The sequence below is a fragment of the Pyrus communis genome, chromosome 7 (genome assembly GCF_041283825.1).
Source record: "Pyrus communis isolate YQ-2024b chromosome 7, ASM4128382v1, whole genome shotgun sequence".
NCBI lineage: Eukaryota > Viridiplantae > Streptophyta > Magnoliopsida > Rosales > Rosaceae > Pyrus > Pyrus communis.
Genome location: NC_142571.1, coordinates 29329030 through 29466669, shown reverse-complemented (window position 1 = coordinate 29466669; position 137640 = coordinate 29329030). Strand labels below are relative to the sequence as shown.

General features: G+C 37.3%; 20 protein-coding genes, 1 long non-coding RNA gene and 5 pseudogenes across 32 annotated transcripts; 15 read left to right on the top strand and 11 right to left on the bottom strand.

Moving 5' to 3' along the window:
- Positions 1-2328: 2328 nt before the first annotated feature.
- GLA1 (Folylpolyglutamate synthetase family protein) lies at positions 2329-6243 on the bottom strand. 2 transcript variants are annotated; one of them, XM_088696995.1, is made up of 11 exons: positions 5852-6215; positions 5470-5567; positions 5210-5360; positions 4784-4846; positions 4419-4580; positions 3897-4088; positions 3717-3816; positions 3394-3525; positions 3148-3192; positions 2942-3073; positions 2329-2762 (listed from the first exon to the last, which is right to left on the bottom strand). In XM_088696995.1, the coding sequence occupies exons 1-11, from the start codon at positions 6206-6208 to the stop codon at positions 2413-2415; spliced, it is 1782 nt and encodes a 593-aa protein (XP_088553121.1). In that variant the 5' UTR covers positions 6209-6215; the 3' UTR covers positions 2329-2412. The 2 variants fall into 2 exon arrangements, with proteins under 2 accessions (XP_088553121.1, XP_068330562.2); XM_068474461.2 differs by lacking the exon at positions 3148-3192 and having other exon boundaries at positions 5852-6243.
- Positions 6244-7160: 917 nt separating this feature from the next.
- Positions 7161-10377, top strand: LOC137734647 (uncharacterized). 2 transcript variants are annotated; one of them, XM_068473900.2, is made up of 4 exons: positions 7161-7383; positions 7489-8235; positions 8750-9782; positions 9898-10377. In XM_068473900.2, the coding sequence occupies exons 2-4, from the start codon at positions 7560-7562 to the stop codon at positions 10082-10084; spliced, it is 1896 nt and encodes a 631-aa protein (XP_068330001.2). In that variant the 5' UTR covers positions 7161-7383; positions 7489-7559; the 3' UTR covers positions 10085-10377. The 2 variants fall into 2 exon arrangements, with proteins under 2 accessions (XP_068330001.2, XP_088553120.1); XM_088696994.1 differs by having other exon boundaries at positions 7284-7379.
- Positions 10378-12161: 1784 nt separating this feature from the next.
- On the top strand, positions 12162-13304 carry LOC137733206 (arabinogalactan protein 41-like). Its single transcript, XM_068472362.2, has 2 exons — positions 12162-12453; positions 13014-13304. Exons 1-2 carry the CDS (start codon positions 12327-12329, stop codon positions 13085-13087), a joined length of 201 nt encoding a protein of 66 aa, XP_068328463.2. The 5' UTR covers positions 12162-12326; the 3' UTR covers positions 13088-13304.
- Positions 13305-13924: 620 nt separating this feature from the next.
- LOC137735454 (mitochondrial carrier protein MTM1-like) lies at positions 13925-17685 on the bottom strand. The gene is made up of 11 exons (XM_068474879.2): positions 17561-17685; positions 17185-17453; positions 16734-16823; positions 16156-16284; positions 15861-15920; positions 15598-15768; positions 15328-15430; positions 14899-14990; positions 14671-14820; positions 14427-14485; positions 13925-14340 (listed from the first exon to the last, which is right to left on the bottom strand). Exons 2-11 carry the CDS (start codon positions 17428-17430, stop codon positions 14208-14210), a joined length of 1233 nt encoding a protein of 410 aa, XP_068330980.2. The 5' UTR covers positions 17431-17453; positions 17561-17685; the 3' UTR covers positions 13925-14207.
- A 4922-nt stretch (positions 17686-22607) lies between these two features.
- Positions 22608-24423, top strand: LOC137733179 (low affinity inorganic phosphate transporter 4-like). The gene is made up of 2 exons (XM_068472338.2): positions 22608-23508; positions 23729-24423. The coding sequence occupies exons 1-2, from the start codon at positions 22611-22613 to the stop codon at positions 24421-24423; spliced, it is 1593 nt and encodes a 530-aa protein (XP_068328439.2). The 5' UTR covers positions 22608-22610.
- Positions 24424-27856: 3433 nt separating this feature from the next.
- LOC137734980 (plastid division protein PDV1) lies at positions 27857-30026 on the top strand. The gene is made up of 2 exons (XM_068474327.2): positions 27857-28284; positions 29138-30026. Exons 1-2 carry the CDS (start codon positions 27964-27966, stop codon positions 29636-29638), a joined length of 822 nt encoding a protein of 273 aa, XP_068330428.2. The 5' UTR covers positions 27857-27963; the 3' UTR covers positions 29639-30026.
- Positions 30027-35794: 5768 nt separating this feature from the next.
- Positions 35795-38014, bottom strand: LOC148696033 (uncharacterized). 3 transcript variants are annotated; one of them, XR_015964335.1, is made up of 4 exons: positions 37781-38014; positions 37212-37332; positions 36170-36792; positions 35795-36024 (listed from the first exon to the last, which is right to left on the bottom strand). It is a non-coding gene; the product is annotated as an uncharacterized LOC148696033 (long non-coding RNA). The 3 variants fall into 3 exon arrangements; XR_015964336.1 differs by having other exon boundaries at positions 37212-37327; XR_015964337.1 differs by having other exon boundaries at positions 37212-37278.
- A 7298-nt stretch (positions 38015-45312) lies between these two features.
- On the bottom strand, positions 45313-47115 carry LOC137735408 (ethylene-responsive transcription factor CRF4-like). Its single transcript, XM_068474833.2, has one exon. The coding sequence runs from the start codon at positions 46639-46641 to the stop codon at positions 45580-45582; it is 1062 nt and encodes a 353-aa protein (XP_068330934.2). The 5' UTR covers positions 46642-47115; the 3' UTR covers positions 45313-45579.
- Positions 47116-60198: 13083 nt separating this feature from the next.
- Positions 60199-60308, bottom strand: LOC137735794 (U6 spliceosomal RNA; annotated as a pseudogene).
- Positions 60309-60956: 648 nt separating this feature from the next.
- On the bottom strand, positions 60957-63928 carry LOC137735310 (ubiquitin-conjugating enzyme E2-17 kDa). 3 transcript variants are annotated; one of them, XM_068474724.2, is made up of 5 exons: positions 63686-63928; positions 63475-63554; positions 62146-62273; positions 61492-61596; positions 60957-61372 (listed from the first exon to the last, which is right to left on the bottom strand). In XM_068474724.2, the coding sequence occupies exons 2-5, from the start codon at positions 63542-63544 to the stop codon at positions 61229-61231; spliced, it is 447 nt and encodes a 148-aa protein (XP_068330825.1). In that variant the 5' UTR covers positions 63545-63554; positions 63686-63928; the 3' UTR covers positions 60957-61228. The 3 variants fall into 3 exon arrangements, with proteins under 3 accessions (XP_068330825.1, XP_068330824.1, XP_088553119.1); XM_068474723.2 differs by having other exon boundaries at positions 63475-63544; positions 63686-63868; XM_088696993.1 differs by having other exon boundaries at positions 63475-63544; positions 63627-63794.
- Positions 63929-64504: 576 nt separating this feature from the next.
- Positions 64505-66736, top strand: LOC137735308 (uncharacterized). Its single transcript, XM_068474722.2, has 4 exons — positions 64505-65050; positions 65250-65568; positions 66209-66267; positions 66393-66736. The coding sequence occupies exons 1-4, from the start codon at positions 64750-64752 to the stop codon at positions 66422-66424; spliced, it is 711 nt and encodes a 236-aa protein (XP_068330823.2). The 5' UTR covers positions 64505-64749; the 3' UTR covers positions 66425-66736.
- A 169-nt stretch (positions 66737-66905) lies between these two features.
- On the bottom strand, positions 66906-69987 carry LOC137735307 (putative inactive receptor kinase At4g23740). Its single transcript, XM_068474721.2, has 3 exons — positions 69465-69987; positions 67844-69134; positions 66906-67722 (listed from the first exon to the last, which is right to left on the bottom strand). The coding sequence occupies exons 2-3, from the start codon at positions 69069-69071 to the stop codon at positions 67058-67060; spliced, it is 1893 nt and encodes a 630-aa protein (XP_068330822.2). The 5' UTR covers positions 69072-69134; positions 69465-69987; the 3' UTR covers positions 66906-67057.
- A 9194-nt stretch (positions 69988-79181) lies between these two features.
- Positions 79182-81056, top strand: LOC137735265 (uncharacterized). Of its 2 annotated transcripts, XM_088696992.1 has the most exons (6): positions 79345-79642; positions 79746-79798; positions 79907-79957; positions 80063-80230; positions 80505-80606; positions 80733-81056. In XM_088696992.1, exons 1-6 carry the CDS (start codon positions 79420-79422, stop codon positions 80865-80867), a joined length of 732 nt encoding a protein of 243 aa, XP_088553118.1. In that variant the 5' UTR covers positions 79345-79419; the 3' UTR covers positions 80868-81056. The 2 variants fall into 2 exon arrangements, with proteins under 2 accessions (XP_068330778.2, XP_088553118.1); XM_068474677.2 differs by lacking the exon at positions 79907-79957 and having other exon boundaries at positions 79182-79642.
- Positions 81057-81361: 305 nt separating this feature from the next.
- Positions 81362-84682, bottom strand: LOC137735158 (hydroxyproline O-galactosyltransferase HPGT1-like). Its single transcript, XM_068474552.2, has 12 exons — positions 84246-84682; positions 84060-84123; positions 83601-83650; positions 83320-83513; positions 83062-83125; positions 82888-82960; positions 82669-82792; positions 82457-82544; positions 82300-82350; positions 82101-82172; positions 81897-82009; positions 81362-81754 (listed from the first exon to the last, which is right to left on the bottom strand). Exons 1-12 carry the CDS (start codon positions 84368-84370, stop codon positions 81732-81734), a joined length of 1041 nt encoding a protein of 346 aa, XP_068330653.2. The 5' UTR covers positions 84371-84682; the 3' UTR covers positions 81362-81731.
- Positions 84683-89021: 4339 nt separating this feature from the next.
- On the top strand, positions 89022-93001 carry LOC137734552 (ABC transporter C family member 10-like; annotated as a pseudogene). Its single transcript, XR_015964456.1, has 9 exons — positions 89022-89312; positions 89411-89563; positions 89649-89769; positions 89846-90172; positions 90255-90468; positions 90549-90854; positions 90950-91013; positions 91100-91339; positions 91440-93001. The product of XR_015964456.1 is annotated as an ABC transporter C family member 10-like (transcript).
- Positions 91783-93662, bottom strand: LOC148696032 (uncharacterized). Its single transcript, XM_088696991.1, has 2 exons — positions 93119-93662; positions 91783-92261 (listed from the first exon to the last, which is right to left on the bottom strand). Exons 1-2 carry the CDS (start codon positions 93505-93507, stop codon positions 92156-92158), a joined length of 495 nt encoding a protein of 164 aa, XP_088553117.1. The 5' UTR covers positions 93508-93662; the 3' UTR covers positions 91783-92155.
- Positions 93663-94237: 575 nt separating this feature from the next.
- Positions 94238-96511, top strand: LOC148696031 (uncharacterized; annotated as a pseudogene).
- Positions 96512-104860: 8349 nt separating this feature from the next.
- LOC137735398 (uncharacterized) lies at positions 104861-108841 on the top strand. The gene is made up of 3 exons (XM_068474825.2): positions 104861-107256; positions 107339-107530; positions 108059-108841. The coding sequence occupies exons 1-3, from the start codon at positions 105002-105004 to the stop codon at positions 108645-108647; spliced, it is 3036 nt and encodes a 1011-aa protein (XP_068330926.2). The 5' UTR covers positions 104861-105001; the 3' UTR covers positions 108648-108841.
- A 206-nt stretch (positions 108842-109047) lies between these two features.
- LOC137735755 (Tetratricopeptide repeat (TPR)-like superfamily protein) lies at positions 109048-111756 on the top strand. The gene has a single exon (XM_068475201.2). The coding sequence runs from the start codon at positions 109352-109354 to the stop codon at positions 111386-111388; it is 2037 nt and encodes a 678-aa protein (XP_068331302.2). The 5' UTR covers positions 109048-109351; the 3' UTR covers positions 111389-111756.
- Positions 111757-112422: 666 nt separating this feature from the next.
- On the top strand, positions 112423-113420 carry LOC137735414 (acidic endochitinase-like; annotated as a pseudogene).
- A 1147-nt stretch (positions 113421-114567) lies between these two features.
- On the top strand, positions 114568-115450 carry LOC137735413 (hevamine-A-like; annotated as a pseudogene).
- A 4850-nt stretch (positions 115451-120300) lies between these two features.
- LOC137735526 (hevamine-A-like) lies at positions 120301-121328 on the top strand. Its single transcript, XM_068474954.2, has one exon. It carries the CDS (start codon positions 120343-120345, stop codon positions 121246-121248), a length of 906 nt encoding a protein of 301 aa, XP_068331055.2. The 5' UTR covers positions 120301-120342; the 3' UTR covers positions 121249-121328.
- Positions 121329-122316: 988 nt separating this feature from the next.
- On the bottom strand, positions 122317-126623 carry LOC137734718 (plastidial pyruvate kinase 2). The gene is made up of 12 exons (XM_068473985.2): positions 125909-126623; positions 125157-125435; positions 124870-125035; positions 124657-124791; positions 124432-124542; positions 124238-124326; positions 124039-124101; positions 123756-123931; positions 123546-123648; positions 123307-123455; positions 122968-123076; positions 122317-122692 (listed from the first exon to the last, which is right to left on the bottom strand). The coding sequence occupies exons 1-12, from the start codon at positions 126152-126154 to the stop codon at positions 122585-122587; spliced, it is 1734 nt and encodes a 577-aa protein (XP_068330086.2). The 5' UTR covers positions 126155-126623; the 3' UTR covers positions 122317-122584.
- Positions 126624-128979: 2356 nt separating this feature from the next.
- LOC137735736 (receptor-like protein EIX1) lies at positions 128980-130101 on the top strand. The gene has a single exon (XM_068475177.2). The coding sequence runs from the start codon at positions 128980-128982 to the stop codon at positions 130099-130101; it is 1122 nt and encodes a 373-aa protein (XP_068331278.2).
- Positions 130102-130524: 423 nt separating this feature from the next.
- On the top strand, positions 130525-131918 carry LOC148696030 (receptor-like protein EIX2). The gene has a single exon (XM_088696990.1). It carries the CDS (start codon positions 130590-130592, stop codon positions 131880-131882), a length of 1293 nt encoding a protein of 430 aa, XP_088553116.1. The 5' UTR covers positions 130525-130589; the 3' UTR covers positions 131883-131918.
- Positions 131919-132034: 116 nt separating this feature from the next.
- On the bottom strand, positions 132035-137061 carry LOC137735737 (uncharacterized). Of its 4 annotated transcripts, none has more exons than XM_068475178.2 (16): positions 136935-137061; positions 136103-136508; positions 135897-136019; positions 135459-135600; positions 135017-135309; positions 134858-134913; positions 134598-134692; positions 134201-134303; positions 133992-134086; positions 133855-133917; positions 133526-133601; positions 133300-133408; positions 132968-133080; positions 132767-132825; positions 132540-132648; positions 132035-132408 (listed from the first exon to the last, which is right to left on the bottom strand). In XM_068475178.2, exons 2-16 carry the CDS (start codon positions 136491-136493, stop codon positions 132274-132276), a joined length of 1962 nt encoding a protein of 653 aa, XP_068331279.2. In that variant the 5' UTR covers positions 136494-136508; positions 136935-137061; the 3' UTR covers positions 132035-132273. The 4 variants fall into 4 exon arrangements, with proteins under 4 accessions (XP_068331279.2, XP_088553114.1, XP_088553115.1 ...); XM_088696988.1 differs by having other exon boundaries at positions 132513-132648; positions 136935-137060; XM_088696989.1 differs by having other exon boundaries at positions 135459-135603; positions 135900-136019; positions 136935-137057.
- Between the last annotated feature and the right edge of the window lie 579 nt (positions 137062-137640).

The window sequence follows — 137640 nt, the reverse complement described above, 5'->3', positions numbered from 1 at the left end:
TACCATGTCTAGCCTTAGTTAACCCAGAAACCTTTAAGATTGTTGAAACAGATACTTCTGATGATGATGATGGGTATGGTGAAGTCTTTTTTTTTTTTTTTTTTTTTTTTGGTCAATGGTATGGTGAAGTTCTAAAACAAAGAACTCAATATGTTAGTATATATAATTGGACAAACTAATATGCATGCACTTGTGGAGATTCCTTGTTTGTTGTAGAAAATATTGCGCCCTAAAGTGAGCTTTGAATGCCATTGTTAGCTCTGCGCCTATGTTTTCTGTCCAAAAAAAAGAAAAAAAAAAAATTGAATGAGCATTTTAAGTATTTGCCGGTGGCTGATGCCTGATGGCGACCAGTGGGATGTACGGGTTGTTGTTCATTTTATTAAGCGCTTAGGTCCAAACCCCAAACTGTTCGAAGAGATTGTCTCAAGCACAAAAAAGCATGAGTGTCCTTGTTGATTAATCAGTTATATAACATTTTATTCCAAAAACAAAAACGTTTATACACGTAATTAGTTGTAACGAGCTTACAAATCAGTTGTTTAAAATGCATTCACATTTGCATATGAGATTAGGTGTTCGATTTTTCTCTCCTAATATCACTTGTGTGAAAGAAAAAAAAAATAGTTTTCCCAACTTTTATCTGTTCTATGTATCAGGAATATTTGAGATTGAATTTGGTGTGGATCGTGTGTATGGTCATTATCCTCAAAACTTACCATGCATGGTTAAATTTCTTTGATATTTGTGTTGAAATCTGAAAGCTCGTAATCTTTGCATTGTATCCATGTCTTGAACAGGCATGGAGGACTAGAGCCTACAGGAAGAACATTAGGTTGCTGGAAAAAGTTTTTGGACAGACAGAAAGAGAGGTACCACATTGTATTAAAGGGGACCAAAATAAATTAGATAAGCCAAATGGGATCAATGTTCTCTCATGCTTTCCCTGCAGTGCAGATCTAGAGTAAAAAATGTTGGAGCATGCATGCAAAAGGGATTCAAGATATAACTATATTATATATACACGAAAAGATCAGCAACATGGCCTGATCACTGGTCCTTGTGAATGTGCATGCCATTGCCACATTAACATGTATAAGACAACACAATGGATACTGGATGACTCCTTATACTGTAGAAATAAGTTGACAGTTAATCATAAAGATATAATTACTTAACAATTGATTTGTTTGACATATAAGAATGGATAGTTGAATGATTTTTAAATTAAACGAGTTTTTCTAGATAAATGATAAAGAGAACGGTGACTTTGGATTATGATGTCTACCATCATCTAGTCGCAATTTTCATGTTACGCTGCCATGCATACATACATGTATACCATACCTATCTAAAACCTATCAACAGATCTGGCAAAGTAGAATAGCTGAGCAAGGAAGGGGAAGGCAAATCATAACTAGTAGCTTAGCTGTATAGCTAAACTTGAATATAAGCACGCGAGAACATAGAGCATGTTGCAGATCCTTGCAGTTGCACCACACACGTATGAATCCTCACCTATATGCCTATTTTCCTATGTATAGATGTGTCCCAAAATTGGATAAGCTTTGCACCCTTCTTTTCATCCTTTTTTCGGAGAAAAACAAAAAGAAAGAAACGTTGCGACCAACCGTAAAGCTTCTTAAAAGTAATGAGCAGTTGAAGCGGTAATTCCATTCAGTAGTAAATCACCATTTGATTAGGTAGAGATGATATAGGACGAAATTCACGTCAAATTACACATACTGTTACAAATTTACTCGTATTATTAATCTGATGAGCTATTTATTAATATTATGCCCTAAGTCGATGAAATATCAACCATGTCGGTTATCTATGTTATAACAATTAGGAGCGACGCATGACTCTCATAACAAACTTCCAATATTAATGTTTATATGATTATATCTACTCGAAAGACTATATATTAGAAGATAAGCAAAATAAGGTGTATAAACAGAACCTCCATTTGAGCTTTTTTTTTAATTTATTTATTTCATGCTTTCCCCAGAAGTTTGGAGAAAGCTGCAATTAGTAGAATTTTCCTTATCCTCCCTTCTCGAAAAGAAGAACGTGAAATTCTTTTTCGTTTCTGTAGGAACCAGGAGATTAGATATAGCCGTAAGAAGATTGAAGAGTCCTGCCCATTTCTTTTCTTTTTCTTTTCTTTTTTTTTTTTGTTTATGCACCATGATCTGCATTTGCCAAAAAAAAAAAATATATATATATATATATATATATATATATATATATATATATATAATTGTTACATGCTCAATGACATACCTCACAAGCACGTCCTAACGTTCAAGTTTGTTAACACAGAGGTGACAAGGAACTGGATTCTTAAACGAGAAATCCTAATTCCAGTCTGGGAAGATGGAAAGGCAGGGTTAAAAATAAAATTACAGATTAACCATGAAGGGTGGCTAACACCAGTGAAATAATATGTAAGGAACCAGTAATTACAACAATTCGCAACCGGTCCCCCGTTCTTCCTTTGATAATCTGATTTGCTATCTTCAGGGATGCCTGAAACGAACCCTCGGTGGACAAAATCGGTCTACTTCCTGACCTGCTTATGCAAAGTAATTGATCCATAGTTGAGTTTTGGTGTTCCGGCATTTCGTCGTGAAGAATATCTGTTTCCAATTCTTGTGAAGCTTGGATCCAGCAATCTCTTAACAATGAGGCTGCAGTTGTGCGAGATTTTCCTCCAGCGATGTTAGCTTCGGTCAAAATGACACCCTCTACATGCCCACCTAGAAAATCAAACAATGCGGTCAGATCTCTATGGAGTCCATCTGTCATGAAGGTACATGCTCCCATCTTTCCCACGCCCGACGCCCCAACAATGAAACATCACAACCAGGGAATATTATAGAATAAGTAACAATACAATCATAGAAATCGAGTACCGAGTACCGAGTCCTGACTGTACCTGAAAGGCACTCTTTTGCAAAACCTAGATGATCTTTGTCACTAGCCATTGCAACCACAAGAGTCAGTCCTGCCTCTGGAAATGTCATCTTTATAGTGTCCATCAACGCTCTTGCAGAATCTTTGGTGTGGGCTGAAAAAATCACTCCCAGCAAGCATTTAGTATTGAGTTACACAATGGTAGTAATAAATAAGAGAAACTTTAACTTTTAGAGTTATTGGCCTCGAGTTCAGTTCGATAGTCTTGACAATCTCCAATCGAGTTCAACCATAAACAAAACCGTACAATTAGAGTTCATGTTAGAAATCAGCACTACTAAGTTACAATTTACAAATTACAATACATACTGATTTTCCTTTAGTAATCGACCTACCAGTAAGTGTATATATAGTATTGAATATTAGAGCCTCATCTAGATATTTAGGAGGGAGGGAAAATAAGGAAAATCACACCTCCGTCAAGCAATATTGTTGCTCCAGATAATCCTAATGCCTGGGCTTCTTTTGATGTTAGAAACTGACTTCTTCCAAGCAAGCTTGTTTGCTCTAAACCAGTTCTAATGGATCCGTCTGAAATTCTCCATCCTGAAGTGCACATAGAAGCATTAGGGGGGAAATCTAAAGGACACGAGCCTGCTCAACAAAGCATGGTATTCAATCACTTATGTTCAATAACCGTGAAGTCACTCTGACCTTATGTAACATGGAAAAACCTATTGGTTTCCAATATGACAACATTATTGTCCAACAGAAGATTATATAAAACTAACCCTCACCTAAGTTGCGGAGACATAGTGCTGCACAAGTAGCAGTTGCTGCATTCTGAAGTTGGTGAGTTCCAAGCATGTATAGTTTCACATCCAATAACTCAATGAACTGCAAGGAAACCCACAATTACAAGTCCTTCACAGAACCTTGGAAATAAAACCCAATAGATCCTATGCCCGAATGCATACCAGCTGCAAGTCCCTTTCAACTCGTATGACTATATCACAAGATTGGAATGGTCTGCCATTGAGCATGCTAACACCATTTATCTTACTTTTATTTCCAGTATCATATGCTAATACCATAGGGGAACTCATCAACAATGCTTTATCACGAAGAATTTGGTCAATATGTGGAAGGAATGGACCACCCAGAACCACCTAAAAATATATATAACCAATTAGAATCAGATTAATTAATAAATTTCAATACACCACCACGATGAAAAAAGAAGTAGCAATGGCAGTTCTGATGTCTGATAACCAGCAATTTGAACATGAGAAAGAGATAACAGGCAGCATGTAATTACTTTCATTCTACAAAATCTAAGTAGGGAATCCCCATGGTTGACCATCGAATAACCTAACAATTTTTTCATTTATAACATGTCTAGAAGGAAATGGGGTAAAGAGTTAGTTAAATGGAGAACGGTGCAAGAAAACTTTTAGCTTATTTGTGCAGATGAAATCTCCAAGGCAGAATCACCTAACTGGGCGGCCATGTTTAATGATTCCAGACTTCGCCATTGCAATGCTTTCCAAAGAACCCCCAAGTGCAGCCAAATGTTCCTCACCTATTGTAGTAATGATCGATGTGGCAAGTTTGGAGCTACAAATGACATTAGTTGCATCACGTGCCCCCCCCAACCCAGCCTGTTCATTTGAATTAAGCAAAGTCAGTACAATCATAATATTTTGGTTTTATAGTAAAAACTCAAAGCAACCCTCAGTTTAAATTGATTCCCTTCAATTTTTTCTTTGTTTCTAATTAAAAGACAATAGAAGGTGACGTTGAGCAATGTGCATGAATAAGATGAAATTCTGTGGAAAAAACATTAGAAGGAGAAGTGAATAACCTCAATAACCGCAATGTCAACATTCTCCTGAGCAAACAATGTGAATGCCAAAGCAGTGAGAACCTAACAAATTCCAATCAGTTAGCCCCTTACATGAAAAGTACACAAAGCATCAGTATGTATTCAAACAGCACTGTATATGAAAAGAATACATGTTAATAAAATGCAAAGTGATAACAATTAGCATTAACAATGCCCAGATGCTACGATAGAAAATGCTGAACAGAGAAAAAAATAATCTTGCGAATTCATCTACATGCTCCTTCCCAAGACTTCAAAACGTAAATTCTCATTGATTAAAGCAGAAAATGATGAGTTTTTTAGAGCTATACAGCTTCTCAACCGTATTGAAATCTTTTTCTGTAGTCATTATATGATGATCATCTAATCAAAACGCAACCAACAAATTTATACACAAGTGGATACCTCAAAATGACTTGTACGCCCATTTTCAACTTCTATTGCACGGTCCAGAATCTTCTTAACCCTATCAAAAAGAGAACTCAACGCCTTCGCTGACACTGGTTCAGCAAACCTTCCCACTGATATACGTTCCCTTATAGTCTGAATGTGGGGGCTGTAGACATAAACAAAGTCTCTTCTCAACAAAAGGATAATAAAAATTCAGAGGAAGTTCGAAACATAAAGTAAAATGACAGATATTGAAACAAACCAATAAGCCACACCTAGTATAACAACCAACAGAATAACCTTCTGCCCTCAACATGTTGGAGAGAAATGCAGCCGTTGATCCTTTCCCCTTCGTCCCGGCAATGTGAACCGCCTATAATTGCTGTCATGCTAGTTAATTACGCTTGTTCTCAAGCTCAGACAAATAACCACATCAAAAACAAGATCATGAAAATTGGGAAAAGAACAAAAATATCTGCTAACTTATGTCATGCATAAATTTCACTTCATGGATCTTAAACAAAGTAGAAAAGCACTTTCATGCTAAGCACTTTCCACAAATAAACACAAAAAGTCTCTCACTTTCAATGTCAAATTTCGCAACTTTCTCACTAAATAAACAGAACACAAGCATTGAAATAGAGTTAGAATTCGAACCTTGAACTTGGAGTGAGGATTACCCAGTAGCTCCAGCAACCGTCGCATCCGACCCAGATCGAACCCGTCTTCCGAATCCGTACCCGCGTCTTTGGGTACGCCCAATTTCTCGTAGTTCTTCAGAGAATCCATGTATTCCAGCAATCCCTTCAGCTCCGAGTCCTCTGAGCGCGTGCAAAAGCATCGTTCGGGCCCCACATTCCGCAGAAGCCCAACTCCAATTGAAGAAATTAGGGTTTTCCTGCGAGTAGAGATGGAGTATTGTCTGAGATGTTGGAAAAGTTTCATTCTTTCTAGTTTTCCGTTTGTTTCTCGGGAAAAAGTGATGGAAAACCCGCTCAGTTGAGGGAAATTCATCGCCTCGCACAGTCGCATGAGAAAATTTTCCAAAACGCACAGTTTGCTTAATTGTACATTGGTCCCGATCTACTACGGAAATTTAATTTTGGACCAAGAATTATGAGTATTTAAAAATTTTGAATTTGAATTTGACAAACTATGAAATACTGACCTTTCAAGAATTTTTGTCAAACTACACAGTACACTTGCTTGAAAATGACATTTTTATTTCAAGTAGTAGACTGTCTTATAACTCGTTTGGATGTACTTTTAAAATGACTAAAAGCGCTTTTGGTGAAAATATTTTTAGAAACAATCCTTAGTGAAAATGCTAGTAAATCTTGGAAAAACACTTAAAGTGTCTTAAAAGCACATCCAAACGAGTTATGTGCTTCTTGTAGAAAACATTTAAGTGTTTTTGAAACCCAAAAATATTTTCTCTAAATGCGCTTTCAATCATTTTAAAAGCACATCCAAACGAGCCCTTAGTGTTTAGGTTTTCCTTTTTAACTGGCTAGATCCGTAATTCAAATGTGTCTCCCTTTCCTTAATATAATATAAATCAGTACAAAAGATTGTTTATATTTTAAAGAAATGATATTTTCACACTATTTCTCGATTTACTTGCATGTATGTATTCTGCTGTCACATTTGTTCACGACATTTTCTTTTGTCGGAGGTTTAGGACATTTATAGGTAAGTTTGAAAGTGCTTTTAAATAATTTAGTGAAATCATTTATTGAGATGACAACACCCTACATTATGTAAAATTCAGATCTTGACAAAAAATGATACTTTTTCAATTTAAAGACCAAGCCTACAATTAAGTCATACTCCAAGGACCCATGCTGTAATTATTTCTGTCTATAAGGAAAAACAATCCGTTGACAGTTATACACGTGGCGACCATTCCGCGCCTCCATCTCATTGCGTTCCAGTTATTGTGGATTGGGGTTTTTTGAAATGGTTTAAATAACTAAAATTTGTACCTATTTCAAAAATGAAAATTATTAAAAATTAGGCTTATTTCAAAAAATAATTTATAAAAATTGGACTTCAAATTTTTCTTTGTGTATTTGGGATGCTTCCCCTCACACACACCGTTTGCAACTTTGCAGCAGCAGTAAAACCCTAATCGAGCATCTGCTCCAAATCGCCGGATTCTGCCGCTGCCGTTCTAATTGCTTCTGCAAGTGAGTTCATATTTCTTGAAAGAATGGAGCTTTTGGTTTAATTTTTGCCCCTAAATCTTCAATTTCTGAACGCTGCAATTTTTTTATGTTTTTTTTGTAATTCAGGTATTTGTTAATGGGAGAACTGGTGAGGTGATTTCTGAAATTCTTGGTTTTGATAGCTGGTTTGAGAAATTATGGAGGTAATGGAATGTGAAGATGTCGCCGGTGCCCGTTGTGGAAAGGGGTTGGATGGGTGTGGGGATAGTGAACTGGAGAACAGGAGCAAGAGAGCTGAGGAGAGGTGTGTGGAGTTAGAGCTGGAGATTGTAAAGAGAGAGTGTGAGTATGCAGCTCTGGAGGCCGAGTTTCGGGCATTGGAGCGCGAAAAGATTGCGATGGAAGAAGAGATCAAGGCTTTGAGGAGGGAGAGTGGTGGAGATGAAAAGAAGAAAAATCGTGGGGGTGAAAAAGGGGAGGGAATTGGTGATCTGACGGAGGAGAACGGGGAGGAAGACAAGGTCTGTCAGCTAATGGTTGAGATTAAAGAATTGGAGTGTGAGAAGAAAAAGGCTGAAAGCGAGGTTGAGGCTTGGAAGCAAAAGTTCAAGGAACTGGAATCGTTGGTCTTGAAAGGCGGGGAATTGCCGTTGGATAGATGGATGAAGGTGGCAGGGGTAGGATCGCTAAATGTGGATTCTCTTGAAGACAGCGGGACTGTGCAGTTGAATAAAAGGATTAAACTTGCCGATGAATTGCAAGTTGAAGGTGGCTTGGAGTATTCCAGAGACAAAGATATGGCTGTGGATGGGGTGGATGTTGGCTCTACATGTCTCCCCCTCGGTAAAGAGATCGGAAATTTGCAGTCAGCAGGTATGAAGTAAAGTACATTACTCACCTATATACTATGGTAGTTTAGCATCTACTTTAGTATGTGGTTCTGCTACCTTCCTTGAATAAATAGTTTGACGAAATTAATGTATCGGTATTCAAGCTGTGTATGAATATGAGTCAATTTTTATCCAAATTTCAGAATTAATACGGTCATTAGTGGCACAGAAGTGCTCATATTGGTTTAGTTTGACTCATATAACTGCTTTGAAGTACTTCACCTGTAGCATCTCCTCTGTGAGCCACTCTTCTGATCTGCATTCAAAGGATACTTAGTACAATGTTTAATTCCAATCCTAAGTGAATGCAACTTTTGTATGTCTTTCCTATAAAGAAAATTAATTTTTTTGCATGTCTTACCAAAGCGATGCATTTATTTTCCTTGAAGAAAATTCATGTTACACTACTATAGTCTATATATGATTTCATGTTTCTTAAACGAATGTATTTAATTTTTACACGACAATATGTAACAGTTGGTTTCAATCTATGGCAGGCACTCCGTGCAATGACACACCGTGCAAGCATTGGGATGGTATTAAGGGAGAGAATAAACGTGTCTGTGTGCAGTCTGATATGAAATATTCTACCAGCAGACAAGCTAGGAAACGGTTGGAATTCGACAAAGAGGGGAGTCCTTGCAAGAAGATGGCTCCATGTACGCCTGGTGGTGGCATACCTTCTTCTCTCACTATCGTCAATATTAGTGATAGTGATGATGAACTTTTGCCTGCAAATAATCAGGAAAGCAGAAAGGTCTGCATTTCGTCGGGTTCAGTATTAGGAGAAACTGGGGGTTGTGAAAAAGATATGACTACCAAAATATGTGCTGAGGAAGATGTTGATAACATCAATGAGGGCCTGCTTGCCTCAAAACCCAAAAGAAAGCGTGCTCTTAATATTGTTACCAGTGACTCGGAAAGTAGTGATGATGATATTCCTATCGGACAACTCAAGAAAATGCATCTTAAGGAAATTATACATGACAAAGTAGGATCTGATCTCAATGACAGCTCAGTGACTGCTACTGTGTCTGAGGTTGACAATGCCATGGGTACTGTTAGTCCTCCCAGGCGGCGTCTCGTTAGGTTGAGAAAATGTGGGGCACAAAAAGACCATTCAGCTCAGACAAGTGAAACTAAATATGATCGAGAAAATCTTGCAAATGAGGATGTTGAAGATGATGATGTGGAAGAGTCTGGGTCGGAAAGTGAAGGTGAAAGCTTGGGTGGATTTATTGTTGAAGATGATTCTGCTGTTTCTGATGGTCATGATGCTTCTACAAAGTCAGAAGGTTCCTCAGATGATGATGTGGACTTTGATGAGATTCTGTCCAAATTTCAGAGGAACAAAGATCAGAAATCGAAGTGGGAATTTGAGGCAGACATGCTGTCTGCATTTGGTAAGGATCCAGAGCTGTGCATGAAAGCTGTATGTGCTCTTTATCGACAGCAGACTTCTGAAGAACAGTATACCAAGGGATCATTGTGCACCAATAGTCGTGGTTTTAGCAAGTTCGATGCTCTCAAGTAAGAATTTGATTTTGTGATTTATGCGATATTAGGATTTAACTTAATTGTTTCTACAATCTACGTGTTTCTTCAAGTATATTGCTGCTGATGTTCTGTTCTCCCCATTTTACAGGGGATCTTTATTGGCTGAGTTTCTCACTAACGGAGACCCGAACGGAGATCTCAAGAGAACTGTGAAGGAGTTGCAGGCATATGACCCAAAGGGCATTGAAACGTGTAGGACATTGGCGAGTCGTTACTCTAAGCAACTGTTCGAGATCTACAAGAACAAAGAGGATCCTCTCTTTCTACCATTTTGATGGGAGATATTACCAGTCCAGATCCTCTGCCAGAAGTACTACCAGGGTTTCCAAATGCTTGTAAACATCTAGGTCCTTTTGGTTTCAATTTATCACGGTTGTATTTGTATATAACATCTAATTAGGAACATCTGAAGCATTAGGTCACTTATGTTTTTAACGTCGGATGTTTTGTGTCCACGTCTGCATTTACCTAAATCAATTAAGCAATGTAATTGTCGTTTGAGAGATTCATCCGTTGGGCAGCTCTCTCATTTACCTAAATCAATTAAGAAATGTAATTGTCTTGTAAACATCTAGGTCCACGTCTGCATTTACCTATAAAATTTGGGTCCGCCACATCAGTAGCCTGACAGAAGATTTCTCCCATTTTCCGGGTGAGAATCCTCTCTGGATCCTTTAATCACGTGTGTTCATCGTACATCGTGCGGTCAGAAATTATTGTAATTTTTTATTATTTAAAATTAAATATAAATAGTACCTGACAAAAATTGGCCACATAATATACGATAAACAGACGTGATTGGAGGATCTCCGGAATCCTTACAAAGAGGATTAGAGAGGATCCTCATTACCATTGTGCTATTGTTTGTGTGCACCTGCGTGACTACATGCTTACAAAATTTCCTCCTCGTGTGAGATGGGCAGCTGCCACGTAGCAGACAAGCCCTTGGAAATATGGAAAACGAGATTGTAGTTGGTGACCAGATGCAACTACTCCAACAACTCATTAGATCTTGCTCCTTGCCTTTATTTAAAAAAAAAATCAATTGATGATTTTATTACGACAATTTATCTTTTTGAGGTTTGAAAGATTAATGTCTATTTAGCCTCCCTATGTCGATCATCATGTTATTCGCTAGTTTCATGAATCGAACTCAATACGTGTCATGTAATACGGACTTCAAAATTACCCCCAACCACTCTATCACTTCGTGATGATTTTGCTCCTTGCCTTAGTCACTAATAAATTTTCCAAGAAAATGAACCGTTCTGAATATTAAATTAGGATTCCACCATTGGCCCTTCTCCTTATAAAGGGCCACCTATTATGTATGTCATAAATCCCGTACGATATGGAGTCATCAGTTACTAGTTTTCAAGTGGTCAGAAGAGGAAGAGCAGAGCAAAAGGGGGAGAAATCTGGTGTGTTCCTTAAAATGCCATTGCACTATCCAACGTATTCCAAATCCGACTACGAAACCATGCCGGAAGGGAAGCTCGACCGCCTTCTGTCGGAATACGGTCTTCCGGTTGTCGGAAGTGTGGAGAAGAAGAGGAAGTTTGCCATGGGAGCCTTCCTTTGGCCTCGTTAAATTAGTAGCTAGCTAGTTCTTGGTAGCTTCCACAGCATTAATAAAATTAAGGGTCTAGCAAGCTAGCTAAACTTGTCTCTGTTGTTTTCTCTGTCTTGTGAGACTTGAAACATGTATCTAGGTAAGCTAGCTGATGATCTCTGATAATGTAGTGTGTTTTATATATGCTTCTGCTGGTTACTGGCTATCTCTCGACCTATTCGGCTACTCTGCAATCCTTAATTTGATTGCTCTCGTCTCTAACGTGGTGTTCATGATTTTTCGATGCTCGTCTTCCAAGATACAACGAGTTTCCGCTTTTATGATAGTAGCACTCCAAACCACAAGAACCTACATCGTTTCTAATACATCAATTTTATAGGGTAGCAAATAAAGGGCCGGAGAAGTGTGAGGTTATGGACTAATTGGTGAGACCAAAATAACAAAAATACGGATATTGCTTACGACTGATCATGTAATACAGATGTCCGAAGAATTTTTCCTTCGAATGATAAATACTCTAGCAAAGCATTATTAGAAATCTAGATAACCGGGCAAACGCAATACAGTCTGTCTCAAAATTATCGAACACCAAACCTAAACACACAAACAAACCGATTTATATTTAGCAAAATTATTAAGGAAAAATGGAAATGAAGGGTAGCATGGGTAGGTGGATCCCTACAGATGCGGGTTGGCCCCACACTTCGCCATGCATGCACAATATTTGGCCATAAAAGCAGAACGTTGTTGATCCAGAATCTCCCTACCCTTGGGCCTCCCTTTAAGCCATTTGATTAGTCTCTTAATTTATTTGTTAATCGTGATTAGCTTTTCTCTCCCCCCCTCTCTCTCTCTGTAGGTTAACGTTGGTGTTGATCTCTTCTTGTTTGCAGGAGGAGATCTTCAAACGTTAAACAAAGAGAAGAGGTGGAAAGGGAGAAAAAATGGTGGCGATGAACTCGTCATCTTTTGGTGTGGTTGCAATTATTGCGACCTTTTACGCTATCGTTTTGCCTGTGGCTCGTGCGACCAGCTTGGCTCCGGCACCGGCATCGGCATTAACAAGCGATGGTAACCTCTCTTACATTTCTATCTTCGCATTGGTGACAATGACATGTTTGTGTTATGTTTAATTTGTTTTTAGTTTTTTTTTCATTGATCCCATTTTTAACAAAAACCTTTTTGGATTGCTTTTTGGTATCTAAAAGCCTTTTTAGGGTTTTTAGATAACCAAAAACGCTTTGACAACGTTCAACATAAAATATTAAGAACATGCCTTGAGCATGATTTTAAAAAGTTAATAGCACCTTTAGTTATCGAAAGTGCTTTTAACAATTTTCGACGTAAAAAGTTAATAGTGTTTTTAAATCAATAAGCTCTCATATGGTTTTGGGGTTAACATATGGAAAGCAATTGCTATGTACTTTGTTCAGGATTACCTTTTTATTAAAATTTTGGATCTGCTTTTAATAAAAGCTTAAATACTTATGAGCATAAATACTTTTTAAATAAACATTTTCAAACGTTACGTCTTTAATTCTATGAGTATTTTCTGTTGTTTTTTAGATAAGCACTTATAACTAATGAATTTTATTGTTAATTACTTTATTTTTGTATTGTGCAATTTGCAGGGACAACAATAGACCAAGGGATAGCATACGCTCTAATGCTGCTGGCATTAGTGCTCACATATCTCATCCACTAAATTGTACCGTCCGATGATCGATGATGATAGGGATGGAGGGAAACGGACGGTGCAAGATCAAGCAAGGATAATGTAAAATCAATTTGCAAATTGGACAAGAGTACATTTATTTGAGGATTTATTGCTAATTTGGTCACGTTCTTGTTGAATATTCTTCCATGTATATTGGTTCTCCAACGTTAAATTTACTTCATTAATTAGTATATTAATTTGTAAATTTCTTGTTTTTCTTCGGTTTAATATGACCAAAAGAAAATACTGGACGTAGCCATATTGGTTAAAACAAATGTGCTCTCCACATACACCTAAATGATAAATCTTTCTTCCAGCACTTGTAGTTTAAAGCAAAAAATCGCTTGTAGAAAAGTAACGAAAAAGAAAAGGCGTTACCTCACTATTAAAAGCACTTGTTCTTGCACTAGGTTTGTTACATCAACTTAGAAGCACTGAATTTAAAATTACTTTTAAGTCGTTGATGCGCCACCTTGACTTTCTAATAAAAATTTCAACGTACTTCTAACTAACAGCACTTGTGAGGAACAAGCTTTCTGCATGCTCATTTGGAAGTGATTTTAAAATGACTGAAAACTCATTTGGTTAAAGTGTGAGTTCCAAAAGCACTTTTAAGTGCTTCCTTCAAGAAGCACCATTTATATGCTTCTTGCAGGAAGCACTTCAAATACTTTTCCAAAATTCACTTGCATTTTCACTAAAAATTGATTCCAAAAGCATTCATCAAAAGCGCTTTCAATCATTTTAAATCACTTCCCAACGAGCCCTACAACAATCCCGAATCAGTTCAATATCTTATATGCAAACTAGGGATCAAAGAGAAAATTTTAGAGAAACGGCATAACTTAATTAACTGAGATGAACTCTCAGAAAAAATTTGCACAAATAATCCAAGGGCAGAACCTAAACGTTAAAATGTCTGCTCAAAACTGAGTAAGAAGTAAACATCCAAAACTAGAGGAAAAAATCTATTGTATCTGCAAAACTTGTAGCTGATCTTCCGTATCAAAATTGTTTCCTCATCCTTTGCAAAGTTTCAGGACGCCGCATCAAAGGAGACACAATCAAAGGATCATAAAAAAGGAGGAAAAATGGATCTGCCCCACTATCATGAAGCTGCATACCGCTGATGGAGAACATACTTCACAACTTCGTAGAAGGAAACCACAATCCCAACAGAAGGGCCTGCGCGGCCAACACGAGGGCCAACTCCCGTGAACAATCCCTTCAAACCTCCACCCCTGTACCAGAATAAAGCATTATGTAAGTGTAATTCCTAGGAAAGATCGAAATGAATAATCGGAAAATTTATAGTTTAGAGGGATACCTCCAAATCTCCATTAGTGTTTGCCGTGTTGTCATTTTCATTGCCCTGACTGGATCATTCTGATTTTTTATTCCAAAACAGATGTAGATTAAGAGCAGGGTAAATATATACAAGAAGAAAGTATAATAATTTTCCCCAGAAATGCAGTTTCAGTAGAATTGTTTATAAGCATCACATGTTCATCATAAGAAGTTCCTGCTTATCAAGTGATCCGTTCGGAACAGAACTCAGAGAAGTAAATTACCTCTATCTGCCTTCGGGTTTTTGCAACATCCAACGGACATGTAGCTGCAGCAGCAAGGCTTCCTGCAACAAAAGCAGCAGAAAAATTTGCCCCAAGGATATTGAGTGCGCTGGCTTCATCACCCACCAGACCAAGAAGTTTTCTCCTGAACTGTTCAGACAGAAATAAGAATTTGTTAAAGCAAGTAAACATACAAAAGAATAAGCAATCGAAAGAATGAATCCTTACTGGCTCAAGGGTTGCCCAACAGATTCCTGAGAAGGGAACATCACGAGCAAGCTGTGCTCCCATACCGGTCCACAGGACGCGATAACCTTGCACTGATAAAAGAGACTATATCAAAATCATCAACTTCAAAAAAATAATAAGTGAAGCCAAAGCAGCAAACGTCATAAAAAAAAAAAAAGTATAATAAGCGATGACTCAAATCGTCACTTATTTCACTTCAGGTCTTAATTTGTGTTCATGGACAAGTTAATGCAGGAGTGATTCTATTTAAACTAAAAAATTTGCTCCGTAATTCCCCCAAGTTATTTCATAAAATTTTAACCTCTACAAATTGAAGAGGAAAAAAATTCTTCTTTGCCAAATTTCTGAAAGTTCGAAAAGAGAGGATGAAAAAATGGATCTGAGAAACGCAGGGAAAAATGGACTTACAGTTGCTCTGCACATGACTTGTCGTCTTGACATGAGAGACGACACCAAATAAAGTCTTCAAAACACCAGGAGGCTTCCCGCCATTTTGTATCACTTTGAATGCCTATTAAAAAAATTTGATAAATTAAAATAAATAAAAGTACGAGAAGCCTCCACAACTAGGCTCTGACAGCCAGACCAAACTTTGCCAAAACAAATCTGAGAAAACATCTATAACATGAATGTAGAACAAGATTAAGCTTATTATGAAGTTCTAAACTTCTAAGTTACCTGCATGCGAGTTCTAGCAAGTTCAATAGGATAGCAAGTTACACAAGCTAATGAGCGTGCCAAAGAGCCGGCAACTAGTGGGACATAAGCTGTCATGCTTGGTGCATTATGGGCAGTGAATTCCTCTAACTGATTGCGAAACACATCATAGCACGGTAGATAAATTCCCACCTGATTAACAAAAAGGCGAGTCACATAAACGAAAGATTAATGGCATGCCCAAGAGGAAACCCAACTAAGACCTGATAACATTAAAAACTTACTGTTGGAACAGCGAGGGCTAACCCTGCATTTGTGCCTCTCCATAGCCTTGCAAATCCTTCCTGCAATTTCAATCTCCAAAGTCAAAATCACAGGCAAGAACAGTGGAGATGAAGGTGACTACTTAGACAGGCATGGATAAGCACTATGCATACATATCATGTTTTACGAACAGGAATTAACAAAGCAATATAATCACGAACAAATAAGCAGGTGCACACTTTTAACTACAGTTCACTTTTCATGAACATTTGACATCACTAATACATCTAAAACAACGCCGCAAAACCCGCCCACCTGTCTAATTATTTTGTAGAAGACATCCAATGTGCCTTTGTACTGAAAACAATCCGGAGGACATATTGAAACAGTGCCTTGAATTCCAGCCCGAGTGCATGATGGTGAACATCTTAGATCCGCAAACATCTGAGCACACAAAAAATAAACTAACAATAGTGTAAAAAGGAGAACAACATTATTTCTGCTAAATCAACTGAAAATAAATGGGGGAAAAAAAGAGAAGAAAAATCCAAGCGGCTGCACTGAAACCGTCAAACAGAAATATTACATATCTTAGCCTCTCGGGTAATTTGAAAATACCTACATGTAACTCCTCATACTCACAATACCACATAACATTAAATCTGTCAGCTAATTGAAGAAACCAAGAGATTATAAGGTTTCATGCCGAGACACCAATGCAAGTAATAAACACAACTTATTGCTTGATCAAGTAGTGAACTCTATCAAACCACCATATGCGACATATGTAAACCATTTCATTTCGGATTACAGTTACACCACCATAACAACAAAAGCAAACAGAATAATGGTTACGAATCTAAATTTAGGACATAGAAGTAAGGCGTTCATACCATGCTTGGCCCAAAATATGCCATCCGACTAATGACATTACTTAGTGGATGCGAGTAAGGAACCCCAGCTGCCTGAGCTTGCAACCTTGTCTGCAACAGCATATAAACACAACAATTGCTCAGTCCATGTTTCCAAATCACTCAAACAACCAAAAATTTGATCATAGTCTTTCGTAAAATTTTAAAACTTGGAGCTATCGGAAGACTTGGCGAGCCAACCCCACTTAGTGGGGTAAAGTTTTGATTGTTGTTGTTGTGTTTTTAAAACCCCATATACCAAAAATACCCAAAATTCAACATTTCAGTTCTTCCCCTGCTACTGAATTGTAATGAATCTTAAAATAAATAAATTTAAAATCAAATGCAACGAATTTCGGTTTCGTTTTACACTTTCTTCTCACTTTCTCGGAAACCAAACAGACTACAAAAAAAAAAAAATCAAAGGGCATACCTTTACAACATCAAGTGGATTAACAATAATCGCCGATAAAAATGCTGCCCCCGCCGCCGAGAAAGCTCGCTCGGCAACTCCCAATTGCCAGTCGGACGTTATGGGAAGCTGCGCGGCAGAGAACTCAGCCCCATCTCTAACCGTAGCGGTTGATTCTGGGCCCGACAAATCTACACCGGCAATCCCAACCGAGTGCGTCTGCTCCGTGCTCATCCATGGATTCTGGGCTCGCTCCAACTCCACCATCTTATTCGCCGCGCTCTCTCTCTCTGATCAGTATTGACCCAACAAAATTGAATTATTTTTGTTTTTAAATGAGAAATAGGAAATAGGAGAGAGAGAGAGAGAGAGAGAGTGCAGTAAACAAATGGCTTACCAGAAAGTAAGGCGCGCAAGAGGAGGGAGGGAGGGAGGCAGGGAGAGAGAGGGAGAAGAAGCGTATCAGCGGCGTGGAGTTTGTAAAGGCCACGTTTGGCAGCTTTTGTGAGAGCGACTAATTTTTGGCAGTAAAACCTACATGTGAAAATATTTACCCATACATTTTGAAATAAAGAAAAAAAAATGTTCGAAACCTTCTCATTTTGGAAGAATTTTTAGTTGTGATGGGAACACAAATAGTGCACCCGTGTTTTAATATGAGTGGTGAGAAATTTTATTTTTTAAGTTATTAACTTTTTAGCACACGTATCTCATTATTTGTATAATGACACGTGATATACCACCCGTGTACTGGTTACATTGAAAAATCTCTCCTTATTTTGACATTTTCACTGTTATTAATGGCATAAGGAGAAGCCCTTCGAAATAGGGATGTGATTAGAAGGGATATGAGATGGATTGTGGGTTATGGTCAAGACGTTTGGTTTGGGATCCGTCTTTGGGTTTTTCCTTATCCCTTATTTCATCTTGTTCCTGAGGATCAGAGAAGTAATATGGATTGGAGCTTGAAGGTAAGTGATATTATTGAAGACTACTGTTGGGACCAAACTAAACCAAGTTTTGAGTGTTGACATAGTTAAAAGGATTTGCAATGTGACCATTCCTGGTCACCCAACGACGGATAGATTAATGCGGGGAGCCTCTTCTAATGGAGAGTTTTCAATTAAAACTGCAATTTGGTTGCAAAAAGAGAGTAGACATCATATTAAGTGACACCCCATGACCATAATTTTGTTAAATTAAATTTTGGTGGCTCTGTTGTGCAGGAGAAATCGGCTGTAGGCCTTGTTATTAGGAATGAACATGGCAATATGATCGGTGCTGGAGCGTTTAATCTCGATGGGGCTACCATTAATGAAGCGGAGGCGAAGGCTTTCAAGGAGGGCCTAAAGTATGCAAAACGAAAGGGTTTTAAAAAATCATGGTGGAAGGTAACTCTAAACTTGTTATTTAGGCGGCCCAAGGCTTGTGCGAGATCTCCTGGAACCTCATTTCTATGGTTGAAGATATCAGGTGGTTAGTTTCTAACTTCGTTGACATCCAGTTGACGCACATTTTTAGAGAGGCAAATTTTGTGGTGGATGCTTTTTCTGATCAGGGTCTCCATGTCCAAAATGATCATTGTTTGGGAGTTCTGTATCCGTTTATTTGCTAGGGCGACTTTTGATTTGGATAATTTTGGAATTGGTTGTACTCATGGTTTCTCTCTTTAATGAAGCCGTTTATTCCTATAAAAAAAAGGAGAAGTGAGAAGTTGATATAAGAAGGCAAGTGATAATATTGTTAGCATTTCTCAAAGAAAAATAGACATTTATTAGGTGACGAGCATTTAAGTGATGATGTCGTTAACATTAGGTGACACGTTAGCTCTGAATTCTCTAATGTATCCTTTCTAGCTAGGTTATGCTCTAAATTTGCCCGGCTAAAAGGGATCAATTTGGAGATTTAGAGCTTCATAAGTGAGAGAAAAAATTGTTTAATCCAAGTTTACGTAATCACTTAACGCCAATGACCTAACATATCTCCAAATTTCAATATGTGAAGTAATTGTTTGAAATATTTTAAGAGGTTGGAACCGGAAATCACCCTTAAAAATTGGGAGGGATCTGTAGTTTTTAGTATTAGTAAACAGAATTACTAAGTAGCTGGTTATCAATAGTTTTTTTTCCCCCCAAAGCTGGTTATCAATAGTTAAGACTTTAAAAATTATATATGAAAACAAAATAATAAATTCGATACTGTGTTGGTCATTCTTTGTATAGAATAAATAATTCGATAAAACTCTAATATAAAGACAATATTTTTGACCAAAAATAATTTTATATTACTAAGAACGCAAGTCTGCACATGTTAAAAAATTAAAGAATTAGACGAATCGGACTAAATAACGTTTAGTTGTTGAATCATTATGATAACTTTACTCTCTTAACTATATAAGACTGTCAGAATAAACTAAAAACTCAAAAATAGTGTAAGATAAACAGTTTTAATTATGATACTTTTATGATCAAAATATGTTAGGTACAGCGGAATAAACGAAAAAATGTGTAATTATTTATTTTATTTTGTTTTTAGAAGGAAGGTAGGTATTTTATTTCCTACGCTTTGTCCTGATTTTGGTGGAGGCAAACAAGGTCTTGATGTTTGTTCGAGAGATTGGGACGTTGATTAAATTTCTTCGAGAGATTTTCAGTGTGCCTGAAATATAGCTTGAAACACAGCTCAAAATAAATGGCACCAAGTAAAGCTACGTTTTTTTCTTTCCACATTTAGTATTTGATTCTTGAGAACAAAAAAAGAAAATTTTTAATTTTGTTCTTCTTGATCCACTAGTATTTACTATTTAAAATTTGGGAACGGCAAGTGGCGAATTGACTTGGTAGTTTTTTTTTTTTTTTACAAATGACTTGATAGTTAGGGTTTTTATTTTTTACTCACTGAATTTTGTCTTCTCAATTTTTTTTGTTTAGTATATTAGTGTAGAATATTGTTTGTACTTAAAAAAAACTTGAAAATAGAAATGGCATATATGTAAAATGAAAAATTAACAAATATGATAATTGGAGCGTGGAATCTGGATTGGGAATACCAATTTCGCAATGAAAAATCTCATTCCAAATCTTATGTTTTCAGTGCAGTGACTATTGGTCATAAAATTTGAGCTCACGTGTTATGGTTTTACAAAACGAAAGCTAAGTGTCATGAATCATGACTTTGTATCAACATATATGTGTGTGTGTGTGTGTAGTTTTATAGAACTTCATAATATTCCAATAAGAAAAACATCTGTGTTGCTAACAATTAATCAATTAGCCATAAGTACATGTATAGCCACCTTAAGTTCACAGTCAGGGTCCGATGTCCTTTAAAAAGGTCTCTTCCATGTCGCTTTTTTAATTTTTTTGACATGTGTCATGACTCATACCACTTAATCTCAACTTAATTCTGTTAATTTTTAATAAGCTTGAGTTAAATGGTATAACACGTGTCAAAAAAATGAAGGAGTCGACACAAATGCGACACCATATTGGGAACAGCAGACCTGCTGTAGTCAAGGGGCGGATACGATCCACCTTGGAGCAAGGTGGGCTGACATCAAGCTTAGAAATTATACATGAAAGAGCTAAGTGTTAAATTTTAAAAATCTGAGATGCCTTTATGAGTTGTCCTCAACGAATTGCCTTTATGAAGACTGGACAGAGTAGCTGTTATTGAGAATGAATCCTATATTGATGGGAGGAAGAACTTTGCATGGACTTTTAAAAGGTTGGACTACTCTCCATATTGTCAATTGATTTTATGATAGAACCCCAACTTTCTTCATGGTATCAGAGCAGGTTGTCCCACGTGTGAAGCCAAATGACCACACACACTCCACGTCAACTTGTTGTGTTGTCTACGTGTTAGGCTTGAAAATTCGCCACACATAAGGGGGCATGTTGAGAATGAGTCCTACATTGATGGGAGGAAAGACTTTGCATGGGCTTATCAGAGGTTGGGTTATTCCTCATATTACCAATTAGTTTTATGGTGGAACCCCAAATTTATTCAGCTACCAGCCTCATGCCTTTATGTGTATTGTTATAGCTATCTTTATCTTTCAATAGGCTCATCCTGACATCTATCGGCATATTCACTCAAAAGTTAATGATATCAGTCGACATACTCACTTGAAAGCTGTTGACATATGTCGATAGACATGCAATATAATTTAGCAAATGGTCTTAGGCCTACCAATGTTAATGTTCCATAAAATGTCAATTTACATGCTTTTATAAAAAAATTTGTCCGCTGCGCATACTACTTTTATTGACAACCCCCACCCCCAATAATACTTCTTAGGATTACAACCTCGTTTTTTACTCAAAGATGTAAAGCATATTCGACCAAATTCACAAAGGACAATGATCATACAATACAAAATTGTCAAACAATATAATGTTCATGAAGAATGATAGTAACTCCGCTGAAAGACAGAGACAGCCACAGATTTAGCATAATTTCAAGATAGTTACCATCCACATTCCAGAGGACAATTACAAAATTAATAGCTAGCTACCTAGCAGCTTGCTTACAAAGCCCAGAAAATTGATGGGTTAATTTGTCTAGGAAGTTGAAGATAACTTGATCTCCTTGGAAGCCACAATATTCAAAAGAAATGTTCTAAAAGACACTAGACGCTAGTCTTGTGGTGGGGTTTACTGCTTAGACGGCTAGACGGACTAGTTGGTTTAGATCAATTATAAGTGTTTAATGCTTAAAGGATATATAATTACATTGAAATACATAAATTGTAAAATAGAATGACATATAAATTACAAAGCATTAGAACATAATGTAAAATGAAAATTATTTATTTTCTGTCTAAGTGAGAGTTGTGACTTAACGGCTCGGGGCAAGTTAGGCGGTCTAGGAGGGCCGCTCTTTCTTAAATTTCAAACATCTAGAGATTACTCGAGGGTGGTGACCAGCAATCTAGTAGCTAGGCGAGAATTTTTAGAACAATGAGTATAACACATCAATCATGTTTTATACTCCTGTTAATACGTAGAAGGATCCTGGTACGGCCATACCATGTGTTTAATTAGTCTACTTGTGGCTATGATTTTTTTCTTCAAACGATAGATTTTGTTAGATTAGCCACAGGGGTTCGAACCTACGCCGTCATGCAAGAGCTCAACTCTTTTCCACCACTGTGGCTATGATTATTGGAATATATCAAGTTTTGTCATTGATTAACCCATAATCTTAATTATAATAAACCATTTTATTACAAAGTCACAAAGCATAAAGCACATATGTGGAATATCCTTGATACGTACCCTCTGATTTCTTGTAGTTCTCCTCAAAACCTAGGTATAAACGTCTCCCTGTAATACTTCGTACAAATGAACGCCTATATATAAAATCATTACCACCCACTTCTACACCAGCAGCAAACACGCAACAAACAGTCGAGTATAAGGCCCCAGTTTTGAATTACTAAAATGGCCTTAGCCGTGCTGCATGCACTGGACTCAGCCAGAACACAATGGTACCACGTAACGGCTATTGTCATAGCCGGAATGGGTTTCTTCACGGACGCTTACGACCTCTTTTGCATCTCCACCATCTCCAAACTCCTTGGCCGCCTTTACTACTACAAGCCTGGCACCGAAAACCCGGGGAAGCTCCCACAGGACGTCAACAACTTCGTGATAGGTGTTGCCCTAGTCGGAACCCTATCGGGTCAGCTCGTATTCGGGTGGCTCGGTGACAAACTAGGCCGAAAGAAGGTCTACGGGATAACCCTAATCATAATGGTTATTTGTGCCATTTGCTCCGGCCTATCATTTGGCTCCTCAGCGGGCTCTGTTATGACAACCTTGTGCTTCTTCAGGTTTTGGTTAGGGTTTGGTATCGGTGGCGATTACCCTCTCTCCGCCACGATCATGTCTGAATACGCCAACAAAATGACTCGTGGGAGGTTTATAGCAGCGGTGTTTGCGATGCAGGGTGTCGGAATCATTTTTGCCGGGTTGGTGTCTATGATATTGTCGAAAATCTTCCTCGACCTGTATCCTGCACCGGCATTCAACGCCATCCCTGTGGATTATTCGAATGTAATGTCCACGCAGCCACAGGCGGACTACCTGTGGCGGATTGTGCTTATGCTTGGAGCTTTTCCCGCTCTTGTCACTTTCTACTGGAGGATGAAAATGCCTGAAACAGGTCGGTACACCGCCTTGATTGAAGGCAACGCCAAACAAGCAGCTTCTGACATGGGTAGGGTCTTGGATATCGAAATCCAAGATGAACAAGATAAGTTGGCCCAGTTCAAGGCTGCCAATGATTACTCATTATTCTCCGGAGAGTTCGTTAGGCGTCACGGAAAACACCTAATTGGTACGTACCCTTCATATATACTCGCTTTTTTACCTCGTAACTAAAAACATCAACTGTATACCAAATACTGTAAATAATTAGTAAAATGATACCGCTTATATCCAACTAGATATGTTAATTAGATAAAACATTGGATTCGTATATTTTTAGGTTAAGAATTTACATAGAATATTTCTCTAGCTAGTTATCTTATCGGTCTGACGTTTGCTATATGCCTCAGGTACAACAACTACTTGGTTCTTGTTGGATATCGCCTTTTACAGCCAAAACTTAACACAAAAGGACATTTTCCCAGTGATGGGTCTCACTCAAAAGAACGTCGAGGTTAACGCGCTTCGAGAAATGTTCGAGACCTCTCGAGCAATGCTTGTAGTTGCGTTTTTCGGCACCTTCCCTGGTTACTGGTTCACCGTCTTCTTCATCGAGAAACTTGGCAGGTTCAAGATCCAACTTTTGGGATTCTTCATGATGTCTTTGTTCATGGGCATCATAGGCTACAAATATGACGACGTCAAGAACAACAAGTACATGTTTGCAACCTTATACGGCCTCACTTTTTTCTTTGCCAACTTTGGCCCCAACAGCACCACGTTTGTGCTTCCGGCTGAGCTGTTTCCGACTAGGGTTAGATCCACGTGTCACGCATTGAGTGCGGCGGCAGGGAAGGCCGGGGCCATGGTGGGTGCATTTAGGGTGCAAAACTATACTTTAAAGGGTGAAGTGAAGGAAATTAGGAAGGCTATGATATTCTTGGCTGTCACAAACATGCTTGGGTTTTTCTTCACATTCTTGGTCACTGAGACCAAAGGCCGGTCCTTGGAGGAGATCTCCGGAGAGGATGGTAGCAGTGATCGCAAAGCCGGAACACAGATGACTGGTACCAATACATCAGCGACAACAAGGACGACGTACTAGGTAGTTAATTAAGGAGTTTGATTAGCTAGCAAAGCGTTACTATTCAGTTAGAAAATAATATATATCAAATAAATGAGCTCGAGCAAAGTTGTGGTCATTTGCTCGGATATCCATGCCTTAGCAATACCAATAAGAGCTGCTATAAGTGTTCCGATCGAACTTTGAAGTCGAAGAAAACAAAATTTGATCGATGTTATAGCAAGAAGAAAGAAAAATAAAAAAGTTTTGAGTTTGGGTGAGGCTTGTATTTGTTTATTTTCTTTCTTTTATTTGAATTTCTCATGTAACATACAAGAAATGAATATATGTTTACTGCTGTATATTTTGATAAAAGACTAGTTTTTTTTAGATATATATATGTACTTAAGAAAATAATGTTAATGGCCGCAATCAAACAAATTTACAATTTACAAAGTATTGAACTTAAAATCTTCTGTTATTTTCTTTAGAGAGCTGTTGCCCCCACTTTACTGCTGGCCACCTGTCATGGTATAAAATCATGTTCAATGATTGAAAAATTAAAATTATAAATAGAAGTTCTGATTTTATTGATTAGATAAGTGTGCAAGAGATTGGGATAAAGAAAATAATTGGATCGCACCATAAATTATTTGTCACGTAAATTTTATTTGACAACCATATGAACAATTATATAAACGTAGTATCAAATGCGTGGATAATATACGGATTGTAATTTTGTCGATATATTTGTTGGCATCCCTATTATATCAAACTAGTTACTTTGTTTTTGTCCAAAGGTAGATATCAAACTAGTAGGTCTAGCTCAAAATTTTCACTAATAAGAGTGAAGAAATTACTAGGGAGTTTTGGGTGCATTTGTTTCACCTCCTTAGGAGGGAATGGTTTGGACTAGCTTAAATAGGACTATAATACTGTGTTTGGTATGTCCTCAGACTAAAATAAGTGGGACTCGCCTCAACTACGAGGCCCTCCGAGGTTCGCTAAAGTAGGCTATCGAATCCCAAGCTTTCGCTTGGTATTAAGGGGGTCTAGAAAATAAGCGGATGTTTGGCTTCCTGCTGCCCTGAGAAATTTGCAGGTTGGGTTGGATATTAAAATTGGGGAAAACGAAAAAGGGTTAAGTTTTTGGGACATATTTGATAGTTTGAAAATGAGGAAAGATTGAAAATCAATGGAAAGATGAGTTTGAAAGTTCAAAAAATCAGTGATTTTTATCTGGCTTCTTCTAATTCATATGAATGGTAATTCAATAGAAAGTTGAGTTCCCAATTGAAAAATTCCAAGGGTTTTCAGCTGGGCTTTTGGGTTCCATTGATTTATTGGAAAGGTTTGTTTTTGGGGTGAGAGAGCGTAAAATTTGAGGGTTCAAATCACGTTTTTGAGAGAATGTAAATTTTGGTTGCTAGGTGTAGTTGGATTTTGCAGAAAATTTTGATGTTGGGTTCAATTTCTTTGCATTAGAAAATTGGAAGTTTTAACGAAACACTCCCGGTACTGTTCACTTTTAACGAAAAACCACAATTTTACCTTTTCCTGGTACTATTCACTACACCTTTATTTGTCATTTTTCATTAAAATTAAAGTTTTTTATTTTACTTTTCATTAGTTTTCTTTAGAAAATTCTGGAGAAAGTTAACAAAAACCCTTTTTTTCCTTTTTGTCCTTATTTTACTTCTTAATCCGACTATGCACCAAACGCTTCACTAAGTCAATTCAGTTTAGTCTAGTCTAAGCCAGTCCACCTTAGTCTATAAAGCTAGTCCAGTCCGAGATAGTCCAGTGTAACAAACGTACCCTTTATGTTTGTATTTCACACAACATAGTTTTGAGTTCGATTTCTAGCGCTAGTGGATTACACCATAGTGATCAAGGAGGGTGAAATATTTCTATCAATTTTTTCAATCCCCGAAAAGGTCAACTGTTGTGGTTAAGCCATTAGCTGATTATTTAAAATAAAAAAAAATAGAACTTATACATGTAGCTGTAAGAGAATTTTTATGTGTTGGGAACATGACATGTACACCAAATATCATATTACAAATGATAAGATACTTGAAATTCCAACTACTTGTATTACCAGGCTGTGTTCCCAAGAGATTTTTCAAAGTGACCAAAACACGGGATAGCAAACCACGTGTCACTATACAAAATGTGGAATATGTGTAATAAAAATTTAATAACTTAAAAATTAAACTTCCCAACATTTATATAATAATACGTGGTGTATCTCTCGTGTTTCCACGTGCCGTGCCAGATAACAAACCTGAATCGCTTAAGGCGGACCACACCCTGAAAATTTGAATTGAACTGAAAACCCTAGAAATACAGTTTGGTTTCTTCTCCCCAAATTTTCCTCCATGAAATGGGTCATGGAAGTCAAAAGGCTCTTGTGTTCTTTAGTTCTATATATGTACCTAAGAAAATAATTTTATATTTGTGGCCATAGTCAACTAGATTCACAGTTTACAAAATATCGAATCTAGGATCTTCATTATGTTCTTTAGCAAGCTTTTGTCTGCACTTTTCCATTGGGCACTTGTTGTGGTACCAAATAATGTTCAATGATTGAAAAACTACCATCATAGGTACTCAAGATATTGTGTTTGGAGAGGTGGATAGATGGGACTACTAGTTGCTCGATCAGGACCCTAGCTTTATTGCAAGCCAAAAACTATAGGCGCAATTCCCCTTTGACTCGATCTTAAATTGAATTATGAAATTTTCTACCAGAGCTGCGGAACTAACGACTTTATTAGAAAGTAGAATTACCAATTCTTACATGAATTTTCAAGGGGATGAGATCGGTCGAGTGGTTTGCGTTGGAGATGAGATTGCGAGCGTTTATGGATTTTTAAAAGAAAATTAATTGGATCACACCATAAATTACTTGTCACGTAAATTTCAATTGACAACCATATGAACAATTATATAAACGAAGTATCATATATGTGTGAGCAATATGCGGAAAGTAATTTTATCGATGTATTTGTTGGCATCATATTATGTCAAACTAGTTAGTCTTTTTTTTTTTTTTTTTTTTTGTCGAAAGGTTCCATATCAAACTAGTTACTTGGTCTAGCTCAAAATTTTCACTAATATAAGAGTGACAGAAATTATTAGGGAATTTTATGTTTGTATTTCATACAGCATTGTCTTGAATTTTCTTTCTAGCACTGATGAATTATATGATGGTGGTCAGGAAGACTGAAATACCTCTGATAATTTTTTAGCCCCTGAAAACATATTGTAGAACTTTATACATGTAGTTGGGAGACAATTTTTATGTGCTGGGAACAAAACCTAATACACCAAATGTTATAATACAAACAATTAGATACTTGAACAAAATTCTGACTACTTATATTATCAGGCCGTGTTTTGGGTATACTGATTTTTTTTTTATTAGTGCTGGCACCACATTAAAAGCCACGTGGCGCGCTTTACTAACGGCGGATAACAAACCCGAATCGCTTAAGGCGGACGGCACCCTGAAAAATTGAATTGAACTGAAAACCCTAGAAATACGGTTTGGTTTCTTCTTCCCCCAAATTTCCCTCCATGAAATGGGACATGGAAGTCGAAGAGATCGAGGCAGTCCTCGAGAAGATATGGGACCTCCACGATAAGCTCAGCGACGCCATCCACTCCATTTCCCGAGCTCACTTCCTCAACTCCGTCAAGTCCCTCAGAAGTTCCGGTAAGAAGAAGCCACAGCAGCAACCCAATGACGACGCCGCCGACGAGAACCGGGCCGGCTACGTGTACTTGAAGGACTTCCGGGTCGAACACGACGATGACTCGGCGATTCGGGAGGCCAAGAGCCTCAATGCGATTCGCACCGCGCTCGAGAACCTCGAGGACCAGCTCGAGTTTTTCCATGTAAGTTAGTGGCTTTTTCTAGGGCTTGTTTGGTTATGTTGTGTTTGGTTGCTGAGAAATTTGGTGGAAATTTGAAGATGAGTGATGAAATGTTTGATTGGGTCGGTTTGAGATGTATTCATTCGAAATTAACCTTGTAGATGTATAAATGCTTGGATAATGTAAATAATAGCTCTTTCGGACTTCAAATTTTCAAGATATTTATTGGTCCTGTGTAATTGTAAATTTCTGTTTGGTTGCTGAGAAAATGGAGAAACAAAGTGGAAAAATTCTAAAGGAAAAATCAACGTATGATATATGGTTTGAACTGTTATAATTTCATAAATTCTGCAGCAAATAGGCAAATGCATACAGCTTATGAAATTATGAAACTTGGTCTGCTTGTGTTCCTTCGTTTTATGAGTGATTTCAGAAAGGCAATTGAAGTTCCGAACATGATTAGCTGATGTTAGAAAGACATAGGATCGGGATTAGTTCCGTAGAGCAAAAGACGTTGTGATGAGTAAGGGATAATAAACACAAAAGGTTGTGAAATTGCTGGCAATTGTGTAGGATGCGCTTTACGCTCTAGCACACAAGTCATAAGGTCGAGTGGTTGCAGGGTAAATTCTTGAATTTGATTGTGCTGAATGCATTTCATGTCCAGTTTTGAAATCCATGCTTTATAGTTATATTGGGGCTTTGTTGTGTATTATGACGGTAGCATTGCATTCAAGGGGTGAAGTTCTCTGTGTTTCTGTTCATGCTGTGTCGCTTTGTTTGTGAAACTCACTGTTTGGGTTTCAAATTTGCGAATTGCTATTGGGTATATTCTCAACTCAGCTAATTTATGTCAGTTTTTTTTCTTTTAAAGACTGTGCAGGTGCAGCAGCGGGCTGAGAGAGATGCTGCGATTGCACGCTTGGAGCAGAGCCGTATTGTTCTAGCAATGAGATTGTCTGAACACCATGGTAAGAAGTACCAAGTTATTGAGGAAGCTCTTGCCTTTGTTGGAGATGTCTGTGATGCAAGCCGTTTAGTTTCTCCTGAAAGTCTTTACGGTCCTCCGATCGGTCCTTCTGGTGAGAAGTTGGTGGCCTCTGAAGGGAAGAAGTCTAACATTTTGATCAAATTTCTCATTTCAAGTATCAATTTTGCTAAAAGAACGCTTAAATTGGATAATACGGGTGGAATACTTGGAAATGCTGCATTGGTGGCATTTAGCATGATTGCATTGGTGCATCTGAATCAAGTAGGTATTAAGGAGCATCCACAGAAGCTGGAAGATAAAATCCACATCAACAGAAATGCTAGAAAAACTTCACCGTCTATTGGTCGCTACAGCAACTTGGATGTTCTATTAGCCAGGGGTTAGCTCTGAACTTAAAAAATTCTGGGGTAGGGAATCCAGTGGTAGGTTGCCGGACTCTTGTTATTGTCGGATATCTTCCCACGGAAAGTTTTGGAGAATTTGACAAGAAGTGTGGTAACTTGTAAGCCCACCGGCGGTCCTCGCTCAAACTGTAGTGGTGACGACCCTAGCTGTATACAGGTTGTCTGGCTTCTCTCCTGTTATTATTTCAAATTCGTTGTGTATATCTCCAGATTACTGAAGTCCGTCTTTCCTTTTCTTGTCTATTGGAAATTCAGAGTATATCCCAGTTATGGTGATACGTGATTGTGGATGTATGTCATTCAATGGTCTGTTGCAAATCCAATTCACTGTCGTTTGGAGGGAATTGAAAAGCGATATATTTTCTTAATCGGCAACCATCTTTTACCTTCAAGTTAGACGCTTTTTTTTTCATTTTTTTCTTTTAACATACCTTGAATTTATTAAATCTTACAGAGAAAACGAGTCCTCTTTGTTGTTAAATCAGCATCATCTCTGTCACTTAGTACAACGGTCTTCATTTGTAAGTGAGGGGGTTTTAGGTTTGTTTCTTGCCAAGGATGAACTTGAACAACATTATTGCTAGTGTATTGTGAGGCTGAGTCCATCCTCTTAACCTTAGTGTAGATCATATTTTTTGTTAAAAAAAAAAAAAAATTCAACATCATCTGTATCCTTGATCACTTTGAGAAACTCTCGGAATTAACCTAATTAATTACTGTTACCGACTAGTGTTACGATATATCAATATTTCTTTTCACTTGTGAAGTTTCACGTTATACTCACATGAATAACGAGAGCGTATAATATCTGTGTGAATTTGGTATCTAATTTGTTCACTGTGTGGTTTAACACAACCCTCCGTTACTATTTACGTCTCGTCAAAACTTGGGCCTCGATTAGGTTTGGTGGTATAACGGGCCTACAGATGTCTAATGCGGTTGAATGCATTCTCGATACTTTGGAGTCCGAGATGCTGTTTGCATGGGCCCGCCCCCGTAAGACTTTGAAACGTCGTCGTCGGCGGGACAACATAGCTCTTCTGTCTTCACTCTCAATTTTTAGGTCAAAACCCTAATTTGAACGCGGACTACTTTAGGTGGTATTTTTCTAGCCAATCCCGACCGTGCCACAGCATCATCACATGCAACTAGGAAAACCAAGAACCCATTCGTTGACGAACCCTAGCGGATATTTAATCTGCATTCCGACTAATGTCGGTTTTTTTTACAACAACAAAATACAAAAGCAACTAAAGAAATCTGGGTCTAGCAAACTCCCGTAAATCTTCCTGAACTAAAGTACCAACACCATCGGAGGAGCCTCAGAAATATGACAGCCATACTCCAAAGAAGACGAGTTCTTGCTAATTTATCTGCGAATATTTCTTATTCCCTATAAGTGTGCTGAATCCTGCATATGTCGTCATGCATTAAGAACCTACAAGAAGCCACCAAGTTAGAGAGTGTGCGAGGATCACAAGTTAACTCACCAAGCATATCCACTATGATTTTCGAATCAGACTCAATGATAAGAGGAAACGAATTGTGCAGAATATTGAATGTTTAAATTTAAAAAAAAAAATTGTTGAAAGATAATGCCAAATTACAAAAAGGAATAATGTCGGAATATCAATTATTTAGGCGCTTTTTTTTTGGGTGTGCTTTTAATTTGTTTAGGAGGCAAAAAACGAAAAGTTAAAAAGGGTTTGAAGACGTAAGTAGCCTCATAATTTGCAAGTGGTATGTGTAAACACTTTATTGGACTTCCTATTGGATGACAATGACATGACTCAAAAGTTACAGGTTGAAAAGAAAAAAAAAAAATAGAGAACGTCGACAAGGTGAAAACATCCCTTCTTTTGTCCAACTTTTCTTGTTCGGCCGATCGTTTTGTGATCTTAAATTTGACAATAAAGATTTTGTGTCCCTTTTGCTAGAGAATGTCAACCAAACGAGGTACTAGGTCAACTCGAAAATGAAAAAGGAAATTTGATATTTATGAGAATTTCATAAAAAAAAAGATGGTAATGTTTAATGGAAACTATCTTTCCTTTTCTTTTGGGTTAAACGGGGCACGAAACCCAAGCCACCGCCACATAAAAGGAGTATGATTCTCTTCATTCCTATTTTTACCCCCTCCCATTCTCTCACACTTTGTTTTTTGTCTTATTGTCTCTATAAAAAAATTAATATAAGATGTTGACGTTGCTTAATAGCATAACCGTTCAAGAAGGAGAAGAAGAAATGGGAGAAAAATTAGGATGGGAGAGACATAAAAATATAAGATCATGTTTGGTATCCTATTTGAAAATTTTTATCATTTCTCAAAACATTTCTTGAAAACAATTTTCTTTAAGACTAAAATTCTTGATTGGTTTGCGATTTAAAAATTTTAAATCTTACGACTTAAACTAGACAAATAAATCTAAAAAGAGGGGGTCACGACTCACATGAGAGGGAGAAAGAGGAGAGAGGATGAAAGAAAGTAAGAGATGATTGAAGGAAAGAGAAAGAAGAGAGAGGATGGGACGACATAGAGAGGAAGAAGAGTGAGAGAAAGAATTAGAGGAGAGACAAAAAAGGTAAAAAACAAAAAAAAAATGATGAGCGAGAAAGAAGAAAAGAGAGAGAGAGATTTGGAGTGAGAGGGGAGGAGGGAGAGAAAAAACTGAGAGAGTTTTAAAAACTCATTTTTTATGTTTTTAGATAATAGACTATATTTTTTATTTAGTCTTGACTTCAGTTTTTGAAAATAATCTTATCAAACAAGTTTTTAAAGCCTAAAACTTGAAATTTGTTTTTGAGTCTAAAAAGTTGAATTTAAATAGAGTACAAAACATACCCTAAACTTTTTAACCCGTAGATCTGGAACAAATAGTCTTGACCAAGACACACCGCTAAATCATTCGAAACAGTAACAGATATTTTAGGAGGGGATCCGCAAAGAAAGAACAACACAACTTTAAAGCAAGACTGAGTTAAAATGGTCTTCCGATGGTTTGAAATGCAAGTAAATTATAAAATATGAAAGAAAAAAGATGTTTATCTTTTTGGAATGATTCAAAACACAATTTATTTTGCACAATCTAATGGTTTAAATTTTGTTTATAAAATTTATCAGCTGTTGAGTGTCGACACAAACAAAGTAAGCTAGAGAGAGCAAATGTTTATTTTCTTTGTTTTTCTTCTTGATCTCAAATGCAGAAGTGTCCTCTTCACAAAGATACTGAGATACACACGTGAATGCGGGCTCGCACATGTTTATTACACAAATAATTAAAATTATATTATGCAAACATATATACATACAAATTATGAAGTCATGGGAACTTCTAATTTTCAGTTGTCCACACAAAAACATCACAGTTTTCCACTTGCATGGTATATATAATATCGTAGCAAATTTTTTAACTTTTAGTTTTGGAAAGATTTGACATACTGTTAGATCTAAAAACGATTATAATGTTCAAGCAATACAACGTGAAAAATAGGCAATACTTCATTTCAAATTGAAGGAGACAGAAGATATAAAAGCAAAATATACACTGAATACTCTTGAATATCTTCTCATGTGATATGACCAATCTCAACATTATTTCCGTAACGAATCGGAACACAACATTGCAAATGATTTTGAGAATAGATGGTTTGGACAAGTACTAAACAATATAAAGTCCACCTGATTGCTGTGTGACATGCATATAAGATTTTGAATTTGGAATGTTGCGTTAATAATAAAAGAAGTATAACAGAAGCTTTCCAAAAAAAAAAAAAAAGAAGTATAACAGAAAAAGACGTTGCTTTGGTTCCAAGTTCAATGAGCAGCTTCTGTCCAAATCAAATCTTCTTCCATGGACCGACCATATGGTCCATGCCACCAAACCATTGCCAAAAAGGAAGAATGAAAAGAGTCATGTTTTCCCAAATTTTTTATTTAATTAAACAAAGAATTATCTTTATAATCCTACATATATACGCAGAATAAATTTCGCACATTTCGTCCGTCCTGTGAGGCCATAACTCGATTAACCATCGTTGTCGGTAGGTGAAATTTGAGTGCTTTGCCCTAGTGGGGCCAAGGTGCTTGACGGTGACACGTGTCACGTGATAAGCTGTGATGACTGTTCTTGAAGCCTGCCACGCATACACACAAATTAGAGGCAGTGGCAATTTGGGTGGCAGTCAGAGGCCCAGCTCCATATATATTTTCACGTGTTAACCACCCATTTGTCTTCTTGGTTCAGGGCCCTCCTGATGAATTTTGTAGAAAAAAATTTGAAAATAAAATATGAATTATTGAAGAAAAAGGGGGTGTTCTTGGACGGTTGCCGTACATGAGAACGTGAGGGATCAGGGGTCGATCATGATTCGTCAGCCTTCAACTAAAAAAGTCATGATTTCCATTAATTTAGCATGATTTGGTGGAGCGTATGTTAAATCACTTTCAAACGATCAAGTTTGAAGGTCCTAGTCCAACTCAACCATGCTAGTAATACAAGACCGGCTTTCTTCATGGGCTAGTTGTTTCCATTCGAAAGTCTCACAGATACGACAACGATATATTTTTGTGATACAATAATGATATAATTTTGTGGTAAGTTTGATCTCTAAATGTAAGTGGATTTATATTGTATATCATGAAAATATAATTTTATTTTAAGTGCATTATCACTTAGTAACCGCATTTTTGCAGATATTTTACCGTTTATTAAACATGAACCTAGCAAATCAAGTCGAAATTCGGATAGGTCGGAGCACAGTTTGGATTGAAACTTTGATAACAAACAAATGAATTAAAATTACGACTAAAGATGCAAAACAAATCCCAATGCATGTATAGCATATGTAGCACATAAATGTAGCCGGAAAATGTTCAAATATTGATATATAGGATGGGCGAACCATGCTAAGTGGTGGCTGCTTCCTGCAGCCCTGAAGACTCATTAGCTGAGTGAGTGGGGGGACCATGCTAGTTATCCAGTTGAAACGAAAGCAAATGTAGGTTTTGAATACAAATACAATGGGCTCCTCAGTTGTGTGTTGTCATTGTTCATTAACTTGGAAGACACTAAAACTTGAAGAAAAAAGGAACACAGTGTGAGTAAGAACCCACTTGCAAAACAAAGCAGACCAGGCATCACCATGCATATATGCAACTTGCAACTGGTGTCTCTCAGCCATAAAGCCTGTTACTCTTTCCCTCTCCCTCCTTTGCCTCACCACATCCCCCCTCCTCCTTTTCCAGTACTTAATTTGTAGAAATTAACTTCTTTTTTAGTAAAGTTTTATGAGGATTTCATTTTGTATATTAACTGAATCAATTTTCTAACACCTTTTTCCTATAATGCATGTATATACAACTGTTGACGACTGAGAATTGTTGGTTGTTTTGAAATTAGATTGATATAAGTTTTGTTATGATCGGCAAATCATTATTTATATACTTACGTGCATGGGTGACTGATTCTAATATTTTTCGCTTAATTATTGACAGTGAAATATTACCCCGCTCCTCAGATGCCTTGATGGTGAAGTGGTATTATCCTATTGGAGACATTGGGATGGGGTTTTAGGTCCTTTGAGAATGTAAGGAAGTGTGTGCCCCCTCTTGCTGTACATAAATACTTCCACAGAGAACAGTGCGACGAGTGCGTCCAGACTACAACAAACAGGAAATTGAGAATTTTGATAAGATATACTATATATCACTATCTATATCGTTATATATACATGTAAAACGTAGACAAGATATTTCCATTTTTATCCTAATTATTTACTGATTATTCGTGCATCTGCCAAAGCGTGCAAGAGACACTACAAGAAAAATGAGCACTGCACACAATAAATTATATGTGCCCTTTGAGGCCAAAAAGCACTAACAATTGTGCTCATAGACCAATAGCAACAGTGCAGCTACTATCTTTATGTCTGTGCCCTCTATGGGCGTCACCATTTCTAAAAGGGCACAATAGGGGTGTTTGTGCTAGAGAGGCCAGCACAAATAATAGCCCATTTGTGCCCCGTTTTGACAACTTTTCAGATCAGCTTTTCCAGCCATGTTGGCACTTATATTGTAATTGTGCCAACATGAATTAATTAATAAAAAAAAATCAAAATTTGAAAAATTGAATCTAAATTGACGAAATGCAAAAATTTAAATTTTCACGAAATGAAGAAAGCCTACAACCATGAAACCAACTTTCACTTCATAAATCTCACAAACATATATTGTAGTGTTACATATTTTCTCTCTAATACAAAAAAAAAAAAAAAAAAAAAAAAGAAAAAAAAAAGAAAGAACTTGAAAGCAAACATTTTTGGACAGATGCATCTTCCCAGCAGGCCTTGCACCTCATCAAATCTTTGCTGCTCCATAAACGAATTAATCAGATGACATGCAGTATATGGACTCTCACAGAAGTCATGAATAACAAATGCAAAGATAAAGAAAAACCACACACTTTAAAAGAGCAAAGAAAATGAAGGGATAAAGAAAGTAAGAAGGGAATACCTTTGTGGGAGGACTCTTATTTGCTTCAAGGGTCTTTCCACCACTTCCTTTAAGATGATTCTTATATAACAACTCCACCCTCCAGAACAACCAACAATGGATGCGGAAAGTATACAAATATTCCTCATCAAAAATAAGTTCACAAGTATTAAAAATAAGTCCACCCTCCATAACAACTGACTGTGCATTACTACATTGTTCAGACTCATCACACTCTACATAAGATTACATGGCTAATTGCTCAAGGTTCAGATTTGGTGCAGAAATATTATCATCTTCATTTTGATTCTAGTATTCAAACACAAAGACTAGGGTACATTTTGTAACAAACCATAGAAATTGACCAAATGGAATTAATACTATTAACAGCGACCATGGCCAAATAATGTTGAAGACCGACATAATCTCTAGCTTGATGTCAGTGAGAAAAGACTCACTCAGCTAACATAGACTACAATATTCATCAGAAGCCAACACAAATATAGTCGAATTCAAAACACAATCAGTCCAAAATTACACCTACAAAGATCTGCCATCTCAAAGATTCAAATTCCTCACTTCGGGTTGTAAAAGCAATTTTTGGGTTGGAGATAATACATTCAGCTCATGGTCACCTGACTCACCTGAATCACAGAAATATATAAGTATGTATATTATTTATGGTCAAAGTGAGTTGCTTATTTTAATCACATACCTAGTAAATATTTGTTTAACTTAGCATAGATAGTATAACGATATTGCATTTTCCATGATGAAACTTGTACTAACATGATTAAACATTAGCACCTTAAGAACTTCACATCTGAATACATTTTTTTGTATTTCACTTCTGATTTCATCTCTACCTAGATCCAATTACTAAATCCTCTTCTTTCAATGCTACCACACCATAAAAGAAAAGTCAAAAACAAATAAATAATTAATGGGGGAGGGGTGGAATCAAGACAACTCCTAATAAATCAATAAAAAGACTTACGCTTTTCCAAAAATTGAAGATCCAAAATAGATATGAAATTCTTCCATACAAATACAGAATACGAACCGGCAATGGGGGCGTGACAAGGGCAGGGCCTTTGAGGTTGCGGAGACAGAGTGAACAAGGCTCTAAACTGCTCCAATATGAGTTGGATCGGGTCGACCAAACCAGTCACCAAGAAACTTCACTGTATGAATTAACCAAAAATCCATCATATTCATATCCAAAATTGCATGCAACGGGCAAGTATGAAAAAAAAATGTAAAATAATTTCAAAACTCAAATCCATAAGCAATGAGGCGAGATACAAAATATATATGTCAGATCTCATAAGATATAAACTCGAAACGAAAAAACACGAACTCAAATATGATGCATGGGTGGTGTTGGTGTTTTTCAAAGAAAAAAAAAATAAAGGAAAAACCCAGATATGAGAGGAGTGAGAGAGAGAGAGAGAGAGAGAGAGAGAGAGAGAGAGAGAGAGAGAGGTATAGAGAGACCCTAATCCAAAATCCCTAATTCAAAGACTGTTTTCAAAAGCCCTGATTCAGAACCCATATTCAAAATCACTAACCGAATTCAAAATAAAACAACATCCATGAACTTTGGTTGAGTTTATTGCATGATATTCTTACCTTGTGGAGTGAGGAGGAGTGAGGACTAAGATTGAGAGCTCGATTCGGGCAAGGTGGTGTGGACTGTGGGTGGAATCACGATTCAGGGGACGAATTCACGAAGTGAAGACTGAGGATTGAGGATTGGTGTCGGTGGAGTCACAATTCAGGCGACGAATTTGGGTGATCCCACTAATGTGGGAGGATAGAGGAAGACGGAGAGCTTGATTTGGATTTGGGCGGAGGAGGTGAATCGGGTGAGAGAGAGTGTGTGGTGGGTGGGTTAGGGGGGGGGGGAGAGAGTGTGTGGTGAGTGGGTTAAGGGAAGGAGAGAGAGAGAGAGAGAGAGAGAAAATGGGGTGTGGATTGGTTTAAGGGTGTTGGTGGGTTAAAGAGAGGGAGAGAAAGTAAGGTGTGAGTCATAAGTCTCAGAAAAAAATAATAAAAAAAATTAATTGTGTCTTTTGAAGTAATATATAGACACAAATAAATATATTTGAATCCATTGTTTTGAAAAAGTTGAGAGAGAAAATTATTTGTGCCTAATTTGTAGAGAATGAGCACATTAGTTGGTGCCCTTATAGAAAAGGAAACAAATAAAATTTTTTGTGTGTAAAATTTGTTCAATACCCACAAAATAAATATTTGTGCCCTTAATTTTGTATCCAAAGCCCTTTTTTTTTGTAGTGAGATACTAATGCAATTTCATGACAAATAATATTTTATATACATATACAATACATACATACATACATACATACATACATACATATATATATATCTATATATATATATATATATATATATATTTGTGTGTCAATGCATGATAAACAATCTTAATCTGGACAGTTGGCTTCTGAATCAATTTCGAGTGTTTGACTCGATAAGATTTTGTCCTCATCTATTTCACTTTTGTTTCATTCCTTGGATTTGTTATTTGTTTTCTTGTTTGATTGCACAGCAACTCAGATATTAGCAAGTAAAATTGAATTATCTGACATCTAATTTCTATAAACAAAAGTAAAGACTGTCGGGTTCTGTAACAGGACATCGCACGGTTGTTTCATTTCTAAAATGAACTATACTTGAGTGGCCTTTCGATTTACTTGCTATTGATGTAAACTTTCTATACGTATTTAATAAACATTTGTCGTTTGACAAAAAAAAGTCTAATTTCCGTCTAAGAAAGTAAATATATATATATATATATATATATATATATAAAGACCATATAAAAATACTTCAAATTGTTGAATATAAGTCTCATATCAGGAAATTGAGAAAATAAAATACAAATATAAGTGTATGGTTTTACTTCTAATAGTACCAATCGACTCCCGAGACCTTTCATTATGAACACCTAATAATAGATGGTGAAGTTGGGACTCTAAATGGCCTAATGACCCGTCTCTATGAATATTTGACACAAATAACCTTAAACCAGGTCACTAGTGAGGAGCTGATAGACTAAATATCCAAAGAATAATACTTGACTACTAAAAAATGAGTAGGAACTCCTACTCAAAAATTTTCAAAATTGTTCGTTGTCAATTTATAGAACTTCGTGTTTATAATCAGAACCGTTGATATTATAAATCACTTTATAAAGATCGTCTCTGCAAAAAATCAATTAAAACTAAGGTCGTTTAGTCATCAAACTATTTAAAGACAAATGAACGATATTGGTAAAAGCATTACCGGCCGTCTATTTTATTTGTTACAATAGATTGACTAAATGATCTTAGTTTTAATTTATTTTTTACAGAGATAATCTTTATAGTGTGATTCATAGTATGAACGGTTCTGATCATAAGTACAAAGCTCTATGATTAAAACATTAAAAGTTTTTAGTAGGAATTTCTATTCATTTTTGAGTAACCAAGTATTGTTCACATCCAAAACAATTGTGCTAGCTAGTAGTGACATGCATAATACTCTGCATGGACTGCCCTCATTAAATGTAACTATTTAATCATATATACATATATACAGAAAGATCTAATTTCTACTTTACTGTTTTGGCAACTACCCGTAATTATAAAAAATGTTATGGCCGTTGCGAGAACAATTCGGAATTAAGTGAGTAGTGAAAAAAGTTGTTGAACCTTTTGAATTATAAACCTAAAAGTGTCAGTTTTTGTTACATGTTTTGGTTAAAGTTGTCAGCAGCAAGCGGGGATTATTACCATCGCACCATCTTCACCAACTTGTATGATGCCACTTTGCCAGTGTGACCTGCACATAGTTTGTAACCCTAGCTTTGTTCAAACATATATACAGTAGTAAAGTAATCGATTTAAGAAACCAGATGCAGCAGCTTGTCACGTGAAAAATAAACATCATGAAGCTGACACAAAAACTAAGCAAATTTCACACACTTATGCAGAAGGATAATATTTTCAAATTTTCAAACACAATTGTTTGCAATCATCCTGTGATGATTGAGAATTTGAGGTAGTAGTGCGTGGTTTGATTTATTGTGTACCCATGCCTCCCTCCCACATTATATAAATAATATGCCATTTTTAAAATATCGAGATCTTCTTGTGTTACACACCATGACTTGCATCACCAGTCCACCTCTGTGCACACTATATAGTTTATGATCTATATTTGGAATACAATTGGTGATACTTATACTTTATTAATCTAACCATTTATCTTTAAGCTTGGTAGTTTTTGCACTTGGTTGGATGTGTTTGATACCTAATAATGTGGTTAGAAGTTAGTTCCATTACAGTGACATAGCTTTAGTGTGTGTATGCATCTCATCCCGTTACAGAAATATATTTTTAAGATAATCTATTTGATCCACATACTATCTTTAAAAATATAATGTCATGAGAATTTAACAGACTCGCTAATGATTTGAGCAATGAAAAATTAGCTTAAAGTTATGACGCGTTAAATGTTAATACTACGTTACCGTGTTTTTGATACATACAAAAAATTTCTCTAAATTATGGCTGCAAAAAATGTATGATTACTCAAATTGTAGGAACTAAACACCATGTTTTACACGGTGTAAAGTAGAATCTCCTAAACCAAAATATACACGATTACCTTTAAACTGTTCATCACTTTCGTGTCTTAATACACAGTATCATCATCTTCAATTGATATTATGCGCTCTAGATTTTTTTTTTTTTTTTTTTTTTCTCATTCAATTGATATTAGGTGAAAATGCAGCGGCAAATAATGGCTGTTTCTTTACTTTCAATTTTGTGTGCTTTGACAGTCTATTATTGAGTATTTCACTAAATTATGCAGCAAAAAACTGAATCCCCTTTGGCCAATGGCATAAATAGCTTTAATTTGTTTAGCTATATATTGTCCAGAAATTGGTCCTCGAAAGATCCAGGTACGTTTATTGAGATCTTAAAAGCATTTCTATTCATGTTAAATTGACATGGTTAGATTTCAAATCTATCCCAAAACACACATCCATCCAATTTTGGGCACCAGCCGCTAGCCATGTCGATTCTGAGTCCGTATCTAAATCCATGGCATTAACGTCAGCATGGCCTTTTATTTTTTATTTTTTTTGCACCAGGCACACGCAATGTGTTATTAGTACACGCACCTAGCTGGAAGAGTGGGGCGACAAAGATTTTGTCGCCTAGGGCCCACACAACGGCTATTTCAAATGTACTCGACACGTGGCCAAATCTAAGACCTCGATTTCAAATTCTCATTTTAATCCAATGATTCTTATTATTTTCTGTAATAATAACTTTTAAAAAATTCAAAATTTTTTTAGGAAAAATATTTTAAAAAAAAATCAAATAAAAAACATTCAACGTTTACATGTAATTATTACGTATATGTTATTAAGTTTTTAAGATGTAGCACAATTCATTTATTAAAATATAAACAAAGTTTTTATAGACATGAACACGTGACATAATTATAGTCACCTATTCTAAATTAATCTCATATGTTCAATAATTACTATAATTGAACTATACACTATAAATAAACAAATCTTTCTGAATAGTAAAACCATGTCCGTTACTATTCACAATGGGTGGAGAATATAGTAACAGCCATGGCAATTTACTATTAAGTGAATTACTGCCATAAGTCCATTCCTAAACTCAAATTCACTAAAATGGGTGAAAATGCTCTAAAGATTCCAGGTGACATGCATGCATGACATAATATATTAGAAAAGTGAAAAAAAATCACATTTAACATGTGACAATCTTGCTCTCTTTTCTGTAAAAATCTCCAGAGAGGAAGCTGAAAGTTAACAATTTTTATTTTTAATTGTATATGTATCGCAAATTCACTATGGTTTATCATATAATTATTACATACTTTTCATGCAATGGTGAAATTTGGAAAACCCCCCTTTTGTTTTGAGCATTTTTGTTAGAGGTAATTACAGTAGGTGAGTTAATTACCTGGTACAATATCACCCTTAACATTTTTATCAATTTATTAATATGTTGAATGTGAATTCCGCCAATAAGGAAATTCATGATCTGAAGAGATTTTTTTCTATGCCCCGTTAATATTCAGTGGAAGTCATCACTGTACAAATAATTTATTTTAAAATTGAAAGCAACTTGCCCTTTAAAATTGTATCTTAAAAGAAATATATGTTTGTAATATTCCAGAACAGTTTCAATACATACTGCAATATGATGAAGCGGTCGTTCGGTTTCATAAGTACAATATATATACATATAAAGGGCGCTTAAATTGAGAAATTATTGAAATATTCTTGTCGAGTCACACTCCAATGCGTTACAATGATCCGAAACCAATAGTTTTTAGGTAAATCCATAGTGATAAGGTCTAGGAGAGACCACAATTGTGTGTGAAATAAGAGACGGAAACATAACGCGCCATATTTTTGCATGACCTAACGCAGCATGACGCAGATTATAGGCTTTTCGCAGCAATTTCATGTGGAACTGGATCTGCTTCGGATCCTAATAATCTAAGTCTAAGGATTAAAGATTCCATTTCATTTGTCACAAACAAAAACTGAATGCAATATTTATATATTTTTACAAAGGCTTTTTAGTCAAAATGGTTCTTGAGATTTGCATAACTCATCACTTTGATCTCTAAGATTTGAAATCAATAGAAGTGGTTCCTAAGTTTGTCCATTATCAATCATTTTGATCATTCCTTGAAAAAATTAAGGACCAAATGATAAAAATAACCTCAATTTAATAAACAATGAGTCAAAATTATTTGATAAATATTGAGGGTGTTTTTGTCATTTTATCTTTATTTAATGGAAAATTTTCAAGGAATGACCAAAATGATTGATGATGAACAAAATGATGAATTATACAAATCTCAAGAACTATTTTGGCTAAAAAGACTTTTACAAATTAAATAGAACACAATTCATTCGTTTTTGTTACCAACCGGCAACCAGCTTAAAAGGACCCCTCGATCTTCATTGCCTTTTCGACCTTTACATTGATGCTATCTGGTATATCATGGAGCTGGAGCCCTTGGAATAATGGTGAACTGGGGCAATGGTCAACTCAAATCGAATTATATATATGTATGTTTACCTTTTTGTTTGGGAAAAAAGAAGAAGAAAAGTAATTAAACGATGCCAATTATGCAGTTTCGCATTGTATGATGCAAAATTTTGTTAAGTTAGCCTTGTTTTTGTTTTTCGTTTAAGGAGCCTCCAAAATTTAATTTAGAATGTCATATTTCGAAGATTATAAGTTTACTTAAAATATTTAATAATCTGATAGATTGCTATCGTTTCACTTATAAAATAAAAATCATACATTACCAAATTAATTATCATGGGTACAAACAAATTATAATTATCGCGGGACAGTATCTCTTTGACTCTGACTTTATTTGATTATTATATTTGTTCTCCTTTTTAATTATCATATTTGTTTTCCTTTTTAATTATCATATTTGTTGTAAATTATTATGTGAAAATTATAAATGGTGGAGTGCTTAACTAGGGTTTTTTCTGTTCAACTTATTATGTTTCGGAGTAAACTCTCTCGCACCATTTAGTATAGGTTACTGTTGAATGTCGGTTGTAGTAAAAAAAAAAAAAAAAAATCATGCAACAACTAAAAAGTACAGATTCATTAATCAAGTTTAAGATATGACTATGACAAGTTTTTCTGCTTCAGTTGGGTCTTTCCCAGTGTATGATTAATCAAGATGGAAATATCAACTGATGATTTGAGACATAATCATGGGGGCAAGTTCCCCTTGTTTTTTCCTTAATTCTATTTGCTAACTCCAATTTATTGAGTAATACTCAAGCAAAACAAGTACCAGTTTCTGCAGGGTATTTATGTTCTCTAAAGGCCTTCCAATGACTAAATTTAATATTCTTTTTAAGAGCCCCTTACGCATATTCTTCGTATGATAATGCTAGAGGTTATATTTTTAAATCAAATATTATGTCACCAATAAGAAATAAACACGTTAATTACGTTAATCAATACTTAAATAATAATTCAATTCCGAGTTGAATCTCATTAAATGTCATTGCAACAACAACAATCAAGTTTAATCCTACTAAGCGAGGTCGGTTATATGAATTCTTGAAGCCATTGCCTTTAATTTTGAGTCATGTATTTCGTTAGCTCCAAGTACTCCATATTTTTTTTAACATCTCTTTCCAACCTTTACAAGTCTTTATTTACCCCATTTTCTCATGACTATCCGTCTCATAATCATATTTTCTAAACCTATCATTGCATTCACCATAAAACGCCAAATATTCTTTTTGAAAAATGTTACGAAGACTATTTTTTGTCATGTCTCATAACAACTCACCTCTCATTGGAATCCCTTTATTCGTCGTTACTTTTACTGTTTTAAAAAATGTTACGAAGACTATTTTCCGTCACCTCCCAAATAACGGTGCAATTTACAAGTAACTTTGGTAGCTCTATCAAAAAAGTGATGAACAAAATGGTGCAAAGTCGACAACCTTTGAACGCGTGTGTATTTTGAGGCCGGCAATATGACATAGCAAAAGTGGCTAGAAAGGAAACAAATTTTAGTTTATGTGAACGTGTGACATATAAATCTTGACCAAGAAAACAAAAGCAACAAAATCGGAGGCCGCACATTTCACACAACTATTTGCTATTTGGACCCAATCCAACCGGCCACAACCGCAAATCGCGGTACTACACTCACACTCCGAGTCAACTCGTTTGAGCAAAAAGAATGCCACGGTGGGTGAGATCCGTAATTAATTAACTACTCATTTTGTTCTTAAAATTAACATAATTTTTCACTTTGCACGTTGAGACCAATTCTATTGATTTCAAATATGAAAGAGCATCAATTTGTTTGAGCAAAAGGAATGCCACGATGGAGAGCTCAGTAATTAATTAACTGCTCACTATCTCTAAAATTAACATAACTTCTCATTTTTCAATTGTATTGATTTCAATAACCAATTCTATTGATTTCAAATCTCAGAAAACAAAATGAGGGGTTATAACAATAGATCATTTTAGCTTAAAAGACAACATATAATTAAAAACAATTATGCTTATACAATTAACAATTTGACGCACGATCGATCGTTATCTTTTCAAAAATATATATAACTTTATTATATATAAATTCTCATTGATCCGCCAAAATTAATACATAATAATTATACACTCTGAACAAAACTCCCCACTTATCAACTAAACTCTCCGTCAACTTTTTAACGGAATAATTAACTACTAAACACTAACACAGCAAAATAAATAAATAAATAAAAAGCGTCCGAAACAAAAATTGTGGCCGATATCTCGGCCAGCCAACGGCGGCAAAACTGTGATTCTGGCTCTGTCAGCGGTGGCTCAGAGGACCACAAGAGGGTCGGAACCAAACAAAATGTCTTGAAAGTAGTCATCCCCTTGGTACATAGGCGACGTCGTATGGGACAACGACGTGTCGTACGTGTCTCGGAACAACTCGCTGAAATCGTCCTTCATAAAACAATCCGGAAGAGAGGCTGCCGCGGCGGGGCCGTCGTCGAAAAACAGAGGCGAATCGAACAGCGGCGACTCCGGAGCTGGGAAACTGAATGCGTCGTCGAAGTACGGCAAGTCCAGAGGCAAATAGTTACCGAAATATGACAAATCGTCGGATAAAATGTTCGTACCGGTTTTGGTTTCGTCTTCGTCCTCATCGACTCGGTTGGACACCTGAAATTTTTGGGGCTTGTCAGCTTCTTCAATGATGGGTTGGTTTCTGAAGTGGAGGACGGAGGTTGGAGACGCCAGATTGTGAGACTCGGACCCGGAATCGTAACCAGAAGCCGACGTCGTTTCGTTAGTCTCCACCTCGATAGGCTCAGTGACCGGTGGCTCTGGTTTTTCCTCTTCCTTCTGCGGCGGAGCAACGAAATTAGTCAAAGCATCAGGACCGCGGAGCTTAATGGCGGCATTATCGTACACCATGGCGGCTTCCTCTGCCGTGTCGAAGGTCCCCAACCACAGCCGTTGACGTCTAGCAGGATCTCTAATTTCGGCCGCCCACTTCCCCCAAGGGCGTTGCCTTACGCCGCGGTACTTCTTTCCGCCGTTGGTCGGCGAAACCGCGTTCTTCATCGGCCGCCGATTCACTGGAATCTCAGCCGCCGGCCGTTTGCGGGCGTTGTTGATGACAAGGCTGTTCCTGAAGTCGGTCTCGATGTTGATTTCGTTGATGTAGTGCTTCACTCTCTGCCGCCCGAAAAACTCCTCCTCTTCGTCGCTGGAGGAGTCCGTGGCGTCCGGATCGGTCACAGATATCCGTACGATTCTCCGCGTGACCGTGGAAGCGGACTCGGATGCCGCCTTCTTCCGAGGTTTCATCAGTTTCTTTGTCGTGCTTCTGTGCTCTGAGTATTTGATTGGACACAGAATACTCGACTCCATTTTTGTATCCAAAATCCGTAATTCTCTTTTGGGTTCTTCGACTTCTCTAAATTTGCATCGAATGCAAAAAAATCAAAGACCCAATGGAGAACAGGGCGAGATGAGCAGATCAAAAACACAAGCACAGAAGACCTTCAAATACAGTAAAAAACCAGCAAAAATGGTAAGAAGGAGATTGACAGTTCAGTCTTTTCCTTACAGTATTTGCAATTTTGGGTGAAATTTTGAGAAAAATATGATCAAAATCCAGGACCGAGAAATCTAGCAAGTACTTTAGAGGGAGAAACGGAAGGAGATTTGTAGAGAGAGAGAGAGGTGGAAGAGTGTACGGAAAGCTCGAGACTTGAGAGGGAGTGTGGCGTTGTGGCGAGAGGACTGAGAAAATTTGAGTGAAGACGAAGCAAAAGAGAAAGGGTTGAAAACCCAACACTGAAATCGCAGTTATATAGGATTCAACAACCAAATTTAGAAAATCCTCCCTCAAAATTTATTTATTTTTCATTTAAATTATCCTCCTAATTTTTAGTACTTCGTAAAAATTCCATTTTTTAAATTATTTATTTTAAATATGGGGAAAATATCGGGTAATTTTGTTTTTGTATTCTGTAGGCAAACCGTGGAGGATGCGAGAGAGAGAGATACCAAATACGCAACGCCGCATCCCGAGAACGCATTGAGACTCTTCCACGTGGACAGTGTGGGCCCGGGGAGAGTTCGCGCGCAATGAGCGAACATCACACGCTGCTGACACAGCAAAATATCGTTTCGTTTCGTTAGTTTTTGTCTTGAATTTCGTGAGGCCTGTCACGTGAGGCCCAAGATACCCGGCCCTGCTCCATTCGCTGGTCAAACAATTTGACCGCTCACGCTGGCCAATTGGTTGATTTACTCACTCGCTCTCTTCTGCAAGTGGGTAAATAAGGTGAGAACCGAGGGCGTAATCGTCATTTGCCAAATGCCGGTGGCGATTTGAGTTTTTATTTCTTCTAATTGTAACCTGTATTTTTTATGGAATTTACTTTTTAACAGCTGGGAGTAACGTGGCGGGTGTTTGTATGTCTGTGGGTATTTTCTGCCCTATTTTTTGGAATGTAGTATCTACACATCATATTTTACTTCTCATACACCCTTAGTTAATTTCTATCCGTTGATCATTTTCAATCCATCCGATCGGATGATCGAAAATTAGAAAGGTGTATGAGAAGTAAAAAAGGATGTGTGGATATCACATTCCTATTTTTTTGGTTTTACCCGGATATTCTCACCTTCTCAATCTCCACCCACCTTATTTTAATTCTCACACATTTTTTTAATTTTTAACATTCGGATCAAATAAATTGAAGAAGATCAACGAATATAAATAATCGATGGATGTTTGAGAAGTAAAATAAAGTGTGTGGTTAGCATATCCCTAAATTTTATCCATGGTAATTTCTTGGCAACCATTTCTTGTGGAAAATAAATATTAAAAAATCTTAAAAAAATATATTTACACCACCCCCAAAAAAGGAACAATTTCTTGGCAGCCAAGCCTTTAGGGATTTTCCCCGTACACGTCACTCATGACGAAGTCCACTTGTGATTTACCTGGCAATTATAATTCTGATTTGAAAAATGCAAAGGAATTTTCTCAAAATGTCGTTCTATATGAAATTTTTATTAGAATTTTCTCAAAATGTCGTTCTATATGAATTTTTTATTATCTCATATTGTTAATATAATATTTTAAATATTTATACAAAAATCAACGTTAAAATGTGAGATGGCTGGGAGTTCGGGGGAGAGTTTTATTTTGAAGTGTCTCCTTAACAGCAACCAAGCCTTATTCCACTAAGTGAGATTAGCTATATAAATCTTAGAACGTCATTACGCACTGTTTGGCATCAAGTTTTCCGTTAACTTCAAGTGGGGTCGTCATAGTAATGGTCGTTTGATTTTTTTTGTGGAAAAAATTATTGGCATTAAATAATTTCCATAATAAAAATTTATTTGCTTTCAAGAAACAATTTAATTAAATAAACGGTAATTTTTTTAATTACATCAATAATCCCAATACTAATATCCAGTGTCAATTTTATGAGTCAGTTTTGCAATTACATAATTAATTAGTAGCCTGGAATTATCACATAAAGCCAAAAAGAAAAGAAAAATAAAATTAAAAAAAATGCACTCAAATGGAAATCATGTCACAAATCTCGGTTACAATTTGGGCCTTTAATTTGTTTTATGAGTCAATTTGTCCATTAATTACTTGACACAAACGATGCTTAAGAAATGAAAATTTTCCAATTATAATATATCATCCTACAGGAATGAAAAATTAGTCAAAATTTGTTCAATCATATCTAATTATAGTAAGAGATTGGCTAATAATTAGTCAAACGTCCTCTCAAGTTACCAAAGTTTTGGAAGACAAGATAGGAATTTGAAAACGAGGGATTTGCTCATTTACTGAAGATTATTTGGTGATTTATCATCAATGTGATGCGAGTTGAATCCTATTGCACCTTAAATATAACACAAAGTCAACAAGTTACTAGACGACCGTTTGCTCGTATCAAAATTTGTTTGATTTTGAAACTTTTAAGTATAGAAAATAGTTGACTGGCGTTGCAATAGGGCGGCTGATTCAATGGCTTGGTTTGTAAGTAGAATTGGGGGCAAACTCAAATGGGGTTAATTTTCCTAAATTTATGTTTAATATTCTATCAATAAATGTAAACATTTCTATTTGACTTTAACTTTAATGAAATTCTATCAAAAAGAAAATAGTTGACTCGGCCTCCCAAAATTAGGGTTTAGGGTTAATTGTGAATTGTCAAACGGTTTGTTCATTCACCCGGCCTGATTTTTCTTAAGTGCATATCGTAATTGCAGATTGTCCATAGTTTATATCGTCATATGTAATCATAGTACGACATTTAGCAAGTAGGTTGGCTAAATTGTCCTCTACATATATGTTTAAGGAATGTGAGTAATATAAGTACACGTAGTTGTCGTTGTAATAACATCGTTATCATTACCGTCAATACCCATGCAAATAAAAAAAACTCCAAGGACTAAGGAACTCGATTTTAATTGACTACTAGCTCAAAAACACGTTATTTCGATGATACTCTTGCCTGCAATAACGAAGACATGAACATCGTTATCATTACCGTCAATACCCATGCAAGTAACAAAAACTTCAAGGATTAAGGACCTCGATTTTAATTGACTACTAGCTCAAAAACACGTTATTTCGACGATACTCTTGCCTGCAATAATGAAGACATGAACGACGGCCTTACTTGAGGAATTTGACCTTGTTTAATTGGTCTACGACCGCAATTTAAGAATGTTGATGACAATGATCGAACTTCAGTCTTTAGTGTGAAGTCAGTATTCTACCATTACAACTACAAACTTCACTTGTAATGCTGCACATGTTACATATGTGCCGCGTACCTCGTAACAAGGTAATGCAAATGCGGAGTTTGAGAGAGATGATAAGTAATGCGATTGGAAATTTATGGCATATATAGTTTTAGGGTTTTGAATGAACAAAATCAGGTATGGAAAGGATAATTAAGGGGTGTATTATGGATTGCATGGCTTGAACGTTAGTTATTGAACATCGGACATTGACTCCAAAACGGTGAATCAAACAAAAAGGCCGACTTCGTTTGTTTCCGTTTACAACTTCATACAAAAATTAATATAAAAATATGTTACTGGTGACCTGTCTTGACTCATAGCTCCAGCGATGCAAAAGTTTTTATATGGCAGAAACTGATTGGTTTGTTAGGCCCTCACAGTCACAGAGAGTTTCAGGTTTGCTTATAGCTTACATGAACATATATATATGAAGAAGAAAATAAATAAATAGTTGAAATTTGCCGATTTTGATGATGGAGTAGTTTGTTTTACATAGCATCAGCTTGCGTTTGAAAATACGTGGTTTTGAAGCATTGTTACAAGTGAAAAATGGAACGATTTTTTTCGTTAACCATGATACCGTTATGTGGTGTTTATTATTATAAACGATAGTATTATTTAAGTTAAATATGGTGGTTCTAATTTATTTTGATTATTATCGTATTTATTTTTTATTAATAATTTTTTTAATAGAAACGTATCAACCTTATCGTCTATTCATATTACAACACACATAAGTTGAAATAATTGCTGCTGATACATGTGTAAGTTAAAAGTTCTCAAAAATTAGGAGGTGGTGGCGGTCCAATAGAGCACCATTTGTAGGCAAGCAAAAGCATGAGGATCGACTTGTCACGCGTAGCACGCCTGCACGTAAAATCTGATGACATATGTTAACGATCATCGCCTTATAGTTGTAGTACCACAAAGTCACATGCATGCATGAGATGATGAATTGATATGAAATATGGAACACATTTCTAGGACTTCTCTGAAGTGTCGAAGTGTGGAAGTGTGGAACTTCTGTGAACCTCTCACTCTGTGTTTATTGTAACTACATGAAAAGTCATTTTCCACCTTCGCCTTTACTAGGATGACTCACCAACAGTCTAAATTCACAACTGCAACCGTCGTGTTGGATTCAGTTCTGATATCATGTCAAGATTTTAAAAAGTAGGTTCATCGGAGTTTACTACAAATTATTTCAATCGTTTGAAATTGGAAGCGAAACTACTTAATTATAATTGATAGTTTTAAAGATTTTTTACATTATTCAACAACACAAAGTAAACTATATGTCCAATATTTTAGAAACCTATACGAATGAATACATTTTGTTTTAACATGATTGGATATATTTGAGACGATGACGGTCAGGAGGAGTCTGAAATGCTTATGTTGTCTTTTCGGCATTCTAATTAAAGAGTAGACTTTTGTGATGAATTCCCTAGCAGATCATTTTTAATAGAATTATATGAATAACCGACTATTTCATCCAATATATAATAACGCATTATTATTTCATTTGGTAATAAGTGATCTCGTAAGTGATATTTTCATATATGCTTATTAGAATTAACTGCATTAATGCTTTAAATACATATGAATGATCCAGCTCCGAATTTGTTTTTGAAGGAAAAGACTAAAGAAGAAGAGTGACTTAATTAGTAGTTCGACCATGGTCCTCCAACTAGAGTCTGAAGCTTTCCATATTTTAACTTCTTCTTTTGGGAAAGACATAATACCGATACTGCTATTTTTTGAAATGATTGATTAGGTTGGGGATTAAATACAAAGCAAATTCTAACTCTTCTATTGGGATTTATAGAATTAATTAACTCATAGACTGTTTGTTTATCTTAATCATAGGAAAAATACAAGTTGAAGAAATTATGTCAAAGCAATTAACTAGTCAGATATCACGAGCTTATGTTTAATGGCCTAATTTATCCATGTTTACTTAAGTTGTAATTTTAAGTGTGATATGCATTATTGGTCTATATACTATTTTGACAATTTAGGCCTTGTTTGAAACTGTTTTTAGAACTTATAAATATTTTTTTTAGAGTGCTTTTAGTCATTTTAATAATATTTTCAAACGAATCCTTAAAGTTTCGAATTCGATTAATGTAATCATATTCCTCATTTATGCGTTGGTTTGTTGTCTCTCTCCCTTCTAAATTAGCTGGCAACATAAGAAGTTACTCAACTCCTTACAAGCTTTCGCAAGATTTCTTCGCTCTCCGACATGGAAACGTTATTAACTTCAAATCTTCACAGGAGAGATTTGGAGAAACAAGAGGATTAATTTGAAGATCCCATCATCATCATGATTAATCGGGAGAGATGAAAAAAAACATTAACATGGGGATTATATACGGATTGGGAAAGTAGACAAAACGAGAGTTGTGCTGGTTCTTGGAGTTTGGCCCCATCCCATTGAGCCAAGTGAACCATTATCCTAAGTACAGCTAAAGAAGAACACCAAATTCGACAGAACACGGGGTGGCTTGCTTCCTACTTGTACATACTTTATTTGTATTGTTTTTTGTTTATATATATTTGGAACTATATATATTACTAGTTTCCTAAAAGCCTAAAACTGAATATATACTTGGTTGGGATAATAAGTCAATGTCGAGTCGACTCGACCCAACGTATATGAGATAGAGAGAAAGAGCTAGAGCTTATTAGCATGCATCAAGTCCAAGATGCTTGTTTGATTCTTTCATTAGTCTCCCTAATCATGAATATTATGTTAATCCGGGGGATGCCCTAGACGCCCTTGATGTAAGTGCTACCGGCTGATCATCCTCCCGGTGTCTTCAACTTTTTTTATTTTTAAAACTTTAGTTTTTGCCATTTTCTTGTAAACAAGAGATATTTTCACTTCAAATTAGAAAATGAAAAACAAGAAGGTTTGAACTCATAATACAATGACATAATACGAATAATTTATTCACTGATAAACTTTGTGGACGCAAGCATGGTTAATCACCAATATCATGATATTATCCATTATTATTTTGTGATATGACTAATGTGGAATCTCCAAAATACTTCCTCACAAGTGGCCCTACACAGGGTCACAAGGAAAACCAATTCCCTCATTGAAAACTAGTCAAGTCATTATACCGGAACTATCATCAATCTTTTCGAGAGCTTGGTGAGTCGTATTCAGTCTCTGGAGTCAACACTAATCTTTTTGAAGTCTCATTCATTCAATTGCCTTAAGTTGGAGTTAACACATCTTTTTGAAAGCCTAAATTCAGGAAGCGTGTTTGAGTTCAGTAACTTGGGTCGAGGACGTGTTGAGAGATAGCCTGCTTTTATATTATGATAAAATTTGTAGGCACAAGCATAGTCCACCACCAATATCACCACTATTATTCCAATTTAATCACTTATTACTAGATGTTGAGTTTTATCATAAAATATCTTGATGATATTATAAATAGATACTCTCGTATATTAACTATATATTATTTTATGATATGACCAACGTAAAATCTATCTCAACATTCACCAAGAATAGTCTACCCATTTTTCCCAAAATCAAAGGAAAAGAACATGATGCATGGTATTGCAGTACGTGAGTAATAAAAGTCAACCAGATTTTTAACGTGCTCAGAACAGCTGGGCATGGATGGTAGATTTACCACTCCTTTGAAGAACTCGAGTTGTTATTTCATGATTTGTGTGACTTAGGGCTGGTTTGGTATTGCTGTGCTTTGAAAAAAAACTGATTCTGCTGTGCTGTGAGAATAAGCAGCTGTGAAATAAAGCAGCAGAGTGTTTGGTAAACTTTTTTGTAAAAGTGCTTTTGAAAAAAAAAACAGTATTATAGTGTTTAGTAAACTTTTATGTAAAACAGATGTGAAAAAAAGCCGATTTTTCAAAGCTAGGTTTTGCAGCTTCTTGTTTTTGGCTTTTTTTCACCCAAAACTGTGAAAAAAAGCTGAAGCTGAATGTTTACCAAACACAATAACAGCTCCCAGTTTTTTTTGATACCAGCTTTTTTCAGAATCACCTCAGTACCAAACCAGGTCTTAATCTCAGTGTGACGTTTGTTTTATTTTGTTTTGTTTTTTTGTTGTACATTACGGTTGAGTCCTGGGCCCTTGGAGTCAGGACCCGTTTTGTACCAAAAAATAAAATAAAAAGACAGAAAAGCCCACTCATGGAAATTATCTTAGCATTGGAAAACAACGCTATTACTATTTTTAATTATATTTGTTCTTGATGTAAAATACAAGAGCATATTTAATGGAAATGTCAAAAAATGAATGCCAAATATTAATTTATTTGCCGTTGACATGATATTGTCAGATTTCTCTATCTTCAATCCATATATGTTCTTATTAGAAATAGTTACTGCATTCATAGAAAAAATTTCAATTCATGAGGGCAAGAGATGAAAAGGTACTATGACAAACATCATACTGAGAGGGTTTTAACATTGGACAACTTGAAGTTCTGAAATATATCACGTTGTGTTATTAACATACTTTGTTTTAGTATCATCCGGTAATTTTTTTTAGATCACAACGAAACCCGATCTTCGTCTGGAATGCCATAAACGAGAAATATTTTTGAAAGACCATAAACAAGAATTTCATTATGCCAAGAACGAATTGAAGTTCCAAATTTATTGCAGGGATGGACATAAAAGCTGAGAAAATTAAAAGGGGAAGTAAAAGCATGTATCCAAATAATTGTTCTGGTATTTAATCCCAAAAGATCTATCGTGAAAAGAAGAGCCAGTCCACAGAGCTCACAGTCCGCAGCACTCCACACGACTTCGAAGCAGCTAGGGTTGCTTTGCTGTGCTTTATTATTACGTCGGTCTTTCTGTACGTGTGTGTTTCTTTCTTCTGCTGCGTCAAATAACTTTGCTCAGACCTTCATGGCCGTGTGGCCTAAATTTAAAGGTTGCATCCATTGAACTAGTATTAAACTAATTCAAATTTGAATTAGTATAATAATTAATCTCGTTTAGAAAACCACCACAAGCTTCTCTTTGAAGCAAGAGATGTTGGTCTCTCTCTCTCTCTCTCTCTAAACACATGTGAATTTTCAAGCCAGACAATCCAAAGCATTATTGACAGAAAAAACAACCCCGTCATAATTAGTTTTTAGCTTTGCAATGACTGGTTGCAACGACAGGTGCAGGATTCAAACTTTTGGCGAGTTTCAATGGTAAAGTATAAGTTTTTTTAGATAGAAATAGAGCGTGAAGTGTGTAAATTTTTTTGTAGTTTATTTACTAAGACATTTCATCGAATCTCTTAGTGGGTTTGTTTTCGTCAACCAATTCATCTTGCATATATGTTAACTGATATCTCTATATACAGAAACAATCTGATGAGAGATATCGAGAGAATTTGACTGAATATTATCGATGCAACTTGTCAAGATATGTCTAGCATGCATCACATCAAACATTTAGTAAGCTATTGGTTTGACATTTATTATGACGTTTCAGATTACTATTATATTCTATGTGCAAGGTTTTTCTCTGTGATTTTGTATTTGTGACAGAAAACACCACAATAGCGGTAATCCTGCTTCAAGCAAATCCTTGTCGTATCTGAGAGGGTATATGAAGAACCACGTTGTAAATTCATACGTAGAGATATAGTTGAATATAATCAAAAGCTATCTTAATCCTAGCTATCTTTTTCACAAAGTTGTCACATGCGTTTATGGGTTTTAGAGTTACTCAACAAAGGGGAATCACTTGAAAATGATCGTATAAATTTATGATCAATCCAGAGACGTGGAGGCATCGTGTGGAAAGATGTTCAGAGAAAACCACCTATTTCTCTCTTCTCTGAGAATTACACCTGGACTCCATATACTTGTCCAAACTAAATACCTATTAGTATCTTACTTTCTTTGGTATAGAAACTATATTTTCTAAAAGTTTCAAAATAGAAACTTAAAATTTCTATATAAACATGAAGAATAAAATCCATTATTTGTAAGTGTTAGATTGATCCCCAAGCCAACAAGGATTTTGGCTTTGTAAGGGGCAACGGAGAATGTCTATCCTACGTATTTTTATTTTTGTTTTATAAAGAGACTATTTCCATAACTATATAATTTTCTTCTTCGTCAATTATGCGTCGGAAGTAAATTTTCTCTCTTCACTGTACTGCAACTAAGAAAGTAGTATCGCCTATAATATAAAATGTCCTATGTGAACCATGAGAGGGCACTACAGAAAAATGAAAACAATAACATCAACCCTAAAATGTGTTTTATGATTTTACGTACGTTGCATTTTGCATTCAGTCCAAGTCCAGCCATTCCCATTGTCCCTGATAATCTCAAATTTCTATATTATTATTAATAACTACTGTTTAGTGGAATATTAAATACAATATCTTCTACATGGTGGAAAAGTTTTTGAGAAACTCCATCCAGAGATACCTTGGCCATGGCCCCATGGAATGCAGATTTGTCTCGAGACTGGATGACAGTGGGTGACCGGCTCAGCCAGCCAGTGGGGACCCTACCGACACTGATCACTGTTCAATCACCGGTGACCGGCGGCGTTTGCGCCTTGACGATGACCACGAAACTGCCACGTTTGCTTCCCCATGTGGGGTGATGTGGCCTCGCTTCGGATTAGTAACTTAAAAATTAATTTGCATACAATTACCTAATTAATTAAGATATAGAAGAGCAGGATATTTTGCACGATGAAGTTCATTTGTACACTTGCACTTTTGCTTGTTGGGTGGAATCTATAATGTTCTGACATTGAGGGAAATGAGGGTTTTGTAAAATGAATAATGCAATTGTTTTGTGCCTCAAAGCAAGGGATTTGGTAGAACATGTTTTCATCTTTTAGTCTACAATTTGTTGAGAATGAATCTAATATTAATGGAACGAGAAATTTTGTATGGGTTTGTAAGTAAAGTGAGCTACTTTTCATATTATATTAACTGGTTTTATTCTAGAACTTCAATTTTATTCATGATTTCAAAACATGTTGCCCCACATGTGAAGCCTAACACAACACATTTTCCACGTCACCTCATTTGTGTTGTCCACATGTTTTGTTTGAATATTCATCACATGTGAGCGGCATGTTGACAATGAATCTCACATTGACAAAAAGAAAAACCTTATAAGAACTTACAAATAAGTTGAATTAAACACCATTTAAATTAGTAAATGGGTTTGGTTAGAAATTAGAATAATGGGTTTTCATTTCGAAAAGCCAAAAGATTAGGAATATAAGTGTATAAAAGGATTTGGTAGAGCACAAGTTTTATTGTCCCTATAACATAAGACCAAGATTATATAGATACAACTTCTAATTGCACAAACATAAAGAAGAATGATGAATTTTACCTACACTAGAACAATGTCATTGTAGTGAACTCAACGTTAAACAATAACTTGCTGCGACTCATAAAGGTATCAGTGTAAATATCATATCCTTTCTAAGACAAAATAAGCAAAGTTGCAGTTATAGTTTTCTACGTAAATCAACCAGAAGAAGACAGAAATTGAACTTGTATATGTTTTTGTCCAAGTCAGTTACTCGCATTTTCTTTCCATAATTTGTAGTTTTTAGCTAACAATATTCTTTGTGAAAACTCGGTGGAGTGCATTAGACGAGAGCCTTTCATCTCGTACTATGAATTGCTATTTTTGTCAAATTATGGTGCTCTTTTTCAGTGAATATTATTAGTGCGAAATTAGGCAATGATTAGTGCTTAATAATCATCTGAACCATCATTAGTGATTTAAGAAGCGGTTGGAATTTGAATTATTGATCGACATGTTCTGCTCGATAACTGTTTTGATTTGCTGCGGAAGCAGCAGCTTCGCAGATGACACGCACCTAACTTCCACCAAAAAGTCTCTAGTGGAACCGGATGTCATAGTTTCTCTCAGCCTTTCCTTCAAATCTTCAACATGACACACACTGATACACAAGTTGGGTTTTGTACAAGACGTTTTGTCTTTCTTAAAAACAAAGTACGTCAAGAAAACTCTATTTCTTCTATGTTTTTGGTCTTTTTTTGTAAGATGTAGAATCTTCTCGTGATACTTCAAATCTGAGATCTGATATCAAAGTTCTTGTAGATGTGATTTCGGCTAGTTTGCTCGAGTGGCATCTTGCAGATGTACCTAAGTTTAGATCTCTTTCTTTGTATATTTCAAAGTTAGAATATCATCTTATCAATAAAATGTAGAAGTGGCATCTCGCCTGCGTTGGAAACAGGAGACCCCAAGTACGTAAAACTAAGGTACTAATCAAGATTAAATCCAACTAAAAATAATGAACCAGATTTTTAGGGGCCATGCTCACCCCTTGCCGGATTTTATTTTATTCTTTGAGTTAGGCTTTGGACTCAGATTCATGCATAGATGACAATTCAACACTTGTAAATTCCTTTCCAAATCACAATAAACAATATACAAAATATGTGCAATATCGAGAGACATTTTAGTATGCCCAAAATAGAAACACGTACGTCATATTCTATTATATAAGTGGAAAAACACTTAAAAATAAAATTTCTTTCTATTTGTATAATAACATATGACGTACCAGTGTTTTTGACATATTAAAAAATCTCTCTTCAACATGGATCACCATGTCGACTTGATTTTTTAAGTTTATGAATTTTATGGCACCTAAAGTTCAAAGGGTATTAATTTTATGGCACCTAAATTTCAAAGGGGCATATATAATATATAATAGATTTATGGGAAGTTGAACGTATTAAATTGGTTTTTGCATTCCTAGGCATTGTTCTTCTTTTGCGACCTTCTGGGGCTTCATCTATATCTTTATTTGAAGAGATAATTTTTTTAAAGTTGAACATTTTATGGATTATCTGTTGCTTTATGTTTTAATATAATATTTTGTATTGTTGACACGTAAATTGACTTTAAGGGGCGAGGTGATCAAAAATTCATAAAGAATTTCACTTTTGAAATAATATTCTTAGCATTTCTCTTTCAGAAATTATTGTCCAATTTGAATACGATATTTAAAATGAAAATAATATGTTGATAACAAATCCTTCTAGAAATATTAAGATCCCACAACAGAGCAAACGGTCGAGGAAATATGACTAAAACCAAGATTACTACATTAATCAAGGTTCAGTTACCACTATATTAATTAATCTTATAATTTGTGGCCACCTTGATCGAGATTGATCTGAGTTTTCCTGCGAGGTTATGAGTGATTGTGACCCTTTGAGGAGTTGAGTGGACAATTTGCTGTGTAATTAATGGCTATGCCGATAAGTTTGACTCTTAGCATGAAACGTGCAATCCGAAGGAGATTTTCAAAATGGAGATTTTTCGTAGATTCTCTGTCATCTAATGTTATTGGTACAATATTTTATAATATTGACATAAAAATTGATGTTGAATAGTGAGATGATAGATAGTCTATGAAGAGTCTCATCACCTTAGCATTTCTTTTTTTTTTTTCCTAACTAAAATTACTCAAATTTACAGGAGATGGATTCAAGTTAATTAGCTCTACAGATATTTTAGCAAGGCAATGTACCTATCTCGATGTAATTAAGGTGACGGGCCTATTACATTTGAAACAGTGATTTGAACAATCGGCTCGTTTACCACATTAAGAGATGACAAAACTATTGTTCCAATAAATCAAAAACCGTTTTACATAATTAGTGGGATAACTCTATCCCAATCTATCTAAACGATAGGTCTCAACTTGAGAGGACGAATTAGGTACAAACTATAAAGTAATTGACGTACTCTCTTAACCAACTGGCCTAATCTAATTAGCGTGGCTACAATTTACTTCAAGAAGGTTTTATTATCTGTGCAAACTCAAATATACACAATGGAATGGAAGTTATCAATCCACTGCTTTTATGGTTTCCAAGCATGTAAAACTGGTTGGTCCATGATGACCCAAATTTAAAGATTTTGGATTTTGGGTTGGGCTCTTGTCGAGTCTAACAGGTTATTTGTTATTACCGTATTCGAGAGTTGATGTTTTGAACTTTTCAACTTGTTCGGATTAATGCTACTTAGGTTGTGTCAAAAGTACATTCAATTCTCTCTTTTCGATTGATGTAAACACATTGAAGACCATGACAAGGATCAAGAGAAAAAAGGGTACCAAAAAATTTAGACAAATTCTTGATTTATGTGTGTTATTCTTGTTCAGGGGTCATACTAATCTTCATTGCATCGTTCAAATTTTAAATGATGTCCATTTGATAGTGGTGGACGCGGATCAGTTTGATTTGGGTTGACATAAAAAAAAAAAATAAAAAAAAAAAACAAATCAACTGGTATTCAACAGTTCAATTTGGTTCGATTTTGACAAATGCCAACATTGACACCGAATTGAACCAAGCCATTGTAATCGGTTTAATTCAGTTTTGTTCGGTCGCTTTGAGCTTGTTCAACACATAAATAAAGAGTTTTAATCTTCTATAACATTCACACATCTCATGCATTCTAATTCAATTGAAAGGTTGAATTTTTTGGAACATAAAAGTTAATTAAGTCGAATAGAACTCAATCTCAATTAAGTAAAATTTCATGCTAGCAAACAATTTATTAATTACAATCTCATACACGCATAAGATACATATAATCTCCTATTTGTTGACAGTCATTACACCCTTCAGTATGCAAGGCAAGGACTTCGCAAGAGATCACATATCCTAGTATTGTCTCCCCCAATCTCGCTTAACTGCGGAGTTAAGAGCCCGAACTTGCTTAAGAGCTGAGTTCAAACGGGATCCGGTGTATTCGAGTTAGTATGAATTGTAAATTCCATTTTAATTTATATATTTGTTTGATGGGCTTCGGGTGCCCCCCTTGTTTGAATTTGTGAATTTAATTTTGTTACAGCCCAAGCCCATTACAAATTATTAAGCCCAGGCCCAATTTATCTAAAATATAAACAACGAATTCGGAGATACAAATCATTGTTCTAAAAGATCCACATTATCCATACAAACAATTAAAGAAAGCAACATATGTTGGCTTTTCTTTCTTTTCTTTTTTTTTTTTAAATCAAGAGGACATGTTATGGAACTCATTTCATTTTAGTCCATTTTTCTTGGGATTCAAGGCATTACACAAACTCAAACAAGAGAAAGATAGAAGAAGCCTCCTACGGCACGTACCACAAGCTCTTTTAGCCCATGGCGTATTTCTGGGTCCAGCTCCTCGCTGTCGTCTCGTATTTATTCCTGTCCGTCTTGTACATGTGAGCAATCTCCGGCACCAACGGATCATCGGGGTTTGGGTCCGTCAACAAAGAACAGATGGAAAGCAACACCTGATGACAGAAAGTAGCAACGGTAAGTTATAATGTAAACAAGACCGCAAGGATGATTTTTCATATTTTCTATGTTGGAGCTTTTCACTTTTCAGGGCTACACGCCTACGAGACAATACCTTGGAAATAGTTAGAGCAGGACTCCACTGCTCCTTCAAGATGTCAAGGCAAATGCTTCCGTTGCTGTTTATGTTAGGGTGGAATACTTTCGTTCTAAATGCCACCTACAGAACCACCAAGGTATAAGCGATGGAGACAAAAAAAGAGAACCGGAACTCCATGATCAGAAAGACTACACAAATTATTGAACGATGAAAACGAAGAATGCAATGGTAATTCTGCTATACGATGGAAAAACATCCACAGCAGACTTCTTTTTGTTTTCTACAGAAGTATATATACATCCCTTTATATTCTCCTCTTCTGGAAAAGTTCGAGACATGCAGTAGTTTTTCTCAGTGCAATTACTGAAAACGTGAGGGCTAATGGATGCACCGAGTAGAAGTGCTGGTGGTAACTACAAAAACCAGTTCAACATATGGGTATTCAAGGTAGACGTTGTGCCAAGGGTGGTAGAAAGGAGAAGACTGACAAAATCGGTAAGTTACATTAACAGGATTAACTATAGTTCAAACCCCAGCTAAAATCCATCACATTATTGGTCAAAATTTTCAATTTTTCTGGGAATAATGGAGAGAAAACGAATCACGTCGACCGCTGAAGTTCAATGATAAAAACACACTTCATTGTTAGAATTGGATAGCTAGTAGTACCTTTGGTGGCTTAAAGGGATAATCTGGAGGAAAATGAATACTAACTAGGAAAACACCCCCAGCATATGGACTGTCTGGGGGACCCATTATTGTTGCCTGCCAGTGGAACATGTCTTCGGCAACAGGACCTGCAATATCCCCAAAGAAAACAAGGTAAGAAATCAATGAAATAATAAAATACAGAAGGAAATGGCTCAGGATTTGTACAGATTGCTTAAACAACGTCTTAGTTTGAATAACACAAGAAGATCTTAAAGGGACATTATCTGTCCTGAAAAAAACTGTTTGCCTATGTAAAAATACATGTGTATCTTCTGATGCAATCATGCATAATCATAAAGCGAAAAAAGAAGCATACGACAAATGAGATTATATATTTTAGTCACTTCCATATGCAGTGCAGGAAGAGTAATAACCATTTTGACTGTTTTTGCATGTAGAGCAAACTTCAAATATAAACGAGCTAGTCGTATGTAAAGCCTCTGACCAGACTGGATAATCCAGCTGTAGACGACGTCATAATCTGAACATCTGCCCAGGTAGCCAAGCTGGATCAATAGAATCCATAACAATCTGGAAAGGGTGAAAATTTCCAGAAATGATGCGTATAAAATCACTTGAACCCAGTATCACATCTAGCTAGCTAAGCAAGTTCTTCGCTAGATCACCCAAGAATGGTACGCCAAACCACGGTGCTTGAATGGTACAAGAGCGATCATGAGAAGCGAGACCATTAGTCAAATGCAAAAGTTACAAAGCTCAAGAACACATCAATATGTGTTTTACATACGCAGAACAAAGCATTAAGCATGGATATTCGTTACACAGTCAATTACAATTCCAGTACCACCAAGTATTCAGATGAGGACGGTGTTTGTGCCAATTTTTATGCCACGACACAAACACACACCTATAATTAAACCCGTTAACCCAACACGAGAACAAATCATTACAGGAGGGCAGTAATGATGAAAAGCACCCAGTGCTATGACAAACATTATTCTTTACTTGTGTAAAAATATACCCACAATTCTAATCCAAGCACGGGCGGCGCATCACCAACACGAATTATGACGTGCGTGCTTACACTAATTCTGATCCAGAAAACTAATTCACATAAGTTTCGCTTTCCCATACAAATTTACAGCACGTATAAATTACAGAATTCAATTTCGCGGATTATTCATTGCAAAGTGACAACCAAACATCTACAAAGCACCAAATGATCATAATCGACGGTATAATTTGACGAAAGTGATTAACTAAAAGATGAAATTTCAAGCTAGCATCTACACAGATTCAAAATTCACAACGGGAAGATAGGATTACCGGCGCTGCAGGACGTAGGAGGATCCTTCTGCAGATCTTTGAGTTCCTTCAAGATCCGCTTGGACGCCATCTGCGAAAACCTAGATAAATCAACACCAACAGATCAAAATCCATAACCAAAAGCCACGCAACACAACAAACAGCTTACACACCTAAAAACGCAGCTCAATTCTCTCTCTCACAGAAGAAGAAGAAGAGATCGTATTCGTACCTGATTGGAAGAGTTAAAGGGAGAGAAAACGAAGACGGAGACGAGGGAGAATCGAATTCGATTGAAGCGGAAACGGAAACGGAAACGGAAGAGGTAGGGAAATGCGATTGATTTTTTGACGATGGGGGAAAGGACTTTTTATAAAAGTGCTTCTGCGGTCCGCCCTCCTTATGGAATCGACCTGTTGTTGACTTGCCGTTGATTGGCTTAAATTCTATTCCGTCTGTCTGGGTCCCACCTGGCGTCCTCTTTACGATTATCGCTCGCTCCTTCCTTTTACTTTTCCTTTGGATTTTTGTTTTTATATTTTTGGCGCCGAAAGTCACCAACGAATAAAGGATTTTCGATAAGACGACGTCGTTTCCTGCTCCAGGTAAAAAGTCAATAGGCGCGTTAGTTGAACGGCTGGAAACGACTGGGTCTAATTATTGGCCGCCAATTGGCCCATTGGCCCATTGGTTGATACGGACGGAGATCAGTGGGTCAAGTATTTGAGATTATATTCGAAGTAACTTATATACGCAATTGCAAATTCATTAATAAATTAATATACATTTAATCACAATAAAAATAGAGATTAATCAATAATGTACTCATCTCGTTACACTTATGATGTAGGTTTTTTCCTTTCTTGATTGAAGTTCTATCTTTTTCCGTAAGAAAAATTAAAATAAAAAAAAAAATCATGGATTTCATCCACTTGATGATGGTTGGTCCTACACGTTACTGCGATCCACCAGCGCGCGAGAATGGACGGCGATTACGAGGGAAACCACTTTGCCCTCTTGCTCTTATCAGATAGACGGTGGATTTACGCGTGGGTCCCCCACCGTCTCAGCTGGTCGCACCGTCGCAGAAGATCTCACTCTTACCAAGGGACCCAATGATCGACGTGGCCAACGTGCGCCGTTGGCGTAGATTGGAGAATCCAACTCACCACCCGCGCCCCACCTGCTGCCCATGATGCGCAGCGCACATCCGGAGCAAGTTAGCCTCCACCACTACACGCGCACGCCACCTCGCTCCGCTTCTCTCACCGTCTGATTCTCTATCGACGCCGGAAAATGGAGCGGTTTAAGGTTCCGAGGCGGGTCCAAGTGGCCGAATCCAAACCCGAGTTTCCCAAGTACGACGTGGCGGATGAAGAAGAAGAGGACCCCTCGGACGCCCTGGACGGCCAAAACGACGACGGAGAAGGTAGTGGCGGAATGCGGATAAGGCCGTCCGGTGGCAACGTGACCGAAGATCAGGAGCCTTTCATGGGAGTCAAGGTCCGCAGAAAAGCTTCGTTTCGCAGAGAATACAGAGGCGACTACATCGACGTCCGCTCCAATCCGTACCTGATGAAAGTCTTGCAGAAACAAGGTCTTCAATTTTTTCATCAAATTTTCGATTTTTGTATTCGATTTTGGTAAATCAAACTTCAATTGTTTTGAATTCGTTCTCGTTTGTTTTTTTGGTGTTGAATGGGATGAAGAATTGGGATATCCAATTCCTGTGTTTGGTTTAGGGTTTAGAAATTGCAATCATTTGTTTGAATTCCATTTGGCATTGGATTTTGCAGGTGACAAGGAGGTTCTGTTCGCCGATAAGGTCTTGAAGTTTACTGCTTCCGGGAAGATGAAACGCCGCATTTTGATGATCACTGACTTCGCCATCTACATTGTTGACCCGGATGCCGATGCGCTTAAACGGAGGATAGCTCTTGCAGCTGTGGAGAAGATGTGCTTGAGCGAATTGAGCGATAATTTTTTCGCGATTATCATTCCTACGGAGTATGATGTGCTGATGGCCAGTACTCGCAAGACGGAAATTGTTACTGTCTTAGTTGAAGCTACTAAGAGTGCTTCTGACTACGAACTTGATGTTTGTTTCGCTAACAGGTAAATGCAAATTTATGCTTGTTATTATGATTTTTTATAACCTTTCGTGTTAGACGGATGGTTAGGAAGCTCGAGATTGATTGCATTGTGGATTGGTTTATCTTTCAGCCATGTTCATTTGTAGCTTATGCATTTGGGTATCTTAGACAAGTTTCCACAGCTACATTGTTTTCGTTTTTATATTTGTATCGGACTATTCTTCGTGTCTGTCACACCTACAGCCAATCGTAGAGAGTCAATAGATTCATTTCTGAGTGCAGCGTGTAACCCCGTTAGATGCTATGGGATGGGAATATCAGCTTACCACTCGTTAGATGCTATGGGACGGGAATATCAGCTTTACTTTCTGAGAGGGCGACATGTAGGATATTGCAAATGCGGCATCTATGTTAGCTTGCTTTATTCTGGAAAAGAAAAAAGAAAGAGAAAAGGAAAGATGTTGCTTGTTGGATGGCTGCCTGTTCTTAGAATCTTCATGATATAAGAGTTTAAGGATTGAAAGCATCGTTTTTAGGTTCAGTTTTACTTTTTCGGTGGAGGACCTAATACTCGGCATTACTTTAGTTTTGTTATATGCCAACTACATTAGCATTGTAGTGTATATGTTGTAAAGGAATGTGTGTTATATACAATTTTGCAGTTTTGAGTATAATGCAACTGCGGAATTCGTGAAGGAGGTTCAGTTTGAGGAAGTTGAAGGTCTGGTACCTTTCTTGTTTACGATTTTGCCACTTCCAATTTTCCCATCTATTCCCTATTAGCTCCGGTAAATGATTACACCGGATTATGTGACCCTAAATCGTATCTGTTTATATGAATTTCAGGGGGTGTTAGAACAAAAATTTTGAACAAGTGATTGCAGATTAGATTTGCCGTGTTTCTTAGACTCTGCAAGATGTCCGCCCTGTCCATCGGAACATGAATGATTGTTTAGCTATTGCATGGCTAGGTTCTGCTCAGCCTCAGCATAGCCCGACCCCGTAAGGACAGCATTGTCTTTTGATCTCATCTCATTTCAGTGTGATTCTTATACCAAAGAAAGATACGTGTAATTTGTTTCAGACTTAAAACCAGTTTTATATGGATGTATGAAATCATCGAATTGACATTGTATGTAGATTCCGAAAATCCATCTAAAACTGTTTGCAATTGCAGACATTTGCCTTTAGTGCAGGTCTCCTGTTCCGTTCTCGTTAATCAGCAATTCAGGTCGAACCAGATTTTGCTTCGGCTATGGGGATCGGTAAATTTGAAGACCGAGATGTGTTGAGTCGGAAAATTGACTGAAAAAACAGGTTATATAATTGAATTCGTCGACACCAAAACTCTAACCGATATGAAACCACAACCTATAGTTCTTCACACGGAGGCAGAGTGATTATTAATGATCAATGAAGCATATGATTCACATAGAACTACAACCCAAATCCGAATGAATTTCAATTGAAAGATATAAAATTATATCTTAACTACGAACTGCGAAAGTATTTCACTGGGTTACAGAGGAAGGTCCTGTTATCTCCGATGGAGGAGGCGGCGTATTTAAGATTGGAGTCGATATTCCTGATGATGGTCGAGTTCCGGTGTTTACTTGACGAATTTCCTCCACCCTTTTCACCACATCCTGCATCTTTGGTCGTTGCTCCGGCATTCTTGCGACGCAAGACATTCCTATTTGTAACATCTCTACCATTTCCTCCTCTATGTTGGGATACTTTAGAAGCTCTACATCAAACACTTCTGCTGTCCATTCCTCTCTGACCACAGAGTTCACCCACCTCACCAAGTGAACAACTTCTTCCCCGCCTGTTGTGTGTATGGGGCTTTTACCGGTGAGAAGCTCGAGTATTAGGACCCCGAAGCTGTAGACATCGGATGCAGGGGTAGACTTGCGGGTGTCTGTCACTTCTGGGGCTCGGTATCCTCCTGTACGCACTGCTGGTGGGGGCATTGGACTCATCAGTGGTGGCAAACCAACATCGCACACACAACCGTATCCTTGAGAGTTGAGGAAGATGTTTGAGGCCTTTATGTTTCCATGGACAAGTTTCCCAGCATTCTGTGTGTGGATATGAGCTATGCCTCTTGCCGCGCCAATTATTATTTTGAGTCGAGTCTCCCAGTCAAGCGGAATCCTGCCCTCTCCTCTTTTAGCTGCAAGATTAAAGATGCATAAACATTAAGAAATTAGTTGTGTTCTAATTGTTTCCGGTGAATATAACTAAAAACTATCTGATGAAATGAATCGAAAAAGTACAGAGAAGTGCTTATATACCATGTAACATCGAAGAGGCGCTTCCCTGCTCATAGTAATCATACACAACAAGCTTCTCATCTTTCGAATAGTAATACGCCCTTAATGCGGCTACATTCTCATGCTTGATACTCCCCACAATCTCCATTTGCTGCTCAAATTCCTTCTTTCCCACACTCACTTCCTTCAACCTCTTCACCACAACAGTGGTTGCATTGGTTGCATCTTCCAAAGCAGCCTTATATGTTGTCCCGAACGTTCCCTTGCCAAGAACCTCAGCAGACGCCCTCAACAAATCGTCCAGATCAAATGCAAGATTAGAACCCTCAAAGAAGGAAAGCTTGTTATCCTTATTTTGCTTCTCAGAAACCCCTTTCTTTGAAAAGAGTTCTTTCTTCTCTGGTTTTTCAACTTTCCCATTTTCGCCTTCTTTATTGTGGCAGCAAACGAGCATAAAAAAAGCAATTAGAACGAAACCCAGAACACATCCGCCGATCACAATACCTAGTATTGCAGGCTGACTGATTCTCGTTTTCTTTCTTGGTTGAGAATTAGGTGGTTCAACAGGAAGAGCTGGAGGAAGGGCTGACGCCAAACTGTTGCCTGAAAAGGCCCAACTTGGAAATCTTTGAAGAGATTGAGGAACAATCCCTGAGAGGTTATTGTTAGCCAAATCAAGCTGTTCCAAACTAGGAACATTGAGGTCAGGAATTTCACCCGAAAGCGAATTGTTAGCAAGATTCAGAACTGTGAGGTGAGTTAAATTTGAAATCGAGGAAGGGATATTCCCACTAAATGCATTGTTTGACAGATTCATGACGGTAAGATTCTTCCAAACCGAAAAATCTAGAGGCAAAGGGCCAGAGAAGTTATTGGATTGAAGATAAAGGGAAGACAAGTTTTCGAGTTTGGAAAAATCAGAAGGGAATGGACCTGTCAAGCTATTCAACCTTAGACTTAGAACCAGAAGCGCCGAAAGGCGGCTGAGAGTGTTCGGTGGGATTGGACCAAGCAAGGCAGCTCCAGGCAAATGAAGCTCTATAACTCTGGACTGATCTTTGCTACAGATCACGCCGTTCCAGGTTTCGCAAACAGAAGAATTCTCATTCCATTTGATAGAGCGCGAGTGAGAAATATTGTTAATGAAATCCAACAAAGCTTGCTTATCTTCAACTGGGTCCGCAGTGACATGCAAGAAAATTGCCCCAATGAACAAAACGACCAAAAGCTCTAATCTTTTCCCCATCATCTCAAGCAATCCAAACACAAACTGCTGCTGCAGTCTTGGTCACAACTACACCTTGAATTTGGACTGAAAAAAAAATATATATATCACAATAACAGAATCAGAAACTCAATAGAAACATTAGTAAATGTATTTTGCTATGATCATAAAACGTAGAGCGAAAATTGTAAAGTGCATCAATGTATGACAATTTAAATCCCAAATCCTTAAATTTGGAGCTCCAGTCAAAAAAAGCAGTTCTAGACTTCTAGTAAGTCTGAAACTTTGAATTAGGAGGAGGTGAAAAGCACATATATTCCTAATTTCCACCTACTTTGTTAGGCCGCCAAGAAAATCCCACTAATTACTTTATTAATTCCCATCACTTTCACATAAAATCAGCACAAAAAAACTTACTTTTTGCTTCAGATCACACCATAAACATGGCAAAAACAAACCCAACTCTTGAAATCTCCCCTTCTTGCTCCCTGCAGCAAAACCCAACTTTCAGAACTGGGTCGTTTGGGAGCACAAGACGAATTGCTGGGGTTTCAGAGACAGTTCCATTGGGATAAATCCGCAAACAGGTGGGGCGCAATGATGGTGATGGTGGCGAAGTTATGATGGTGATGGAGATAGATGATGAGCTGGGTTTTGCTTGGGAGAGCAGCATGGCCACATGCAGAGGGAGGTTAGGAAGCCATGAGTAAAATAATCATGATTGTTTATTGGTGGAGAAGAAAAATAAGAGCCAATGGGGAAAGATTACTGCTTTATTTTATAGCGGGCGAAGAGGAGGATTCATGTGGAAATATGGATTTTGGAGAAGACCGAGAGACGAAGTCGATAAGGGAAGCCGAAGACGAAGCTAAATGTTATTAGTTAATTAGTGTTTGGTTAATTTTGCCTAGCGCTGGTGGTGCAGTTAGTGTGCTCGAGAATTTGTTATTTATTTTTAGGCATATTTTATGGAGAAAATATTTGCACGTCAACTTCATCTTGCGTCGTATTGTTTTGTTTATTCATTTGTGGTTAACGTATTTTAATTGTACATGTATTAGAATAAGAATTTTGTTCGTCATTGACCGTCATTTAAATATTATGTGCGTAGAAGTTAGTAAATCATTAACAATTTTTTAATAAATTGCGACCATAAAAAATTATAAAAAATTGTTTATTTTTGTGACACAAATAACGATTCTATCTAATTTAAACATGCAAACGAACGGTCATCGGTGATTCAGTGGTTGGAGATGAATTTTAAGTCCGTATTTCTCACGGTACATCTTAGATTTGATTCTTGGGCTATAAATCACACGATGGTAAGCAATTAGCCTTCCTCTATAAAGATTGGAAGCGTGGATGAATAGATATCAAATTAAGGATTTGGTTTTTCTTTTTAGCAGGAATATGATAAGAGCATCCCTTTAACTTAAACCTACGGGTCCTATCCTGCCACTTCAGCACCTTGTGATTTTGAGAAGGGGCTGAAATGCTTTTGTGAGTTTTTTCGACCTCTGAAAATGTAAACTTACATTGTGAAAACACCAGCTGATTTTCTTTTTACAGTATGCCAATATTATAAAACGTTATACTAAAAATATAGAGTGATAAAAAGTCTGAAAAGAATCCTGACTTTTGAGAGAATTCCATCAATATTTCTCTACTATTTTTTTTTCTTCTAGCCATGATGAAACTAACAACTAGGTTTTTGTAGTTTTCTATCTTATCGTTTTGTTCAAACTTCTAATTGCGTACCAAAAAGAAATTTGTATTTTTCCTATTTTTTAAATTTCAAAGTTTGGGGAATATTTGTTGTCACTTTTCGTGCGAGGTAATGATGTGTAGATGGACAACAACTCAAGTAATCGAATTTGCTAAATAGATAGTCAAAATGCTGCTAAATCCTAATTCCAATTATCAATCTGTGCGTGCACATCACCATTTTCAAGCCACATAAAAACAATTTGTTCCATTAGTTTCTTTATTTTTATTTTTATATGTGATGGATATTAAACACTGGAATGTGAGAATGTTAGGATAAAGTTTCACGTTGGTGAGGAACTAAATTATACAAAGACTTATAAGTAGTTGCCCGACTCCTTATATTGTCAACTGGTTTTATAGTGGAACCTCAACTTATTCGTAATATCAGAACATGTTGTTTCACGTATGAAGCCCAACATCAACACACACTCCACGTCACTCTGTTTGTGTTGTTTATTTTTTTAGCTTGAAAATTTCTCATACATGACAGGGCGTCTGAGAATGAATCCCATGTTGATGGAATGAGAGACCTTGTATAGGACTATAAGAGGTTAAGCCACTCTTCATAATGACAATTGGTTCTTTATCTAACTATTTATTTTTAAGGTTGCATTTTGTAAATTATTCTTGTAAAATATTAGTCAATCGAAAATAGTTGAAGCATCTAATTGAGTTAAAAAAAATGACGAACACTACTTTGGGCTGATTGTGAGGACACTAGCGGGAGTTTTGTGGCAACTGATAAAATTTTTGCCACCTACAAAAGTAGGGATAAAAGCACTTAAAAATACTTGCAAGAGAACAAGATAGTTGTAGTATAAACGGCTCAAGCAATGTCGTTTTTCGCAGGGATTGAATGAATAATTTATGTAAATACCAAATCTTAATTAGTTATTTGAAAACAAAGATTGAAAAAAGTTGATTTTGAATTAAAAATAATAAAAACGAATTTAATTAAAATGATTAAAGAAATTAGCAAAGTAAAGAAAACAAAAGAAAAGAGTTTTGAAAACCAAATTGTAAAAACCTAGGGTTATGTCGTCCCCTTAACAATCCTATGTAGATTTACCAATTACTTATGAATTACCCATGCAACTTTGAAGGTTAGGTTTTCCTTATGCATATTCTACTTGTGGCATTCAAGTTATAACGTAAATCAAACATGCAATCCGTCTGTGACTTTCAGATCAAATATAAACATGCATGACTCATTATGTTTTGTCAAAACACTTTAAAAAACCATGCAACCCCTAAGACGTGGCATTCGTCCTAGGTGAAATTACAACCATCAATCCCAAGAAGCAATGCTCAATTCCTTGGTGGCATTCCGACCGAATTGCATCCGATTACTTATCTAAACATCCTCATGGTAGCTAAACATTAAGATACTGAGACAGTTTAAAGTACAGTGATTAATAATTCAAAGTATGCATGTATAATCACAAGCAATTAAATAAAAAGTACATATTCATGCTAAGGCTCAAGGCATCGCCCTAGCAAACAAAAATTAGTTACGAACAATCATAAAACAAAATACTATTAAAAACACGGATAAAAAACACCTTGAAAATACAAAGCGTCAAAGCTTAGATAAATTCTCCACGTACGTCCCCCCTCTTCTAATGGCTAAAAAGTCTTATTTATACTACTAGAAAATAAAACCCTACCTTGAAAAGGTTTTAGAATAAAAATAAGAAACAAAATTAAATGATAAAACAAAAAACAAAAGGTTTCCTATTTGAACTAGAATTCAAAGTTTTCAGAAAATCACACTTTTGACCAATCAAATCAACTCTGATTGGGTCCCAAAAGGTCTCTTTTGAAAGCTGAAGACGTCACCTACAAATCCTCAGAGGAATCTTTCTCAAAATATGCCATATTGACCTCCAAAATACTCAAAACATCCATAAACATCAATCTGGGAAAGTTGCACGCTGGGCCTTAATTTCATTGCCACGGTCAAACGACTTGGTAGAAAAATCTGGAATTTTGCTACAATCATTTTGAAAGACTCACGAACATCCTCCAATTAGAATCACTCCAAAATTCATCTGTTTGGATATTTTTGCTCCAAATGAAGTCGAATGTCCTATATTGGAAAGATATAATAAAGTATCAAAATTCTACCAAAATAACCAATAAATTAATACTAAGATTAGGATAAAATATATGATATAATATGGACTCATCAGCAACAAAAGCTAGTAATTTCATAGACATCTTCTCCCCCTTCAGACGAAGGCAATGACGATTCGTTCGGCTTTGGTTTGGGCGAGATCAATGAGATTTCAAAATATTATCTTTGAATCTGCTTCACTTCAGATTATAGAAGCACTGAAGGACACCTCGACTAAACTTTCCCCAGTTGGTCAGATTATTAAGGACATCAAGGCATTGTTTTCTACGATCAATGAGGCTTCTTTTTCCCGTTCTTGCGCACCAAACCATTGAGGTTGCTCACCAACTAGCTAGATACGGTCTTACAGTTGTTCATGAATGTAGTTGGATGGATTCGCCACCGAATTTGATCCTTGACATCCTCATTGAGGATACTCCCCATCCATGATTGGCTTCGATAATGATCTATGTTTATGAATAAGAATCATCTATCGTTTTCATTAAAAAATAACGTTGAAATTTCATCATGATAATCAAATGAGTAAATGGGTTCGGATTGAATTGATTGTTCCAAGCAAGATCTAGGAATGAAGACCATTTGGATCGTAAAAGTTTGATGTATAACTAGTCCTTACTTTTACAAAAATTTGAGAATCCTTTTAAATAAAGACTACGTGAACCACTCAATTTGGCTGATTAAGGGCTGGTTTGGTATTAATGTGCTTTGAAAAAAAGCTAATTCTGCTGTGCTGTGAGAATAAGCGGCTGTGAAATAAAGCAGCAGAGTGTTTGGTAAACTTTTTTGTAAAAGTACTTTTGAAAAAAAAAAAACAGTATTATAGTGTTTGGTAAACTTTTATGTAAAACAGATGTGAAAAAAAACCGATTTTTCAAAGCTGGGTTTTGCAGCTTCTTGTTTTTGGCTTTTTTTCACCCAAAACTGTGAAAAAAAGCTGAAGTTGAATGTTTACCAAACACAAAAACAGCTCCCAGCTTTTTTTGACACCAGCTTTTTTTAGAATCACCTCAGTACCAAACCAGGTCTAAGTAGTGTGTCTCCATTTTAAAAGTTTTATAGTATCTGATGAGTGAGTTATTAGTGTTCGTACTTAATACGTATTAATGTGCACCAGAAAATGGCATTACTTGTAGGTTATTTCTCTAACGAGAGATTTGCAAATGACAATGAAAGGGCAATGGTCCAAATGGATTAGGTACTTCCTTATGCGCGTGTGTGATTATTCATAAATTCGTAGGATTTTGAAGTTGGTATTGTTACTTACATTTTCAATTGTTATTCATAGATGGAGCAATCAGCTTTTTATTGTTAAATTCAATGCCTAGGTCATCAATAATTTAAAGTCTTATTTTTAGCTATGACATCGGTACTCTTCATCAAATTTCATTTTAGTCTCTACATTTTATATTGATTCACTTTACCACATGTACTCTTTCTTCATGTCACATTTTATCCCTTACATTTTATATTGTCTCACTTTAACACCTGCACTCTTTCTCATTGTCCCATTTTATCCTATTCCATCAAATAAGTTAAAACAGTCATTAATTGTGCTAACGTGGCATAGACTATTTAGTATTTTCAACTATGTTAGTAAGACCCATGAGGGCAGGATTTGGGTAAACTCAAATCAGGGTTTGATTTCTCCATATTAAGGAAAATAAAGAAGAGAAGAGCGATAGAGGTAGAGATTCTTAGGGAGAATCTTTGAAAGAGGATTTGGAAACATTGATATTGATTCGCAAATCTTGAAATTCAACTTTCTTTTTCTTATATTTTTCTTTTCATCAGGATAAATTAAACTAGTTTGAATTGAGGGGCTTTTAGATCTAGGTCCAAAAACATAGATGGTTTTTAGGAGTGAGTCTAATTATCTAATTACATGTTTTTATTTCTTTTATACTCATTTTATATTTTTTTTAAATATTAAAAATCAATTAAAAATTGTCACATCCCGGCCTGGGCAAGAAGCGTGGTGGTAGAGGTAGGGCCCCAGTTTGCCGCAGGTGCAATAATCGGCACTTTGGTGAGTGTAGGCGTGGCAGCAGTGGTTGCTTTAGTTGTGGGCATATGGGACATCGGGCTGCAAATTGTCCCCAGAGTCAGCAGCAGAAGCCGCAGCAGACTTTCTTGCCACCACCTGCACCAACTCAGCAGATTCAGGGTCCGGGTAGTTATGGACAGGCAGGTCGAGGTGGTGCCTACCACTATCAGGGCGATGCTGTTCCTTATGCCCCGGGACAATATCAGTATCCCCATGACCCATATTCTCAGGGTGGTTATCCTCCGTATTCTGGTGGCTATATGCCGTATCCTCCAGCTTCAGCAGACGGTTCTCAATGGTTTCAGGGAGGATAGTTTCAGCAGGGGGAGATTGCTACGAGTAGTGCGGGGTCTTCGAGGCAGTCTGGTCAGCCCAGTCAGGGGCGTGGTACTCAGAGTCGTGGTGGTCAGACGAGCAGAGGTCGAGGTGGACGACAGCAGACCCAGGGGCGTATTCATAATATTTCGCTGCAGGATGCTCAGAACAATCCGGATTTGATCATGGGTACGTTAAATATCCTTGGTTATTTTGCTAGAGTATTAATTGATTGTGGTGCTACACATTCTGTGATTTCTCATACATTTGCTCAAGTGACGCAACCTCGCCCCACACCTCTAGGGTATGATTTAGAGTTCGCTATGCCTAGAGGGGAGAGATGTATTGTAGATCGTGTGTACCCAGGATGTCCAGTGGTAGTGGAGGATGTTGTTATGCCGGTTGATCTTATCCCGTTAGACATTGTGACATCCCACATCGCCCAGGGAAGTGATCCTTAAATGTATATTCCCATCCCTACCTAGCACGAGGCCTTTTGGGAGCTCACTGGCTTCGGGTTCCATAGGAACTCCGAAGTTAAGCGAGTAGCGTGCGAGAGCATTCCTAAGATGGGTGACCCATCGGGAAGTTCTCGTATGATTTCCCAAAAACAAAACCGTGAGGGCGTGGTCGGGGCCCAAAGCGGACAATATCGTGCTACGGTGGTGGAGCGGGCCCGGGAAGTGGTGTGCCCCGGGCGGGGATGTGACAAAAATCTTCTAATATTATGCATATTTCAACTCCAAAAAATCTAATTAATATCTTACAACAACAAAAACTAATATACTAACATAAATTATCTACAAAACATATGAATATACCTTAACACAAGTAACAAATATATGAATATATATTATACCAGTAAGCGAGATATGAAACCTAACTAAAAGGTAGGAAAAAACATAATATACCTACAAACAAGACACATTAATTTGTGACACGTTGATTATTAAAAAGAATATGTCATATGGATACATAAAAATAATTAACCTGTGATATAGGTGGATTATAAAAATTAAAAATTAAATCTATAAATGGGGTTTAAAGCAGGAGGAAGAATAGGAAATAATAAAAAAATAAAAATAAAAGGAAATAATCAAAGAGATAATTAGGAAGAAATTTGATTTTTATAATAAATCCTATCATTGAATAGATAATTATTGATAATAAAATAATTAAATTTAAGGAATTGGATTGGACTATTCCTACTATTGGCTAAAAAAATTGGACTTATATCAAGTTTCCTCATAATTAATCATTAACACATGTAGTTAAGAGAGTCGGTAATTGTGTTGAAGTGGCAAGAACAATTTAGTCATTTTAACTACGTTAGTTGTGTGGCATGTTAGTGAAATTCATGTACTTGGGTTAAATTCAAGAGGAAACTTGATATAAGTTCAATTTTTTTAGCTAATAGTAGGAATAGTCTAATTTATTAAAATAAGTCCAATTCCTTAAATTTAATTATTTTATTATCAATAATTATCTATTCAATGATAAGATTTATTATAAAAATCAAATTTCTTCCTAATTATCTCTTTGATTATTTATTTTTATTATTATTTTTATTTATTATTCCTTGTTTTTCCTCCTGCTTTAAACCCCATTTATAGATTTTACTTTTAATTTTCATATCTCGCTTACAGGTATAATACATATTCATATATTTGTTACTTGAGTTAAGGTAGAATGTTTTGTAGATAATTTATGTTAGTATATTAGTTTTTGTTGTTGTAAGATATTAATTAGATTTTTTGGAGTTGAAAAATGCATAATATTAGAAGATTTTTAATTGATTTTTAATATTTTTAAAAAATATAAAATGAGTATAAAAGAAATAAAAACATGTAATTAAATAATTAGATTCATTCCTAAAAATCATCTATGTTTTTGGAGGTAGATCTAAAAGCCCCATTAATTATGAACCATCTTTTTGCATTGGTCACCAAACCTCCGTAAGCCATTGGAAATTTCACGCACCCACCGAAAGTGGCGCGAAAATTGCTGTTAGGTTAGAGCCGTTAAGCCGACGGAGGCATCAATCAAAAGGTGACGGCTGGCTTTGTAGGGGCTGTGACAGTGCTCTACGAGATGTTGCCACGTGCGGAAGGACAACCAACGTGGGCCTTCAGATGGAGAGCTCACGAGTGTACTGGAACCAATCAGAGCCATTCATCCAAAGGTTACTATCAAATTGGCCACCAACCGTTGTCAATGTCCCCCAAAACTTTCATTTTAAAATGTGTCTATTTATCGTGACTGCTATTTATCTTTTATTTTAAAAAGATTTTTCTTATTCTTACACGATGGTATTCTAATTTATTTTAATTTAAGGAAAACAATTTGAATTTTGATACAAATAGACAAACACGTTATCTCAACTAACGGATCTAATTTACATTTTTTAGTTTAAAATTTTATTGATATTACTAATTTTTTTCACCATGTCAAACGAGATTACTATTCATCATGTGAATAAGTAATGCATGAGATTCATCCATTTTATATTCCACAAAAAATGGGGAATCCTATATGTTTCGGTGGGGAAAGAAAAAACCTATTTCATCTTCGTACCAAATCTTAAATCTAAAAACTTCATAGTCAGTGACAACCCTTTCCCCATTTTTCTAGCATTCCTCCTTTATCTTCCATGGATTGTTGCATATTTATTTTTCGTCTTAGTATTTTTATCAGCAAGTATCTTCTTAGTGAGGTTATTTGTGAGATTTTTTTTCATGAGTGTTTTAATTTTGTGTCAGTGTGTTATCGGCTCCTCCTGGATCTACTTTGTTAGACTTGATATTTTTGCCGATGGTGTTGCGTACAAAATTCATGTTGGTATGGACGCTAATTGGTTTGTTGTTAGTTCCTCTTCGGTTTTGACGCTCCTCGTGGTCAATAAGTGTCCTCATGTTCGTTATGTTCAAAATTTTGTGCATAGAAGTTCTCAGATGCTAATTTGCAAAGTACTTATCATTTTCATCAGGAATGAAATTTCTTAGTCTTTGGAGTGTCATCTCAATTCTTTGAATTTGAGTGTGAATGATCAGAAGATGAATTCGTTCCTTGGCTTAATCTCGAACATGTATTGTCCTCAAATCCATCATATCTTAGAATGACACAGCTTGACCGGCGATATATCGTCAAATAAACCCAAAAAGGTAACAAATAAAAATTAAAAACAAAAAGTCGAGAAATAAGAGGATAAAGAAGAAAACCCTAAATCGACAGACGAGAACGAAAGCTTTGGAAGCCCATCCTATTCAATTCGACGACATTGACATGACGTCGGAGTGGGTGGAAGAGAGTGATAGTCCGAGCCCTACTCAATGGCTTGATCGGTTTGGTTCTGCTCTGGATGGGAGTGACTTGAATACAAGACAGTTTAGTGCTGCCATCTGTGGTTCAAACGACCACATGTTTGGTTTATGATTGTTAAGAAAAAACCATCTATTTGTAGCAATCAATGTCATTTTTTTATGTTGTCATTGCCGTTTGTATATATTCCTTGAAAGGTACTTCCTCCTGTATGTGTTTGTAACTTATGTAGATAGATTATCGAAGTTTCTCTATGTGAATGTTGTTATTTGTATACAATTTAGTGTTTAGAGTTCAGGGTTTCAGGGTTTAGGGTTAACTGATGACCTCTCTTATAAAGGGAGGCCTACCTTTATAATTAGGATTTATCTGTATTAGAAAAGTAATCAGTAATGTGGTCTAAATAGCAGTATTGTCTGTTGTGTAAGACGCAGTAGATGAAAGTTTGTAGCACTCAAAGTCCAAGTGCTCATGTCAGAAGCCAGTAGCTAGAAAATAACTTTCCAATGAGGAAGGAGCTAAAAAATATGAGCCTACTCATCCACCCTTTAGTGTACATGGATGATTTGTGCAATTTAGCCTAAAAGATCATAGAAAAGGGGGCAAAACGACCTCCTACTTGGTGCCGTCGGCTCATGGTCCTAGTCACAACGGTTTCACAAGTGAAACGACGCGTCGTTTAATAAACCCCGCGTGGCAAAGCGCGCTCCCACGTCACGCATTCGTCTCAAAGAACTTCACATTTCAGTTTTCTTCCTTAAATCTGCGAAAGAAAAAGTCCGGTGAGATAAATGGACTACGATTACAGAACCCGGTCCGGTCAAATGCCGAACCACCGTCCCGCCACGTCATCAGCGCCGTCTAGCCATCCGATGTACGGACCCCCGTTGTCGTCGTCCATGTACCCGCGGGTGGGTCAACAGAGCCACGCGGCGGTTCCGCCCCCGTACGGCGGTAACGCAGGCCGTCCTCTTCCCCACCACCAAACGGCAAACCCCCCTTCGTCTTCCTCCTGTAAGTTGAATCCAACCGATCATCTAATTTTTCCCCAAATCAATTAAAAATATTTTGTTAGGGTTTTTTAACTGATCGATTGTTGTTTTTGGGGAACTTGCAGCGGGATTGGGCATTCGAGTTACTATAAAACCGGAGTATCGGATCACTCCTCCGGTAAGCTTTGAGTTCTAATTACAAGTAATCTGTAAAAGTTTCCGTTTTTGTTTGCTTTGTGTTCATGATTATTGGGTAAATGTCTGAGCTGTGTTTCGAAAGTGAAAGGTTGAAGAATTGGGTAAATTTCAATTGGAGAAATGTATATTGAAAATCAAGGTTTGTGTTTTAATTATTTACTTAATTAGACTAAGTTGTGTAAGATATTGTTTGGTTCATACTGTTGGGTTTGCCGGTGTGGCCTTGATTTTGCTCCTTTTTTAGCCTCCATTGTTATTGCAAGTTGGAGATATACCGCGGAGCAAGTTCCAGTTTGATTTTGATCTGGAGAGGAAAGTCTTGGCTGAATTAGAAAAGGAAACTCCGAATTGGGCGAAGCTTGGGCTGGAAAACCTTCCGCCACCGAGGGCTGTAGAACCACCATCTCCGTCGGTATGTGATTGTCGCTTTTGCATTTGTGTGTTCTCTTTTTTTAGCTATTCTAGCTGGTAATTAGTTTCCATTGTGCAAGCCTTGTAAATGAATGCAAATCCAATGCGAGTTACTTGGAGAACTAGTTTTTCTGTGTATTGGACCTATCATTAGTATGCAGAATCCGTTGCTACGAAATTGGGTTCAGTTTCTGTATTTGTTTCATTTGAGCATGATGTCTCTTGGCTGGATTTGTTTCTTGAAATTAGGTTGGTGGGTATTTTTGGTGTTGCAGGGTTCTAGCGCAGATCCGGTTGTCAGCAAATATATCGCTTCAGGGCTCAGCCGGGAAGCAGTCCCACTTGCAGTAGCAAATCATGGAGACAATCCTACTAAGGTGCTTTCTTGAGCTCTTTGCTTGCACGTTAAGCTTGAACTTTTATGCCAATGATAAATGTTGCTGGTAGTTACAATCACAATTAGCTGCTTAACTTGTATGAATGTTTCTGTTCTTGTTCTCCAGGTTCGAGAATTTGTCAATGCATTCACCCTTCTCCGAGAGATGGGATTTTCACCAAACGCTGTTGCTGAAGCCCTAATGATGTATGACAACAACACGGACAAGGCACTGGCACATTTTCTCAACAATCCATCATGAGAACGGTCGTTTAACGCTATTCCTGTACTTACTCCAATCTACACTGATTGTACAGAACTGTCATTAGGTTTCACATACGGTGGTCATTGTAATTTGTCTGAATTGTTTGCTACTGCCCTTTTCATACTGTTACTTTTATAGGAGACCTTCGGACAAAAATTTTCTGGCAATAAAACAAGTATAAGCACATGTGAGTTGATCTCGAGCCTTTACATTTAGTGCTTGTACATTTACTGGCATTTCGTTATATCTCGACCATTCTAACAATCCAAAGGTAAGTCATCTAGCATTGAATACTAGCATTGAATTTAGGGGACTTTAACGAAAAACTTCCGTTACTGTTCATTTTAACGAAAAACCATATTTTTATATTAAAAAGTCAATCCTGATACTATTCACTTTACTCTTCATTTTGTCCTTATCGTTAAAACTTAAAATTTTTAAGTCATTTTCATTAGTTTTTCTTTGAATTTAATGCCAAGATTTGTGAGATATTTGGAAGTTAATTGTGTCACCGTGACATTCCAGTCTAATAAAAAATAATAGCCCGACTGTTAACTGATGACAAAATCTCTACTACAAGGCTACCAAAGAAATGTGTAATTCTGCTGCAAAAATAACACCCCGAAAACCTATACTATTCTCTCCGAATTCGTATAATTGAACCTATACAAGTATCATGACTGTTCGAAATCCCGTCTTCCCGATCTCCAGTGTACAACATGCTGCGAGCCAAATCCATTTCATCTGATGGGCAAGAGGTCCAGAATCAACTGTGACATCGCGAAGGATGCGAAAAATGTCTTTCATACCGTTTCCCTGCATCTGGTTGACATTTTCTCCATGACCACAACGCGAATCAAATCAAACACCAGCACAAATAGCTCCTGTGAGAGCAGAGATATATGTTAGCAAACCACCTCTGGGGAGGTACTCAAATGAAATGGAACTGGCCTCGTAATTCTCATGTGGTAGTCTGCGTGCGTGAGTGCGTGTGTGAGAATAAGTCAGAGAGGGAGAGAAAGAGACCTCCCGCCCGCGAGGAGCAACAAAACTTGGTATCATGGACATGTTTAACATCAAGACCAATAAACCAAGATCCGACACTGATATCATCGTGGGCATAGGTACGGAGTATATCTCTGCAGAATCAATCCACCATAACTCAGTCATTGCTCTGCATAGTGATTGAGGACTAATGACGGAACCAGTTCAACGGAGAAGAAAACTCACCTATTGATTGAAACAAATTTCGCCAAAGCTTGAGATATGACGAACATCTCAGCCGAAGCATGGCGGAAATATCTGTTGGATGTAGAAAGACAGTTTTCAGTATTAAGAGGAAAGTATTTGGTTCATACCGTTTTCCCACTTCACCTGAAGCATGACGTACTAATGATTGCACGATGAAATGAGTTGCGGTGCAACTTACGATTTTTTATCGCCAAACTTCCACCATTCTGGTTCATACCATTTTTGGCTCCTGACAAAGACCAGCAAGCACAAACATGAGAAATTTACAGATCATTGCATTTACCTACCTCTTATCTTGTTAACAGGTGGTATTTCAATGTTTAGACTACACTCACGGCTCAGAGAAAACTTCGCCTGATTTCATGCACCCCATATAAACCCGAGGTTTGTCCAAATGAGTTGCAAGTGTAGCTCCCAAAGCATCTGGGCAGAGATGACCAAAAGCAAAAAGGATAAGTCATGAAGAGCAATCTACGGCGTTAAGAAATGCTAATGACAAAAAATGCGAAATGGAAAATGAGTGCGTCTCATGAACAATGTTACTCACCAATATTTACATAAACATCGTCGTTGACTTTGGAGTAAAACTCAGCATTCCATTTTTCAGCAGCATGAGCAAAGAACAATTTACTTTTCTTTGGGAACTCTTCAGATGACTCTACATGGGTATCCTGACAATAATCGGAGTGAAAATGATCACGTTACAAAAGCTGACATTGCCAGATGCATATGAGTACCAAATTAAAGGATGATCGATAGAATGTACAAGAATAATGAAGTCCTTAGTTTGCCGGTTTTCATTGTCAATGGCTCGGTCCAAACTATCCCCACGATTTGCACTGCAGGACAACATATCATCAGACGATGGGCTCTAACAAACTATTGTAGTATCTCTCGCATGGAGCATAACAGAATTAAGGGAATACAGCGAAAAGTAAACCTTCTTCCAATAACAAATCGAGTGATTATTCCCTTCTCATTCTCCATTTTTTTCAAGATACCACCTGCCAAAATTAAAACTTTCAATGTGCTTACCAGAACTAAAACGCTTAGACAGCGTTTCACAACATTCCACATTATCTGTCATTGTTCAACCATTTATATGCAAGACCAAATCATACATGTTACACATTACAGTAAACCAAACTTAACAGTAAGGAAGAGAAAATAGGCGATGGAAGAAAGATCGGTAATGTACCTGTTCCCATCCACGCCTGACGAATTGCATCCCTATTATTTTTGCAGCCAAAGGTTGTAAAAATACCAATCACCACTAGTGGTCTTATCTTGTAATCAGTTCCGTTAATCTCTGCTAATCGCCCCGAAGTAAAACCTTCTTGTCTAGCTGCAGTCAACTCCATCTCAAGAGCTGATAACTTCTTATGTTGTTCCCTAACAACACAATCAATCACCCACATCAGAACCATCGATTCATCACAAATCTTCAACTACACCAGAGAACAAATGACTAAATCTTACCTGCAGGCTATGATTTTCAACGTATCATCCACTGATACGACAGATCGCCCCTAAAAGATAACGAGTTTTGAGTGATTAATTCCTGAGTAATTCAACTATCTGTACACGCATTTAAGAATACATCTGATTTGAACGAGTGTTAAAATGCACCAAATAAGAAAAATCTGTTCGTTTTGACTTAAAAAAAGCAAATTAATGGCCTGTTTAGAACTGCTTATGCTAAAAGCACTCTCTGGATTCTGGAATCCAATGGCGGAAAACTTCTAAAGTGTTTACGGGCAATTCCAAGTGCTTTTTCATAAAGCTTGGATTTTTAGTAAAAACTTCAATGTGTTTTTAATAAAAGCACGTCTAGTAAATACCTTTATGAACAGAATTGCTTCTTACAAAAGCACCCACATGACTCACTGTATGAAAAGAACCGAAACAATCATAAATACAAAACCAAGAGAAACCCACCTGCCCAGTAATCCTATCAAGTTCCTTGATCAAATAAACCCTGCTCTCCGAATCCTGCCACAGCCTACACACAATCCCCAGATCAAACAAAAAGGGGAGGGAAAGAAACAAAATTTATCACATGGGTCCAATCCATCTTTCTGCAAAATCAAACGAGGTGCGAGAGAGAAGAGAAAGAGAACGAACCGGCCGGCGACGTAGATGGAGGCGAAGGTGGCGAACATGGAGACCATGAGCGTCGGGATCCGAGACCGGAAAACGGCGCCGGAGAGACGAGCACTGGATCCCCTGCTTTGCATCTTCTCTCCCATTGCTGGTTCTGAAATCCCAACCAATCCGTTTCGTAATCCGATAGAACCGTGGCGTGTGCAGATTGCCGAGCTCGCTCGGAGAAGACGATGGATTGTGGGGGGTGGACTATTACCAACACATTGTCCGGAAAGAAACAGATCTCGAATTTGACTGGAGTCGAGATTTTTAATGTCAGAATAATCAAGCAGACAGACAGATAGACTCGTGCTCTGTTTTTTGCTTTTCTTTTTTCGGCAATCGGCAGACTATTTCAGATTGAGACAGAGACTGGTGGGTGTGTTGCTTTCGCAGTGAGTTCTAAGGTTGGTGGTGGACCAGCGGTGGTGAAAGGACAACTTAAAAAGGTTGTGACTTAATATTTACGTTTCAATGTCTCTGCCTAAAGTCGGTGGTCCCACCTTTTCTAATTTCTTTGCCGTCTTCGTGTCACACGTTTTTGTTGTTACTTATTATTGCTCTAATAATAACAAAGTGTTATTGATACTTTAAAATTTTCATTTACATTCTTTACAAGTATATTTTTCTTTTTAAATATAGAAAGTTAGGAGAGTAGAATGAGAATTTTGAAGTGCTAATAACAATTCGTTATATATTTGACGTATGTATTTGTAGGTAGGGTTTTTGGTTTTATTATTTGAGATAATGAGTTTGATATTAATTTAAGGGAATTGTTATTGGCACCCTAAAAATCTCATTCTACACTCTAAACTTTCTATATTTGGAAAGAAAAATACACTTATGAGAAGTGTAGAATGAGATTTTTGGAGTGTTAATAACATTACCCTATTTTAATATAACATATTAAGATGAGCACAAAGCCCAATATACTATTTTCCTTTTTTTTTTTTCTAAAAAAAAAGAAGAGATTATTTGGTAATTTCGTCACAGCATTCTACTTTTTAGGAGTAAAAAAAACTTACAAAGGCAGTCAACCTTCCGTGATCACAATCGTATGATTCGCTAACATTAGACATGGAACCCAAATCATGCCATATAGAATACTATTATTTGACAAGATAAAATGGTAAAAGAACTGACCAAGGGGCAATGATCACTGATGTGGCCAGAGCCCAATATGCTAAAGCCTTACTTTGCTTGATGACTGATGTTGGGACTTGGGATGATTGATCTCCTGGGCTTCTAAATGGATAAATATTGTCTGTTCTTTCATTTTCAGTGTTCTTTTGTGTCCTCCTGTTTTGTGTGGTTATAATTAAACCACATCAACATTTTATATTATTTTTTTATAGAAATAATGAGATAAAAATAAATAGTAATATAAAATGTTAACGTGACTTAACCGTGATCATATAAACAGAAAGGCACGGGAAGACACGAAAAGACACCGAAAGTGAGAGGGCATACAATCCTTGTCCCTTCTAAATTCACAAAAGAAACACTCATTTTTTGAGGTATGCGAACTAACCAAAGTTAGCAAAAACACGAATAATTTTTTCGTTCAAAATTTTAAGAGAATGTGTATTATTTGATTGTGATTAAGAATGAGCAAAATGCTTTTAGCTTTTATGGGCCCCACTGATAATCCTACTCTTCGGACGTGAGATACCTCAAACTATGACAAAAGAAAAATAAAAGAATAATGAAATTGTTTTCTTTTCTTTGCCAACTATTCAATTGTTGAAGAACGTGGCATCGAAAATCTGATAAACTAAAATACAACTTATATTGAGTGATTACACTATTAATTACTTAATTTTTAAAAAATGAAATTTACACTCGTTGAATTATGCATGTAATTAAGTTGATCAATGTATTGTGTTGCTTAGTAGTGGGTCTATATCAAATGTATGAATCATACCATATGATAAGTTTGATAACTAAGGCTAACCACTACTACTACTCACTATCACTAATCATCCGTTTGTTAGATAATTGTCACGTAATGCTAGAGTCTAGAAATTTTTATATGTAACTTTTCTTTTCCTATTTTTTCGTTAACCAACTGATAAATTAGAGAAGGAGATTCGAACTTAAGTGTAGAGATTGTAGCACATTGTTTAGTCAACTTGGATAACTCTAAGATAAGAGAAGGCTCGCTATTTGGGCAGCTTGTCAAGCAATACTGGTCTCATCTCCAGTCTGCAGAATCGCATTGAACGTAGCAGTTTCATTTTTTCATATCTCGCCATTTTGCCACGGCTGGGTAGCAAACAGATGAAACATAGTGAAAAGGAGGATTGGTGTAAATTATAGCAACGATTGCTGGCCCGAAGAAGCGCGTTGGCGAGGATTGGGAGGTCAGGTTCAAGGTTGTGTGTATAATCTCTCTACCTTATTTTCTCGAAGGCAAAGTCAGCATCTTAGTGGAGATCAATAGTAGCACATCAGAGTTGCATAAGGTTGTAGGTATTCGTTACCAGCCACGCGATAAATGTAGTCTAAACACGGATCATGATTGATGAACTGCAATGTATGTATCAGGATTCAGAAACTGGAAATAGTTATTTCTTGCGCGAGAAGTTATTGTCGAACGCAAGAGAAGGACAAAACATTTCAAGATCAATAAAAGAGAAGTATATAGATTTGATTCGAAAATTGTTACATCATTCTGCAGGGGTACTGCACCTCCTCCCTATTACCGGCTCTAATTGAAAAATAATTACTCTGCATGCGAAAAATCGCGGCAACTTGCAATGAAAGGACCGTGATTACTAATACTTTCGTCATCTGTTGAGCATGTCACAAAAACTAATTTGGATTAATTAAAACCTAATGCAATCGTCTTGTCTTCTAATTGACGGAAATCACACATTGCGTTTCTTTCATTTTGTATAACTTCGAAAAAGAATTTTCGGCTTCTGCATCACTCAATCGAATGCTGATTACAGAAACACCGATCAGGCTAGTTACGTACTGATAATATCTGTTAGTGTTTGATCAACTTTTGAGCTAGATTTCTCTATGTATTTGTAATCAATTCAAAAAGAAATTGAAATGAATTCAAAGCTTGAATATCAGAGAATAACTTTCAAGAAGAGGAGTACATTGCTCCCTTCGAATCTACGTTGGATTTGATCCACCAAAGTCAGCTTACATGGAGGGTTTTATAGCCGTTGCATACCCTCACTTGCACACACTTGCAACGTGACTATGATCACGTGCACAACACATGTTTTTATTTAACTTCTAACAAACTAGACATGTGGCAGAATATACACCCTAAAGATGATATAATCCTGTCCGTTTATTACATTATTTGAACTTTAGCTATTCTAACACTTGGCACCATTCGAACTCCATCTTCTTCCTTTCATTCTTCAGCTGCAATGCTTCTGTGATCCAGCTGCCATGCTTGTCCACCAACAATATCGTCTAAATTTGAGTTATTGAGTCAGATGTGCCAGTTGATGGGGACATAATATTAATATCCGGTGGTTGATGAAGATAAGGTGTATTCGTCATGCGAGTTTCGATAAGATAATTTGATCCGGCTCACTAAAATTAAAATATATACAGAATGCTTTAAATAATCTACTACTTGATCATGACTTAATGAAGAAAAAACATAATTAAAACATTTCTTATAATCTTCTGATTGTTAGGTTGTGGCGGATTTATGCTTTAAGTTTGGAAATACGACGAGCAGTACACTACTAATCATGTTGATACTGTCTCCCAACTTGTATAATGACAGACATGGCAGCTGGATGTGTTTTTAATTTTTTTTTAATTTTTTTTTTTAATAAAAAATTGCAGATGAGAGCTCAGTTAAGGTACAACTAATTTTGGTTGTTGATAAATGATTATCAATTATTGAATTTGGAGTCCTTAAATGATATAAGATATAATTGGTGGATGCGATCTTTCCTCCATTTTTTTTTATCTTAAATTTATTTTCTCAGTTTCTGGCCATACTATCCAGTATCCACTTGCTACCCTCAAGCCTCCAAAAATAATACTCTCTTGACAAAATTATTACATATTATATCCATGTCTGATCCTGCAAATCACACACATATATATATAAAATATATTTGAAGGGGTTGAATAATGCGTGTGGATATATATATATATAAACATATGGGTTACGATCATACATTTTCACACCCATTTTATATGTTCACTGCATAACTTTTTTCAATGATCCGAAGAGTATTTTTCAATCTATCGTTCATAGATCATCTTTGCAAAAAAATAAACAAATTAAAACTTATTAAAACATTCATTTACAGTGAGAAAATGGATGAATTCGGATGTGGGTGATTTGTTATAGACATGATTTTTGAAGAAATACCTAAAAGATAGACGGTTCGGATTATTGAAATAAAACAACAGAATGAACCGATGTGTGTCAAAATGGACCGTGTATCAAAAAATAGGTGTCCTTGATCCCAATTCTATAGGATGTGTGTCAAAATGTGTATCAAAAAAAAAAAAATATATATATATATATATATATATATATAAATATAAACACCTCGACAACTGCATGGCGACGCCCCGATCCTGCAGGAAGGATAAGCTTGCATGCATATGCTCTAGTTATTAACGAACAGAATTACCACTTCACGTCTGCAGTAAATCACCAGCAAAAAACTTTCCATTTCGTAGATACAGTGTATATGTCTTGGTCTTGCATTGTATAACATCAATTTGAATCTGAAGAGCACAAAAAAAAAAAAAAAAATGATGGAGGATTTATGGACTGTGTTCTGCGGGGAATCCGGCCGTTCAGACGCAGCCGGAAAGCCATGCAGTTCCAATATCGAGTCTCTAATCCGTTCTTCTTCATGCATCAATCACGCCTCGATAATTGGCTTCGACATTTTGCTTCTAGTACTGCTCTTGATCAACATGTTTCACAAGTCCTCGTCAAAAACAGTTCACGTTCCACGGCGATTCCAAGGCCTTTCGTGCTTGAAAATAGTCTCCGCCATTGTCAACGGCTGCCTTGGAACTGTGTACTTGTGCTTGGGAATCTGGATTCTCGAAGAGACGCTGAGGAATGCACACACTGCATTGCCTTTGAATTGGTGGCTGCTTACTTTGTTTGATGGATTCTCGAAGAGAGGCTAAGGAATGCAACATTTATCTTACTATTTAGAACTCTTGCAACTGTTGTTTTGGGGCTTGAGGCATCCAAGTCTTTGTTCTCCCAGCTACTAAACTCGCTTTTTCGTGCACCTATGTCTTTTTATGACTCGACACCTCTGGGAAGGACACTTAGTCGGGTAGGCATTTCTAAGACAGTTTGGTCATGAGTTAGGAGGAATTCAAGGAACTAGTGTTTTTACATATTGTGTTTTTCTTATATAGGTTTCATCTGATCTTAGTATCATCGATCTTGATATTCACTTCTGCCTAGTCTTTGCTTGCGGAGCTGCCATAAATGCTTCTTCTAATCTTGTAGTACTGGCTGCTGGCATTTCGCCTACAGGTAACGATGCAGAAACTACATACCTTCAACTGGTGATGCTTCTTTCTATTACGAATATACAAACAGCCTGAAACAGAAACTGAGAGCGTAGAAATTTTCTTTCAGAAATTCTACTTTTCCACTGCGCAAGAGTTGATGCGGATCAATGGTACAACTAAGTCCTTTGTAGCAAACCACCTAGCCAAGTCTGTCTCTGGAGGGATTACAATAAGAGCTTTCAACGAAGAAGAGCGGTTCTTGGCGAAGACTTTTGATCTCATTGACACAAATGGAAGTCCTTTTTTTCCATAGTTTTGCAGCGAACGAATGGTTTATCCAATGGTCAGAAATAATCAGTGTGCAGCAGTACTTGCTTCAGCAGCACTGTGCATGAGTTTGCTTCCTTCCGGAACTTTTAGCTCGGGTAAGCTTTTCTACATTTCCGGTAAGTCCCTAGCTAACAGGAAAAAAGCCCGAGTCTTATACCAATTACCGTGTCACTGCAGGATTCATCGGAATGGCACTTTCTTATGGTCTTTCATTAAACATTTCCTTAATGTATGCAATTCAGAACCAGTGCACTATTGCAAATTACATCATTTCCGTTGAAAGACTAAATCAATATACGCATATACCAAGTGAAGTCACTGAGATAGTAGAAGGAAACCGTCCCCCACCAATTGGCCAGACGCAGGGAAGGTGGAGATACGAAATTTGCAGGTAAATATTGCTTCCTGTAGTGTCAAAACTAACGAAGGTTGAAGTTTAAGAAGGTTGCTGATAGTTTTGATGTCGAACAGATCAGATACAGGGCTGATACACTGCTTGTTCTACGCGGGATCAGCTGCATTTTCGAAGGAGGACACAAGGTTGGTATAGTTGGTCGCACAGGCAGTGGGAAGTCTACTCTCATAGGGGCTCTGTTTCGTCTGGTGGAACCAGCCAGAGGGAAGATTATCGTCGATGGCATTGACATCTCAACAATCGGACTTCATGATCTCAGGTCACGTTTTGCAATAATACCTCAAGATCCTACTCTTTTCAATGGGACTGTGAGATTCAACTTGGATCCCTTATCTCAGCACTCAGACCAGGAAATATGGGAGGTACTGCTCGTTCTATGATGCATTCCTTTTCGGTTGATTATTTCGGCATGGTTGCAAATTTGGACTAAGCAAAGTGTTATCTGTACATGTTGAAGGTTCTTTGGAAGTGTCAGCTTCGAGAGGCTGTTCAGGAGAAAGAAGGCGGCTTAGACTCATTGGGTAGGGTTTTCGTATATCAGTTTGAGGTGTTGGCTTTTGCCCATGAATTCTGATCAGCAGTATTAACTGATGACCTGGTTTTTTAGTTGCGGAGGATGGATCAAACTGGAGCATGGGACAAAGACAACTGTGTCTGTTTGGGACGTGCCCTTTTGAGGAGAAGTTGGGTACTGGTGCTTGACGAAGCAACAGCATCAATCGACAATGCAACTGATACGATTCTTCAGAGAACTATCCGAACTGAATTTGCAGATTGTACAGTAATTACAGTCGCTCACAGAATACTGACTGTCATGGATTGCACGATGGTTCTTGCCATCAGTGACGGTCAGTTTCACCGATTTAATCTGCATCTGATGAAATCCAATATTCTTCTCATTCGAGAGAGTATATTCGAGTTTTGGTGAAATTTTTTATCTGTTTTCGGGACAAATTGTGGAGTATGATGAACCGATGAAGTTAATGAAAAGAGAAGGCTCATTATTTGGGCAGCTTGTCAAGGAATACTGGTCTCATCTCCAGTCTGCAGAGTCGCATTGAATGTAGCGATTTTCATCGCTTCACATCATCGCTTTGCCATGGCTGGATGGAAAAGAGACAAAACATGGCGAAAAGCTCAAGGAAGTGCAAAAGGCCGGGGAAGAAGACGAAGGTTGGGAGATCAAGTTCTCGGTTGTGTGATAGCTGATTCTGACCTTATACACAATAAAATGCTAGCACATTCATAACCAGCCAAGGCAACAAATGTAATCTACATAACACATTCAAAGAAAAATAAAATCCAAGAATAACCATAGAGAAGTATACATTCGATTTTATCACGAAAAGAAGTATACATTCGATCTGAAATCGTCTAAAGCATTTGCAAGAATCACCACCTCCCTATAGTACCAGCTCTAACCCGAAAATAACGATTCCGATCACAGAGGCTCTTGTGACATACCTAATTCAAGTTATAAATAACACAGCCTATTATTTGCTTCGAAGTCCTGGTGTAGATAGGCTGATAATTACTTTCGTAACCCTCGAAAGCAAGCTATCCACAGAAGTCCATCAACCAATTAAGTATTCGGTGCCTTTGGGGAGGTCAATAAATTCAGAAGAGCAAACTACATGCCTGCAGAAACAATCTTTTGTTGTCCTTAAGGCCCTCCAAGCACTGCATTCTCAATGTCCTCTCTGCTCAGTGCATAACTAAATCTCCTCTCCACATCCTTTTCAAGGTTTCCTGGTCCGGTCTTTAGATACCTACATCACCAGTGCAATATTTAGCTGCGGTAACATTTGACATAGCAAAAAGGTTCAGAATAAAACAATTTCAAGCGATGATCTAAAGCATCACGAAAAAACGGAGACAGACAGTCATGTGAATAGGAAAAGCTAAAGGTGATGCATGGTAATATGAACACTTTCAAGTATTCAGCCGTTCATCTACCCCGTTTTCACCTCCATCTTTTCCCACAACCTTAAGCTTCCCACTTTCATCCACCACAAACATTTCCCATCGTCTATAACTAGCTCATGTCATCAAGCGACCAATCTCATTCATGAAATTTTGAATGCGATAAGGGGACATACCTGCATAACGAAGAGGGCCAATCCTAAAGAAGCAAACTCTTATATCGTTCCTTTTCTACCACACATTGACTCTTTTCCCATTTTTCTGTGAATAGATACTAGTTCCGCGACTGCCAGTAGCACCCACGATCATGACCTCCAATTCGAGCAGCCAACAGGGTCAAGTTATCAAAGTAAATCACTCACTCACTCACAGAAACTGGAAGCTACGAGTGGACCAAAGACATGAAAGCCTCAAAGAGGCCCTAACAAAACTCTGCTTTCATCGGTGTTCAGGTGCAATGCCTCTACTTTAATTACCCTTTTGTTCTAATTAATGGTGGATTAATTAGCAAAAAACATACTGCAAATTCTTAAACTTAACTTACAATCTCATTGAATTCACAATCTTTTTCCTATAAAAGTAACCCTAAACCCCTAACTAAACCACCAAATAGATCCATCATCCAAAAATTCCACATATACATATACACATACATATATAACACGAAATAGCAGAAACCCATATGAGAAAACAGAAAACCCACCTCACATACAAATCGGTGACGTCGAGGGAGAGCTGCGCGTGCCACTCGGGCTTCTCTACCAGCCAATCCGCCCGGTCCTCTTTGCTCTGGTAAAACCCCAAGTTCCTCAGCCAGGCCTCGATGCAGGGGAGGCTGTGGGCGTACAGCGGCTTCTTCTTGTCCGGCAGCTTCTGCAGCCACTCGTCCTCCGGCGCCGACGACTGCTCCTCTTCCTCCTCCGCCTCGGAGGGCTTGGAAAACACCGGGACCGAGAGCTTTCTGGAAGAGTGAGTGAGGGGATACGGTGGGAATTTGGGTGAAAGTGAAGTGTACGGAGTTGGATACTTTGGAAAACTTGGGGAAGAAAAGGAGGAGAAGGTGATGAATTTGGAGAGAGAAATGGCGGACATGTTGGGACTCTGTTGTAATTTTACAATATTTCAGGGGTTAGATTTTAGAGAGAGAAAGTTTGGAGCTTTCGGGGTTGAAGAGGGAGATAGTTTGGAACAGAGCAGTACACAGAACTCGTTATCTTCTCCGTGTTTGGAGTTGGGAGAGGATGGACAGATCAGCCATGTGCGCTAGGCCGTTGGGCTTATGGGAATTCCACCAAATCCATCAATCCGGGTCTGGGTTCTTGAAATTTGATGAAACTGTTAAAGTTATTATAATTTTTAAAGTGGATCTCTATTTTTAACCTTTAAAACTCAGTTTTTAGCCTCTTTGCACTTTTTAATGATGTGTACATATCAGATTTGTCATCGGTAGTCCAATCTAAAAAGTAGTTCGACCTTTTAAACAATTATCTCCATTTGATTTCTTAGTCAATTTTCATGGTTTATTTTCCAATTTTCTTGGTAATTCAAGACTATTTAAGAAAAAATGGTCCATATGTAGTGCGTAGTGTTCCGTCTAGTTTTCCTTTTTGTAAGAAAAAAAATATTAGGGCCTATTTGGTATTGGATTTGAGTCCAAAGTTTTTAACTCAAAAACAATTTTTAAGTTTTAAAGTAATAAAACCTGTTTGGTAAGCCCATTTTGCAAAAATGGACTCAAAAAAATTTAAGAACAGCCCGTTATAATTTGAAAACAACAAAAGTCAGGTTTTAGTAAATTTTTTTTTCACATATTCAGATCGCAATGGAGGTCTGAGTGACCTGCGCCGCGCAGACCACAAACAAGCCTTCCGCATCACCAACCACGAATGACCAAGAGATTCTGGCCAATAGGGTGAAGGTTCTGGCTAATAGCTTTAAGCTTCGAATCTCTGAGTGGTTGATTGGGGACGAGACTGGGTCATTCTCTTCACTGTCAGGAACGATCAAGGTAATGGGTATTTCTCTTACTATTTTGTTTGGTTCCTCATAATGGAGAAAATGATCAGAAAGTTGGATTTATGTGTTTTATGTGTTGGGTTGTGAGAAATTGAGTTTATCTGTCTAATTGGTGTGATTCATTTATGTACTTTATATATATTACGAGCAGCGGAGCAGAGACAGTGTGGCATTGCAAATCGCAATCCAAACTGATCGATTTCGGTTCCAGGAAGAACAAATACAAGCTTTTGTTCACAAGGACATCGAATCGGACTCAGTCGTTTTCGTTCTCGGTGAAGAGCGTTCTGGACAAGCCTTATTAGCTCAAGAATCCGATCATCGAACAAGGTCCTCCTTCTCATCTTCTCTGTTCTTTGATATATAGATATATATATTAAAAAAAAAAAACCATGCTTTAATGCTTTGATTGTTCATCACTCGCATTTTACCTAGTTAGTTTCAGAAAAGGATTGGGAACCACCATCTGGTTGTAATTAATTTACATGAAAAGTGTATTAAAAAAAATCCATTGTTTGTTAGTCTGATGGTCATAATTTGCTATCCGTTTTTCCATTCAAACTCAACTTTTGAGGAGTTTTTGGAAGTGGGGTTTGTTTATTAGATGGCTAAGAGCTTGAAAATCATCTTTTTAAGCTGGACTTTTGCTATCTTGAATTGATAGATGGCACGAATTAGCTGATGGGTTCAGATTCTTTTTTTATGCTGACATGGTAAATATGTGGTTGGTTACAAAATTCATATGGTTGCTTGTTTCATAGAATGGATTTCTGACATTTGTTGTATGTAGCAAGTAATATTATGTGATATACTTGTTTCATTGGATGGGTCTTTGGAGTAGCCAAAATGTCAAATGTTTGAGTTCAAAAATGAATTTTTCATATTTTCTCTGCGAATGCTTTAATGATAGACTTGGGTCTTTGAATTACGTTGTGTTTTTTAACGATGGTTCCTGTTTGGATTTAATAAGAGAAGTCTCGTTTTCATTGTGGTCTTTGAATTAAGTCGTATTGTCATGCCTGTGTCTTTGGAAGAGGTAAATGAGTTACTCTTAGGTCACACTACTCTTATTTTGTTTGATACTCGCATGCATAAAATGCCTTTTTATTTATCATCTAGTTCGTGAAAACTGAGTATATAGTACATACTACATAGAACTGAGTATATATGTGTTTTGTGCATTCATAAGTGAATGTAGCTTTTAGCTTTGTATTAATTTCGATGTTTCCGTTTACGTTGTTCTAGTACGTGTCCGAGAGATGTCACATAAGGACTTTGAAAATGACCTTGATGATAAAGCTAATTGGGCAAAACCTATTGAAGACTACTTCATTATTATGTTGTATGAAGAGACAAAAAAAAAAAAAAGGCTTGCAAACCAACACTTTAGAAAAGAATCAGTGGGATGCGATTGACATGAAGTTGTTTGACAAATATGGTAAGAGATACACTCGTGAAAATTTGAAGCAAAACTATAATTGGTTGCGGAAGATTCACCGTGAGTTTGCCAAGCTTGTTAATCATACTGGGATGGGTTGGGACCCTGTTGCAAACACTGTTCAAGCAAGTGTGGTCAACGTATATTAAAATTTTACATAAAAACAAGTTTGCTAGCCGTTTCCGTAGCAAAGGGTGTTCTCATTATGAGGTGCTTGGACAGATTTTCAATAATACCACTGCTACTGGTCAAATGCAGTATGCATCCACCAATTCTCCTCCAAATTCTGATTTTGAGAGAGAGTTAGAAGCTGGGTTTCTTACCACTGGTGCACACATTAGACAAAGTACCGAAAGTGGTTCAAGGGCATTTAGTGAGGGACATGAAGGAACCAGTACCAAGCGTTGTGCTCTTTTTCCTCCAAGTGATCTTTCCTCGAAGTCAAAGTCATCCAAGTCAACCAAAATGGACGAAGCTATTGCAGCTTGGGCAAAGTCACTTAATGCCAAGACTGAGGCTACATTGGAAAAGGTTAAGCGTAAAAGAGAGAGGGAAGTACCCTCCCCATTGAGTGAGTTAAGTACCATTGAAGATTGTATGGAAGTACAATCTATTTATAAGATTATTCTCCTAAAAACTTGAATTGTTCTTAAAACTAACTTGAATTGTATGGAAGTACAATTTATAAGATTGTATAATATAAGATTATTCATTTATTTCAAATATTATGAGGCAAGTAAGTGCGGCACAATTCTCATCTAATTAGAGAAAAGCATACACACACACACACACATTTATTCATATTTATTTTCGGAAAAACTTCATTAACATGTTTCAATACAATTACCTTGGGATTGTCAGGGATATGATGGGATTTAATTAAAAAATATCCTTCAACGTAACAGGATGAGATATAATACATACATATTCATTTGAGAAAGCTAAGGGCATGTTTAGTATTCTATTTAAATTTTTTTATTATTTCTTAAAACATTTCTTGAAAACAATTTTCTTTAAGATTCAAAAACTCAATTGGTTTGCAATTTAAAAATTTTAAATTTTACGACTTAAACTAGACAAGGAGATTTAAAAGAGAAGGTCGCAGGAGAGAGAGAAAGATGAGAGAGGAGGAAAAAAGTAATAGATGATTGAAGGAACGAGAAAGAATAGAGGATTGGACGAGACAGAGAGGAAGATGAGTGAGAGAAATAACCAAGAGAATGAAGATAGCGGATTGGAAGAGATACGAAAAAGGTAAAAAAAAAAAAAAAAAAAGGAGAGAAAGAAGAAAAGAGAGATTTGGAGTGAGATGGGAGGAGGGAGAGAAAAGAAAGGAGTGAGTTTAAGTTTAAAAACTCTAAAAACTCACTTTTTATATTTTTAGAGAATAGACTATATTTTTTAATTAGTCTTGAGTTCAGTTTTTTAAAATAGTCCTACCAAATAAGTTTTTAAAGCCTAAAACTTGAAAATTGTTTTTGAGTTTAAAAAGTTGGATTCAAGTAGAGTAACAAACAGACTCTAAGGAACTCTCTAAAAATGAGAGTCTTTATGAACTTTCAGGTACTTCACAGTTTAACGTTAATTTTTGTAATAATATTATAAAATATTGTGTCAAAGCATAAAATGATAGAGAATTTATTGAGAGCCTCACTTTTTTTTCCTTGAATAATTGATATTATCGACAATAAGGAGAGAGGGGTGGGCTTAGCCTCACAATGGGTTAGCAATAATGTAATTCAAATTCGCCTTTGGCGAGAATCGAACCTAAGACATTTCATTTACCAGTAAAGAGGAATACCACACTAAGTGGCTTGAGAGCCTCACTTTTTGGAGTAGGATTCTCTTCCCTCTTTTTTTCCCTCTCCTTCCCTCCCCTCCTATTTGAACGGTCACGGTTAAGCCACGTTAACATCTTATATTAATTTTTTATAGCAAGAGAAAGACAAAATAAGAGAATGTGAAATGAGAAGATGGAAGTGGATGGAAAGAGGAGGAGAGAGAATTCTAGTCCCTAATTATTAGAGGGTGTTGTAACTTGTAAGTTGTATACATGAATCATATGTAATTATGTAGCTCCACTCACCCTGTGACGTTTAAAGCTGCAGGAAAAAATGGGGGAAAACGGCCCACAATTGTTCTTTTTAAAATTTATTTGGTCAAGAAGCTCACAATTATTTTACTCTAAAGCTAACAATCCACTAACGTGGAGAGTGTGGTGCACAAAGTTCACAATTACGTTTAGTTTTGTCTAGATTGTGGTTGTATTTTGCACGAAGTTCTACTTTGGCTTGTGAAATCTAATATGTCGAAATTCAAGGAGAATGGGTTGAATTTATCGGTATTTTTCGTAGCACGTAAGTGTTGACTTCTCACATGGTAATAAAGTTGAGTTTCCAATAGAACATAAGATGATTTCAGTTTGTCCAATAATTATTTATTACATTGGTAAGGCAAGTTTAAGACTAACTTCATAAATCGTGTAGACATTAATTAAGTGGCCACATATTCCCACAATCTGTACACACAAGCTGTGAAGGGATGATGTTGCAATTTGGATAACCACATCTATGGCAGGTTAATGCTTCAAATGGTGGAGCACTCGGCGATATAGATATTGGAGGTAGAATCACTTGAGAATTGTCAGATGTAACACGTGCAGAATCAGACAGTGCCGTTTCAAGTTCTTGTTGCTTTCTCATTTTCCATCCACGATATAGAGAATGTCCCATAGCCCACAGAAAGAAGCCAATGATAAAAGCCATGACAAACCACAAAATCACGACTTGAGTGTCGGATAATGATGGAGCAATATTCTTGAAATACGCCATCTATACATATACCACAAGACAATTACAGCTTGAAGTCAGTATAAGAAACGAAGCCAGAAACCAATTAAACAAGTGTCACCAATAATTTGGGAGGTGGCGGTGGCTAGAGTCGTTGAGGTCGATTGGGTTTTCCATCTTCCGGCCGTGCCGAGTAATTCAGACGGTTTCTTTAATGACAGGTGTGATATTTTGTTGGACCATGTCATCACCTAAGTATTGTCCAAGAAACTAGGATTTTACTTTTGCACTAATTTACCAGAAAAAAGACAGATATCGTACGTACCTTTGGTGTCATCAGATCAACTGTTGGGCTTGCATTCACTGGATTGATATCATTCTCATCAACAGCAGCAGCTCCCATGAAAATCTTGTTTTTCACACACACAACAAAAAATTATATTTATTAAAAAGAGAGAGAGCAAAACAACAACAACAACAACAACAAAAAGAAACGAGCAAAACAGCAAAATGCATCTCAATTGCAATGGAACGAATTAAATAACTAGAATGTATTAATCAATACCCTCACCTTCGGATGGGTGAGAACGATCGCAGCAGCAAAGCATAATAACCACATTATCTTCGTCTTCAAAGCGAGAGCAGAGGAGGAGCTGTGTGATTCAAATGCCATTTGTTTTGGATGCGAAACCTTAATGAACTTTGATAAATACTACGTCAAAACTTTTTACTGCAAAGTGTTTTATAAGTCGTATAGCTTTATTGCAAAGTGTTTTATTGCAAAGTGTAATAAAGCTATACTGACTAATAAGACATTTTGCAATAAAGTCGGAATACACTTTGCAACGCTTTATTACACTTTTCCCCGCAGCTTCATTGCAAAGTGTTATTTTTCGTGCAAAATATAACCACAATCTAGACAAAACTAAACGTAATTGTGAACTTCGTGCACCACACTCTCCACGTTAGTGGATTGTTAGCTTTAGAGTAAAATAGTTGTGAGCTTCTTGACCAAATAAATTTTAAAAAGAACAATTGTGAGCCGTTTTCCCCCACTTTTTCCCGCAGCTTTAAACATCACAGGGTGAGTGGAGCTACATAATTACATATGATTTATGTATACAACTTACAAGTTACAACACCCCTTAATAATTAGGGACTATGATTCTCTCTCCTTCTCTTTCCATCCACTTCCATCTCCTCCTTTCACATTCTTTTATTTTTTTTCCTTCTCTTGCTATAAAAAAATAATATAAGATGTTGACGTGGTTTAACTGTGACCGTTCAAATAGGAGGGGAGGGAAAAAAGAGGGGAGAGAATCCTACTCCAATAATTAGTGGAGCTCACATGCGATAACTGTATACAACGTTTTACTCATAATTAATAATGGGTTGCAAAATGGCCGGGTTAATTACACTAACACCTCATGAGGTTTATCGAGTTTTCACAAAGGCCCCTCATGTTTTAATTTACTTTCACATAACCCCTTTAGTCAAAATTTTGCTAATAAATGGACAACTTTATCCGTGTAACTAATTAATTAAATAATAAAGTAATATATTAGAAAACAAATATTAAAAATAAATATTAAAAATAAATAGATTAAACATTAAAAAATAATTTAAAATTTTAAAATGAAATAAATCAAATGCAAACCTTTATCAAGTTACTGTTAGTAAAAACATCAGGCTGGCATTACGGGAGAGTCTTCATCAAGTTAAGAATAGAAATTGCCTCATAAGTCAGATTGTTTAGACAAAGATGAAAAATTTCTTAATTTTTCTTTAGATTAAGGGCAAAACCTCAAGAGCATAAAGACACTGCTTCTTCTTAATGGTGTCGGACAAGGCCTCGGTGACAGTGTTGACCTAGGCCTTGGCATTGTTCTTTCGATCCACCTTATTCTTCACATTTTTCAAAGAGGAGCGAGCGGAGATGAAGCGGAAAGAGCGAAATTTTTCTGTAAGTCACTGGAGTCAATGTATCCGAGACGCCCGGGAACTCACCTCTCTCCCAATGGAGTTTTTGTTGAGAGGAAGAAGATGCGGGATGAGAAGGGAAGAGAATGAGAGAAAGATTGAAGAAGCCAATGATGTCTTTGGCCTGCAAATTTGTTAAAGTAGTGACGGATGGGGTAGTGAGTAGTGAAGGTGGGGCAAGGGAGAGGAAAAGGATGAAGGCGACAATGGTGGGACAACGAGAAAGGAAAATAGCGGGGAGTGGAATTATGGAAGGGGTTTAGGTTTACTCTTTTTTTTTCCTTTTCTATTTTTAAGTTTTTAATTTATTCTTTTAATGTTTAATTAAAATTTTCAATGTTTAATTCATTTTTAATGTTCTTTTACTAACATATTTCTATTTAATTAATTAGTTATAAGGGTAAAGTTGTCAATTTATTAGTAGAACTTTGACTGAAAGGGTTATTTGAAAGTGAATTAAAACGTGAGGGGGTGTTAGTGTAATGTCTCAAATGTGAGGGGGTTTTGTGAAAACTTGATAAACCTCAAGGGGTGTTAATGTAATTAACCCAAAAATGGTCAGCTCAGAAGGCACACTTAAATATGAGGAGCGTACCTTGTATACATCAGTTGCGTCTGTTTCTAAAAAATAACTCGTACTTGAGAACATACAAGTATGTGATTGAGTGACCGTTTTATGTTTAACGATTAAATCATCTCTCTCTCTCTCTCTCTCTCTCTCTCTCTCTCATGCACACACAACATATATCATTAAAATTTAGTGTTATTTTTCTCCACATGTGATGGAAACATTAAGTTTGATTATAATAAATGACAAATTCAATACTTAATTAATTATTATAAATAAATCATTTCTAACTATGTCCAAATCTCAAATCTGAAAACGCTTAACGTATAATATATATTTTGTTCAATGTTTTTTATTTAACCCATCACAACATATATACCACATAGGTTAGATAGCTTTGTTAATTAATTTGCTTCTCTCATGCCTCCCTCTACTTGGTAAAAAACATTCGCATCATTTCACGTAACCAGCCAAAACGACCGTCCCGTCCCCATTTGATATCTCACGTGATATCTTGCCCACACCCTCTCCCTAATAAAACACACAATCGCCTCTCTCTCTCTCTCTCTCTCTCTCTCTCTCTCTCTCTCTCTCTCTCAATCAAGTTCATAAGAACCATGAAAGATACTTGAAGTTGTAATTCAAATATTAATTATTTGTTGTTTAATTTCTACCTGTTCGTTGTTGTTTCATATTAATTATTTGTTGTTTAATTTCTACTTCTTGTTTAATTTCTACTTGTCGTTTAATTATTTGTTGTTTAATTTGTACTTGTTCTTATGATTAGGTTGCTCCTATTATTTGTACTTGTTTAATTTCTACTTGTCGTTTAATTATTTGTTGTTTAATTTCTACTTAGATAATACAAATAGTGCTAGTCATACAACTTACATTGTAGTTATCCATGCAAACGAAAAGTGGATGATCATAAATTCGTAGTAGTCTAACCTTGAAGAGCTAACCATGCATGCATCAGCTCATGCGCCAAAGTTGAACCAGTCCTCACCCTGTATGTATGTAATAAAATATCAAGAAAATATTAAGAACTATTTTAAATTCACACAACACAGAATCTTAAGCATGTGTAGCAATTGATCATAGATTCATAGGTATCCCTCGTGATCAAACTTGTCGGTGAAATTCTGATTTCTTATAGTAATTACCACATTATTTATCATCCTTAGATTAGTTTAAATTTTGAGATCTGTGTCACATCCCGGCCCGAGGCGGATCACTTTCCGGGCCCGTTCCACCACCGTAACACGATATTGTCCGCTTTGGGCTTACCATTCCCTCACGGTTTTATTTTTGGGAACTCACGAGCAACTTCCTAGTGGGTCACCCATCATGGGATTGCTCTAGCCCCCCTTCTCGCTTAACTTCGGAGTTCCTACAGAATCCGAAGCCAGTGAGCTCCCAAAAGGCCTCGTGTTAGGTAGGGATGAGAATATACATATAAGGATCACTCCCCTAGGCGATGTGGGATGTCACAATCCACCCCCCTTAAGGGCCCGACGTCCTCGTCGGCACACACGCGACCAGGGTTAGGCTCTGATACCAAATTGTCATATCCCGGCCCGGGGCGGATCACTTCCCGGGCCCGCTCCACCACCGTAGCACGATATTGTCCGTTTTGGGCTTACCATTCCCTCACGGTTTTATTTTTGGGAACTCACGAGCAACTTCTCAGTGGGTCACCTATCATGGGATTGCTCTAGCCCCCTTTCTGGCTTAACTTCGGAGTTCCTACGGAATCCGAAGCCAGTGAGCTCCCAAAAGGCCTCGTGCTAGGTAGGGATGAGAATATACATATAAGGATCACTCCCCTGGGCGATGTGGGATGTCACATCTGTGTAGTGAATAGACATAAATCTCAAAATTTATACTCATCAAACTGTAATAAATAGAGTGATGAACGTAAAATACACTCCAAATTTAGTAGTTGTAGGACAAAAGGACCATTAGTTGTCAATAATACGGCAACATAATTCATGGGGTCATCTTAATCTAACATGCCGGTTCCATTAGTTTTTTTTGAATATGAACATTTACTCATGAATGTTTGGTGTTTTGTAACTTACAGAAATTTGGAAGTTGCAGAACTCTTTTTAAGTTAGTTTTTTTCGAAAGCTATTTACACTAGAACAACTCACAACAGTATCCCGCCTAAAATGAGATTGTCATAACTAAGAATTAAATTTGCATAAGTCCGTATGTTGCAAAATTTCCTTAATTTTTTACCGTAATGATTTTAGAATTTGTCCGACATATGAGTTTTGTAAAACCCACATGTGGTCTCGATTAGATTAATTCATCCAAGGAGTCATATTTTTACATGACTTAGGGTAATGGTTTAATATAGGTTTTGATTGTTTTAGTCTATGCGGTCTCGAATACATGTTAGGCTAGATTTTTGTGTTATCAAAATTTTAGCTGTTTGTGCAAATTTAGTCGACTGTAGTTTAGCTTTTAGAGTTTTTACTTTTGCAGACACGTCCAGATTCATGTCATTTACATATTTTTATGTATTTGTTGTCTTTTTACTAATAAATATCGTTGTTTTTTATAAAAAAAATCTTAAATTGATGGAAGAAAAATACAACACCTTAAAAATGCATTGGCGAAATCATTTTGAACAATTACAACTAGTAGTTAATTGCACTGGGGTTTGCTCAATAATTGAAGTAGTAAAAAGGAAAAAACAAAACCCTTGGATCCCAAATCCCCTTAATAAATTGTGAAAGGAAGAAACCCTAAGATTTTCCGTGTGGTTAAATAATCTTTTGACAAAAATACGTACAGACGGACAAGTAAAAATAAATAGAGAAATGTTTAGAGTACTCTCTAAAAAGTGAGGCTCTCAAGCCATTTAGTGTGGTATTCCTCTTTATTGGTAAGTGAGAAGTCTTAAATTCGATTCTTGTCAAAGGTAAATTTGAATCACATTATTACTAGTCTATTGCGAGGCTAAGTCCACCCTTCTCTTCTTATTGTTGATAATATCGATTGCTCAAAAAAAAAAAAGTGAGGCTCTCAATAAATTCTCTATCACTTTATGATTTGACACAATATTTTATAATATTATTATAAAAATTAACGTTAAACTGTGAAGTACTTGAAAATTTATAAAGACTCATTTTTAGAGAGTTCCTTAGCTTTCTCAAATGAATATATATGTATTATATCTCATCCTGTTCTATTGAAGGATATTTTTTAATTAAATCCCATCATATCTCTGACAATCCCAGGGTTATTGTATTGAAACATATTAATGAAGTTTTTTCAAAAATAAAATATGAATAAATGTGTGTGTATATATATATACACATATATATATGTTTTTCTTTAATCAGACGAGAACTGTGTCGTACTTATTTACCTTATAATATTTGAAGTAAATGAATAATCTTATATTATAAATAATCTAATATAAAATTATTCATTTACTTTTAAAAATCACATAATATAATCTTATATAAAAAACGTTGCCTTTTTTTCACAAGAAGAAGTACTTTAAATATTTTTAATTTTAGTTTTATTTTTCCCCACTGATGTCAAGAGCTCTTTTGTCCTCTAAAAGCGCTTTCAACAAATTCAGAAGCACGCCAAACAGGTCCTTCAATGTGATTAAAAATATTTCCTTTACCGCCAAAATTTAATTTCCCGCCCAAGCATCTACCGTACCGCCGTTTTCTCGTCGAACGACAGCGTTTGGGTTTACTGCCTTTATTCATCATTTGCATCTCACTTCTTCTCTGCAGTTAAAGTTCGTCTCTTTTTCCGCCTGCAAATGCGATGGCATCGGATCGGAGCTCCGGCGACCCAATCGCCGACTACGGCAAAACGCAGCGCATCGTCCTCCTCCTAGACCTCAACCCATTTCTCCACCTCCAAAACCCAGCTCCATTTCTCACCGCCCTCCTTGCCGCCGTCAAAACCCTTCTCTCCTTCCCTCCTCTCTCCTCATCTCTCTTCGCCTTCAGACCTTTCTTCTCCTCCCTCTCTCCGCTGCTCTCCTCCTCTAAGATCCCCACTTCCCTCTCCCTCTCTTTCCACCTCCCAGGCCCATCTTTCAACTCCCTCTCCCGAACCCTCAATTCCCTCCCCGCATTTCGCCGCGACCCGTTGTCGCCACCCCGGGCTTCTAACCTCGCCGCCTCCTTGCGCCAGCTCGTGCACGATTACGCCTGGGACCCCGTGGTCTGCGATCCGGTAACGGGTATGTTTTCGAATTGTGATTCGATTGCTGTGAGGTCCAATTTGGTTGTTCTGTTTTCGCCCCTTTGTGTACCTACCAACTGTTTGACAGAATTCCTGAATGTGGGTGGTGGTGACGAGTCTTTGGAAAATGTGAATGCGTTTTCCGAGAGATTCCGGGGTTTCTTTGAGAATGTGAATGATGCATTTACAAGTAGGGATATTCAATGTAGTTGGGTTGATGTCAGGTATGAATTAGAATGTGGTGAGGGTGAGGTTGGGAACGATGAGGATAAGACGAGATTTGAGTTTTTCGAGAGTGAGGTTAGGAGTTTGGGATGGGGATTTTGTTCAACTGATTCGATTGTTCTTGGTTCTGCTCTTGTTCCTTTTGGTTTGATTTATCCAGAGATTGGGATTTCATCCAAGTTTTTCGGTTGTAGTGATAGTCATAAGAAAGTCAATATGCAGTTGAGTCTCGAGATATTAGATGTAAGTGGGAAGCCTTTGGAATGCAAGTTTTGTGATCTTCAATTGGTTGATTTGAAGATGTTGCCTAGAAATGCAGCTGATGATGCATTCTTTTCCCTAGAAATCATGAATTCACAAACAAAAAGTGGTAAACTGAAGGAATTGTTCTGGGGGAATTTTGGTAAAGGCGCGACAAAGTTTCAGGTTATGGCTTTGCAAAAGTATAACGAATTTTCGAAATTCAGGGGGCACTTATCTGATCCTCTCCTTTTATGTGAAGGTTCGGAAAAACCTGGTAAAGATGGAAAAGAAAGTTCTGGCAATTATTACGCAGATAAGGTTCTAGAAATGCTAGCAGTGGACTTGGGTGAGAATGCAAAGAGAAAATCGGCACCCAGTTGGCAGATTCTCTTGAGTTTCTTATATAGGAATGGTCATGGAGCATTGGTGTCTCTTTCAAATGACAGTGGTGTATCATATACTGCAATCCTTAAGCCTTTCACAGTTTCTTCGGCTCTGCTGTTTATTGTGGATGAAGGATTTCAGCCTCAGACAGAAGTGCGGGATATTGGTGGAGCAAAAGCAGACCAATTAAGTCCAAAGATGAAGAATGAGATTTGCAAACCGAATGCTGATTTGGACCAAACTGGGCCACCTAATAAGCATTCTACAGGCAAGGATGGAAGGAAGCGGAATATCAAAAGAAATTCACATTTGTTACAAGATCTCACATGGAGTGCTTTCTGCAAGGCTGCATTTGAACACTCAGAGCTAGGTTTGGAAGAGGTTTACTTTGCCAGGGAATGTTATAACTCAAAAAAGATGAGATTTCTGAAATGCTGGATGAAACAGATTAAAAAGTCTAGCGAGCGTGGCCTAATAGTGGAGAAAGAATCCCAGTCAGACGACCTCCATAAAAAAGAGATGGGCATTAGGTTGGATAACTTGCACCAAGAAAGTGAACAGCCAATTTCTTCATCTCCTTCCATTGGACAAAATTCTTTGACTGTGGCTTCTGGTATACAAGATGAAGCTGCTTTGGAATTTAGATCAGAAACGTCGGAAGCTTTTTTCAGTAGTCTATCCAACAAGATCCAGCAAGGACTTGAATATGAAGCGGTAGACTTGGGGGCTTTGGCATATCGGCTTGTGAATTTATCCATATATTGGTTAAATAAAAAGCGGGAAACAGAAGCCCTGTCAGAGAGTCAAACTCCTCTTGTAAATTCTGGTGCTACTGATGATTTGGTTGCTGCTGAGGTGTTAAAACTTCTACTCAGAGAGCCCAAGGATATCAATGCAAGGCAGAAAAGCTGCAGCCTCTCTGTTAAAGCATCTGATTCAGAATCTGAAGGGCTTGCTTCGGGAAATATGGTTCGAGAGTATCCTTTTTCATTTATAACTAAACTACTATGATAATTTGTCTCTGGTTTACATTCACACTTTTCCTTCACCGAGTACTAGATATGAATTGCAGATATTTTTCAGGATGGAGATACTACAATCAGAGGTTGGTGCAAGTATTCCAGAGTCTATGAAACAGAAGTTTGTAAAACATATTTGCTCGTTTTTGGAGAAAATTCGGTGTCATCTGGAGGGAGGCTTCTTTGGTGACTGGAGTGTAGATGATTATGTTGAAAAGATCATAAAAAGCAGGTAATGAGTCTCTACAGGGTTGAAAACTCCTACCTCTGAAATCGTAATCTTTACCTTCTATTGATGTTTATTGAGACATCACGGTCTTCTCTAAAAGGCTAGAGCACACTAAATTCAATCTATGATTCACATCTTAACATTTAGGCATGTCCGGTGCCACTGTTTTCCATTTTTGCTGTTGGATATTACGTCTCGTCTACCAAATGCTGTCCTATGTACTTTTGAATTGTGCAAAATTTAAGGGAAGTGTTTATCTTTATTATTTTAGAGGAGTTAAGTGTCTTTCCATTTTAGTGTAAATATGCAGGATTTCCGCCAGTTATTTGCACATCGTCCCCATGTTTTTCTGAGTGAGTTGGGAGTGCACATACAACTTTTGCAATAACATATTAATCGACAATATGATTCTTGAACATGGAGTTAAATGATCTGTCATTTGTTTTCCCTAAAGTACATTTGCCGGCACTCCATTTTTTGTTAGATGAAGATTAAGCTGATAGACTAATCTTTGAGCTCCCATACTTTCAGGTACCGTGAGACACTTGAGGACGTGGTTCACAAAATCTATACGAAAATGGATTTGTTGCTGTTTGCTGACGAGGGAGAACTCCCTAATAGTTTACTCAACAGTGAGGACAGCGATCGATCCTGTAGAGAAAAACCAAAGAGAGATGAAGTGGATGAAAATTACAAAATCTGGGACTCATTGTCAGCAGAAGGTGAGTTCCTTGGTCTGCTGAAAACTGACAGTGGAAGACCAACAGCTGAAGAGGTTAAACAAAACGACGACCATGCTCGCAAGTTAGTTGAAGCTCAAGAGAGGAGAGAGAGAGCTCGAAGATTCGCTTCCTTCACGAGAAGGATGCCCGATTTGCAGAGAGTTTGGGCCCCAAAACAGCTAAAACCATTGAAACCAAAGCCAAATCCGCTTCGAAAGCTGTTTAAAAGGAAGGATCATAGAGGCTTATGTGATGACAGGGTATGTGAAACCCCAATGACAGGAATCAAACGCTCGTGCTCGCAACGCAGCTGGGATGACGATGAAGATTGCCGAGAATACAGTAGCCAGCCATGTGGTTCCGTTTCGAAAGCATTGTTCCAGGATGATGACCAGTGAAATGGAGCTGCAATCGGACATGGAAAGCATATAATATACAGTCTTACCAAAGGCAGTTCAACTTAAACCATTTGATTTTTCAAGTGCAAGCTTTCTCTCTCTAATTGTATTATTAAGTTTCTGTAAAACAGTTCTATTATTTTCTTAGCGGTATTCAACAACAAAAATTAATAAAAAACAAGTGTGATTTTTAATTTTTTAGAACTGTCAAGACCCGTTTCATTTTTCCCATTCAACATGCCAAAAAAACTGTCGTTGCTATCTCATCACGTCATTCATAGAGCACTACTCACGTGAGACTATTTCGGTAGCAACGGAATTGGAAAAAGTATACAGAAAGAGTTTTTTTCGTTATATTTTTATTTTATTTTTTGGGGTAACAGAAGAGTTATTTTATTTTATATTAGCATTAGGTTGAAAGTTGTTGAGGTGATAGCAAAAGCAGGGAAGTGGAAGCAAGAGGTCTTAAAAAAAAAACTGTGTAATAAAGCTTCTAAAATACAGAAAAAAGTTATTGGCTTATCAAATTATCTATCGGGCAATGAAAAAATTGTTTTGTATTCTTATCTCATCAAACTCTACATTATTTTTATCAGTGTGAGAGTTCTTCTAATCGGCAGTTGTACCGAAGTTTCGTCCAAAAATTAGAGAGTTGCTAAACTAAACTAACCCAAACCCATGTTCACAACACCACAGTCCAATTCATGAGAGCCATTACTCCCATTTCCCGCCAGTTTACAACTGCCAGACAACTACCAGCCATCATAACATCCACTCGAAAAACCGAGCCTTTGCTGCAGGACCCAGTTCTTGCACACCAAGTGTTTGGTAAAATACTAGATCAAATCCCAGATATCAAAACACTGAAGAAACTCCATTCCAGCATCCTCGTCAACCAGAGTCTCCATTCGGACGCATCGCTGGGCATTAAACTCATGAGGGCCTATGCTGCTTGCGGAGAACCAGGAATCGCACGCCACATATTCGACGAAATTCCTGCGAAGAATGTTGTCTTCTTTAATGTCATGATCAGGAGCTATGTGAACAACCATTTGTACCATGATGCTCTCCTTGTTTACAAAACTATGTCTGCCAAGGGTTTTGACCCGGATAATTATACGTACCCTTGTGTGCTGAAGGCGTGTTCCGGGTCGGATAATTTGTGGGTTGGGTTGCAAATTCATGGTGCTGTTGTGAAAGTTGGCCTTGATGTGAATTTGTTTATTGGGAATGGTTTGATTGCCATGTATGGGAAATGCGGTTGTTTGGTGGAGGCTCGGAGTGTTCTTGATGAGATAACTTGTAAAGATGTGGTTTCTTGTAATTCTTTGGTTGCCGGGTATGCTCAAAATGGACGGTTCAATGATGCGTTAGAGGTTTGTAGGGAAATGGAGGCGTTCAGGCTTAAACCAGATGCTGGTACCATGGCTAGCCTATTCCCAGCTGTGTCCAACACTTCATCGGAGAACGTTTTGTATGTTAAGGATATGTTTATGAAATTGGTGAAAAAGAGTTTGGTTTCGTGGAATGTGATGATAGCGGTGTATGTGAATAATTTATTGCCCAGTGAAGCAGTTAATATTTTCTTGCAGATGGAAGCGAGTGGAATAGAGCCTGATGTAGTCACAATCGCCAGTGTTCTTCCCGCTTGTGGGGATCTTTCGGCTCTGTTGTTAGGGAAACGAATTCATGAATATGTTGAGAAAAAGAGACTCAGGCCAAATTTGTCGTTGGAGAATGCATTGATTGACATGTATGCTAAGTGTGGATGTTTACAAGATGCAAGAGAAGTATTTGATGCCATGAAATTTCCGGATGTTGTATCATGGACTTCAATGATGTCTGCATATGGTAGGTGTGGACAAGGTCGTGATGCCATGACACTCTTTAGGAAAATGCAAGAATCAGGCTTGATTCCGGATTCAATTGCATTTGTATCGGTAATGGCCGCGTGCAGCCACGCAGGATTGCTGGATGAGGGGCAGCATTACTTTAAAATGATGACTGAGGAGTACAGGATAGAGCCTAGGATAGAACACTGTGCTTGCATGGTTGATTTGTTTGGGCGTGCCGGAAAAGTGGATGAGGCCTATAGTTTTGTCAAACAGATGTCACTGGAGCCTAATGAAAGAGTGTGGGGTGCTCTGCTTAGTGCTTGCCGGGTATACTCTAACATGAACGTTGGACTTCTAGCTGCTGATCGCCTTTTCCAATTGGCTCCCGAGCAGTCAGGTTATTATGTCTTGTTATCAAACATCTATGCAAAAGCCGGTAGATGGCAAGATGTCACAACTGTCCGATCAATAATGAAGAGCCGAGGAATCAAGAAAATTCCCGGTGTCAGCAATGTTGAGCTCAACGATCAGGTCCATACTTTTCTTGCTGGTGATAGATCACATCCTCAATCTAAAGAAATACACGAAGAGTTAGACGTGTTGGTAGGGAAAATGAAGGAGTTAGGCTATATCCCTGAGACTGATTCCGCTCTCCATGATGTCGAGGAGGAGGAGAAGGAATGCCATCTAACAGTTCACAGCGAGAAGTTGGCAGTAGTGTTTGCCATTCTAAATACAGAGCCAGGGACACCGATCAGAATTACCAAGAATCTTCGTGTTTGTGGCGATTGTCATATTGCAATTAAGCTCATTTCCAAAATAGCGGAACGGGAAATTGTTGTCAGGGATACTAATCGCTTCCACCGTTTCAAGGACGGTATATGTTCTTGCGGAGATTATTGGTGACTGATAAGCCTCCACCCGCTACTCGCACAATGTTGCCCTATACCTCGGACTTCTTAAAACCTTCAAGCGCAAGACAGGAACAAAATGAAGAATCTGAATGGTGACTGGGTTGGTAGAACATCATGCGGTCAGTGGCGGTTTTGGGCATGTGCATATATGTGCCCTTGCAAAGGCCCGCCAACCCTAAAGAGCCCCCTGAAGGATGATGTCATCTACATATGTAACAACTTGGTTTGTGGCAAAACTTTAATCTTTGAAATTTTTTCTAGGTTCAGCGTGTGAATAAGAGAAATATGACCTATGTTTTTAGTTTGGTTATGACAGCTCTACTGTAAATTGTATTTTATTTATTTATTTTCATAATTTTTTATTTGAATATAACTCACAAGTAATAATACGCATTTAGATCCCTTATTAATACAACTATGAACAAATAAATTAGCTTTGTAGTAGGAGCTTTTATGCAATGGCCCATTTACTATCTTCCGCACAAGGCCTTAAAATCTCAGAGTTGCCGCTGCATGTGGTATAGTGAACCCTTTGTTGGCATAGTGAACCCTTTGTTGGCTGCAACAGTTGGTCACCAGTCAATTTGTTAACCATCAAAGTTTTGTTTGATAACCATTTCATCTGTACTCTTGTTAGCGAAGCATGAACTTCAGCAAACAAAATCGTCTCTGTCAAACAGATCACAACACAACACACGTGGCTCTCTAGTAGATAATTTTTATGTTCCAAATTATTTTATCAATTATGTAACTTTGTCTTTCAAATGTTTTTGTAAGACCACGAAATAGTTCAAAGTCATGAGACATCAAATTCAAGGTCAAGATATAGCAGCCAGTAATTTGGCATCATCTTAGATGGTATTGGGAGTCTATGCTCCTTCTCTCACACAGCATATTCCATTTGGTTTCCTACTTACAAACTTCCAAACGACACGTCTAAACCTTAAATCGACATGCCCCCTGCGCCTATAAGTGCATGTACCCTCCCAAGCACTTTGATCAACAACCAAAAACACACGTACAAAAATGGCAACCAAAACACAAACCCTAGCCCTAACGCTGCTTGGTCCTCATTTCTTCATGCAAGTCCTCCGAATCTGCCGGAATTGCAACGTATTGGGGCCAAAACACCAACGAAGGAACCCTAGCAGATGCTTGCAACACAGGCAACTACCAGTTTGTTAACATAGCTTTCCTCACGACTTTCGGCAACAACCAACCCCCTGTCCTGAACCTCGCCGGCCACTGCGACCCCGGCAGTACTTGCAAGGGGCTGAGCTCCGACATCAGAGCCTGCCAATCCAAAAACATAAAAGTCCTCCTCTCGATTGGAGGGGCTGCCGGACTACTTTCTCACTTCAGCTGATGATGCCAGGCAAGTTGCTGATTAATTACATCTGGAACAACTTCCTAGGTGGTCAGTCAGCTTCGCGCCCGCTTGGAGACTCTGTTTTGGACGGCGTTGATTTCGACATTGGGGCAGGTGGTGGGCAGTTCTATGATGAGCTTGCCAGGTCACTCAACGAACACAACGGACAGTAAAAAACAGTCTATTTAGCTGCAGCTCCACAATGTCCGTTCCGGATACTCACCTAGGCGGCGCTATCCAAACCGGCTTGTTTGACTATGTTTGGGTCCAGTTCTACAACAACGCCGAATGCCATTATGCAAACGGTAATGCCGACGCTCTTTTGAGCAAGTGGAACCAATGGGCCTCGGTTCCCGCCAGCCAGGTGCTCTTGGGGTTACCGGCTGCTCCTGCGGCTGCTCCAAGCGGCGGATTTGTTCCTGCTGATGCTCTCAAGTCACAGGTTCTTCCAGCTATTAAGAATTCGCCTACGTATGGAGGAGTTATGCTTTGGAGCATGCAGTTTGACAACGGTTATAGCGCAACCATTAAGGACAGCATGTAATTAAGTTCTCTACCTGGCTTGCTTGTCCATATTATGTTGCTAAATAAGTTCCCAATAATGTAATCTCGACACACCAGATAAATAAAGTGTTTCAAGGTTGTTTGATTAAAACTATTTGGTTGAGTTGATCTATACTCTCCATCTAAATTTAGGGATCGTTTGGAAGTGATTTTAAAATAACTGAAAACACTTTTAGAAAAAGTGTTTTTGGGTTTCAAAAGTACTTGAAGTGTTTTCTACAAGAAGCACCAATATATTCTTTTTGCATGAAACACTTTAAGTGATTTTCTGGGATTCACTTGCATTTTAACTAAGGATTAGTTTCAAAAACAGTTTCACCGAAAGCGTTTTCAGTTATTTTAAAAGCACTTCCAAATAAGCTCGCACTTAATTAAGTAATCTAAAATAAGTATAAATTGGGATCAGGATCCATCATCCACCACACCTTCAACAATTCGAACAACTAGTGGTGAAAAGAGCAAGTTCGTTATTCTTAACCAACTCTCACAGTAGCATATGACTATATTCGATCGCTCTAATTCTTCAACAAATGGCAAGGGGTCAATTTATTTGGGGTTTTATCACAAATGATCTATGAAATAGATCTAATACTCATTATTTTGGTCCCTTAATTTGAAAATCGATCAAAATTTACAAACTGAAATGCATCAATTTAATTATTTGGATTAATAAAAATAAAAATTTAGAATTTCCGTGTGAGAAGTAAAAACTTGAAATTAAGACCTCAATTCCCAGGTTTAAATTCATGTAAATAGTTGTCCTATTCAAAATTTCGCCAATGAAGTTTAAAAACAAAAAATACAAATAAGTCAACCAAGAACGACCACAACCACCATGTCATCATCACATACCATTATCATTGCTGTTGCCGCCACCATCACCCACTATCATTACCGCATTTACCACCACCATTACTAGCACATTTCCTAACTATAATCTCTCATATTAATGACTCCCACGTCGATTCAATTTTGTATTTATTCAAACAATAAAGCTTACAAATTCTGAAAAACAAAATTCCCTGTTCAATTTGCGTGTTTAGAATCTTTTACACGCTGTAACAGATCATTATTAATCTTGCTTTTAAGTCAATGATAGCTTATGTAAAGCAAACCGTGTCTCCATGGTCAACTGTTCAAAGGTATAATTGGGCACTTCAAACCCATGTAAAAATTAAAAAAAGAAAAAAAAACATAACATCATCAGTTTCCACGATAACACTAGAAGTCTAGCAAGCATGGGTGGAAACTCCCGAGCCCCAGTTCTACTCCTTGTCTTCTTAGCGCAGCTCGTTCGACTCAAAATCTGCGACGCCGGCATCGCCATCTACTGGGCCAAAACGGGAACAAAGGTACCCTAGCCGAAACCTGTGCCGCGGGGAAATACTCGTACGTGAACATATAGCCTTCCTCAACAAATTTGGCAGCGGCCAGACCCCCCAAATCAACCTTGCAGGCCACTGCACCCAGCATCCAATGGTTGCACTATCGTCAGCAGTGGCATAACGAGTGGCCAAAACCGAGGAACCAGGGTGTTCCTGTCTCTGGGAGGCGGAATTGGAAACTACTGTCTATCATCAGCTGCTGATGCAAAAGATTTCGCTGATTATCTATGGACCAATTTCTTAGGTGGCAAGAAATCAACTTCGCGCCCATGTTTTGGACGGCGTTAATTTTGACATACAGCACGGTTCTACTCAGTAATGCTGACGCTCTTTTGAGCGGTCGGTGGAACCAATGGGCCCCGGTTCCCGCCAGCCAGGTGTTTTTGGGGATACCGGCGGCTTCTGAGGCTGCTAAGAGCAGTGGATTTATTCCTGCTGATGCTCTCAATTCATAGGTTCTTCCAACTATTAAGAATTCGCCCCAAGTATTGAGGAGTTATGCTTTGGAGCAGGCAGTGTGACAATGGCTATAGCGCATCCATCAAGGACAGCATCTAATTAAGTTCTCTTCCTGGCTTGCTTATCCACACTATGTTGCTAAACAAGTTTTTATTTTTATTAAATGATTATTATTAAAGCGGGAGGAAGGGTTCCAAACTTCTAGGGAATGACAGTTTCGAACCCAAAATGCATGAATGCTAAATAAGATTTCAATAATGCAATCTGAATGCATAAAACCGACCTCATTGCTGAGACATATTTTAAAAGATGTGGGCCATACCACTTATATTAAAGTGTGTTAGCGATGGTATTACTTTTGTATGTTTAAATACTCATGACTTTTATTTTAGTGAACGAGTTACTCATAAGTTACGCATCATTGTTAACATGTTTTTCCTTAACCTACTGGCTAGAGTTAATTACATGCATATGTATTTTTGACAGTAAAACATCTTCTTGCATGTACTAATTTTTGGAACTGGAATAAAATAATTTTACATGTGTGGGCATGGACGGATGCAGCACATGCGCATCGGGGGCAGCTATTCCCAATCAATTCTTTTGTCATAAAAAATGCTTCAATTAAAACTGTAAATTACCTATATACTCATAAATGAAGTTTTATTCCATACATTCAACTCAAAATATCCTCTCACGTTCTATACTTTTTCTGTTCTCACCCTTTCGAGCCATGTAATTTTTCTATTAGTTAATCGTTTACAATTTTACTGTTCTAAGCACTAGTTACCCAAAATCATGTTGGACAATAAATTAATAGCATTGTATCAAAATTTTAATTTAATTTCAATATTCTTTGCCCCCGCTTAAAAATGTTTTTGACTCCGTCCGTCCATTTGTGTGGGTATGAAATGAAATTATATATAGGTCCAAATAAATTGTCAATGGTATGTATGAAGGCTAGCTAGCTCATGCATACTAATATGTGAATAGACTGATAGTGAAGGCTATCTTTATACTATAACTTCGATCAGGGATCCATCATCCACCACACCTTCAACATTCCAAACAATAGTGGTGAAAAGAGCAAGTTGTTTATTCCTAACCCACTAACACAGTGGTAGTCTATAACTATTTGATCGCTCTAATTAACCTCTTCATCAAATGGCATAAGGTCAACTTATTTCAATTTTGACGGTAAATAGTTCATGAAATTGACTCAAACTTATTATTTTAGTCACTCAATTTAAAAATCGATTTAATAAAAAATAAAAAATAAAAAAAAACTTTTAAAGGCAACCATAGCCCAAGAGATGTCATCTCCTCCATCCCATCTGGCATCTTCCACACAGATGGAGATTCTCTCCCCCTCCTTTTTTTTCTCTCCTCCCTTCCTCCCTCCTCTCACAAACTTTTTTCTTCTCTCTCTCTACAAAAATAAAATCTTGAGCGTTCAAACAAGAAGGTAGGGAAGGGAGAGAAAAAAAAAGAGAGGAGAGACTCCTTGTCCTTCCCACCCTAATCCCAGCCCAGCCACACCCACACACCTTCGTCTGCCTACAAGAATAGTGATTATTAGGGGCGGTGGATTAGAGGCGGATATAAAAATTTTCCCTTATTAATCTTTATTAGGGACATAAATATAGATTTGTCTCTATTGATTGTAATAGAGGAGAAACAATAAGTGCCCCTATTAGTGTTACTACTTTTAGGGGCAAAAAAAACCACATCTACAAAATTTAGTTATTAGTGGTGGATAAATGAGCCTCTAATATATATATTTTTAACTTAATAATTTACATTAGAAGCATTTATCTGCTTATATTTAACTTTATTTCTTAATTATTAATCAAATAAATAAGACATTTATCAAAACCTTAATTCTAGTATAACCAACACGCACATTCCCCATATTTCTCTCTTGATCTTCTTTCACGGCACAAACTCCTCATCTCCATTTTTCTTTTTCCTTCATATTCTTCTTATCATCTCCATTTTCTTGTTGATTCTTCATACCTCATTCCATTTTTCTTGCTTCTTCATATTCTTTTTCTCATTTCCATTTTTCTTGTTCCATCGTATTCTTCTTCTCGTCTCCATTTTTCTTGTTCCTTCATATTTTTATCCTCTTTCTGCACTTCTTGTTCTAGATCTGATATTGTTTTCTCTTCATATCTATTTTTTCTTAATTTTCTACCTTTCAATATTCCCTTTGATGAGTCTAATATAGCAAAAGATAGATTTAAAAAGGTTTGTAGTAGAGAAAAAAACTAAACTTATTTAGTTTGATTGAAGTTTTTTTTTCTCTCAAACTGTTGTTTTGCAGGTAAATTTTACGGTGGGGTGTGAAAATTTGGAAGTGAAATTTGTTAGATGTGTTCTTCATACATTTTTTTTTTCATTTTTTTTTTGTATAATATAGGTGTGTTATCAAAAAGATAAATTACATCATAAACCCCTATTGGTTTTATTTAGGTTTTATTTTTTGTTTGTTTTGGAGGTTTTGTTTTGTTGATGTTTGTGAACCGTAGGTACATAATTTGATTGTTTTAATTTGTTCATTTCTTTTCATGTCTGTGAGTGTCACATCCCGGCTCGGGCGAGACCACTTTCCGGGTCCGCTCCACCACCGTAGCACGATATTGTCCGCTTTGGGCCCCACCATGCCCTCACGGTTTTGTTTCTAGGAACTCACACGAGAACTTCCCAATGGATCACCCATCCTGGGAGTGCTCTCGTGTGCTACTCGCTTAACTTCGGAGTTCCCATGGAATCCGAAGTCAGTGAGCTCCCAAAAGGCCTCGTGCTAGGTAGGGATGAAAATATACATCCTGGGAGTGCTCTCGTGTGCTACTCGCTTAACTTCGGAGTTCTCATGGAATCCGAAGCCAGTGAGCTCTCAAAAGGCCTCGTGCTAGGTAGGGATGAAAATATACATATAAGGATCACTCCCATGGGCGATGTGGGATGTTACAATCCACCCCCTTAGGGGCCCGACGTCCTCGTCGGCACACACGCGACCAGGGTTAGGCTCTGATACCAATTTGTCACATCCCGGCCCAGGCGAGACCACTTTCCGGGCCCGCTCCACCACCATAGCACGATATTGTCTGCTTTGGGCCCCGACCATGCCCTCATGGTTTTGTTTATGGGAACTCACACGAAAAACTTCCCAATGGGTCACCCATCCTGGAAGTGCTCTCGTGCGCTACTCGCTTAACTTCGGAGTTCCCATGGAATCCGAAGCGAGTGAGCTCCCAAAAGGCCTCGTGCTAGGTAGGGACGAGAATATACATATAAAGATCATTCCCCTAGGCGATGTGGGATGTTACAGTGAGTTCTACATAATTTAATTGTTTTGATTCTTATCTTGTCTAAAAATAGTTTTACTGTAATTTGCTTTTACCATCTGTGGTGTATCTATCGGATGGATCATGGAAGACACATACTTTTAACTTTTCATCATTTCGGTGTTTCAGGTGCAGAAGATTGATAAGACATATAAATTTTGTTTAGACTACCATTTCTATCTAATAGGCTTAAACTTCTTCTTGATACTTGTACCATTTGTATATAATCAATGAAGTATGAAGCATTTTAATATTAATTTTTTTATTGACAGTTTATTTTTATGTTTGGGATGGTGGGAGAAAATAAAAATAATCGTAAACATATTTGACCTTAAAAAACGTTTTTAATTAATATAATTCTCAAAATGCAATAACAATAAATATAAATGCATTAAATATATAATAAAGTATGGGCTTTAATAATTGCCCCTAATACTTTAAACATTTGTACCTAATATTGTTTGCACGTCAGACTTGCCTACATGGCAACAAAACTATTAGGGGCGAAAGTAAGTGCTTATTTGCCCTTATTTATTAATAGCAACGCTCTTTTTAGATGCAATTTCAATATTCGTCACTCCTAACTATTAGGTGTAGAAATCCTCAATTATTGCCCCTATTTCTAATTAATAGGTGCAAATGTATTGGCCTCTACTTGTTTATAGTTTTGTATTTGTGTATGCATGTATCATGCCAGCTTGATAACAATTCAGATTCTCCTTCAACTAATGAAAAATTAGAAGAATATGTTAGGATGCTAAGTGACATTTTGACAGTACAGGTTATGTTCTGTATCTGAGTAGTTGAAGGGAATCTGAACTGCTATGAAGCTGGCATAACAAGCCCTCAACTCATTAATCTGTTAGACTTTGCCATGAAAAATTACAAGCCCTTATATTTTAATCCACCGCCACTGATCGAGTATATTATACTTAGGACGTGCGAAGTTGTAGTTTGACTGAAATTTTGGTTGAAATTTAAATTTATTCTATATGCTTTATGTAGCCTCTAACTCCAATTTTTTATTCTTTAGGTTACCTCTAACCCCAATTTAATTCGCCAATATATAGATAATATCTACAATAGATATAACAATATGTTCGGATGAGAGAAAAAATTTAGACAAAATTCAAAATTTATACAGTGAGATGCATCAATTTTATTGTTTGGATTCAATAAATATAGAAATTTAGAATTTCCTTATGGGAAAAAAAATTTGAAATTTAGGACCTCTAATTCTCAAGTTTAAATGTCATATCCAAAATTCCACCGGAGAGAGTTTAAAATAAAAAACACAAAAATACTCAACTATAAGTGACCACCACTACCACATGTCACCACCATATACCATTATCATTGCTGGCACCCACCTCCATCACTATTGCAACCATAATGCATCACCGCCCGCCGCCACCACCCACCATCATCATAGCAATTGTCGCCACCATTACTAGCACATCTTCTAATTATAATTTTCCATTTATATATTATTACTCTATACACATATCTAATTTTGTATTTAACTAAACAATAAAATTCACAAATTTTAAAAATAAAATTTCGTCTTTTCAATTTCCGTCATCTTAAAATTTCTTAATAACCTTAAATTTATTCTCCAATCACATTAAAATCATCATTAATCTTGCTTTTAAGTCAATGATACCTTTCGACCGAAAAAAAAGGGTCAATGATTCCTTATGTCCAGCAAACCGTACCCTCTCCACAGTCAACTGTTCAAAGGTATAGTTGGGCACTCTAAACTCGTATAAAAAAACGCAACTTCATTAGTTTTCACGATAACACTAAAAGTCTAGCAAGAATGGCTGGAAACTCCCAAGCTCCATTTCTACTCCTTATCCTCTTAGCGCAGCTCGTTGGATTCGAACTCTGCGACGCCGGCGCCGGCATCGCCATCTACTGGGGCCAAAACGGGAATGAAGGTACCCTAGCCGAAACATGTGCCACGGGGAAATACTCGTACGTGAACATAGCCTTCCTCAACAAATTTGGCAGCGGCCAGACCCCCGAAATCAACCTTGCAGGCCACTGCAACCCGGCATCCGGTGGTTGCGCTATCGTCAGCAGTGGCATAACGAGTTGCCAAAGCCGAGGAATCAAGGTGTTGCTGTCTATCGGAGGCGGAGTTGGAAACTACTCTCTAGCATCAGCTGCTGATGCAAAAAATGTCGCTGGTTATCTATGGAACAATTTCTTGGGCGGCAAGAAATCAACTTCTCGCCCCTTAGGCGACGCTGTTTTGGATGGTGTTGATTTTGACATAGAGCTCGGTTCTACTCAGTACTGGGACGTCCTCGCGCGACGCCTCAAGGCGTATAGCAAGCCGAGAAGAAGTGTGTATGTAGCAGGAGCTCCTCAATGTCCGTTTCCTGATAAGTTTCTCGGGGATGCTCTTAATACAGGGCTTTTCGACTATGTTTGGGTTCAGTTCTATAACAATCCTTCGTGCCAGTACAGCTCGGGTAGCACCGATAACCTTATAAAGTCGTGGAACCGATGGACTACATCGGTCAAGGCAGGGAAGATATTTATGGGGTTGCCGGCCGCTCCTGAGGCGGCCGGAAGTGGGTATATACCGGCTGCTGTGCTGAAATCGAAAATTCTACCGGTCATAAAGAAGTCGTCGAAGTATGGTGGTGTGATGTTATGGTCCAAGTTTTATGATGATAAAAGTGGATATAGTTCTTCCATTATCGGCAGTGTGTGACTTTTGACTTTTGTAACTCTATGTTTTGGTTTGTCCGTAAAATACTATCTCAATAAATAAATCGGATTTCATTATCCTAATGAATGTTGTTTAATTTTGTTTATGAAGTCCGTATATATCAACATTTTTTGTTTGACTTTCGAAATTTTGTTAAGATTTATTTTTAGCAACGCCATCTGGAATTCGTTTGTAAATTTATTTTATTCATGTAACTCAAAAGTTGTCATTTTACTCTTTGAAACTCAAAATTCGTTTCACTTTACCTTTTGTAACTCGATTTTGATCTCATGCCCCCTAGTACTCAAGGGTCGTCATTTGCTTTATATAACTCAAAATTCGATCAACATTACCTAATTATGTTATTTTGTTATCTTTGTTTGATTTGGATGGAACAAACTAATCAATTCAATTTTTTTTCATCTTTGTAACTCAAGCACAACAACCCAAAAAAATTCAAATTCTTAATTTCTTCTTTTAAACTTAATATTATTAAATATTTATGCATGGTGGAGATTTATAATCAAATTCAATGACATATGTGGCATAATCTTATTGGGTGGTGGGTTTCACATACGTACTGGAGCAACTTTTGAGTTTCAAGAGAAAGAGAGTCACAAGTTAAAATAGAACGAATTTTGAATTTCAGAGAGTAAAGTGAGAACTTTTGAATTTAAGGAAAAAGAGAGTTCACAAGTTAAAATGAAACAAATTTTGATTTTCAAAAAGTAAAGTGATGATTTTTAAGTTATGGGATAAGTAAGATTAAAATTAACTTTAAAAAACGTAACTATAAATAACATTTTTCAATAAACAAGAAATCCGCCTCATTCCATCAATGCCCCTTCAAAGTTCTAACCATTTGTAGAATCACGTCATTGGCAGAACAACTTTCAAGCACGAAACTCCCTCAATCTTAGTCCCACACTCGTGCAGCGGACGTAAAATCTACCCTAGCCAGTGGTCAACGGCTATGCGACAAACAGTAAGCAGCGGATATCAGAAGGTGACGATCTGTTTCCTCAATCAAACTATTAAAGGAAATTACAGTTTGAGTAACAAGTTAAGACATTTCATTCCAACTGCCAAATTTATAACTTAATTAACAACTTCTTGTTCTTCTGAAACATACACCAAAATTATTTAAGAAAAAATGGGAAACCAAAAAATAAGCATACAGGATCACAAAAAAGTGTGCAATACAAGAAAAAACAACCAAAGCAAGAAACTACCACAACAATTCTGCTGGAACTACAACAGATATGCTATCGTTGGAAATTATCGTAGTGTAGACAAAGAAATCCATGTTACGAGGGCGACTTTTCCATCTCCGTTGCACCTAAATTTTGCGCACTTGAATGTTGTGAGTGGATTGGAGCCGCCAAATGGGTTGCCTGCCACTTTGAACGAGTGCGACCTCTTCTCCTGCCTTTACCAATCCTTGCTTCTGTAAACAAAACACCGGAAAATGCATCATCAGTGTTGGCATGGTTGAATAGCATATAGCTATGTTAGTACAAATCAGAACCAAAAGTGTCGTATGAAAAAGCTAAGAGAAACGAAAAATATTGATCCTGCCAAGATTGATTCAAGGATGAGCCTTTAAGGGAAATGAAACCCGATATAAAAATGGCCGATTGGAAAATTCCCGTATGTGACCAAATGCAAATTTAAATTACTCTATGTCGCCGTGAATTTAGGAAATATGCAGCAAAACGTCACCTTCAGCACAGTCAAGGCATTGCTAAAGCTTGTTTCAGAATCTTCTGTGAACTCCATGTATATGGGACATACGCCTTGATACAAAGCCAACCTCCGTTGTATGCTTTTACTGCATCGCCATCAAAGTACTTGATCAGTCAAAAAATCAAATTCACTTTCCTAATGAATAGAACTTGCACAGCATATTTTAACTGGTACAGTTACAAATTTAACAAAATTCATGCTGTGCACCTGCCCGGAGGAGGGGGATGACAAATCTATCAAGGAGAATAAAAAAATAAAAACTCTAGTAACACTATCACAAATAATGCCTTTGTGACAGGTAACATGAAAACTCACTCATTCGTAAAGGCAAATATGGTCCCAGTAGGTCGGTAATGGCTCAATAGAACAGCCATGAAACCAGTTCTGGTAAAGACAACGATTGAGGTACCAAGAGTATTGGACATCATGGTTGCATGGTAAGCAAACATCTCACTCATGTGGTTCTGCAGGAAAGACGACATCAGAGTCGGTTGAAACTGAATGAATAAGATGCTGCCTACTGAAACTGAATGAATAAGTATATGTTCCCTAACCTTGAAAGCTTTACCAAGATTGGCTGGCACCGCGCCACCCAAGATGGTCGCCTCAGTCCGAAGTGCGACAGTGTGCATAACTTTCACTGCCTTCAAAGGATACCTACATGGATATGAAATCTCTTTATTACATTATGCTACAGTCTAAATGTTAGTATATAGTCCAAAACTGGTTCCGACAGTATAATTCCAATAGCCACAACAACTTACTTTCCATGAGCAGTCTCTCCAGAAAGCATAATTCCATCAGAACCCTCTCTAACAGCAATGGCAATGTCGGATACCTCAGCTCTGGTTGGTGTTGGGTGAACAATCATGCTTTCCAGCATATTTGTTGCCACAATAACAGCCTTTCCCATGCTACGGCATATCCTGATTATCTCTTCCTACATTTTGAAATAAAAGAGCGAGTTCAGAATGCACTAAATGAACTCAACTTAATGTAACAATCTTGTTAAGTGGATTCAATTGCAATGTGTTTGTCGTTAAGTACCTGCAAAAGCGGAACTTCCTCAACAGGGAGCTCTGCACCAAGATCTCCTCTTGCAACCATTGCCTAAAATCAGATAATCGCATGTCAGTATTATCTTCAAAATGTGTTATTCACATAATAAGATGCAAATATCCAGGAGAAAGAGCATGTAAATCATTTATTAAGCATCACGTTTCCACTCATTGATTTGAGAAATTACCCCATCGGATGCTGTGATAATCGAATGCAAATTCGGGATAGAGTCTGCACTTTCTATTTTTACAATAACGTGTATATCTGCATTATTACCTGCAATATAAAATAGGTTAACATACATTCATTCAAAAGCATTACACAAAATGTAGTATTCAGATGTATTATCTGAATATATGATAAAAGTATTTGGAAAGTTACTTTGCAGATAATTCTTCAATTCATGAACAACTTGCGCATCTTTGACAAATGAAACAGCGTAGAAGTCAACTTTATTGTCCACTCCAAATTTAATATCTTCCCAATCTTTCTCTGCAATAAATAAGTTTAGAGAACTATATCATTAGGAAAACAGATCATAAAGAAATAAAAGAAAACATCTTTAATAGATTGTAAAGGATTGAATCAACAATTTAGGAGTCCAACCAGTGATAGAAGGCAATGTTGCACTTTTCCCTCGCACATTCAAATGTCGCCTAGACTTAAGCTCTCCTCCATCAACAACTTCACATTTCACTGATTCTTCTGTCTTGGACTTCACCAGAAATGACATCATACCACCTACAGCACAAATCAAGATTCAGAGCATATATAAACATAATCAATTTTTAACCAAAATAAAAGTAAAATTCAGCATACCATCAACCAGAAGCATGTCTCCCGGTGCTACATCATTAACGAAATCATCATAGTTCACGCTAACACAATCTGATGTGCCAACCCCTCTTTTAATTGTAAAGGTAAATTCCTGCCCACTTTCTAAATTGATTGACTGTGGCAGGTCACCGCTCCTAACCTCAGGACCCTGATACAGAACAACATTCATCAATGGAATGACCTAGATATTCTCCGAATAGTAAAAGATAAGCAATTCAAACTAATGACTTGATATTGAAGGAAACAAGAAACAATAAGGGAAGCCTTGCCTTGGTATCAAGCATGATCGCAATGGCATTGTCTTCATGTTGCTCATTATATTCTTTAACCAAGTCGATAACTTTTTGATGAGACGCATGATCTCCATGTGACATATTCATACGAGCAACATTCATTCCGGCCTCAGCCAACTTCCAGATCATTTCGCGCGTGTTGGTGGAAGGACCAATTGTGCAAACAATCTTTGTCTTACGTTTGACCACAGGCCTTGACCACATACCCACTGCTGTGTTGTCAAGTTGCCGAATTGTCCTCAACTGATCCTCTATCTGATCAGCAACACAAGCTAAACAAACTAAGCATACATTCTAAAAGCACGCAAACTTTAAATGAAATCTCTAAGTCATTCTAATAAAAGCACTTATGAGCATAAGTGCTTTCTATAAAAGCAATTCCAAGGAGGTCCTTCCTCGGCCACCAAAAGCAACATCTCTACAGTCTAAGAAGCTAAACATCCAGTAATCAGTCTAATTACTATCAATTCAACATCGAAAAAAACAAAAGAAATTCACTTTTCGTCATGATTTCCTACAATTTCTGGGCAACGAAAAAGATTATACTTTTTTTTCATAATTAAAGTATCAAACTTGCCATCCAAGCGAGTCGAACGTGAGACCTCGGAGTTACTATATAAGGAGGAATATCACTTAGACCACATTGGCATTGTTAATGGGAGCAACCAAACACATCAAGCTCCCAAAAAAAAAACAAGGAAGATTGAATAGTAGCACCTAGCACGAACCTTCGGTGAGTCTTCGGGCGAGACGGGAACGACCTCCGTCTGAAGGGGACTCTTGGCAGTTATCTCAGACCTCCTATTCCCAAACACTCTCCAGCTCCATCCCTTCTGCTTCTCCTCAAAAGCCAAAACTTTGTATGCAAAGCTCGTCGGCGGCTTCAGCTTGTCGGCGGCGCGGCCGCGTGAGGATCCAGAGCTGGGAGAGAGGATCGAGCTCTGAATCGCCCGCATAGCCACCACCTGCGCCATTTTGTTTGGAGAGAGAGAGAGAGAGAGAGAGGCAGGGAGATTCGGGTTTTTGGAAGGGGAATGCGGAGGTTCTGAGGGAGAGGAGGAAGGTGAGGGGGAAGTGCGTGGCGGAGGGATTTAAAAGAACGTATGTATGTAGGTAGGGAGTGATTAAATTGTGTTGAAGTCGCCGCTGAATTTGGCGGAGGTTTTGAGGCGACAGATGGATAAAGAGTGTTTAGGAGGGACGGGAGGGCTTTGGATGTATCGAACAGAAGTAAAAAGTAGTTCAACTTCTTTCGTTCAAAGCGGAGCTTGTCTCGAAAGGGGCACGGGTGGATCACGATCACGAGACGGTTTTGGGCCTGTTTCGGACCAACACTTCTGCCTACGCATATGCTGGGTATATTTCACATGCGGGCTGCTGGGTTTGCTTGCGAGGACCACTAACTTGCATTACTGGTTTACCGTTATCGTGATTTTCCCGAGTACTTTAGCATTTCTCTTTCATTTGATTTATAAAACTTGGGCTACACCTGAAGAGTGCGGGTAAGGCTGCGTACGTTGGACGTACTCTTGACTCTCACAAAGTGAAGAACCTTGTTGAATTGGGATCATTCTTTTATTATAGTATGGCAGTGTGATTATTTTTCACCGAGCTTACTAAAGTGGCGAAATCATTCATTTTTCTTAAACATACGATGTAAGGGACTTGTGTGGATGGGGAAGGTTACTTCTAGACAATCAAACCTTTAGGTCATCTCTAACCGATCCGGTCAAAGGGCCATTGGGCTAAAAATAGCTTAGAATGACACGAAAACTGCCTCCAACCGAGGGCTAGGCCAAAGGGTTTATGGACCCCACTGGGCCCAAACTCCTAAATCAAGCCAACTGCCTGGCCATTTCAGCCCTCCAGCGCCAGAATGTCAAGCTTGAGATTTTGCCAACCCTCCAGCTTCAGAATGTTAAGTTGACATTTTGCCAGCTCTCCAGCTCAGCCCATTTGAATGCCAACGGCTACTTGGCGTCAGCATGACGCCAGCTAGCAATGGCTAGCTAATGTCATGCCGCCATCAGGTTACCGTTGGAAATATATATATATATATTTTTTTTGCACGAATTAAAAAAAAATCTAAACTTTTTTTCCTATAAATACCTACACCATTCCTACAATATTGAAAGTTGGAGATAAGAATCCTATCTAATATTTGCACAACCAATTACATCTCGACACGTGGCATTCGAAATCCTATCTGAAAGATTATTAAGATTACATAAAGATAAGAAATTTGGAGATTTACTCACTTTAGCGGCACGTGTTACTCGAAATCCTATCCGAAAAATTATGGAGATTATATAAAGATAAGAAATTTGGAGAGTTACTCACGTTAGCGACACATGTCACTCGAAATCCTATCCAAAAAATTATTGAGATTATATAAAGATAAGAAATCTGGAGGCTTATTCATTTGGCGACAAGTGACACTCAAAATATGTCTGAAAACCTTATTTTAATATGGTAGTTTAATTTAATTAACCATATTAATTTAATTAAAATAATAAATTATGTTTGGCTTATGACCCTTTGACTCATTCAGTTGGAGATTGTATAAAATATGACCTATCAATGTTCATTAAAATATAATTTCTTGTAGAGCTATAGGGCTAAAGAAAGCCTTTTGACCCTCATTCAGTTAGAGATGACCTTAGATGCCACCCGGGATAACATCCTAAAAATTGTAGTCCCACAATTACCCCAACTGTCACATTTTCCAAATTGTAGAGGTTGGATAGCTGATGAAACTTTTGGATTAATTCTCTCACATGAAGCAATTTATACTACCACATTTGCCCCCAACTGTCATTATAGACCAATGTTCATCCCTTCCCTCCCCTTCTCTCACATTTTTCATTTGTCTTTTTCTCTCTATAGAACAATTAATATAAGGTGTTGACGTGAATTAATCGTGATCATTCAAATAGGAGGGGAGGGAAGGAGAAGAAAAAAAAGAAGGAAGAGAATCCTAAAGAAAGAAGAGAATACTACTCCCTCGTTTTTTGGCTTGAATGCTCATTTATTATGGTCTACTAGTACCAAGGCGCTTAATATTGCAAGTGCAATTTCATGTAATTCTCCTGATCATCTTATTCTAATGGTCTATTCGTCGGGTTAAAACTTATCATTTTGATAATCCAGATCAATAAGTAAAAAATAAGCGGTAGATATGGATTAGGTCAATTGGTTAAAATAAACTATCTTCTCCCTTGCACTCAAATTCGAATTCGCCTCATTGTAGATTAGAATAGCGAAAGACTAACACCTAATTTGTTAAAAATACCATAAAAAAAAGTCTAAAAGTTGGGACAAAACACCTCAATCCACCTTATTATTCCAATTAAATTCTCATCTTCACATAGCTAGTCCTGGGTTTGATTCGTGGCAATGTTGAATCACGCAATGATGGTCAAATGATGCTAAAATACTTTTGTAAGTCTTTTTAACCTTGAAAAAGTAGACCAGCGTGGCTCTGCCACAAGCTGGTCCTTTAAAAAAAAAAAAAAATGAAATCCCCATTTTTTTCTATTGATTTGTAAATATTATCTTGGCGTTTACTTTTGACTTTGCCACCCATTGAAAGCTTAAGAACAAACAAATGGTCATAGACATATATTATATCAAATGAACACAATGACTTTCGGTTCCGTTTTGTTAGCAAAATGTATTAAAGTTAACTACATCCTTTTCACCTCATCACATTCCGTGCTGATATGAAACCAATCACGCACTGCAAATGATCAATCTTTAAAGCAACATCTCTTGCTTTTCACTCCCAAATTCACATACCATGTTGTTAAAAGTCATATATTCTGTCTTGTTTGTGCTTACATCTGTCAATTGTTGTTTGAGTGCCGGAATCAGTTCCAACGTCAGGTGCTTACAAACAGAAAAAACCGCTCTGCTTCAGTTCAAACAAGGCCTTGTCGACGAGTCCAATGTTCTTGCCTCTTGGGAAACCGGCAAAGATTGTTGCGAGTGGAGAGGAATCGCTTGCAGCAACGAAACAGGTCATGTTGTCACACTAGATCTTTACTATAACTCTTCTGATGTTTATAATGTTGAAACTCCTTTGAGTGGTGTCATTGCTCCTTCTCTACTTGAATTGCCGTATCTAACTTACTTGGACCTCAGTTTCAATAATTTCAAAGGAAAAATTCCCAAGTTCATTGGTTCTTTAAGCCGGTTGAAGCAACTCAAACTGGCAGGTGCTAGTCTTAGCGGACCAATTCCTCCCCAACTCGGAAACCTCTCTAGTTTGTATGCTCTTGATCTTGCAAGGAACTATGTCACATTTGAAAATCTTGAGTGGTTATCTCATCTTTCTTCTTTGAGGTACTTGAACATGTCGCGTCTTAATTTTTCCGAGGTTGTAAATTGGCCGGAGTCTATAAGCAAACTCCCTTCGCTTGTTGAGCTTCAGTTATCTTCATGTAATCTTCCCAATGTCGAACTGAGTTCGCTTTCTTTTGTCAATTCTTCGAACTCTCTTGAAGTCCTTGAACTCTCGGATAATTTTCTTAATCTTTCGATATTTTATTGGATGGCCAATGTTAGCACCAACCTTGTTCACATTGGTTTAGCTGGTGATCAGTTGCAAGATCCCTTCCCAGATGTTTTTGTAAACATGGTTTCTCTCGTGTCTCTTGATCTCTCATATAACAAACCTGAAGGCGGGATACCAAAGTCCTTTCGAAACCTTTGCAACTTAGAGTCGTTGAATTTACTGGAAAACAAACTTTCTGACAGACTTGAAGACTCTGTCGAAAACTTGTCTGGTGCTCAAGACACCCTCGAGTCCTTGTCCTTGAGTGGGAACCTATTTTCGGGTTCATTTCCTGATAACCTTACAAGATTTTCATCCTTGAAAGAATTGTACAAGATTTTCATCCTTGAAAGAATTGTACATTGATGGCACCAAAAAGTTTTCAGCCACTCTCCCAGCTAAGATCCTTGAGCCTAGTTCTAAACCAGTTCACCGGATCACTGCCTGATTTTACAGGTCTTTCCTTGTTAAGGCAGTTATTTATCTCCCAAAATCAACTCAATGGATCCATAACTGAGAGTATCGGACAACTTTCCAGCCTCGAAAATTTGGATCTTTCTTGGAATTCTTTGAATGTTGTCGTAACTGAAGCACACTTCTCCAATCTCTCGCGTTTAAACTCTTTGGATTTTTCTCATAATCCTTTGTCTTTCAACTTGAGCTCGGATTGGACTCCGCCTTTCCAAATCAAATCACTAGGATTGTCCTCTTGCAAGGTTGGCCCTGCTTTTCCGAAATGGATTCAAACTCAGACAAAACTTACTTCACTTTACATGTCTGATGCTGAGATTTCGGATTCTATACCTGATAAGTTTTGGGACCTGTCTTCCAGCTTACTCGAGTTAAACCTATAGATGAACCAAATCCATGGAAAGTTGCCAAATCTATCAACAAAAAACAGCACCTTTTTTTCATTTGACTTGTCATCTAATCGCTTGGACGGTCCACTTCCGCCATTTCCTTCAAGTGTAGCCATCTTGCGTCTATCCAAAAACATGTTTTCCGGACCCTTATCTTCCTTTTGTGAAACAGAAACTCCAAACTTGTCTAATCTAGACCTTTCCGAGAACCAGCTATATGGCAAACTTCCTAGTTGTTGGATGCAGTTTCAAGGATTGCTCTCTTTGAACATGGCTAAGAACAATTTCTCCGGAAAAATTCCAAGCTCATTAGGCTACTTAAAGAATGCTGCATTGTTACGCTTGCACGATAACAACCTTTCTGGAGAATTGCCTTCTTTGGAGAACTGTACAGAGTTAAGGGTTGTTGATCTCGGTGCCAATAAACTATCTGGAGAGATACCGACATGGATAGGCCCGAGCCTAACAAAGTTGCTGGTTCTTCGCTTAAGGTCAAACGAGTTTTATGGAAGCATACCCTTAAGCCTATGCAGTCTTCCTGCCCTTCATGTTTTGGACTTCTCCAAGAACAATATATCTGGGGCCTTGCCATATTGCCTCCCTAACATAACAGCTTTGTCTTCGATGTCCCCCGAGGTTGAGGATAACATTATTGTTGGGTTTGTGCAACTGATTTGGAAAGGAATAGAGATTGAGTTCGGCGAAAATCTTAAGCTTTTGAGAAGCATTGACATTTCAAGAAACAACTTAAATGGATACATTCCAGAAAGTGTAACAAGTTTGATGAAGTTGATTTCTCTGAACCTTTCAAGAAACAGTTTCACTGGGGTGCTTCCTAACAAATTTGGTCAGTTGGAGATGTTAGAATCGCTCGATTTGTCACGAAACCAGATATCTGGTAGCATTCCTTCGAGCTTTTCCAGCTTACATTATCTTAGTGTCTTGGACTTGTCATACAACAACTTAACAGGAAGGATTCCGCTAAGCACTCAACTTCAAACCTTCAATGCTTCTGCATTTACAGGAAATCTTGGACTTTGCGGGCAACCGCTCACACTAGAATGCCCAGGAGATGCAACAACTGAAGATCCTGCAGTCCCTAATGGCAGTGGAAGTGACAAGACCGAACAAGATGATGATGGTTTCATAAGCTTAGGATTTTATGTCAGCTTGGTGCTTGGTTTCGTCATAGGATTCTGGAGTGTCTGTGGTACTTTAGTTCTCAAGACATCTTGGAGATACGCCTATTTCCGGTTGTTGGATGATATCAAAGGTCGGATTACGTGACGACCGTTGCCTGTGAAGGAAAAGCTGCAGGGGAGATTTCAAAGGTAAACGGTAAAGCTCTACTCTCCTAATCCGTTACATACTTCCGAACTTATACAGAGACATTCGGTTGTACCTTCCAATTTGTAATAAAATGTCATCAACTATGATGCTTGTTTGTCTCAAGGTTTACGTTTCTCTGGCTAATATGATGTAAATATTTGAATTCCACGCGACATTTAAAAATAATAGCTATGCTCTATAAAAACTTGTTCAATGATTTACACCTACGCACTAATACAAGACACATTGCTCAGATGAAAGCCAGAACGAAACCAGTTCGAACACACCGGAAGTGAACTTCATTCAACGTCGGGCACACTAAGAACACGGAGATAAAAGTTTCAAACTTTTATGACATAGATGTTACTAGGACAGAGTTATCAGCCGATCCTGTTAAGAAGATGGGTAACGTCGGGTGCCAATCTACAGTAGTTATAGCAGCACTGTGTGGGAGAGAGCTCAACCCATACACATGACCCCGAACCTGAACCAAGTTAACGAAACAAAAATTTGAATCAACACAATGCATCGCCTAGATCTTCTAAATACTGCAATCAGGGAAACCCTAAACATAATGAAGCCACTCACACAAACGTATGGAGAAGAGAGAACAACCTGGTATATGGGCGCTCTTACCGAACCAGATGTTACCAATAGTCTCCTCCCTGTAGCATCTAAAGCCATTTCATGTCTGCAACTTTTTGAGCTCTCGGCGTCACAGAACCTACGGAATGGAAGAGAGCAGCGCTAGTTAATCAGGTGTACGGCGAAATAGTTTTGTTTGACAAGACTGCAGCGTAACTAATATCTACTAATAATATGGGATGCCAAAGAAAAAGTACCTGCTACAGTTTATTGACCAAAGGATTTGACCTTGGTTTTGCAAGCTCCATTCAAACACCTGACACCGCAAAAACAGTTCTGTTGGGCAAATACTTTTGAGAGGACAAAATTATAAGACCAGCAGCAGTTCAAGTAATAACGGGGGCAAATTTCAAATGCTCTAATCAAACTTCATGCGAAAATGAACATAAAGCACTTGCCATTCCATCTACTCCCAAACTGAAAATACTTGTCTCATCAGGGCCGAAAACAATGGAGCTTATAGCAGAGTCATGCGCAGGCCACCCGGTTATTTGTAGATAGGCAGACATATCTTTGGCTTGTTAAGGTGTTCGTATATGTATGAGTATGTGTACATATACTGGCAAGCTAAGCTATGCAGAAGGGTGCACCAGTTTATGAATCTATTAAGACGAGGGATTAACCATACAGCTAAAATGCCTTCGTTGAGGGCAAAAATTTAACCACCTTGGAAAAATAAAAATAAATAACACAAGAAATGCAAAAAGTGTTCAAAAATATGTGTGGATACCAAACATGTGAATCATTCCATCAGTTGCAGCGGCCGCTAAAATTTTCCCATTGTGATTGAAACTAAGGGATGTTATTGCAGGTGGATCTTTACCAAGAGGAAGAACTGTCTTCACGAAACCCAAAAGGTTAAGCACTAAAATTACAAGTGTAAGAAATGAAAGGCTTAAGAATATAAGTTGCTATAGCATGCATATATGATCTTCTGGTACAAAGAAAGCATATACCATAGCCTTCCACGTCTTCATATTCCACACAGTTAATGAAGCGAACCCCATACTATCAACATAACTTGATCCGTGCCTACAAATACAATAAAAATCATGATTCTGACATTCATGAGAATTTAATCCCCAAACACACAAAAACACACATGAGCATATATGCATGTACGTAAGGGTAAAAAGAATGGTTTCATGTTTGAATTATAATCATTTCACAGCAAAGTGCTCATATCATACTTCAGTTGAATAGAGCTGTTATAATAGGGGAAAATTTTTGGTCGAACACGGAGTCTGGTTTATGAAAATATGATAAGATTACAGAAAGAATGTACCCCTTGGATGCTGCCGCAGTAACAAAAATTGGCTCTACAGGGCTGCACTTTATATCCAGGATACTGTAGCAGGGAAAAAAAAGGGTAAATAACAGAGCAAAGAAGTACAGAATTGTACGAGTAATATCAGGAAGAACCTTGGAAATTCTTCCCTCGTGCTAAGATCACAGACAACTCTCTTTGCATCGACATTCCACGCTTTAATGCCTCCATTAGCAGTGCCTATGAGAAGCTTTTGTCAAAAGAACAAAAACACTTAAACTAGATATTCCAATGTCAAATAATCAAGTTAAGATTCCAATGCCAAGCAATATCTAAGTGCATTTTGAAAATCTAATCTGCATACCAATCGGTCAGATTTACACTCCCAGTCAAGTGACATAATCTTGGCTCCACAATAAATGGTTGCATTTCTAGATGCCGGAGTTGACAAGTCATAGGTCCATATCCTATTTAATGAACAAATACAGATTACGATTTGAAATCAGCCGATGGTCAAAGAGTTGAGAAATCAGCCAAAAGTCAAGGAGTTGAGCAATAAATGTAGCACTTTCGTAACTACTAACTATAGAAATAAAGGAAAACTAATGAAAAGGGCTTGAAAACTTTGAGTTTTAACGGAAAGGACAAAAAGTTGTTGTAAGTAAATAGTACCAGGATTGACTTTTTAGAGTAAAAATATGGTTTTTCATTAAAGTGAACAGTACCAGGAGCTTTTCGCTAAGGTTGCCTATAAATAATACCTTACTGTTCCATCTTCAGATGCACTGGCTATATTATTTCCAGACGCAGAAAAGCGGCAGCGACTGATTGGACTTGTGTGGCCCATAAATGTCTCCTATGAACAATGATGATTCGAAAGTTACGGAGTATCCGATAAAATATAAACAGCTGAAGCTGAAAAAAAGTATCAGGAAAAAAGGAGCTACAAAAATGCAAAATCGCAACAAATTGAATATGAGCTTGTAGCATCAAAACCAATCATGACTGAGAAGCAATTTACCTGGAAGTCAACCTTAAATTCAGTGAAGTCTTCTAAATGGCTTTCCCTGCCATTTTCTGTAATCACATTCCATAGTTAGTAAACAGATAATCTCCGTAACAGCTACTGCACTGTCCCCACAACACAAAGGGAAAATAATTCAGTATAGAAGTTACTTACCATTATAGGGGCCATCCTTGTATAGCTGAATACTATCAGCAGTTCCACCATCTCTAACGCAAGGCGTTGATTGCGAACTTAAATTAGGATCAGACTTAGATATGTTAAACTCTGGTCTGTTTCCCATGTGTCCAGCAACAACCCAATCTGGATCCACCTCTGCTCCCCTTATTTGAAAAGTATCAGGAGGGCAAGTTTCCTGAGTATCTTTAGATATAAGATGATTTTCCTCATGCACTACACTTGATGAACTCCTGGTTCGTTCAGTGCTTGCATCGGCTACTGACGAACAACTACAGAGTTTCAAAAGTAAAATAAAGGAATAAGGAAGAGACAAAAACATGATAGTCTCAAAATACTGATGATCCCTTGCACCAAGTCTATACAACTTATTTACATGATACTCTCAAGTCTAAAGGGAAGAAACAATGAAAAACTTCACCTTCTTAACTGGCATAATTGACCATCTTTTTCCTCCAACAAAGCCTTAAGTTTTGATAACTTGAGATTGAGTTGCTTGATGTCTTTTTTCAGACGGTTGACAGTAGTCTTTTCTGAGCTAATTTTCATAAGGGCTGGCATGCGTGGTTTAGTTAAGGGCATTTTCTTCAAAATTAGTCATATTGAATAATTAAAGTGCAGAAATCAATGTAAAACTAACCTGGTTTTCACTTGAAATATATAAACTCAAAAAAATTAAGAACAAGGTTGATATAAACAAAACTGGTTTCCAAATGGTAGCTGAGAAATTCAAATTATCATAATATCGAAAGTCTACATAGTTGGGTGCCATGTGACAACAAGTACCAAGATCAACGAACAGCCCACTCTCAAAAGACAACATAAATAAAAATGAAATTAGCCAAATTCTGAAGGATATGAGTAACGTTGAAGATCTCACTAAAGAAATTTCTGACAGATAAACGCAAGGCCTCATACCATTCCTTTGAAAAGTATATACGAAACTCAGGATCAGAGTTTGGTTTCTTTACATATGGAATGGCTGCATCACACATATAAAAAGGTAAATCAACAAAAGATAGTAGATCACTATACAAAAATAGAAAGACAAAACGACAAACCCACCAAACCACGCAGTCCAATCCTGGCCTCTTTGCAACAAATCATTCCCAATCATTCCAAAGAACTCTAAAACTTTGTCTCTCCTCCCTGACTGGATGGCATTAACAACGTAATAGCGTAGAATAGACACCTCCAGTTTCGAAAGAGTAGTCAAAAGTACTGTCTCGGATGATGAAGAGAGACACTGCTTAAAAAAACTGAATAGACCAACTAATTTTTCTGCCTGAAGCTTAGGTACATACACTGAGAAGATTAATTCCATTATCCTATCTACTTGAAACCCTTTACCGATATCCGTAGATAATTCAGAATCGAAAGCTTGCAAAGTGTTCGTGAATCCTCTAAACACAAGAAACTCCCTCACAAGCTCCTCAGCATACCGCATATTCTCCATCTTCCCCAGCTATGTCTACAAACACATATATTCACCTTAACTTGTATACCAGGTTATTACACATCCATGCCTCACATGGATCATATAACAAATACTAAAAGGTGCATCTTTCACTACTTATACTGTTCTTCAAACAACAACAACAACAACAAAGCCTTATCCCACTAAGTGGGATACTGAAATGTTGCATTTTTCACTGATTTTTTTACAAAGAATTAAACTTTTAGTTGAAAAAAAACTCAATTTTGATTAGTTTTACATTACATGTTGCCCGAAACTAAAAGGGTGATCAGGAAATCCTTAAACTCAGTTCATGATCGTATTTATGTGGTAATTGGTATCAAGTTGGAAGCATAATAATAAGAAGGGAAAGAGGGTTTAAAGGGATTTAGGGTTTGCAGAAATTGAAATTTCAGGAATTGGGGGAAGGAAAGATTTTACCTTGCGGAATCGCAGAGGAACCGAATGGGATTTGTATATTACAGTCAGAGGAGAGGAGGGGAGTTCGATTCAGCTTTCCAGTCCAGGTTGAGAAGGGTGGAAGGTGGGAAGGTGGGAAGGTGGAGTGAGTTTGGCGCTTAAATTATTGCTACTTTTATCATTGTGGTTGTTGAAGCCCAAATTTGTTGCGTTGAGCCCAAACGTAGTTAATTGGGCCATTTCTAATCGGGAGGACCTTGCAAGGGCGTACTCTTGCGTGAAATTAGACGTATTATTCTTACAAGTGATATGAGACAAGCGAGATACTAACTATAATTCGGGATAATATCCCTGATTATATACCGATTCCTCCATTTTTGGAGTCTCACTTCTTGATGTTCATATTTTTTTTTTTGTTTCAAATAAAAAATTTGTTCAAACTTCGCGTATATAATAACCAAGTTGTTTGCAATTTTGAAAAGTCATCATGTGTCTTCTCTAGTTAGAAAAATGAGAGATGAAGAAGTGCAGAAAGGCTAGCTTAGACTTCTAATAACATTTTCAAAACTAGACATATAGCTTACAATATTTCTATCTTTTGGATTCTGCCAAAGTTTATCAATTATAATTTATAGAACGATAAAAAGTTTAATAAAATTATTTGAACATACAAAATCGACACATTTGTCGACAATTTTGGTATATGATTATATGTACCAATTATTCT

Coding starts and splice junctions, on each gene's coding strand:
- LOC137735265 (XM_088696992.1), top strand. CDS start 79,420: ATGGACTACGATTACAGAACCCGGTCCGGTCAAATGCCGAACCACCGT. Junction 79,643..79,745: donor CCCCCCTTCGTCTTCCTCCT/GTAAGTTGAATC, acceptor GGGAACTTGCAG/CGGGATTGGGCATTCGAGTT. Junction 79,799..79,906: donor AGTATCGGATCACTCCTCCG/GTAAGCTTTGAG, acceptor CGAAAGTGAAAG/GTTGAAGAATTGGGTAAATT.
- LOC137734718 (XM_068473985.2), bottom strand. CDS start 126,154: ATGGCGCAGGTGGTGGCTATGCGGGCGATTCAGAGCTCGATCCTCTCT. Junction 125,436..125,908: donor CGCCCGAAGACTCACCGAAG/GTTCGTGCTAGG, acceptor GTTGCTGATCAG/ATAGAGGATCAGTTGAGGAC. Junction 123,077..123,306: donor ATATTTGCCTTTACGAATGA/GTGAGTTTTCAT, acceptor ATGGCGATGCAG/TAAAAGCATACAACGGAGGT.
- LOC137735737 (XM_088696988.1), bottom strand. CDS start 136,493: ATGGAGAATATGCGGTATGCTGAGGAGCTTGTGAGGGAGTTTCTTGTG. Junction 134,304..134,597: donor TCTGAAGATGGAACAGTAAG/GTATTATTTATA, acceptor TTCATTAAATAG/GATATGGACCTATGACTTGT. Junction 133,602..133,854: donor ACTGCGGCAGCATCCAAGGG/GTACATTCTTTC, acceptor TTGTATTTGTAG/GCACGGATCAAGTTATGTTG.
- LOC137735526 (XM_068474954.2), top strand. CDS start 120,343: ATGGCTGGAAACTCCCAAGCTCCATTTCTACTCCTTATCCTCTTAGCG.
- LOC137735158 (XM_068474552.2), bottom strand. CDS start 84,370: ATGGGAGAGAAGATGCAAAGCAGGGGATCCAGTGCTCGTCTCTCCGGC. Junction 83,514..83,600: donor TTGAAAATCATAGCCTGCAG/GTAAGATTTAGT, acceptor TTGTGTTGTTAG/GGAACAACATAAGAAGTTAT. Junction 81,755..81,896: donor TTGCTCCTCGCGGGCGGGAG/GTCTCTTTCTCT, acceptor CTGCTCTCACAG/GAGCTATTTGTGCTGGTGTT.
- LOC137733206 (XM_068472362.2), top strand. CDS start 12,327: ATGGTGGCGATGAACTCGTCATCTTTTGGTGTGGTTGCAATTATTGCG. Junction 12,454..13,013: donor ATCGGCATTAACAAGCGATG/GTAACCTCTCTT, acceptor TGCAATTTGCAG/GGACAACAATAGACCAAGGG.
- LOC137735308 (XM_068474722.2), top strand. CDS start 64,750: ATGGAGCGGTTTAAGGTTCCGAGGCGGGTCCAAGTGGCCGAATCCAAA. Junction 65,051..65,249: donor GAAAGTCTTGCAGAAACAAG/GTCTTCAATTTT, acceptor TGGATTTTGCAG/GTGACAAGGAGGTTCTGTTC. Junction 65,569..66,208: donor GATGTTTGTTTCGCTAACAG/GTAAATGCAAAT, acceptor ACAATTTTGCAG/TTTTGAGTATAATGCAACTG.
- LOC137735736 (XM_068475177.2), top strand. CDS start 128,980: ATGTTGTTAAAAGTCATATATTCTGTCTTGTTTGTGCTTACATCTGTC.
- LOC148696030 (XM_088696990.1), top strand. CDS start 130,590: ATGAACCAAATCCATGGAAAGTTGCCAAATCTATCAACAAAAAACAGC.
- LOC137733179 (XM_068472338.2), top strand. CDS start 22,611: ATGGCCTTAGCCGTGCTGCATGCACTGGACTCAGCCAGAACACAATGG. Junction 23,509..23,728: donor TCACGGAAAACACCTAATTG/GTACGTACCCTT, acceptor TATATGCCTCAG/GTACAACAACTACTTGGTTC.
- LOC137735398 (XM_068474825.2), top strand. CDS start 105,002: ATGGCATCGGATCGGAGCTCCGGCGACCCAATCGCCGACTACGGCAAA. Junction 107,257..107,338: donor TCGGGAAATATGGTTCGAGA/GTATCCTTTTTC, acceptor ACCGAGTACTAG/ATATGAATTGCAGATATTTT. Junction 107,531..108,058: donor GAAAAGATCATAAAAAGCAG/GTAATGAGTCTC, acceptor CCATACTTTCAG/GTACCGTGAGACACTTGAGG.
- GLA1 (XM_088696995.1), bottom strand. CDS start 6,208: ATGAATTTCCCTCAACTGAGCGGGTTTTCCATCACTTTTTCCCGAGAA. Junction 5,361..5,469: donor TCTGTTGGTTGTTATACTAG/GTGTGGCTTATT, acceptor TTATGTCTACAG/CCCCCACATTCAGACTATAA. Junction 3,817..3,896: donor TTGAAAGGGACTTGCAGCTG/GTATGCATTCGG, acceptor GTTTCCTTGCAG/TTCATTGAGTTATTGGATGT.
- LOC148696032 (XM_088696991.1), bottom strand. CDS start 93,507: ATGTCCGCCATTTCTCTCTCCAAATTCATCACCTTCTCCTCCTTTTCT. Junction 92,262..93,118: donor GTCACCGATTTGTATGTGAG/GTGGGTTTTCTG, acceptor CTGGTGATGTAG/GTATCTAAAGACCGGACCAG.
- LOC137735310 (XM_068474724.2), bottom strand. CDS start 63,544: ATGGCGTCCAAGCGGATCTTGAAGGAACTCAAAGATCTGCAGAAGGAT. Junction 61,597..62,145: donor ATCCCTTTAAGCCACCAAAG/GTACTACTAGCT, acceptor GTGGTTCTGTAG/GTGGCATTTAGAACGAAAGT. Junction 61,373..61,491: donor CTGCTCTAACTATTTCCAAG/GTATTGTCTCGT, acceptor TTCTGTCATCAG/GTGTTGCTTTCCATCTGTTC.
- LOC137734980 (XM_068474327.2), top strand. CDS start 27,964: ATGAAATGGGACATGGAAGTCGAAGAGATCGAGGCAGTCCTCGAGAAG. Junction 28,285..29,137: donor ACCAGCTCGAGTTTTTCCAT/GTAAGTTAGTGG, acceptor TTTCTTTTAAAG/ACTGTGCAGGTGCAGCAGCG.
- LOC137735454 (XM_068474879.2), bottom strand. CDS start 17,430: ATGGTGGAGTTGGAGCGAGCCCAGAATCCATGGATGAGCACGGAGCAG. Junction 16,285..16,733: donor CATATTTTGGGCCAAGCATG/GTATGAACGCCT, acceptor TTGTGTGCTCAG/ATGTTTGCGGATCTAAGATG. Junction 14,341..14,426: donor ACACTAATGGAGATTTGGAG/GTATCCCTCTAA, acceptor ATTCTGGTACAG/GGGTGGAGGTTTGAAGGGAT.
- LOC137734647 (XM_068473900.2), top strand. CDS start 7,560: ATGGAGGTAATGGAATGTGAAGATGTCGCCGGTGCCCGTTGTGGAAAG. Junction 8,236..8,749: donor CGGAAATTTGCAGTCAGCAG/GTATGAAGTAAA, acceptor AATCTATGGCAG/GCACTCCGTGCAATGACACA. Junction 9,783..9,897: donor AGCAAGTTCGATGCTCTCAA/GTAAGAATTTGA, acceptor CCCATTTTACAG/GGGATCTTTATTGGCTGAGT.
- LOC137735408 (XM_068474833.2), bottom strand. CDS start 46,641: ATGGAGTCGAGTATTCTGTGTCCAATCAAATACTCAGAGCACAGAAGC.
- LOC137735755 (XM_068475201.2), top strand. CDS start 109,352: ATGAGAGCCATTACTCCCATTTCCCGCCAGTTTACAACTGCCAGACAA.
- LOC137735307 (XM_068474721.2), bottom strand. CDS start 69,071: ATGATGGGGAAAAGATTAGAGCTTTTGGTCGTTTTGTTCATTGGGGCA. Junction 67,723..67,843: donor CGCCTCTTCGATGTTACATG/GTATATAAGCAC, acceptor TTAATCTTGCAG/CTAAAAGAGGAGAGGGCAGG.